This window comes from Papio anubis, unplaced genomic scaffold (genome assembly GCF_008728515.1).
Source record: "Papio anubis isolate 15944 unplaced genomic scaffold, Panubis1.0 scaffold256, whole genome shotgun sequence".
Taxonomy (NCBI): Eukaryota; Metazoa; Chordata; class Mammalia; order Primates; family Cercopithecidae; genus Papio; species Papio anubis.
In genome coordinates, this window is record NW_022162634.1 from 1 (window position 1) to 129,012 (window position 129,012).

General features: G+C 35.2%; 1 protein-coding gene across 9 annotated transcripts; it reads right to left on the reverse strand.

Annotated features, from left to right (window-relative positions):
• Window positions 1-10,365: 10,365 nt before the first annotated feature.
• On the reverse strand, window positions 10,366-97,974 carry LOC116268530 (F-box/LRR-repeat protein 17-like). 9 transcript variants are annotated; one of them, XM_031661815.1, is made up of 7 exons: window positions 96,521-97,974; window positions 83,398-83,520; window positions 80,294-80,551; window positions 64,133-64,264; window positions 22,328-22,391; window positions 18,207-18,291; window positions 14,033-16,104 (listed from the first exon to the last, which is right to left on the reverse strand). In XM_031661815.1, the coding sequence occupies exons 1-7, from the start codon at window positions 97,517-97,519 to the stop codon at window positions 16,059-16,061; spliced, it is 1,707 nt and encodes a 568-aa protein (XP_031517675.1). In that variant the 5' UTR covers window positions 97,520-97,974; the 3' UTR covers window positions 14,033-16,058. The 9 variants fall into 9 exon arrangements, 8 of the variants coding, with proteins under 8 accessions (XP_031517678.1, XP_031517675.1, XP_031517677.1 ...); XR_004181441.1 differs by lacking the exon at window positions 22,328-22,391; XM_031661817.1 differs by having other exon boundaries at window positions 14,033-19,931.
• Window positions 97,975-129,012: the final 31,038 nt, after the last annotated feature.

Below are 129,012 nucleotides of genomic sequence, written 5' to 3' on the forward strand. Positions count from 1 at the left end.
AATCCTCAATGAAATACTGGCAAATCGAATCCAGCAGCACATCAAAAAGCTTATCCACCATGATCAAGTGGGCTTCATCCCGGGGATGCAAGGCTGGTTCAACATACGCAAATCAATAAACGTAATCCAGCATATAAACAGAACCAAAGACAAAAACCACATGGTTATCTCAATAGATGCAGAAAAGGCCTTCGACAAAATTCAACAGCCCTTCACGCTAAGAACTCTCAATAAATTCGCTATTGATGGCACGTATCTCAAAATAGTAAGAGCTATTTATGACAAACCCACAGCCAATATCATACTGAATGGGCAAAAACTGGAAAAATTCCCTTTGAAAACTGGCACAAGACAGGGATGCCCTCTCTCACCACTCCTATTCAACATAGTGTTGGAAGTTCTGGCTAGGGCAATCAGGCAAGAGAAAGAAATCCAGGGTATTCAGTTACAAAAAGAAGAAGTCAAATTGTCCCTGTTTGCAGATGACATGATTGTATATTTAGAAAACCCCATCAACTCAGCCCAAAATCTCCTTAAGCTGATAAGAAACTTCAGCAAAGTCTCAGGATACAAAATTAATGTGCAAAAATCACAAGCATTTTTATACACCAGTAACAGACAAACAGCCAAATCATGAATGAACTTCCATTCACAATTGCTTCAAAGAGAATAGAATACCTAGGAATCCAACTTACAAGGGATGTAAAGGACCTCTTCAAGGAGAACTACAAACCACTGCTCAGTGAAATCAAAGAGGACACAAACAAATGGAAGAACATACCATGCTCATGGATAGGAAGAATCAACATCATGAAAATGGCCATACTGGCCAAGGTAATTTATAGATTCAATGCCATCCCCATCAAGCTACCAATGACTTTCTTCACAGAATTGGAAAAAACTGCTTTAAAGTTCATATGGAACCAAAAAAGAGCCCGCATTGCCAAGACAATCCTAAGTCAAAAGAACAAAGCTGGAGGCATCACGCTACCTGACTTCAAACTATACTACAAGGCTACAGTAACCAAAACAGCATGGTACTGGTACCAAAACAGAGATATAGACCAATGGAGCAGAACAGAGTCCTCAGAAATAATACCACACATCTACAGCCATCTGATCTTTGACAAATCTGAGAAAAACAAAAAATGGGGAAAGGATTCCCTATTTAATAAATGGTGCTGGGAAAATTGGCTAGCCATAAGTCGAAAGCTGAAACTGGATCCTTTCCTTATTCCTTATACGAAAATTAATTCAAGATGGATTAGAGACTTAAATGTTAGACCTAATACCATAAAAACCGTAGAAGAAAACCTAGGGAATACCATTCAGGACACAGGCATGGGCAAGGACTTCATGTCTAAAACACCAAAAGCAATGGCACCAAAAGCAACGGCAACAAAGCCAAAATTGACAAATGGGATCTAATTAAACTAAAGAGCTTCCGCACAGCAAAAGAAACTATCATCAGAGTGAACAGGCAACATACACAATGGGAGAAAATTTTTGTAATCTACTCATCTGACAAAGGGCTAATATCCAGAACCTACAAAGAACTCAAACAAATTTATAAAGAAAAAAACAAACAATCCCATCAAAAGGGGCAGTTGATATGAACAGATATTTCTCAAAAAGAAGACATGCATACAGCCAAATAGACACATGAAAAATGCTCTCGTCATCCTGGCCATCAGAGAAATGCAAATCAAACTACAATGATACCATCTCACACCCAGTTAGGATGGCACCATTAAAAAGTCAGGAAACAAACAGGTGCTGAGAGGATGTGAGAAATTAAGAACACTTTTACACTGTTGGTGGGATTGTAAACTAGTTCAACCATTATGAAAACAGTATGCATTTATTCCTCGAGGATCTTAGAACTAGAAGTACCATAATGACCCAGCCATCCCATGACTGGGCATATACCAAAGGATTGAGGTAAATCCATGCCAAGAGAAGACACATGCACACATATGTTCATTGAGGCACTATTCACAATAGCAAAGACTTGAATCATCCCAAATGTCCATCAGTGACAGACTGGATTAAGAAAAATATGACATATACACCAAGGAATACTATGCAGCCATAAAAGGATGAGTTTGTGTCCTAGACATGGATGCAGCTGAAACCATCATTCCCAGCAAACTATCACAAGAACAGAAACTAACACCACATATGCTCTCACTCATAGGTGGGAACTGAAAAATGAGATCACTTGACCTCGGGAAGGGAACATCACACACTGGGGCCATATGGGGAAGGGGAGGGGGAGGGGGGAGGGATTGCATTGGGAGTTATACCTGATGTAAATCAATGAGTTGATGGTGCTGATGAGCTGATGGCACACCAACACATGGCAATAAGCATGCTGTGATGTAATAAAATCCCGTACATTGTGCACATGTACCCTAGAATTTAAAGTATAATAATAAAAAGCAAAAATAATAAGAGCCATCTATGACAAAACCCACAGCCAACATCATACTGAATGGCAAAAGCTGGAAGCATTCTCCCAGAAAACCAGAAGAAGAATAGGATGTCCTCTCTCACTATTTATATTCAACATAGTACTGGACGTCGTAGATGAGCAATTAGGCAAGAACAAGGAATGAAAGTCGGCCAAACAGAAAAAGTTGAAGTCAAAACCATCCCTGTTGCAGACTATATGATTCTATACCTACAAAACCCTATAGCATCTGCCCAAAAGCTCCTTGAACTGACAACTTTAGCAAAGTTTCAGGACACAAAATCAATGTACAAAAATCAGTATCATTCCTATATACAAACAACATCCAAGCTGAGAGCCAAATCAAGAATGCAATCCAATTCACAGTCACCACAAAAAAGAATAAAATACCCAGGAATACAGCTAACTAGAGAGGTGAAGGATCTCTACAGTAAGAATTACAAAACACTGCTCAAGGAAATCAGAGATGACACAGAAAAACACTCCATGCTCATAGTTAGGAAGAATCAATATTGTTAAAATGGCCATACTGCCAAAAGCAATTTAGAGATTCAATGCTATTCCTATCAAACTACCAATGACATTGTTCATAGAATTAGAAAAAAACTATTTTAAAATTGATATGGAACCAAAAAAGAGCCTGAATAGCCACAGCAATCCTAAGCAAAAAGAACAAGTCTGGAGGCACCACGTTCCCTGATTTTTTACTACAAGGCTATGGTAACCAAAACAGCATTATACCCGTAGAAAAAAAGACACATAGATAAATGGAACAGCATAGAGAGACCAGAAATGACACACACCTACAACAAACTAATCTTCAACAAAGTCAACAAAAACAAGCAATGGGAAAAAAGACTCCCTATTCAATAAATGGTGCTGGGATAATTGGTTAGCCACATGCAGAAGATTGAAACTGGATCCCTTCCTTATACCATCTATAAAAATCAACTCAAGATCAATTAAAGACTTAAATATAAAACCTAAAACTATAAAAATACTGAAAGATAACGTAGGAAATACTATTTTGGACACAGGACCTGGCAAAGATTTCATGACGAAGTAAAAGCAATTGCAACAAAAACAAAAATTGTCAAATAGGACCTCATTAAAGAGCTTCTACACAGCAAAAGAAACTATTGACAGAGTAAACAATCTACAAAATGGGAGAAAATATTTCCAAACTATGCATCTGACAAAGGTCTAATATCTAGAATTTATAAGGAACTTAAACAAATCAACAAGCAAAAAGCAAACAATCCCATTAAAAAGTGGGCAAAGGATATGAACAGACACTTCTCAAAAGAAGACATATACATGGCCAATAAGTATATGAAAAATGCTCAACATCACTAATCATTAGAGAAATGCAAAGAAAAACCACAATGAGGTATTATCTCACCCTAGTCAGAATGATTATTATTTAAAAAAAAATAACAACATGTTGGTGAGGCTGCAGACAAAAGGGAATGCTTCTACACCACTGGTCGGAATGTAAATTAGTTCAGCCATTGGGAAAAGCAGTGTGGTGATTTCTCAAAAGACCCAAAGCAGAATTATCATTCAACCCAGCAATCCCATTATTGGGTATATACCCTAAGAAATATAAGTCATCCTGCCCTACAGACAAATGGACATGTAAGTTCATCACAGCACTATTCACAATAGCAAAGACATGGAATCAACCTGAATACCCACTGATGGTAAACTAAATAAAGAAAATGTGGTGTATATACACCATGGAATACTACAGTCATAAAAAGAATGAGATCCTATCCTTTGTAGCAACATGGATGGAGCTAGAGGCCATTATCCCAAGTAAACTAACAAAGGAACAGAAAACCAAATACCACATGTTCTCACAAGTGGGAGATAACCACTGAGTACCTATGAACACTAAGAAGTGAACAACAGACGCCAGGGCCTACTTGAGGGTGGAGGGGAGGAGGAGGGTGAGGATCAAAAAACTACCTTATATCAGGCGCTATGCTTGTTACTTGGGTGGCAAAATATTCTGTATAGCAAACCCCCCCAACATGCAATTTACCTATATAAGAAACCTGCACATGTACCCCTGAACCTAAAAGTTCAACAAGATCTTAAGCTTAAGATCACATTTAGAAAAAAAAAGTTGTAAGTTACCAAAATATGACACTCTAGAGACATGAAATTAACACATGCTATTGAAAAAACGGGACCAACAGACTTGCCTGATGTAAGGTTGCCACAAACCTTCAATTTGCAAAACACACAATATCTCAGAAGCACAATAAAACAAAGCACAATAAAATGAGGTATGCGGCCGGGTGCGGTGGCTCACGCCTGTAATCCTAGCACTTTGGGAGGCCGAGGCAGGCCGATCACGAGGTCAGAAGATTGAGACCATCCTGGCTAACATGGTGAAACCCCATCTCTATTAAAAATACAAAAAATTAGCTAGGCATGGTGGTGGGCGCCTGTAGTCCCAGCTACTCGGGAGGCTGAAGCAGGAGAATGGTGTGAACCCGGCAGGCGGAGTTTACAGTGAACTGAGATCCGGGCCACTGCACTCCAGCCTGTGCGACAGAGTGAGACTCCATCTCAAAAACAAAAAACAAAATGAGGTATGCTTGCAAACAACCACAAGTTACAAAAACGGGGGAAAACTGAACACAGTACATTATGTAGCTCTGTTGCAAATGTTCACATAGTAATGACAGTGTTGTATAAATATATTGGAAGGATGGGAAGAGAAAAAAACAGAAAATGATGGAAGGGAGGAAAAGTACTAAATTATTTTCTTTCATAGTAGAAAGGCATTACGTAATTAAAATTTAAAAGTCAGGAAATGGCAATGAGAAATCTGTGTAAACAAAAAAGGAAATACAGTAACAAAAAGTTGAAAGCAGCTGTCTCTGTGGAGAAGACTAAAAAATGGAGAGGTATCTACTCTTCACTTTAAACATAACTTTGACTTTTTAAACTATGTACACTTACTACTTTTAGAAACATTTTTAATTACTTGAATGAAGTAAAACTATAGGAAGCAATGCCGATGACATCTCAAAAACTGTTGGGCAGAAAATGAAAACTGCAGAAAGTTCACTATTGATCCTATTTATACCAAGTTTAAATACAGAAAACCAACAAAAAGAGAGAAGTATGAACTCTGAAGTTAAGCAAACTGGAACACCTCTACTTACTAGTAATGACATCATGGGTAAATGAATGACAGCTCTTAGCTACAGCTTTCTCATGTGCAAAATAGAGATAACAATACCTGTATGGTTATGTTGTTTTGTAAATTAAATGATATAACACACACAAAGTACCTAGTTCATAGTACATGCTTGATAATGTATTATTAATTTTCTTTTTCTCCACTTTTCATCTTTTCTATAATATGTAAATTTAATTCAAAAATATTTTTCTAAAATGTTAAGATGATCCTTGAATTAGGAAGTTACATCTATTCTTTATTCTAATATTTGGTGTTAAAGGAATAGCTCAGCCTCAATTACTTACACCTCCTTTGTGCTGATCTCACACACAAATAAACAGTGGACCAATATGTAAAGGGGTATCAGTTTGAAGAAGTGCCCTGATCTCCTCCTCTACTTTTATTCATTCTACAGATTATTGACCATTCATTAGGTTTCAAGGGATGGTATAAGAAGGTATGGGGACTATAAAGATGCAAAATGCGTGTTGTCTATGCTCAAAGAGCTTACTGTAATCAGGAGAGGGAAGCAGAGAGGAAACAGGCAGATGCTGCCATGACATGACATGGCTTTGAAGTTAGGCAGTCTGGGGTTCCAACCCTGTAACTATGTTTTGGGGAAAATTTCTTAAACTCTAAGTTCCAGTTTCCTATGTCAAAATCTGAAGAACAGAAATTGCCTTGGAAGGTTGCCTAACAGCCACGATAACATCCTTAAAGCAACTATCACATGACTTACAGTATGTGCTCAATATTTGGTAACTCTTGGTCCTATTAAAATTATTGTAGGAGATACCTTCTAAAATGAAAAATTCAGAGGAAAGTCTTTGTGCAAGTGTATTTTACTCTGTAAAACACTCACAAAAATGCACAAATGCATGCTATGCAGATTCACAGGGAGAGAATCTACTTTCAGATAAGAGAAACCAAGGGATATTTTTAGTGGAGACACTGGCATTTTAAATACCATCTTCCATAAATCTTAAGACACATTTTCATGTTTTAACATCTCTGAAGCTGGGTGTATCTGGCAATGATGGTGTGTCAGTTTAATTGGCAACATTTTTTCTTAGTAGTACATAAATTAATAACACATCTTAGATTCAGTGAAGTAGAGTCCATAGGGATGAAGAGAATTCTGTAGAATAGCAATAGCAAAGGCACACAGTACTGGGCGTGAATGTTAGCACATATAGCTCAGGTTGGCTGGCATGTCGTTGTACACAAAGAGGAGTTAGGAAGCAAGACTGAAAAGGCAGACTGTTTCATTAGTTGCTTTTTTACCCCATGTCTCATGATCACGCTATTTTAATTTACCATTCCTGTATGGTAAATCTTGGTATTTGGTAAGATGAATGACCCTTAGTGTTCTCCAAAATTATTTGGCTCTTCTTGCTCTTACTTTCCCATGTCAATTTTAAATCAAATTGTCAAATATTGTAAAAAGAAAATGCTAGTTGGGATTTTGATTGGGATTGTATTGAACTTAATGGATTAATTTTGGGGGAATTTCTATTCAATCACAGAAATTACAGAATAGAAACTATAGAACAGAAATTCCTGTTTTCCCATCCAAAAGCATAACACTGATCTCCATTTATTTAGATCCTACATCTTTCAACAAAGTTGTATAATTTTTTTCCATAAAAGTCTTACATATCTTTTGTTGGATTTATTCCTTGGTATTCTGGGGATTGTTATTGCAAATAATGTTTGAATTACATCCTGTAAATTGATGGCATATTAAGCAATTTCAAGTATATATGGTGATTCAATTAATGCCAATGTTCAATCCTGTTTTCTGTATGTTATATAGATCACAATTTAAAAATTAACAAAAATATTTCCATGACATACAGAATAGTAAAACTGCAGAAGTGGAAACAAAAAAGTTCATACCACATATGCAACACCATTTAAAATAGTTAAAGAACAGATTTAAATTGTCCTGGAAAGAACATTGCATCCAAAACCTACACTCATGTATATTATACAATACATATAAAATATGAGGTATTAAATATTGGACTAGTTCCATTTCTGCAACTGTGAAATAAATGATATGAGTGGCAACGATATCAAAACAATTATTGTCACCACCTTACTGATTACATTCTGTCAACTCTCAACTGCTCACACCAACAGAGAGAAACAATGATACATGCAACAAAAAACTACAAATAGTTCACCTAGGTGAGTTGGAGGCATGCTAAAAAGTTAGGCATCCTCTAAGTTTGTAAGTATTCAGAAGAGCCAGGTCATCATGTGCTCTACTTTTCCTTGGAACAACTTCACTGATCCTACAAGACAGCTGGTAGCAGAGAATTGAAACTACTGGCAGGAGAAATGAATCCCAGGCAGTTTCCTTAAGTGTGAAATAGGCTCTACACAGACTTTTATTTTTCCAAAAGTTCTTTAACCTAAGTTCTAAATTCTCCTTATTCTCATTACTTTACCTGTTCTTAGAGGAATATTAACAAACTAACAAAATGAAAATAATGAAGTGAGTTTGGGACCAGTACGCTAACTTCCAAATTGCCATGTCTTGAGTTCCAGATCTCAAGATATCCAACTGCATACTTAGACATTCCTAACCAAGTGTTCTCTGACATCTCAAATGAGACATGTTTACTACTGAAGTCCACCCATTCCCAAAACTGTGTCCTCTTTCCATTAATACCTATGTCAAGGACTAGTAGTTCAAGCCAGAAACCCAGCAGTCAGTCTTAAGTACTGCAAAAAACATTCTGAACCCAATGTATAACTAATAATCAAGACTTGCTGGCTGACCCTACTTCCTTAATACCTCTTTCCTCTCACTATCACTGCCCTCAGTTCAGGCGGTCATCATTTCTTTTCTGTACTATTGTAGTAATTCCTTAAATTGGTCTTTCTATCTCCATCCTCTACAGAATGATCAGAATAATAATTCAAAAATGTAAATAGATGTGTGTTACTATTCTATTCAAAATTATTTAATATCTCCCCAATGCTTAAAGGATAAAAGCCAAAATTGTTAACATAGCATCCAAAAAGCTTTGTTTTTTTTGTTTTTTGTTTTTTTTTTTTTTTTTGGAGATGGAGTTTCGCTTTTGTTGTCCAGGCTGGAGTGCAATGGATGGCGTGATCTTGGCTCACCGCAACCTCCACCTCCCAGGTTCAATCAATTCTCCTGCCTCACCCTTCCAAGTAGCTGGGATTACAGGCACGCACCACCACACCCAGCTAATTTTGTATTTTTAGTAGAGATGGGGTTTCTCCATGTTAGTCAGTCTGGTTTCAAACTCCTGACCTCAGGTGATTCGCCTGCCTCGACCTCCCAAAGTGCTAGGATTACAGGCGTGAGCCACCATGCCCAGCCCCCCCAAAAGCTTTTATAGTCTATATCTCTAGTTAGCCTCATGATCCACAGTCTGTTCTTCCTGAACTTTCTCTCTAAATGCCCACCGGAATTTACATATACTGCTCCCTCAACCTAAAATCCCTTCATTTTCTACTATCCACCTGGAAATATTCTTCAAATCTTTATAAACTAGCTGAGGTATCATGACCTCACAAAAAACCCCTGAACTCCCAAGAAGACTTAATCAATGCTCTAAGTTTCTTTTCAATCATGCCTTATTACATAGCACTTAGAACATCACATTTTAATTCTCTATTAATGTCTTTCTCCTCCTAAATATTTAATTGGGAAATACCAAGACTTAGCATAATGTCAGTATTTATTAGACACTGTAAAAATACTTGTTGAATAGAAACAGTATACCTATATTAGTTTCTTATTAGTCTGAAAATATGGTTATTGCCGATACTTTAAATATTTCTTGTTAGGAATCATCACATCTTACAATAAAGATTTCTCACTATAAAGTGAAATATCGTAATACTAATAAGTTATTTTAGAAAACTGAAATATTTTACACTAATTTTAGTGGCCTATTCACACGAAACTATTGAAAGCTTTCACATCTAAAACAAAGTGTGAAAATTGTGAATTCCATTAAGTGAAAGACATTTTCAAATATGGGGACATGCATGATTTTATTCCTAGAAAATAATATTGGAATACTTCTGTTTCCTCTATAATTTCCGTAAGTTTTAAGTCTCTACCTGATTCTGACCACACAACTTTTAGGGACTCGTATACAGTTTCCAAAACAAAAATACAGCTTCAAAATTATAAGTCTAAAATGAAGATGATATATTTAAGTAACTTTTCCAAATAAACCAGACTTGCTTGCTAAATCATGGTATATTTTATAATCAAATGATGAAACACCATAAAAAGCAAACAGGTATTTTCTATTAAGTCATAAATTTTACCACTGCACAAATTATTTAAGAACATTATCAATAATGAGTATCTCACTCAGAAGAAATGTATTTTGGCCAGGCGTGGTGGTTCATGCCTGTAATTCCAGTACTTTGGGAGGCCAAGGTGGGCGGATCACTTGAGGTCAGGAATTCAAGACCAGCCTGGTCAACCTGGTGAAAGCCCACCTCTACTAAAAATACAAAAATCAGCCAGGCATGGTGGTACACGCCTGTAATTCCAGCTACTTGGAAGGCTGAAGCACAAGAACCACTGAACCCAGGAAGCGGAGGTTGCAGTGAGACGAGATCATACCACTGCACTCCAGCACTCCAGCCTGGGAGACAAAGTGAGAGACTGTCTCAAAAAAAAAAAAAAAAAAAAAAAAAGGAGGAGTAATGTATTTCAATCATTAAGACAAATTCAAAGCAGACATGATATTAAACAAATACTGATTGTCAAATCTATATTTATTTCTAACATAAGCATTCAAAGAAAGAAAACAATACATATCGACAGTATTTTGAAAGTATGTACTATATATATATTCTTACTGACATTAGTGTTCAAAATACAGGCTCTAACCCAAAAAAGGATGAACTCTTCTTACCTTATTGTCTGAAGGATATACTTTTTGTAATTCCTAATAGCTGTAGGCTCCTAAAAAATACTTTGTGTTTTATCATCTAAGCTAACATTAACATTACTCAGTGATTCTCATTCATTATAAATATTTTTTATGAATTTTTGAGGAGAACTGTCTAGGTTCAGAAGTTTATATCCCAACAGAGGCTTTTAACCTTCATCTTACAATGCCAAACGATGAATAAAAATCTCAAGCTGAAGAAATCAAACTTAACTCTCTCTCTCTTCTCTTGACATTTGTATCCATCCATATTCTTCCTCCAAAAACCACTGAAAGCAAATTGCATAAAGGTAAATCTTTACTCTGAACTTGGCTAGAAGTGATAAGAAAACTCATCAAGACAACAAATATAAAAACAAACTAAAAAAACGAAAAAAAATCCATATCTAAGACATTATTAGTCATAAGCAAGTCTGTTTCTGCAATAAGCCTTGTTACAGAATGACTTACTTCATATCCACAGTTGTTCTTTAAAGTCATCTACTAATGTTACTATATTCAGCCTACATCTAAAACAAAAACACCTATGTTAGATCTTCATTTTTAAATTTAAAAGTCTACTTTTACAGAAAAGGTGCCAATTTACTTTTGTTCTTAACAGTATTTATATTTCTAAAAAAGACACATTTTGGTTAATAGTTATTTAGAGTGACATTAACACAATGCAGCGACAACATAAAATATTTATATAAAAGTGCACTTTTCTTAACTCTGAAGGATATATTATTTACTGAAACTTTACACAATTCGATTCTTAGTAAAATTTTAAACAAAATATTTTTCAGTCAAGAAAAGATTTTCAATTAACATTTCTGGTATTTTACTACAAGAAAAAATCTTTAAGAACTTTCTCCCAAATTCACGTACTTTTCCAAATTTTGAAATATAGTAAATTATTCTTTTTAATATTTTTAAATATTAAAAATAACATTGAGCATTTAATTCTCATATGCACCTACATACAGAGTACATAATACCATGTAATGTTCTAAGCACATTATATATATATTAAAACATTTAATCCTTATAGTAATCTTATAACATAAATACTGTTATAATACCCATTTTACTGAAGGGCTAGGGCATTAAGTAAATTGTTCAAGGAGACAAAGTAGAGGAGCTAAGAATTGAACCCAGACAGTCTGCTCCAGAGTCCATACTCTTTACTGTATTATTATACAGACTCCTGCATGCCAAGCACTATCCGTAAGACTTGAAATTGGCAGATCAAACAAACAAAACAAATCATGGTTACTGTTTTCAAAGAGTTCACCAACTATCAACACACACGCAACCAACAAACCTTCTAGGATTCCAGTAATACAATCCAATTGCTAGTAGAGCTCAAACCAGCATGATTAATTCTTAAAGTAACACTTTACAAATTTGGCCTGTGCCTCAGGTCTCAAAAGGTAGGAAGGGGAAGGAGAAAGGAAAAAAGTAAGGCTAAAAAGGTCAATTGGAACAAGACCATAAAGTTCTAGTGAGTGACATCCTAAGGAATTTAGATTCGATTGTGTAGCACACAGTCAACAGCCATTAAAGAATCTTTAAAATGACCAGTCAAGTGTTTTAGTAGGAAAATTAAACAAAACAAAACAAAAAAAACAAAAAACAAACAACCACCACCAAAAAAAAACCTTTCAGTGTTAGTAAGAATATGGTGGAACAGGAAAGAGATTGGAGACAATAACATTAGTAATTAAATTAGTCAACATTATACAACAAGCTCTCTGGAACAGAGAAATGAGTAAGACTGAAATAGGAAAGTTGTGAGGAGAAAAGAAAGAAAAAAGTTATTTCCAAAGCTTAGACACTAAATTTTTAGGAGAAAGATAAGAGATAGGGAAGAATCAAAGCTGAGTCTCAAGTTTCTAGATTAGAACACTAGGAAGAAGTGATGACATTAAGTGGATAAGGAAAAAGCAACAGGAGTCAACGGGAATCAGTATATGATTCATGATTTGAAACAGTATAATACTGCGGATACTACAATCTTTATTTTCATATAAAAAATCAGTGACTTTCTGTTATGAAACATAAAATACCAATTTAGTTTCTTAAAATTGTTTCTTTTGGCCTTATTTATAACTATTTTCTTGCTAAGAATACATCTAATACTAAGTAATGAATGATTTATGTTTAGAAAGTACAACTTAAAATAAAAAAAATCACCCTCCCTAAAACCCAAAAGCACTGATTTATTTACTGTACATTATTAATGTATGAGGGTTAAGACTTTGATACAGCTGTAGCCTCACTTTGATGTCAGGAATGGAGAGAAGTACCAGAGTTGCCTTCTATATCTAGTCTTACAGAATACACATTTTTAATATCTTTGAGACCATGAAATGTCATTTCACATTTATTTTTTTTTGCTTTGCTCTGAGAAAATAAGCTTTATTAATATCTGTATTAAATCATTAAAATATCTTTTAAAATTAAAACTTCATTTACTAATACACACTTCAGCTGTATCCATTTCAAACAAAATAACACATTCAATATGATAAAAATCAAAATTCTAAAAACTATATATTAGTAACAAAAATGGCTATTTTTGTTTTTAATATACCTAATTCCATTGTTGCTCAATTAGATAATAAATATTTTTCGTTCAAATTGATATTAAAGGAAAACAAAAAGTATTTTATTATCTATTATCTTAAATATTAAATTTAGCATCATTTTCTGAAATAATAAACCTAGCATGCATAGGTAACAATATATAAATCACCTAACTATTCTGCTTCAATTGGATAATCTCCACATAAAGCAAATAATCACCTTGAATAACTCCATAAATAAACAGGGTATATTCTTAACACAGGGTTAAGACTATTCACCTATTTTAGAGGATAACTTATAATTCAGTAGTATATAGCAAAGTTAGAAACTTAAATAATAAAGGTGAGTCATTTTATAGTCTACAACAGTAAAGGCATTCTGGTGAATTTTATGAGAGGTATACTCTTTAGACGAAGATCTTATTGTGACAAAATCATGTAATATATAGAACCTCAGTAAGGAACGTAATTAAGTAACAATTTTTGCTGAATTCGCAAATTAATATACTTCAGGTTGACCAATAGATGGTGCTCAACCTCCATATATAAAAAATAATAAATATCCCAAAAGCATTACTAGTAAAATAAAATTATTTTCAGACTATGTGGCAATTTAAAGACTCAAACATCAAAAACCCAATGCATAAACATCACATTAACTGTTTGTTCTGTGCAGAAGGAAATAATTTTGGATACCTTCAAAAAAGAATTTTAAGAATGATACTGACTGACCATTCATCTATAGAAGACTGCTAAAATTGTTTTTTAAATGTTTCTGAAACATTGTTTTCAAAATTAGCATTCAGTACTACAAAAACATTAAACAACTCAGAAATAAACTTCAAAAAAAGTTTATTCACAACAAATTAATAAATAATTTTAAGTCATTTATCCCAACTTAACTCATGCTTTAGAATTCTTGCTGATTAAGCATTTAACATTCTATTCCTTTGGTAGAAATACAGTTTTTACAACAAACAAAAAACCTAAAAAATTCAGCAAAATCAGAATCCATATATCTTCAAAAATTCACATTTTATGGCATTATATTCTCAATTTATAAAAATGGCATATGACCCAATTGACTGAATTCTAAATGTAAGCTACAGTCACCAAAAGCAATGCAATTACTTCCAAACAGAATGATGATAAAGCAATTACTCCTGAATTGCCACAAATACCCAAGTAGGGCTTATATTATATAATTTTAATTTACTATTATATAACTAATTTATTTTTGTTTTTAGGGAGAAAGAAACATAAAGTACCACAGAAATTCTACAAAGTACAGCTCCGTATGATAGACAATGTCCCAACAATAATTTTTTGTCTATTTTAATTATAGTCTTCCTGCTACTTCTCACTACTATGTGAACAAGACATATAAAATTTGGCTTCCAAACATCTAAATAAAGAACAGAAGGCACTGAGAAAAATCGTTTTTGTATAAAATCTGTGCATAGAAAAAGTTGTTTCTTTCTACTCCATCAGTCAAAGAAGATCAATACCAATCATAGATTTAAACTGAAATCTTAACAAAACAACTTCAATAGGCTTTAAATTTTACTGAAAGCATCTAAAGCCCTAAGTTTTTCTTCATAAAAATTAAATTCCACTAACTTGCCTAACAGTGCTAAGAAGAAATCAACAAAAATTCAGTCAGAGATGGGAAGCAACGTTGTAACTGTAGAAAATATAAATCTTTTTTTAATAGCAAAGTTCTTGATCAACACAAAACATAGTTCATCCTTTGATATAGTAATATACTATCTCATACAGAATATTAAATAAAAGTATCAAAGTCTTATAATTCCTAATTCAATTTTTTTAATTTTTAAATTCATGTTTGTTTATTCACTATTCTTAACCATTAATCAAAAACCTAATTTAGTTTATACATATTTTCAAAATAAAACAAAAAATAAAAACCTAACATGTCGGCATTTAAAATACATTTATTCTTGCAGTTTCTAAAATGAGTCTTTTTTCCATATCTACATTAAAAGTATAGCACAATGATTTAACTATTATTTACTTTCAGTTTCACATATAGTGCCAGCATTTAATTTATTAGGAGAGTATAACACTTTTTCCTCTATTACCTAACTCATGAGTACATATCTGAAAAAAAAAAAAAGCCCCAAATTTTTACTGCTATTTTAAAACACAGTCTGATTTATAACAGTTTTTTAAATGATTTAAAATTGTTAAAAATCTGTCAGGTTTCTATCAAGTTCATTTTTCTTTTAAACAAATGGCAGAGTTGGACCTTTATACCTTTATGACATATATAAAGGATAAATTCACAATCTGAACCTAGTTTAAAGCTCATCAGGGCAAATCCCTCTCTTCTATTTCCAAACTAAACCTGAGGTTCTCACTCACACATCTCCCCATCCCAAGATACCATTAACGTATATTTTGTACATACACAGTACAGTTTTCAAACTACTTTTTCACAGTGACACAAGCAAGTTTACATTACACAAACATGTACTAAAAAACAGACACACTAGTTTATAGAAATAGAAAAGTGCTTAAATCACAATCTAAAAGTTATTAAATAAGGAAAGAAAAGAAAACAGGTGGGCTAATTTCCATATAATCCTTCAATTTTAGATAAAGATACGTTTTTCCAGAAAAGCTCCCTGGCGTTTTACTTTCCAATAAATTGCTATAATGAATACCTATACTTCAAAATGCAAAAAATTATAAAAATCAAAATTTTTAAAAAAAGGCCAGCCTGCCCCTGTTCATGATTGGCTGCTTGTCCAGTAAGGCCTGGGTCCCTAGGTAAGTTATCCACTCTGCAGGAGCTGATTGAAGCAGTGCATGTGAAATTCGGAAGGCTCCAGGAGGAACTAAATAGCGTGGACACAATAACACGATAAAATGTCAGTCGAGAATCTGAAAAAAAGGGTAGATGCCATGGAAAAATCATTAGATATTTCTTCCCAGAACATCTAAAATGATGGGTAAATAAAGCTAAATGTCCAAATCTAGATCCTACTTTAAAAGTTTCAGAAAATTAATTTCTTCAAGTTTAAAAGGAGTATGTCCATTCTTACGGACAATTCTTGTTAAAATTTTCAGTTTATAAAATTTTCAAAACCAGAAATAGATGATCATGTATCCGCAGTTCACTTGAGATTTTTGTTAACCTTTTAGAATAATCACTGCTTATACAAATGAATTAGTATTTATATCTCTGACTCAAAAACTTTTAGCAACTTAAAAAGTAAAATAATTTTCAAAAGTTTTACTCTCTGATACTAAAGAACTCCATTTACTTGATTTAAAAAATACAGCATCAAGGAAAAAAACATATATATATATCTCCTTCAATATTCAACTATGTTAAAGATCTAAAATAGAAGAGAGACACTCAAACTTTTTCTACTTCTATATTTAGTTCAAAGTGGCCCAATTTAGAAACAAATAACATTTATTATTTTTTTCTCATATTCAATTTTTGGAATTGTTGAACAAATGCTTCCAGAAAGAAATATAATAGTTGTAATTAAATGGGTGAATTAAATTATCTATGGTGGTGTTTCGATAACCGTTTAAAACTAACGACCATAAAAGATCTTCTATTTTATATTATCTCCACATGAAGATTTTCTACTGGAAAGTTTAACCATGTTTTATATACAGAAGAAATAGTTTTATTTCACTATTGCAGCAATTTAAGAAAACTTGGAGGGCAGCTCCTGGACCTAAAAATTATTCATTAGTATGAAACAACTCACTTAGTTTTTTTCATTCACCCACAAATAAAAAGGTAACAAAGAAAAAGGAAAAAATAAAGATACATAATTTTATTACCTTGCATTCATATAATGAAGGTCTATATGGAATTGTGTTATATATGTAAGAGTAAAGTTCTGCTAGTTTCAAAAAACTGATGACTCAAAATGATTTAGAATTAAAGATCACAGTAAAATACAATGAATATTAAAGAATATGTCTATATATAAAGTCTATAATTAGTCTATAATTTGATCACAGAGAGTAAAATATAGTATACATATACATGTACACAATAAAAAGGAACAGACCTACTAAAGTTTCATTTTGTAAAATCAAATTGATTCATGATATGATTACTATAGCATTTTAATTATGGTTTCTTACTGCATTTTTGTGTCTCTGAGCATATGAAAATGTATAAAAATACTCAGAGATCTCTGAATTCTATTATTCCTCCCACTTACTAATTCAGTGGACTTTAGTGCTCAGTTTTCTATTACCCAGTCTTAAGACAGAGGGGACACATATTAATATAGATGAATTAAGTGATAAAAACCTAGGATGAATTCGAGAGCTTTAAAAACACATAATAAAGAGAAGCTTTAAAAACAATGCAGGTCATTTTTTCATAGACAACTGTTGGCATCATTTGAATTCCAAAATGATTTGAGGTCAGTAATTTGAATACATTTATTTTTACACATATTTCCAACAGCTTATCTATGCTGCAAGATTCTTACACCTTTCTCATACAGCACTTGCAGCTACATTTCTAATGCGAAAAAAATTAAATATTATGCTAATTGCCATACAGTTGAATGCAACAAAAATGAACTGTGGTTAAGTTCTAGGGGAGTTGTTTGTTTTAAATTACAGTACTATAGGTCTAATCTCAAGAAAAAAGACAAATACTGGAGAAATAACACTTATTCTTGGATGGAATGTGAGTGACAAAATTTTAACATTCCTGGAAAATGTATATCAGTCATTGGTATAAATGGTGTGTATTAATAACTATTCACTAAGAGACAGGATTTTTCCATTTAGGACAACTATCAAAAATTTAGAATGCAAAAAAGTTCAGCACATTAATCTCAAGAATGATAATTTCTATAACTTTTATAGATGCCTATCATACCTATAAATGCCTATTATGATTTTTAACTCTGATAATAATGAAATCCAGATAGGTGTCATTCTTAATGGGAGATATACGTATTGATACACTATAACAGGATAACTAATTTTAAGAATACCTCCTAGTAGGACAGGCAATCCAACCATTTCTCATGTCGTGATTGGAATGTGACATTTCTGTGCGCCAACCCATCATATGTCTTTCTGAAAAACATGCCACAAATGTGGACCAATCAATAAAGTAATTGGTCAAGGCTACTTTTTCTGAAAATACATATGTCATCCAATGCAACTAAACTGATACATCCAAGGATAAAGTTTACACTAAAATCAAGACAAAGATAGTGTAATGACTATCCCAAGTAAATATAGTCATCACTAGTCAATAATACTTCCATGAATACACCAACATATTGTAACTGAAGAACAATTTCTTTCCAAAAAAAAAAATGGTGGGAGGGTTCACCTCCAGTTTATGGAATGAGTGCTTCAAACAAAATCCCAAAATAAAAGAAATACATATTGCTTCCCAATCCTACAGAGTTAAGTCTAAATGAGTCTGTAGCTTAAGGAAATAAGTCACTTTTAAATTAACCCTTTTAAAAAAGAGAATTAGCCTATCATTGCCTAGAGTTGAGAGAAATCTTGAAAATTAAGAGATACTTACAAAATATAATTCTACAAACAAAGCCTGAAAAATTTCTTCTAATCAAACAACTGTAATTAAGATAATTTTCCTCATCAAACCCTTAACCAACTGTTAATTTTACTATATTTAAATAATACTTTAAGGAATGTAATGTTTCATATTTTCTTGAACATTTTATTATAAAACGTTCATTCAACCACTGACATTTATCCTTTATGTATACACTAATAGTTTTTCAATAACGTAATCTATGGAATTTACATATAGATGCCTCATTTTCTAAAGAAAAACCTATGTTGAAACAAATCAGTGATAATTCATAGTTGAAAATCCTTTTTTATTTATAAAAAAGAAAAGCCTTATCATTTAAGCCAAAAATGTCACAAATAATGAACGTGTAACTCAATACAGAAGGGCGATTTACATTCACTTCCTAAGTAGAGTACCTAACACATAAACCTGCAAACACTAACATTTTAAGAAAACTGGACATGAAATTATATAGCTTCATCATTACATTTAAGCCCTTGGCCTAAATCTAATTTGTGTTCATAACAAACATTACAAAGTGCTTAAGTTTTAATATACTCTTCTTAAAGCTCAAAAAGATCATAAGACTTGTATATATACAAAAATGTTTCAAAATATAGTCCCTCTACTAACTCTTAATTAGTGAGTATAGGACACAAGTAACAGTTGGATAGTAAACCACAATGTATGACTAAAAACAGGCTGCAAAATGCATATATTACCACCACAAATGTTAACTTAATGAGCCACCAGAACAAATTTCTAGTCTCAGTTCAATTCCCCTTGACCAGATCATTTCCTCCAAAACACGTGGGCATACACACACACACACAGACACATACACACAGACACATACACACACACACACACACACTCTCAACATACTCATTCCCCTTTTTCATATGTTGGTCTTCCAATTTAAGACTACATGCAAATAAAGACAAGTCAAACTGCTTTCTTTCACTGTGGAAATAATTCTGACTTTAAAAGGGATGAGTTTGCTGAACGACCATATAAAACATATGTATTCTGAAGACTTTATTTTTACTTCAACTAGAGGCTTCTCCCATTTAAAACAAAGAGTTTTAAAGTGAAAGTATTTTACCTACAAGCAAAATTTTCAGAGTTTGGTCCAGGGATTCTTACCTGGGGTCTGTACAGGTATCTGCAAGGTCAAAAATATTTTAATAATAATATAATACTAACACATTATTTGCCTTTTCCACTCTTATTCTCTCAGTTAACAGTGGAATTTTTCAGAGACTACATGACCTGAGATAACATCATCACTCTGATGACTAATAGAATGTATGCCTGTATATTCAAACTTTCTCATTTTGAATTTCAAGTGAAAAAAAATTCAATAGATATAACAACATAACAAAATATCTTTGGCATCTCAAATAACTCTCAAGAGTATAATGGGTCCACAGACCAGAGTTTGAGAATCAGTGAACTAGTAGAAATCAAGTACAGCTTTTTATTGGGAGTGGGATAATCTTATACCATGTTCCTTCCTACTAATTTACCTTTCACAGTCCAAAGACATGTGTCCCTATCCATTTTAATTTTATTACACTTCTAAATTCAAAACAAATAACCTATGATGGGCATTAAACACTTTGATAGTTGTTTTAAATAAATTTGCAACAGCCAAAATTTCTATGAAAACATGTCTCTAGTAACTTATACTTCTTTAAATCTGCTTTTCTTCAAGTAACAGCATTCTAGAAAAATTATTTTAAACTTAATTTGAATTATTGATATGCTTCAGAAGTCATATGCCAATATTACTTCATCTTAACATTCAGTAATTCAACCCAGTAAGTTTATTCAACATTTATGAGTTATGAGTTAAACCAAATAACGTAATTATCATTTATAATTATCATGAAAAATTTCCTGAATTCCAAAATTCCTGAATAAACTTGAATGATATAATCACTTTCAGTGGAGATTTCCCCTACTTAAATGAAACTAAGATTAGTCAAAAAAAAATGGACTATTTAAAAATAAATACACCTATCTGCAAGCCCTTTAGACTGCCAAGAACAAAAATAAACCGAAATGAAATTCAGAAAAAGAGAATCTCTTACAATTGTCAATACAAGAAAGAATAGGCCTAGGCACCAAGAAACCTCTTTCTCTCTCTCCCTCATTTGGTATTTCTAACTCTCATAATCAATCAGTATTCCTTTTCTGTTACCTCATATCTCAGTCTTGTACATACTGGATTAAAAACTAAAAACTGTTTCCCTCCCTGCGGGAAGGGAGACCTCTTCTTTGTCCTTCTCTATAATAAAATAAGAATAAAACTTTTCCATAAGGGACCAATAGTCTACTGTATGTATACAATAAAACTTTTGTATTAGAAACTGATTACGTTTCTCAATTTCTAATTCTTAAAAGAAGAATTCAGGGAAAGGTAAACTTTTTGAGTTTCTATATCTCCATATGAAAAACGAGGATATAAGACCTACCTCATAAAGCTGTCATAAATCAAGTCTGACCCTAATAGAAAAGACGGGAAAGAGAGCTTGTGACCAGGAAAAAGTGAGTGTATATGGCATGTTCAGAAAACCACATATGGATTTGGCTAACACAGAGTGATTTAGTAAGGACATATAAGTCAGATTTGCTACCACACGTTCTCACATATAACTGGGAGCTGAATGATGAGAACACATAGACATATGAAGGGGCCCATTGGAGGTGGGTGGTAGGGAAAGCATCAGGGAAGAATAGCTAATGAATGCTGGACTTAATAACTAGGTCACGAGATGATCTGTGCAGCAAACCACCATGATACAGGTTTACCTATGTAACAAACCTGCACATCCTGCACATGTACCTTGGAACTGAAAAGCTGAAGGGGGGAAAAAAGTGAGAATTGCATAGCATAAGTGAGGTTAAGAGAGACACTGTCAACTATGCTAAGCAGTGTGATATCTCCATCCTGTATGAGAGGAAAAATCACTGAAAAGCTTTAACCAAGAATGGGAACACAGAAGAAGAATATAGTGACAGAAGAGGATAGCTAAGACTACAAGTTCAGTCCAGTTGAGTTTTGGGCATGCTCAGTTTGAACTGAAAACAAAGAGAAGACTAAAAGAACTGCTCAACAATCTCAGCAAAAAGGGAGTAAAATCAGAACACTGTCAGGTAGTCCTTTGAAACTGTTTCAAACAACCTGCACACAAAGAAACATCCATCCATTTTATCTCTCCACCCTTGAAAATAACAGTTCCATAAAACAATGTTTACCCTTATTGTATGATACATCCTGATAGCTTCTTTTCTTTTTTAAAAAATGCCAGTTTGGATCTCATAAATTTATATCAAAACCCATTAGTAGAGTCGGATTAATACTGATTTAGGATACTGGTTTAGTAATCTGAGTAGATCCCCAATATCCGACGGCTGTTACATTTGGATTTTTAATCTTATCCATACCTGTTTACGTAAATGGAAGAATACATGAATTTGCATATTTTTATGAGATCTTTTTTACTTTGGCAGTAAATTTTATACATTTTCTTGAAATAACGTATGTGTACTTACTGATATTATAATTCCGCTTTTTAGATGTAAGGGGGGAAATACTCTTCCCATTCCTCAAGAAGGCCTAAAGATTTAATCAATGATGCTGTGAATGAGAAACACTGGTGATTACGCATTTAATACAAATTACTAAAGGATATAGGTCTCCAAGAGCAACTTTTTAGCACACTGTACTCTAAGACATTATATTCATATATAATCTGCTACACAGATAGTAGTGGTTACAAACATGAATTTTGATGCCATACTACCAGGTTTCTAACCTTGTACCTGAAAAACACTGTCATCTCCCCGAGTTTCAAGTTTCCTCATCTGGAAAATGGAGTAACTACCTTACAGAGATAGTGTGAGAATTAAACTAGACAAAATATTTAAAGTGTTTTTAAAAGGGTCAGGTTCAAATATTAACTATTACTATAATTTATCTTTGAGCATGTTTTCTAGCTTCTTTGAAGTAAAGGTGTATTTCACTCTGTGGTTTGTCAAGTATTCTATCAAGTTCAGTATAAAAGATAGGGGATAGCATTTTCCTTCATTGTGTCCGCAGAACACAGTCATATTTTAACTTCAGTAGAATTCACAGGTCTTATATAAAAAGAAACTAAACCTTCATATTCTCTCTCTTCACTAATTATCACTTGTGAGCATGTTAAGAAAAGTCCAAGGGTTATCTCTAAATACTGACACTAGCAATTACTCCATACTATTAAATGTACTAATTTACTTTATTGATTATGCCTGTCTTAATCCCTCCCATTTATTGGTTCTTAAACTTCATCTCTTTTTTATGATATACATTATCTTTGGGTATCCATCATGAAACCCAAAAAGTAATACCCTGAGATCATCAGGTCAAGTACCCCTATGCCTCTCACTTTTCCCTCAGTGTATCAATGTGTGTAACACAGGATCTGTTACTGGTATTTACGGTGATGAATGTGAGTCACCAAGAAAAGGTTTTATTGTATTGATATATATTCTCCTTAGGAAGACATTTTTGAAAGAGAAAAAGCTTTTTTAAAAAAGAGAAAAAGCTTTACATTTAAGTTAGTGACCTTTAATTGTCTAGTCTAGGGTGTTAACTCTTTTGAGCATATGTAAAATCTTGTTTTATTTATTTACTTTTTGAGACAGGGTCTCACTCTGTCACCCAGGCTGGAGTACAGTGGTTGCAATCATAGTTTACTGCAGCTTCAAACTCCTAGACTCAAGTAATTCTCCTGCCTCAGCTTCCTAAGTAGCTGGGACTACTGCCATGTGTCACCACAGCCACCTAATTTTTTAATTTTTTTGTAGACACGGGGTCTCACTATATTGCCCTAGCTAGTCTTGAACTCCTGGCCTCAAGTAATCCTCCCACCATGGCCTCTCAAAGTGCTGGGATTATAGGTGTGAGCCATTGCACTCAGCCATATTTTGTTCTGTTGTATACCATATCAACCTCTGATTTTGTTTAACATATATATTGTGATTACTGATAGTTGATCTTTGCACAAAGGTACTTCACTGCTATGAATGACAGGATGTTCTTCTGTATGAAAGAGCCTGTACAACAAATTACCCTTCATCCTGATCCATTAACATAGCTTTAAAATAAGACAGCTAAAGAAAAAAATGCTTTTTTTTGAGATACGTTGTTATAAAACATCAAGGAATAAAGAAAAGGCAAATCATCAGAACTTTATAAGCAAGTCCAGTTTGCTTTAGGTCTTATCTATGTGTATATGTAATACACAATTTTACAACTTCATTTTAGTAGTATATAATGGAAAACATAATAAAATATGATACATGCACATTTTCTTACATATTAGATGACCAATGAATACTGCCTCACAGATTCAGGTTCTTGGTTCTGTTTGTTCCTATGAATAGAAACATGACCTTGTCTCCATTTTTACCCTACCTATCCAAAGAAATGCCTATTACTGCTGTTTTTCACTATCATGACTTTTTCAAAATTTTTGTATCAACTAAAATTAAGGAATGAGAAAGAACATTATTGTAAACAACAATATAGTAAATATAGTAAGAATAACAATGGTAGTAGTAAAAATAACAGTAGTAGAAATAACAATAACAAATGGTGGTTTTCACTTTTTGAGTGTCTAGAATGTATAGGCATTATAAAAAGCATATTTATACATTATCTCATTATAATAATCCTATAAGGAAAATATTCCCATTTTATAGATTAGTAAAACTGAGATTCAGAGAGGTTAAATAACTTGCCCACGATCACAAAGCTAGTAAAAGTGGAACAGAAATTCAAACCAGTACTATCATCTTAACACTAGTAAGAACTCTGACTCCTACAAGTATATTCTGTGGTCAAAACAGGTTTTGCTTAATGGAAATTATGATAGAAATATTAACTCTAATTTGGGAAGAAAACCTTCATCATAAATTTTGAATTAGCAATTATTTCACAAAATAGCTTAGTTACTAAGAGAATCTGAATGAGCATTGTGATACATCAGGTTGTTGCTCAGAACAGAATTAACTTTGGCCTTCACTTCCTCCATCCTTTACCTGTAGTGGGTAAGACAACTATTTTCACTTGAAATAAATTTTTTAAAGCACAATTGTAAATTTACTGATTTTAAATAATTTTAAAATGGCTAACATATGGTTTAGAATAGACACAAGAAAAAGAGCACTCATATACACTGTAGGTAAGAGTATAAATTGACACAACTATTTTTTCTGAAAGGTATCTGCCAATAGGTAGCAAATTTTAAAAACAAATGCTGTCCGGATCCCAAAATTTCACTTTCAGAATACATTCTCAGGAAATAATTCCAAGAGTAAAAGAAAAAACAAATACCTGGTGTGGCAACAGAGAATTATTACAGGGATGCTTATAATACTGAAACATCAGAGACAACCTGAATATGAAACATAATTAATTGGTCATATAGACTATGATACATCAATACAATGGAAGACCAAAATCGTTTTTTAAAATGATGGTATAACTGGTATTCCTTCACACAGAATAATGAAAAAGAGATAGTGTAAACAAGCATAAACCGAAGTAACAGAGCATAGCCATTTTTAATATTAAAATAAATACACTTATATCTGTACATATATGTATTAATGTCTGAAATGAAATTGACCAAATTATTAACAGATTATGTGTTTGAAAGAACTCCATAAATGTACACTTTTAAAAACACATTACTGTACTGTTTAAATACCAATCAACATGTATTACCTTTATAATCAGAAAAAAAGGTCATTTTCATCTTTTTAAAAACAAAGGAAACAATCAAGATGCCTACCAAGATGTAACTACAATATTCATTACAGCATAACATAGAAAGCAAGAAAGAGAACATTTTAAATACCAAATAAATTAATATATACACTATTTCCCAGCCATAAATACCTAATGTTCTATTTGATTATTTATCTTAGAATAAAGTTCAAAGTGTACTAATAAGTGAAGCCACATATAAAGAATAACAATTTTTTATAAAATACAGCTTATATTTACACAGAAAAAAACTGAAAATATTCACTCAGGTACAAACAGTGACTGATTTTTGTATTTTGGTGGTGGATTATGGGTAATCTGTGATTTCTGCCATTTGAACTTCACTGTGTTTTCCAAGGTTTCTTTAGTGAGAATGTACTGATTTTGTAATTCAAAAAAGTAAAACAAAGAAATAAAAGGATTCTCTACCCCTCATCTACTTACATTTGCCACAACAAATATTCTATATTCAATACTTCAAATAAAAACATTTACGTTTAAATCATGTTAGGTGGTTTAAAATCACAAAGGTTCTTCTGAAATTGAATATTTATCAAAATGCAAAACATTCTATAAGTTAAATATTTAAGTTTTTTAAAGGCAAGTGAATTTCTGTGCATTAAACAATTAAATTGTTAAATAATTGTTAAACAATTAAACAATCTTTAAACAATTCTATTTGAGGGTAATTCAGGTCTTCCTAAGCATCACTAGGATTTTCTGGCATAATATTTTCTATACAAGATCACAGTTCTACAATTTTGAGGTCTCACAAAACATGTAAGACCTCTGGGTGGACTACCACCTTCAATACATGCAAAAGGAGTGCAATGTTAAGAGAAAAGCACTATCATACTATCCACATATCCTTACCTTTAAAATATTACATAACCAATGGACAGTTGCTTTTCTACCCAAATACCTTGCCCTCAATTACTAAATGTTTTTACTCTAAGAGCTGCTTTACTCTAAAAGTTTTTTTAAATCTTTTGTCCCAAATTTGGCCACACTATTTCTACTTAATGATCCTGTCAAGTTATCTGTGTCCCAAAAAGTTTAATTATATCAGAAATTGCTCATTTAAACTGTGTAGCTAAATAAATAACCCAGCTGTGGTTACAACATATATAATTTGAAATATTCTAGTAAATTACTTATATAACAATTATTTTCAATTAGAACTTTGAGATTTTTTAAACTGTTTCAAGAAATAATTTAGAGCTAGCTACTTAAAATTAATAGATTATGTATGTTAGGAAATCTGTTCAAAAACTGCAGGGCCCTTCTCTTATTGCTGTACTAGACAATCATTATACCACTACTTAAGCATCATAACATGGAATGTAAGTTTCTTTTATTTTAAATCAGAGGCAATATGTGACTTGTCAGGGTTCCTTCTTTACACATGTCCTACATATGAATTGCCTCCAGACCAACACTGAAAGTCCACAGACAATTTTACTTCACTACCTGCTGTTGCCAGTTGAGATTTAATCTCCTCTCAGCATTCCCTTTGCCAAAATGCCAGCAAACTTCTTCAGAAAACTACAAACACTGCCATTCTCACTTCTAATAGACAACAATTCACGACCAATTCAACACAAATAAAATTTGGGGCTGAAGAAGAAAAGGGAATGAGGGAAAAGGTAAGCATCACTGAAATCACTGCATTCTACCTTCAGTTCCCCAAGACAAAAAAAGTCAACCTACCTAGCCTTTTCTTACATACCTTTTTTTATTTTATTTTATTTTATTTTTATTTTTTTCTGAGATGGAGTCTGTTGTTATCCCAGCTGGACTGCAATGACGCAATCTCGGCTCACTGCAACATCTGCCTCGGGGGTTCCAGCAATTCTCCCGCCTCAGCCTCCCAAGTAGCTGAGATTACAGGCGTCCACCACCATGCCCGGCTAATTTTTGCATTTTTAGTAGATACAGGGTTCCACCATGTTGGCCTGGCTGGTTTCAAACTCCTGACCTCAGGTGATCCACCTGCCTTGGCCTCCCAAAGTGTTGGGATTACAGATATGAGCTGCCACGCCCGGCCTTCTTACATACTTTTTATCACTAACTCTCTTCATGTTCTCTACTCTTAATATGCTCCAAGGAAGTCTGATATTCTTCCAAATGTACAATAAATTATTTTGGGTCTCTGAATTCCCAAAGATCCACTACTGGTATCTTTCCTTGGACTGAGTCTTCCCTAAGAGTCTTTTTATTTCATTTCCAAATCCCCATTTGTCATTCTGCATAAGCTCATGGAGAATCTAAAAAAAAGATTTGCTCTGATGACAGGAAAAGAGAAAAAAACATTAACACTGTTTTGTGTCCTGTTAGTTGAAGAAGAAAGAGCTCTCAGAAAGAGAATGCATAACAACAAATGGCTAATAATGAACCAATGAAAGAAAAGAAGAGAGATAATGGCCCAGTGCCAGGAAATGCTGCATGCATTCTAGGTACTTATGTAGGAAGAGTTCTAGTTAGTCCCTTTGGCTTTCAAACTATAATAGAGAACCTGTTCTCCAGACCCTGACCCCATCTCCTGTAGCTTCAGCTAGCATAGGGCTTGATACTCTGTTCAGGTCATTGAAGTTACCAACAGAAGACAGAAATGTGTCTTTGGAACACATTTCTAGGACTGAAAAACATACTTTTTTTTTCTATAAAAACATTCTTATAAAAGGTGGCGAGGTCTCATAATACATACAGCATCATAGCTTACGTAAAAGGCTACTGCAGAATAGATTAGGGACCCATTACAGAAAACATTCCTAGAAAGAATAAGCATCCCTAGTCTCTCTCAACTCCTATAAAAAACACAACTTTAAAAAAATCAACTCTTAGAACGTTGCTCATTTGTATTTCATGAACTACCTATACTTCTAATCTCCATGTAGAAAGCAATTTCCTTTCTCTGTTAAAAAAAAAATGAATCTCTTTTTTCTAAACTTACATATCCTGAGTAGCAGATTGCTTGACTGTAGCAGTCCAAGCCATTGCTGGAAGGCAGCCCCAATAGTAGGATGAGAGTAATTTCACACATATCTTATCTTCTATTTAAGCAGCCACACATGTTATGACACTGCCCAAATGCCAAAGTATGAGTAAAAAACTTTTATAAACCTAAGTTACACTTGAAAAGCACCTTAAAACTAAAGGAAAACAAAAACCCTGTTATTCTAATTTTAAATGTTACTTCCAAGACAAGGTAATGCTATAGTAAAAACAAAATTTCTACCCTTAAAAACACAACTACGTAAATTTTTCATTACTTTAAGGACATACAAAGAAATGAGTCTCACTCTATTATTGTCCATAGGGCCAACTCAGTTATTCTATGTAATATATTCACAAATGTATATATTTCTTCCAGGCCCTCTAATTAAACTACTCCAATACCGATAATTTCTAAGTTATCAGCATAGTCATTTCAGCAGTTAAAATATAATAAGCTAATAACAGAGACTCTGACTTCCTATTTTTAGGTTAGACTGAAGTCATTCATATGAAATAAAATGAATTTAATCAATTACAAATTCCAACTGATAATTACCATCATGTTTTTAAATAAAGGGAAATATTTCACACATAATCAAATCTTAGTTACTACAAATCTGACTGTCCAATGTTCAAGCAGCATTTATTTCTCCTTCCAACTTCTGCTCTTGGGTCATCTTCACTGCTTACCCATCGAAGAAATAACATAATTATAAGAAGAGATGATAGAGATTCATCTAAACCAGCTTTCTACCTGATGAATGATGCTTCCAACCATATTAAAGTACAGATAATCCATTCTATTCAGAGAAGTAGCAAGCATCACAACTTCTCTGGAAGAAGCTTATCTACCACTGATATTTACATGCAGACTTGGACACCTGGATTGGATAAACATCCACTCGGAGAAGACTTTTCAGTTTTGAAAACAACAGCCCAGACGGTCTTCAAAAAGCAGACACATAAGGCCATTTAATTTCAACTCTACCTTCTGCCACATAAGAAGTCCACCATTGTGTTGGTGAGGGAAGAAGTAAAACAGACAGACCTAGTTCTGTCATTCATTTACAGCAAGCCAACAACTGCAAAATATGCGCTTAGTAGCTATATTAAACTATTCTCATTAACATTCCAGTAAGAGTTGGATAGTGGAAAAGATGAATTATCACAAGCTGGTATCAGGTTTAAAGATTTTTCTTTCAATTATTTATATTTATATATTATCAGATTCTATTGTCTATTATTCTTCAACCCATTATTAAGATAAGGATTATTGTTTCATTCATCAGTCTGAGTGACAAGGAGTACCACATATATGAAAGGAGGTAAATAGCTGTACGTTGTAGTCATTTAATGCACATCAGTTCTAGTCCCAAAGCATATCTAAAAAACATTTTTTAACAACTAATACACAGTATTCTATTTATTTTACTATATAAGGTTTACATGGCAAAAAGAAAGAACCTGACAGAACAAGTCTAAAAATAAAATTCTTACTAATATGAATATTTAGTTACCATAAAGAAAAATGTAGGCTTTCATGATAAAAATCGATGATGGGAGATACTATATTTGGTGGCAAAATGTTAAAAATTATTAAATCTGAGTAAAAGGTAAATAGGAGTTCTTTGTGCTATTTTTGCAACATTTCTATTTTCTATTACTTCAAAATAAAACAAAATTTAAACTCAAATCTGCAACAAAGATCATATTTAAAACACTGCAATACTACCAATATTTAATAAGTAATCATGGAGCCTTAAATGCATGTTTCCACATTCTTCTGAATATATTTTCTCCTGAACTGTGATAAAAGAAAAAAAGGCATACAGCAACTGAAATACACTCTTAAAAATAATCATGGTCTTCACATTGTTGGCCAATATTGAAATGGCATAATCAAAAAATCTTTAAATTATATTTACAAAGACTGGATGTATAAGAAAAAAGTAATTCTGTGAAAACATAAAATTCCTAAGACTATCCCATAAGTGAGTTTAGAAAACAAGTACAATAAGAGAAATAATTTATAATTTAACATTTCATTCATACGGTTTGTCATATGCTGTGTTCCAAATGCCATTACTCACTTTAACTCTAAATTTTCCTGAATATTTCTTCTTCCATATTACAAATTTAATTCAGATTAATACTGTGTTCAAAAGTTAGTCAGTCTGTACTACCTAGAAATTAGGCCAAAAAATAGGAACAACCAGAAAAAAAAAATCAAAGTGTCGGAAATTACTACTTCTAAGAGTGATGATGAATTTATTTAATTTCATTATTTTAAAATCAGGCAAGAAAGTTATTAATAAGTCCCAAGATTTATAATACTACTATCCTATGTTTATATAACATTTTATAATTTATAAAGTACTTCAAAACCTATAGTCTTATTTTAGTCCCACAAAACACTGCAGACTAGGTCAAGATAGGTATCATAATACTAATTTAGTAGGTAAGTTTCATGCCTATTGTAATACTAAAGATCATTTATTGTCTTATTTTCAAATTTAAAATTTTTTTCCATTTTTATTTACAATTTTATGTAAATTCTAAACAACAAACACCAGGTAATACATCATTATTTTCACTATAAGAACTGTCCTCTAAAAATCAATCAAGAATGATAGATTAATCATTTTTAGAATAAATTACCAGAGTTTTAACAAAGTACAAGCTCATCAGAAAATAAAGAAAAGACAATCAAAACTCAGGAAATAACATATAAATTTGGTCACTTTATTACTGAAGTAAAAAGGTAATTTAAAAAATCAAAAAAGAAATTCTCATTTATCTTTTTAGAATCTATTAGATCTGTGAAATCCAGAGAAGATGGAAAGAAAATCAACTTTAGTAACATATTCTGTTTTACTTTTTCTGAGTTATTTAACATATAAATAAATAGTAACATCATCAAGATTCTTCTACAATTTAACATTTTGTGCTTTTAAATGACAAGGTGAAAATATGTAATTTATGGATAAATGTATTAAAAGTACAATCAATATACTTATTTATTAAAGTGTAAATAATTACATTATATTTCAAAATATTTGTGTGTCAACAAAGTAACACACTAAAAATTACCCCAAGCTTGTATAATTTTAACCAAACCTGGTAATATATTTCTTTCATTGTGTTATTTCTAATTATAATACAACCAAGAGAATTTATTCTCTTCCAAACAAACGAAACTTGCTAAAAAAAAAGAGAGAAAAGAAATCCTTTAAGCAACAAGGCATCAACCATATGCTTATTTAACTTCAGCACCATAATCTCTCATAAAAACACAAAGAATTCCCAAACAAAATAATTGAAATTAGGCTTGCTAATCAACATCATTTAATAATTCAATTAGGATATAAATCTGGTTTTCAATCATTTAAAATACATACTATTTGAAGACCAACTAACATGTCATAAGTCTATAAAATACTTCAGAATTGATAATGTTAAGAAACATCATCTTTGATGTATAAAATAAGCCCTCTATGTAAATAGCTATCATTTTTAGACATTCCAAAATGGCCACAAAACATAATTGGAGTCTGACTGCAATGTTGCCCTGCAAATGCACATACCTTGATGATGAGGCTATCTCATGACATCTATTAAAGAAGAGTCTTCGGTAATAAAATCTCTTTGAATGAGGCCCACACAGATTTATCCTGAAGAGTATGTATTATGTTACATGAACAATAGTATATTATGAAATCTAATAAAACTCTACCCTTAAGAAAGATTAAGACTTTTAGTAGAATCCATGCTTGCTTGCATGACCCTTTAAAACTTCAAAGGAGAAAAAAAAAAACAGCGACAAACTGTTATTAAAATACTTTGCCAGACAAATACATCTTTAAAAGATCAACAATGGAAGAATTCAATGTGAACTATAAACCATTTTTATATGGCAATATCAATTTTAAATTCTAAGTTCCTATGAAATTACTCCTACAATAAATTACTTCTGTTCTAGATTAAATATTAAACCTAAAAGAAACTTAATTTATGATTAATAAAATCCTCTTTTAAAACACAGGTGCTAGCCAACATTGTACAAAACAACATAGCAGGCACTCAAAAGTAAATCATATAAATAATAGTTATCTTCAAATATGAAATCTAAAATGTTTAACATTCAAATATCAAAACAAAACACTGAGGAGCATTTTTAAATTCAGAAAACAAAACTTCCTTTGTTTAACGATGTCTATTCATTATTACACTAACTAGATTTAATATAGTTTTAGCCTTATCAAATAGTCATTTTTAAACAGTATAATAATATTCTAAAAACAATAAGCAAGTCATGAATCAGGTAACAGCATATCAAAATAAACCCTAAAATAAATAGTATATATGGGAAATTATACTGTTGAATTTTTTAGAGATCAGTAATCATTAAATCACATCAAAGTATTAAACAACTGGAAACTTCAGTTATTACACATCCAGTTAATTACATGAAATGTAAATTTTAACACCGAACCAATAAAATATTCTCTTACCTTTTTATTCAATTAACTGTGTATTTATCAATCTGTATATTTATCACATTTAAAGTTATTTATAATAATTTCAAAGTCTATTCATGTAAAAATTATACATAATGGTCTCAATTTCTAGGTCTGAGTTATACCACTATCAAATCCCAATAGATACTAAATTAAGGAGAACAGATGCAATGCTAAATCCTAGCTTTCTTCTGATTATGTTTTCCTCTATAAAGTCTTATAAGACATGTTAACAAATTAGTTCCCCCAAAATCAAACCCATATATATTCATTTGTTATGTCATGTACATAAAACTTTGATAACTTTTCAAATTCTAACGTAAAGAACATTTTCTTTTTTAAGTTACAATAAATTACTGAGTTGTTTTTTGTTTTCCTAACTAGAAAAGATTTGTAAAGGTCCCAACACAAAGAAAAGACAAAAGTTTGAGGGTATGCATATCCCAATTACCCTGATTTGATCATTACACATTGTATGCAGGTATCAAAAAATCACATGTACCTGAAAAATATGTACAACTACTATACATAGATTGAAAAACTTTTGGAGATTTTTTAAAATAGTATTTTTAATTATCACTATTTTTTCTATAAATTAATAATCTGCTAAAAATACTCTAAAGTGTTATGGTATAAAAATGAGGATAGAATATGCTAAAGGTTAACTACCTAAGTACAATAAAAACATTTTCAAACATCTTAATATGCCAAATTCATGAAAAAGTTATACCAATAAGTGCATTCTAAGTATAGTCATATTAAAAATATTATCTTAAAACAATATGGTTAAATATCTATCCCAAGACCTACATAGAATTTCTGCAATCAAATGGAACAGTATTCTTTATTGTCAAAGTATTACAACTCAAGTGATATAAATGCAAAAGGATTTAAAATCAGAATGAATCAATCATTCACTACATATCTGCAAATAAATAATCAAATAAGGTTACTATTTTTATTAGAATTCATATTTGCTAACATAAAAGCTTTACAGATAATTAAATAATTATAAAATTATATGCGGTTCTGGCCCAAAATGACTTTTATGAAACAAGTCACAAAAATATTCCAATGCCTGTATATAATGTAAGATAATACACTGATAGCTAAAAGAACTATAAACATTTTTCCTTCCGAACAAATCAATATTATATTTCCTAATATAAAAGGAGAAAAAACCCATGTGCACAACAAAAATGCCTTGTATTCTTAATCATCAACAGCCAGCTTATCAACAAACTAGTAATGAGCTATACCCAGCATACTGTACTCAATAATAGAACAATAACACACCCAGTAACTTAGTGCCTTATGCATTTTTCACCCTTGCTGTGTCTTTAGCAAAACAATCAGTAAGATACACAGATATCAATCAAATAGTACTTACTGACCTCCTATTACATACTTTACACTGTGCTATATGTTAATATATTTATAATTATTTCTATTTTGATTTCCAAATAAATCCCAAATAATCCAATAGTGTTAAAAAATATAATTACAGAAAAAAAATGTTCCTCAATAACCAATATACATAAAATTCTTGAAATTTTGAGGCAGGAAGTGAAAACTAGTTATAAAGGCTAATAGCAATTAATATCTTTTACTATTCGTACATAATTTCAAATATGGGATATATTTTGATTCTCTCTCATCAAAACTGTATTTCATTAAGCATTTCTGGCACTCTGTGCAATCATAAATAGGAAACAGAAAACTAGCCTAATTTTACAGGATTAAGAGCCAGAATTTGAGTACCTAGAATTAACAGCATATAATGACATAATATGGTGCTCTCACATAGTGAAATGTTTAATATTTCCATTCCTGGTATCAAAAATTGAGTCAAACAAGTGATGTTTATGAAAACAACTGCCTAGCCTCCATTATATTTATAATGGGATAACTGCAATTAATATTTTTAAAACTCTGTTAACTTTACAGTTTTAAAATCATAGTGAAAAAGAAATATTGATTTTAAAAAAGTCATAACACATCCCAAATCAAGGTCAAACCCAACCATGACTGACTATGACTGAGTTCACACATGGAGCATTCTGCTTTGTCTACTCCCCTGAAACACACAAGGTGGGGACACACGGCACTGCCTTCCAATGGTTTTATTCTACGCAAACAGGCAATTACAACAAAAATATTTTAAATAAGCCATTTCACTTAAACTTGTCTATCTTCTGTGTAATAGTGTTAAAATTATAAAAGAAATTTAGTTCTTGAAACTGATCATTCCAGTGCAGAATGGGCAAATTAACATTAGAAAAAAGCAAAATACCAAGTCATTCCCACTAAAACAGCATTAATTATGTACCGTCTCTGAAATTTTTCTGGATGTGAAAATTATCAGTATGGCATTACGACTACAGCACACCAAAAGTTAAACATCTTATTTCTTTAATTAAAGCATTTGTAATTTGGTTGGGACAAGTAACTATCATTAGGGAGAGGTTATACCTAATGAATTTTAACTATGCACTGTAATGCAAAAGGATTAGCAAAAAAACTTATTTAATATTCTTCAACAGAATTTACTTTATAAAACATCTGAAACAATAAGAAGATTTTAACATTTTCCTATCATAGTTAAAATATTATTTTCAAGATAATTTAAAATTTTTATTTTTGAATAAACACAAACTAATTTTGAAAATATATATAACCCTAAGAATCATATATTTCAAATGGACAAAATCTAAAAGTTATTATTTTAACTGGAGGAAATTATCTCTCAGAAAAAAATATAACTTGACATTTTTGATAACTTTCACTTTTTCAATTTAACAATTTATTTTTAAATATATAACTTCTATTAGTATTACTATAAAAACTAGGATAATTACCTCTAGAATCCAGGTTAGATACCACCAAAAAGCAGCAATCTTTTTTTCTCAAATATGTGTATTTGAGAAGTGTGCAGTGAAAAATAAATTTATCAAAATACGAGGTGAATCTGTTTACTAGGGTCCCAAAATGACTTACTTGCCTTGAATATTACTTATACATCATGAAAAATTACTCAATTTTGAAATTAAAAAAAAAAAAAAATCTATTCTCTTACCTCAAAAAACATTTTCTAAGATGATGAGGTCCTCCTTTAGAACATTTAGCATTACAAACTTCTCTCTCCTTACTACCTAGAAATTAATTCACCACTCTAAAATTATCATGTTTTCCTTTTCTTTTACCTTTGGCTTTGTTCCTTTCCTTACCTTTTCTTTTACGCCCTTCTTTGTTTTTGTCTTTTCATATTTCATTCTTTCTTTAAGCCAGCAGCATACAGACCCAAAGTGGCCTATGTCACTAGGTCTAGCATAGCTATAAAAAATAAATTCTTAATATTTTTAAGAGAAGAAAAACAAGCCAGTAATCATCTGGGAGAGCATGAGGGGATTTTAACCCACCAGACAAGCCTGTCCAATAAAACTCAGACTTGAATCAAGTGATTGTAACTTCTCAAGCAAACACATAGAGCTCTTGGAAAGCATCCAAAAAAAAATTTTTTTTTGGTCTCTTCTCTCTTGTCTAGAAAAGAGAACTAAAAAAAAATTGGACTATAATAATTCAATCTCTTTTACAAGTCTATTTAACACGAAAATGTTTTAAATGAAATCTTTGTAAGTTAGGACTTCAAATGTTGGGAGAATTTTTAATTTCATATTAACATTTAAATATGAGGGAAGGCTCAACTCTGTTTTCTACTTCCCACAATGTTTGCTCCAATTAGGTATCAGCTACTAAATATGTAATTGCTAGATTCATTAAGAAGAAAAACCCTCATTTTTACAATTAAGAAAATAACCAACGTAATTCTGTAAGCCTCTAAAAACTTCATTTTCAGCATATTATCATATTTAAGTAGGTTATCTTCTAACAGGGTTTTCTTAAAACCAATTAGCTTTGTAACAATGTATAGATAATGTTGATTTTAATTAGAAAAATCATGCAAATCTGTTTAAAGAAAAAGCACATGTTTAATGCCTGTGAACCAAACTTTACGCCAAATATGTAAAGTTAAATAAATTATTACCAACTAGTACACCTAAGAGAGGTGCTCTAAGAGTATGTATTCCACAATGTATCTAGTAACAGTAATCTTCATGTTGCCTAACCACTGATGCGTATAAGAAATTATTTTTCTGATAATAATTTTCACATCCAATATAACTGTTGATGCTTATAAGAAATTATTACTACTATTACCTATTACATGTCACACATGCACTTATTGTTGTAGTATTTTCAAATCCAAGCAATGTTCACATTTAACATCCTTAATTACTGAGTATATAATAATATTAAAATATTGAATTGGAAGAAACTGAATATCAAAGTGTTTATTGGTAGAGGTAAATTTACAACTCTAAGATATTTATTCTGCTGCTTCTTTGAGGACAGAAGAGTAGAGAAAACGACTTCTTTCCAAGTACTGAGCAAATTAAGTACATGTCTTTTATTTGTGCAGATTTGAAAAAAATGGCCAGAAGCTCTTTCCATACTGTTTCACATTAAAAAAAAAAAAAAAAAAAAAAAAAAGGCCACTGATTTACAGAACAGTAGACTGGTATAGTATGCTATTCTTTAAGAGTACATCTGCATACTATTGTCCTGAACATGTTCTAATGTCCCTGGACACATGCCATATTGTGAAATTTACATTGCTACTGCTCCTATTACCTGTGGATATTGCAGTCCATTCAAAAAGTGCTATTTTGACTTTCTAACTATAACTCAAAACTCAGAAGCCAAAAAACAAAAAAGTGGTAAATGTAAATAAATTTTTAAAAAAAGAAAAACTTTTGCATGTCAAAAATGCTACATAGGCAAAGGCTAAAACTAAATGACAAACAAGAAAAAAATTATAATTCCAATCACATATGAGGACCTAATACCTTCAATTTATAAAAAGTGCCTAGGAATGTAGAAGAAAAAGATTAACAAATCAGTAGAAAAATGAGCCAAGGATACAGCTACAGAAAAAGAAACCCAAATGGCTTTTAAACACATCATTCCCAACCAGATTCATAATAAGAGAAACACAAATTAAAACCAACTCAGATACCATTTCTTGCCTGTCAAAATGGCAAAAATTGACTAGCTTAACAACACACCACTGGCAAGAGTGTGGAAAACAAGCCCTCTCAATCCACTGCATATAGGAATGCAAAATGGTATAATCTCTAAGGAAGGAAATCTGGCAATATCTATGAAAATCACAGGCGCCTGTACCCTGATTCAGCAATCCCATCCTGAGAATGTCTCCTATAAATACACCTAAATTTGTACAGTATAATATATTTATAAATGACATAATTTATATAATTGCAAAACAGTGGCATATCCTAAGTGTCTAGCAATCAACTGGCTACTGATTGAAAGAATTAAGCTACCTCCTAATACTATGCCACACTTTCAGAGGAGAAAAAAAGGGAACAATCTTATGAACCAATTACGAAAGACCTGTTAAGTGCAGGGAAAAATGTGTGATGTATATACTAATTTAACTTTTATGTAAATATCATCCTGTTTTTTGTGTAAATACTAGCTACTCTTTGTATAAGAAAAGTATAAAAATAGATTTTTTTTCACATTTTCATAAACACTAATTATACATAGAGAGCAGTGAGGAAGATGGTGATTGGTGGGAGCAAGACTTCCTCATTTGTATTTTTGAAAATAATTACATTTTTGAACCACAACCCTTTCTAAAAATAATAATAATAAATGTTGACTTTGCCAGATGTTAGAGGTAAACTATTACTTTAGATCACTCAAATCATCTATTAAATTTCCATCAACAATTTAATAGCTGTTTCCAAACAGGGTGCTGAGGTAGTATCAAGGCCTGTCTATACTGTACATCAATGTCTGTACAGTCACTGAAAATGTTATTTGAGAACTTACTGTATGCAAGACTCCTGGAAAAAAAGATCAAGCTCCAAAATCTTATTAAATGCCAATATAACACGGTCAGTTTATAGCTAGAAAATGTATAATGTGTACATTGGATGTGACTAACAGTGCTCAATAAAAACTGACAGAAAGGTCCCACAGCTAACAACATATTCAATGGTGAAAGACTAAAATCTTTTCCTCTAATAACAGAAACAAGACATAATGCCCATTTATGCCACTTCTACTTAATATAGTACTGAAAGTTATAACCAGAGAAATTAGAGGGAAAAAAAGAAAGGAAAGACATCTAAATTAGAAAGGAAGAAACAAAATTATCTCTGTTCACAGATGACATGATATTATAAATAGAAGACCCTAAAGAAGAACTATTATAATAAATGACTTCAGCAAAGTTACAGAATAAAAAAAAAACATAAAAATTCAGGCGCATTTCTAAACACTTATAAGGAACAATCTGAAAAAGAAATTAAGAGAACAATTCCATTTACAGTGGCATCAAAAGGGGTAAAATTCTTAGGAATAAACTTAAAGGAGGCAAAAGACTTATATACTGAAAATTACAAAATATCACTGAAAGAAATTAAAGACACAAATAAATGGAAAGAAATCCTATTTTAATGGATTGGAATACTTAATATTGTGCAAATATCTATACTATTCAATGCAATATACAGGTTCAATACAATCCCTATCAAAATCCAAAGGGCATTTTTTGCAGAAAAAGAAAAACTCATCCTAAAACTCATATGGAATCTAAGGACCACAAATAGCCAAAACAATCTTGAAAAAGAAGAATCCACTGGGAGTCCCACACTTCTGATTCCAAAATTTACTACAAAGCAACGTAATAAAAAACAGTATAGTGCTTGCAAAAAGAAAGACATAGACCAAATGAAACAGTCTAGAAACAAATTCTTGCACAAAAGGTCAAATGATTTCCTACAAGGGTGCCAGCACTATTCAGTGGGGAAAGGGCAGTCTTTTCAACAAATGGTGCTGGGAAAACTGGATATCTACATGCAAATGAATGAAGCTGGACCTGATCAATATGTTAAAAATTACCGAAAAATGAATTGAAGACCCAAAACATATGAATTAAAACTATAAAATGCTTAGAAGGAAACGTAGGGCAAAAGCTTTACAACGTTGGATTTGGCAATATTTCTAAGTTTTGACATCAAAAGCACAGGCAACAAAAGTTAAAATATATGTTAAAATACATAAAACTTTTAATAATTTCTGGGCAGTATAGGACAAAATTAACAGAAGGACAAAGAAACCTATAGAAGGGATAAAACATTTGTAAATCATTATTTGATAAGGAGTTAATATCCGAAACATACACAAAGAACTCCTACAACTCAACAACAAAATAACCCAACTTCAAAATGAGTAAAGCACTGGAAAAGACATTTATCCAAAGATATGTAAATGGCCAAGAAAAGCACATGAAAACAGACTTAGCATCATGACTCATTAGGGACATGCAAATCAAAACAAAGAAATTCAACCTCACATCAAGATGTCTACTGTAAAAATAAATAAATAAATAAGCAAACTAACAGAAAATAACAAGTGTCAGCAAGGATGTGAAGAAATTAGAATCCTTGTGCACTGTTGGGTGAAATGTAAAATCATGTGACCACTATGTAAAACAGTATGGCAGCTCCTAAAAATATTAAAAATAGAATTATATTAAGATCCAGTAATTTCACCTCTGGATATATATCCCAAAGAACTGAAAGCAGCGTCTCAAAAGAGATACTTGTATACCCATGTTCACAGCATTACTTATAATACCAAAAAGTGGAAGCAACCCAAGTGTCCATCAATAGATGAATGGATAAACAAAAGGTGGTGTGTATATGTATATATATGTGTGTGTTTGTGCATGCACGTGTACACACATACACAATGTAATATTACTCAGCCTTTAGAAGGAGGAAAATTCTAACACATGCTGCAACATAGATCAATCTTGAGGGCATTATGCTAAATGAAATAAGCTAGTCATGAAAAGGCAATGCTTTGTGATTATAATGAACAATCTGAAAAAGAAATTCAGACACCTAGAGGAGGTACCTACAGGAATCAAAGTCAGAGAGGCAGAAAGTAGGTACCTAGAGGAGTCAAAGTCACAAAGACACAAAGTAGAATGGTGGTTTTCAGGAGCTGGAGGAAAAGCAGTGTATTGTTGTTTAATGGGTATAAAGCTCAGTTTTGCAAGATAACAAGAGTTTTGGAGACCGGTTACACAACAATGCGAATGTACTTACCGTCACTGAACTGAATACTTAAAAATGGATAAGATGGTAAATTTTATGTTATATATATTTTACCACAGTTATTTTTTTATTTAAGAGGTAAAAAACTGATAGAAAGGCACAAACTTGCCATGAACCGCCATCAAATTCAGTCAAGGAAGAAAAGAGTAATCAACCAAGAAGTATTATGTTTGTATTCAAAACTTTACCAAAGAAGTAGAATGCACGAATTCTTATCTTAAGGAGGAAACAATTCTAAGGGCACAAAAATATAGTATCTGTGAAATATTCAGCTAGGTAAGTTAGGCAAAAATTTGATCCTAAGAATAAATGGAAAACTTGAAAAATAAGTGAGATTTATATTAGCAAGAGAAAAAGGGACACGTTTTCCAGCAGAAAGTATAAACAAAGGTAGAAACTGTGAAAAATAAGAACAAAGGGAAAAAGAAATATTACCACGGCAGGTTCCACCTCACCATCTATAATAGAGCTTAAATCAGTTCTTAAGCAGGAAAGCAATATTATTAAAAAACAGTAAATACCCAATTTGTCTGGAATTGGATTATAGGTACACCTAGGAGAAGTGGTGGCATCTGACAAGCCTAAGGAGATGCTACTGTAGTTCAGAAAAACATAAAAGGGTTAGGATTAAAGAGTCAGAAGTAGAAATAGAAAAGCAAAGAATCAACCTAAGGAAACAAGACAGTAGTAATGACAGGTGAAATACAGGGGATAGAAGTGAACAGTACATAAGCAACAGCTAACATTTTCTAGCCTATGAAACCAAAAGAATCTACTCATTCAAGAATTACTTTTGAGCAACTACTATGTGCCCAACACTCTTCTAGACAGAGGACATAGCAAGGAACAAGGAAGATAATCTCCCCATTTCCACTGAGTTTACACTTTAGGGGTGCAACAGAGAAAAACAATTGATACTATCAGAAGATTTTAGACAAGACCTAAAAGCCCTTACCATTAATAAATTGAGCATCAAAATTAAAATCTTGCACTCTTCAAAAGACACTATTAAAATGAAAAGATACACACATAGAAAAAGTAATCACAATGCATACATCTGACACAAGAACTTATATCAAAAATATAGAACTCTTACAACCTGATAAGAAGACAACCAATTAAAAAAAATAGGCAGAAAATTTGGCTGGGCGCAATGGCTCACATCTGTAATCCCAGCACTTTGGAAGGCCGAGGCCGGCAGATTACTTGAGGCAAGAAGTTCAAGACTAGCCTGGCCAATATGGTGAAACCCGTCTCTACTAAAAATAAAAATTAAAAAAAAAAAATGAGCTGGGCATGGTGGTGCATGCCTGTAATCCTAGCTACTCAGGAGGCTGAGGCAGGAGAATCATTTAAACTCTGGAGGTGGAGGTTGCAGTAAGCCAAGATCGTGGCACTGCACTCCAGCCTGGGTGACAGAGCGAGACTCTGTCTCAAAAAAAAAAAAAAAAAAAAAAAAAGGCAAAAGATTTGAACAGACACTTTACAAAAGAAGAGATAGGAAAGGCTAATACATATGTTAAAAGGTACTCGACATCATTAGACACAGGGATAACAAAAGAGGTACCACTCTACACTCACTGAGAGTCAAAACCACAATAAGATACCATTACACACCTACTCAGAATGGCTAAAATTTAAAAATCTAAAACTAATACCACCTGTTGGTGGGGACATAGTAGTGCAAACGGAGTTCTCAAACATTGCTGGCAGGAGTGAAAAATGGCACGTCTCTGCAAAACTCATAGTTTTTCACAAAGTTCAAGTTAATCATACACTTCCCAAACAACTCAGCCAACTCATTCCTTAAAATTTACTCAAGAGAAACGAAAGCTTTTGTCCATTCAAAGACTGGTTCATGTGTGTTCAAAGCAGCTTTATATGAAATAGTTAAAAACTGGAAACAACTGAAATGTCCATTAACAGGTAAATGGATGAGCAAATTGTTGTATGTCCTTACAGTGGAATGCTATTCAGCAATAAAAAAGCAATAAACTATGATATACATACGGCACTCACTTAGGAATTGTTGTCAACAATCTTTGATCCAGAAGTAAATCCAGACTTAGACTAAGGTTGACATAAGAGAAAGCTAAGCCAAAAAAAGTCAAAAAGAACTAGCTCCCTAAATGCACTGCAGAGACACTGAATTAACTCAACCCTAAAGCCTCAACTACACCTCATCACAGTTCAGTTATAAGCCAATAACCTTTTTATTGTTTAAGCAAACTGACTAGAATTTTCCGCAATCAGGTAAATTACAGATTATATGATGTAGCTCATATTTAATGATTTTGATATTTGCCATTTAATAGTAAGATGATTTAACTGCAAAGAATGATTCGTGGCAAAGAAAATGACAGACACCAAAGAAAAAAAAAATGAATGAACTGCAACACCTACTGTGGATATGTTACTAGGAGTGAAAAATATAAAAGATATAACAAGTGTAGGCAGAGTTTTGAAAACAACAAGCAAACACTAAGGTTAAACATGACTCTCCAGAAATTCCCAAGATAAAAGGCTCACTGAACCTCAAATACATAAAGCAACCATTGGTTACTTTTCCCCCTTGCTAAGTACTCAGTAAGAAGACCATTCACTACCAACAAAGCTCTGGCAATAATTCCAGGTTTCCTTTGGTCATGAAGAAGAGAGAAGAAAAATGGCAGTTGGGAAGTTAACGAGAGGGAAGCTAACATTTGTGAACAACTATTTCCCAAGATGCTTTGTTGGACAGTTTACATACACTAAGTTCATTTGATCTTCTCAACAACAAAATAGATTATATCATCTCCAATCTATACATTTAAAAAATCAAGATCCAAGGAGCTTAAATGCTTAAGAAGGAACCTACAATTTGTAAAATGGTAATACTGGTATTGGAATCTACATCTGTCTGACACAAAAACTATCTTCCCATAAACCATTTGATGAGGATAAGCCCCAAGAAGTTTGCCACTGTGTGTCCCTTTGTCTGGCCTGGCCTTAAGGAAAGCATTAGTTACTTCCCAAAGGAAAAATATGCTCACTAATGATATGATCGAGTATATGGTATCGAACATTTTTTAAAGCATCTTAACATCTTAGGTCTGTTTATTCTTATCTCTGAATCCAGGTTTTAAACTATTTGGTGGTCTCAGAGAATGAAAGCAGCAGACATGGACATTATTTAAAAGAAAAAACAAAAACACTAGGAATGGAGATGAAGAGAAGTATGTAGAAAGACATGCCTCTTGGTTTCATCAAAATTATCAACAAGATAACATAAAAAGCACAGGAGAATATGAAAATATATTCTTCTGATAGAAAACCATCGAAATGTAGGGCTACCGTTTGTGACATGGGAACGTCATGTGGGAAAAAATGAAAAGAGCCACAGTATCCATCAATAATGAAGTGTTGTAGAAGAGAAAATGCAATATAATTTTTGAAAATAGGGACAGATACATGCATGTTGGTATGTGTATTAAAAGTTTTCTGAAAATAATCACCAGAGGAATTAGCAGGAGGCTTTCAGTTTTTATTTTCTACTTTTCTATACTATTAGAATTTTATAATATGCACTTTTTTATGAGAACAGGAATTATTTGGGCCTCTTTCTTATACATCTCAATACATTATAAAACTGTCCCAAGTATACATTTTTAAATTATGAATAGCATTCAATATTTATCAAGAGTTTTGACAGGTAACTGACTGAAGGGAAAATCTAGCTAATCATTTAACATGTGACTAACACTTTTACGTATATCTGACTTAATCCTAAAGTAATAATGTTATTCTTATGCCATAAATGAGAAAACCACCTCAGAGTCACTTGCTAAGGGTCACTCAACTAAGAGACAGAGGTAATTATCCATCCTTTGATCTTCCCAACTCAAGCTCCAAGGTGCTTTTCATTATACCACAATTGCCTATGCAAAAAAGAAGGTATTTTAAAGTTAAAATATATTTATGTAAGAACTTCTGTTTATATTTAGATATATCTTGTCTCTTTCCAAAAAGAAATCGAGGCACTTCTTTCTGGAAATAAACCCTACAGGAGAAACACAAGTAGAAATAAAAATTAAGGAGAAAGTAAAAAGAAGCATTTTCCAAAAAGTTATTCTATAATAAAGAACATAAAAAAGAAGTCCTGAATACTTTGCCTTAGATGGATTACTATGTGTTTCTTGGTTTCTTAGATGTCAAAGCAAAGAGGAAAAGGACAACTATACATCTTTAATAAAATTCACAGCATTATCATAATAAAAGAAAACAACTGCTTAGAAGTCTAGCTTTCCCGAGTACTAAGACCAGGGGGAATACTTAACTGCAGGTTCTCATAAGGGAGAACTCACAGGATATAGTGGAAAATGTCCTTAACAATAAATAAACATCAACTCAACAGAATAATGCTAAAACTCAATTGACTTCAATTCTTCAAGTATCGCTACCTATGCATTACCCAAGTACTACCATAGCTCAATGAAATAAGTCTTTAACAGCAAAATGTCTTTATAAAAAATTATCAGAACAAGTCATTGTAATGAGTACACCATGTTTCATACTATAAAATAGCTCCTGTAATCTTCAAAATATTTCACTTTAAGATGAACTAACTTAGAAGTTACCATTAGTAAAATAAATATTATATAAGTGCCATCACTTTCAAATTCTTACTCTTAAAACACAGTATTCAATATATGAGAGGCTAACAGTCCAGGCTCAGGAAGACTGGTTTTGATTCCAGATGTTACTGTCCTCCCTAGCAAGCACTTAGATAGGTAAATACAACATAATAGGAAATTACTCCTATGAGTTAAAAGTTACTATAAAATCAGTAGACTGGCATGGCCTATGGAAAAAGGGTCTGGAATCGTACTGCTTCATATGGTTAGTATTACAAAAAATTGACTGAACCACATAGCTAATAACCATGAAGTAGCCAAAGACTACTTTATGGATCCAGGATCATGCTATCTATAACAACAGAACCATATATGCCCTAGCTTTCAATATAGTTTTCTAGGGTATAAAATAACATCACACCACTCTCAAATCTCTGTCTCTTCTCCCAAATGTCATAAGGAAATAACTGCTATGAATCATGTGATAACTTTTTTCCATTAAATTATTTAAATGACTGATCTACACTAAGAAAAACCAATAATCTATACCATTTTATCTTTATAAAATTATTTGACATTGTTTTAAAAAGCATGCAAGGGATTACTGTTTAGCTTCTTCATATGTTTAAAACAATACTGAATAAACTTCAATGCAATGAATTATGTGAAACTTCTCAAACTATAACACAAAACCTTCTATGCCAACTGTTTTATCAATAATTCATAAGCAATCTCACTAAGATATATTTTAAAGAACACATACAAATCAACAAATACAGATTTCCTAGAACACTTCGTAAAGCAAAGAAGTATAGTCTCAATATAAAGTAACAGGGGGACAAAAAAACACTCCCCTTCTAAACACACATTATCACCTTATATTATTTTATACATACACACACATCATCACTGCATGTATACACACATCATCATCACACGTGCACACATATACATATGCCCATATGAGCTTTCTACTTAGATGAAAACCTCCTAAAAATTGAGACTGGTACAAAAATTATTCTATATCCTGGTGAAACCCCGTCTCTAATAAAAATACAAAAAAAAAATTAGCTATGCGTGGTGGCGGGCACCTGTAGTCCCAGCTACTCAGGAGGCCGAGGTAGGAGAATCGCTTGAACCCGGGAGGCGGAGGCTGCAGTGAGCCGAGATCGCGCCACTGTACTCCAGCCTGGGCGACAGAGCGAGACTCCATCTCAAAAAAAAAAAAATGTATTTTATACTCCACATCCTTATAAATACGATCAATCATAAATTGTTCAAAAGGAAAAAACATCTATTGTTGTCAATGTTAAGAAGTGCTAATTTCATCTCCAGTAAAATTTTATTAATTAGCTCACTCAATATCAAGAAATCATTAACCATTCTGAGTACTGAGTATTCTTAGTTATAACCAACCACATTTCCAAAGGACTAGCAAAAGTATGAAGGCAGATATGAGCACATATTTTTTTTATTTTACATAGACTACATGTTAAAAATGGAAACTGGAGAAAACTCCATCTGTAGGGAAAGCAAATACTTTGTTTGGTTTGATTTTACCAAAACTGTGTATGAGATAAATACTAAGCTACTGACCATTTAACTAAGCTGTTACAGAAAAAAAAAAAAAAGACTAATTTTTTTTGCAAATTGGTAGTTTTGAAATCCAAGTCTTAAAGTCAACATGAATATTTAATGTGGTTTTTCCATTTTTCTCCTTTAAAGTTGTTATTAAATCAATAGCACTTCCAGCAATCAAAGAAATTTAGCGCATTTTATCCTTATGAAAAATTACAATGGTTGAACTTATTAATGACACTACAGACTGCTAAGTAAAACATAAAAGTCATTTGGTAAGCATGAAATTCACTTATCTCCATTCCAAACTGGGAAATGACTAGACATTCCTGACCAACTACACCTGTCACCTAACAGAGTAACTCTTCTAACCCGCACATCATGTCACAGGAATTGCTAAAGTTGCAACAAATCAAAACTGGAAAAAAAGACCTTGTTATCCGTATTTATGAATATAACTTATAAACTGAAAATGCAAAATGCAAGGGACCAACATGTAGATATCACATATTCAATCTAAAGATCCGAAATAACTTGATGTGAAAATATAGTAAAGAATATCTTAAAAGTTAGAACTGAATAGTATCAACCAGTTCACCAGTGACCTCCTTGGAAACTTATTTGATTAAAAACTAGTAAAAACTAAATAATGTGTTGATCAGACATATATACAAATGTAGCAAAATGAAAAGAATGATAAATATAAAATTCAGGATAGCAGTTAATTCTGATTACCTCTGAAGGGGAGTCAAGATGAGAGAAGGAAGGAATGCATAGGTAGATGAAAGTTATTGATAACATTCTAATTAATAGTATGGATGGCGCGTTCCTGAGTAAATGTTTAAAAGCTTTTTGATAAATTAACTTTTATAATGAAATAAGATTATGCCTGGACCAATTACCACAGTATATCATGAACCGAAGATTATAACTAGTAAAATTCTATGTTGCCAAGGTCCATTTTGAAAACAATAATTCATATTTACATACAGAAATTCACCTTTTATAAATGTTTCTTCCTAACATTAATATTAAAACATCAACAAACTCCAATCTTTTTAAACAAATATTCAGATTAAAAGAAGGATTGTGGGAATTACCTCAGAAAACCAAAACCAAAATCATTCTTCTCCCTAAATCAGAATAATACTCTCATATTGGTTTCAAGTTACTATCCCTCAGAGGTAGTTCAGGACAAACTGTTTGTTTGTTGTTGGGTTTTAATGAGAGAGTCTCGCTCTGTCACCCAGGTTGGAGTGCAGTGGTACGATTTCAGCTCACTGCAACCTCCACTTCCTGTGTTCAAGCAATCCTCCTGCTTCAACCTCCCAAGTAGCTGGGATTATGGTTGTGCACCATCATGCCCAGCTAATTCTTGTATTTTTAGTAGAGATGGATTTTCACCATGTTTGACCAGGCTAGTGCGAACTCCTGACCTCAAGTGATCCACCGCCTCAGTCTCCCAAAGTGCTGGGATTACAGGTGTGAGCTATGTGGCCAGGGCAAACATATTAAACAACAATCAAAAGCAAAAATGGGAAAAAAAAAAAAAGAGTCTATAGTTAAAGATTATGAAATGAATCCGTATTAAGATCTTGCAAATTTCAAAAAGTTTCAAAAATAGATATAAAATCTTGTATAAGAAGTTCTAAATCAAACTACCTTAAAATGAGAGCTGAAGCAAAACATACAATAATTTATAAGCAAATTTTGCTTAAGTCAAACCAGAAATATCAGTATATATATATATATTCAACATATTATTCTGAAATTTCCCAAGCATAAAATATATATTATAGCTAACAGTAGTCTATAAGACAAATATTAATGTGAAGACAATGCAACATAATATATATTGTTTTGTATTTACATTTCCAAATGCATAAAGGAAGAAGATTTAAGGTTACCTAAAGTATCAAAACCAAACATGAGACTTCATGCAAAGATGGACAAATTACTAGATTAAAAAACCACTTTTAAAATGCTTAAGTACTAAGATTCTTTATTTCAAATAAACTCTTACATCCAGAATTTTGAGGACAAAATGACTGTTAACTATTTACGAATCTGAATAAAATGTGGCAGTATTTACAAAGGTTGAGACACTGAAATCTAGTAGTGGTCAAATATTTGCTCTTAATGTAAAGGAAAACAACATAAACTGAAATTTTTAGAAATTGTAGTTGTCAATTTATCCACACAGGAAGCCAACAAAAGACAAAAATATCATCCTTCGGGACTTCAGTCACATACTCTAAAGATGAAAGGGCAGGGAAAAAGAACCATACATACAAAAATGCCAATGAGATTGTCTCTTTAAATTTTCTTTCAATTGAATTGATTAGAAAGGGTTACCTTAAAAGAAAACATAGTAATAAGTACTTATGTGCAAAGAGTTAATTCAAATTTATTCAAAATTACTTAGTGAGGTAACTTCTCAAATTTTACAATGAAGAGACCTACAATGTGCCAAGCTCAGTACTATGTACTTTATATCTACCATTATATTTTACAAATGATCTAATTGAAGTTACAATTAGAAGTGTGAGAAATGTAGTCTGATGACTTGTAAAGCCTGACTTACAGTGCTATTGGAAATTGCTTATTAGTAGCATTTCCAAATATATAGTGATAACAAAGTCAGAATGAGTACATTTTAATACTCAACAGAATGACTTCTAGGTAATTAAGGTAAAAAAATAAATAAATAAATAAACACCTAAATTGCCCAAGAACTAGGAAATAAAAATCTCTGTGCTCCAGCTAAGCTTCCACTCTGACTTCTAATTCACTGTACATCAAAGAAAATCAACTGGCCCTGACACATAAGGACTATTCCCTTCAGTGATCAGGCAGGTGTTGAGGCCAGAAAGAGAGCCTATTTTCCACAGCCCTTTACCTTGTTTGATCACTGGTTACTTTTGATCTGACACTGCCCTCTCTCTAGTAATGACTTCCCCCTCATAGACCCTACCTCACATCTGTCAGAAAGAATAAAGGGCATCAAACTGAGACCTGACAACGCCTATGGGCCATGCGATGTGTTGCCAACAGAATGTTCCCCAGCTCCCACAATTTTCAATTCAGTTTCTTTTGTTCTGGTAGGTAGAGGGTTAGGGTACCAATGACAGCAGAAAGGATTATGCACCAACTGTGAAACCAAGCCTTCTTGAATGTGTATCTTTTATCTTTGCTTCTTCATCTTCTAAAACGCTGCAAACTTCATGGTGGTTACTATAAAATACATATTCAACAAGTGCAATAGAAAGTTTGTTTAAAATCCTTGTCCAGGAGAAAACAAAGGACACAATATATTGTAATTCAACTATAAAGCTTTAAGTAAAAAGTTTCAAACGCATGGTGTGAGATTAGTAAAGGCCAGCTGTCAAAGTGCATGTTAATAGTAAATGAAACCACCGAAGTTTTACGAGGATCACTACTTAGTGGGTACTGCCATTCACTGTCTAAAAAATGGAAAAGTCCCCTAAAACAATGTAAGTATTCACAAGAAGCAATCATTTCAATTGTTAAATTACAAATTCTACATATTGGTGGGAGAATAAGGTAAAACAAAATAAATTCCGCTAGTCTTGTTTAAATAATGTGGTGAATATATACAACCTTTTTCTTAAGGCATTGATAGTACTAGTTTTTAAATGTTATAAATGAGAAAAATCAGATCAAATATCATTTTGATATCATTTTACTCACAATTTTTCAACTATCATTAAAAACATTTTGAGTTCTTGAATATAAATATTTGCACTCTCCTACCTCCCACACACACACACACACAATGCTATATGGCTCATTATCAGGCATGCAATAAAGAGATTTGCCAAAAAGCAGGCTTAGAGGATAGTATGACTTTCAAGGTTAAGGCACCATCTTAAAAAAAAAATAGTACTTTTTTAAATTTTGAAAAGTAGGACAAGAGGAAACTGCATGATTATAAGTTACAAGCAAATTTAATGTAAATATAGCATTATAATGCATAAAAACAAATAACCTTAGACATGTACTAATATAGAAGTTCAGAGATGGAGGGTAAGCACTAAGGTGATTACAAGTTGGTTCCAGTATCTGGAAGTTCATTTTTACAATAACTGAGAAAGGTATGCCTTAACAGAAACGGGGAAGGTACCCATGTCTAAAGAATTAACCTGTGACTCTAGGCAAATGCACACACTAGACTGACAATGATTTACCACTATTGAAGACCAGATGTGAAATACCTCCTATTATTATACTGATCAGCAATTAGCATAATTATATTCTTCTTAAAAAAACCGTTTCTGACTGTAATCTAAAAACATGATAATATAAAGTATATTAGAAACATGTGATTGTTTTAAATAGATTTTAATGTATGAAAATAGATTATTCTTATATACTTGGACTAACTTTACAGCAGAAAGCCATATGGGTATACTAGAAAAAGATATTACTTCTAGAGGGGAAAAAAAATACAGTTTAATCCAAGGATAAACAATAGTTTGGCAGAACCAACACTTGTCCACTTTTTTACCTTCTCAAGTTGTCCAAATGTCACTTAATCCTCCAAGAAAATGAAAAAACAAACTGCATTATTGTAACAAAATATCTATCCTTATTCTTGGCATTCTTTTCCCATTTTTGATTCTAAAAAATTGTTAGAACATATTAAACAAAAATATATATATATGGGAAGAATTTATGAAATTAAAAACTAAAAATTTTATATAAAGTATTTTTTAAAAAAACACTTGCCAGTGTAACTTCTGCATGATATATTACTCTCAAGGCATGCAATGCCAGTGTTCTGAACTAAATTTAATGCCAGATTTGGTGACACATTTGATTGGTACCAAGCAGCAAATATCTATCAAATATTATATTTAATATCTACCTCTAATTACAACAATAAAGTCAAGCTCTTCTGAACAAACTCAACCACAGAAGCAACTAGTTAACTTTCATCTTTTCAAGAATCAGGTAATTAAAGTATGACAAAAGAAAAGAGACCACACTTATTAGCAGTCTTGAGAGATTTTTGTTAGGGTTGCCTGAAACAGAAGGATGAAATACTGAAACAAACCAAATATCTTCAATGAGATGTACAACCATGTGAATGAAAATATATAATAGGTAATTTGTAATAAAAATGTTTAAAGACATTAAGTTTCAAAATCCACTTTTAAGAAATCATTTCCTAAAATCTACCTAATTCTTAAAAAGAACACACTTATTTGGGATTTTACTTCTCCAAACTATCATTGCCATTCTTCTTGTATGAATGCTAATGAAGAATCACTTGATATTGTTATAGAATAAAGTATATTTCACCAATTCAATTAATAAAAATTAAATTTTATGTCCTAAATGCTATACTTTTACGTACATATTAAAGTATAAATGGTTATGTTTAAAGTTACTGACATGTGTCTCATTTAAAATGTGATTTTAGAAGAAACTCTTCCTTCCTTATCTCAAGAATTTTTGGCCAGGCATGATGGCTCACGTCTGTAATCCCAGCACTCTGGGAGGCCGAGGCGGGCAGATCACAAGGTCAAGAGATCAAGACCACCCTGGCCAACATGGTGAAACCCCGTCTCTACTAAAAACACAAAAATTAGCTGGGCATGGTGGTGCACGCCTGCAGTCCCAGCTACTCGGGAGGCTGAGGCAGGAGACTCACTTGAACCTGGGAGGCAAAGGTTGCCATGAGCCTGGGCAACAGAGTGAGACTCCATCTCAAAAAAAAAAAAACAAAACAAAACAAATTATCAACAGATTAATAAGAAGTAACTAAATACAGGAAGCTGACAGAATACAGGAAAGTAAAAAATGTGAGGTAATTCTCAAACAGTATTTGCAAAAAAAAATAATATTCACCTGAGCTTGAAGGTAGTAATGAACACATTCTGGAAGAAAGATAAGAAGAAGAATGATAAATGAAGTATAGAAAGTAAAAAAAAAAAAAAGTAATGAGACAGAGACTAGTAACTGAAGAAATCTTTGAAATGAGCCACTACACATTCTGAAATGACAAAAACAGTATTTTGGAAAGAACACTGCTGGATTGTAGATATGATCAGTAAGAGTCAACCTTTAGAAACATCTTAGTTCATGAGTGAATTCAGAGGAATATATACAATGTATATTTAACCTTTCATACTTTTTTCCATTAAATTCTTCACACAAAAAAGCTTAAAACAATGAAAAACTACAGAATGTATACTAGATTACATAATGAAACTGCCTACAATTATATACGATAAACAGAGATTTATCAGTATACTAATGAAATAAGAGTATATGTGTGTATATTAAATCGTGTCCTGCAACAATTTAAAATGTATGAAATAGAAAACTACAAAATTATCTTCAAATACTTACAGTAAATATTAACCTAGTAAAAAGATAAGGAAATTTTATCATGTTCTCAGAGAGGTTAAAATGAAAAGCTAGCAGAACATGATGCAAATAATTTTATAACCTCTAGGCATTCATTTGGACATTTAAGCAGTAATGAATATAAATATATGCCTTCTTCTTTATATTCTCAAAGATATTCAGCGAAAGGGAAAATAAAAGAAAATCACCCAACTATAGTTCAGTAAGAAGGACTCTGATTTACAACTACTTTTCTTTGTATTACAGTCTCAATATATTTATTTATATGTCTTATTAAGTGAACGATAACCATCTAGATTTTATGCTCCAATCAAAAATAGCCAATGAAGATCTGGTAACAGACACTACAAATTTTTTACCCCCAAACTCTCCTGAAGTAACTTGAGTACTTCTACCATCATACAATAGAAATCCAAAATAATGAAATATGGCAGCCACTAAAGAAAAATACTATACTGATATAGTCTGCAACCTAGATGTGGCTACACAAACTAAGATGCAACAGAAGAAGGGTTGGAAAAAAAAGTATCAAAACAGTATGGACTTACCTGGCTTTTAAACTTCTTGGCTATTAAAATCTAGATGATATAGCTAACAACAACAACAAAAAGAATCCACCCCAAAACTCACATGACTATTCATCCTTCTAGTGCCTATCAGGTAACTTTATGTTCAAACCTTTGAAAATAATTTCAAGAAAGACAGTAAAAGAAGACAACTAACCTAATATGAGTGAGCAAAATCTGCAACACTAATAGGAACAGTACTTAACACAGGTTTAGATAGAAATATCGCCTGTATATTTTTGCCTGAAGACAGGGTTGTCTGACAAAGGCCCAAGTGCCATAGGACATTCACAATAATGTATCTTTGTGATAATGACTACAATAAAATGATGGAAAAAGTGCATCCTATTACCTGGAAGTCAGATTCAACTGAAGTCTGTAAACTATATTTAGAAAGGCAAATCTTTATTTAAAAAAGAAAGAAAGAAAAAAAGGTAATTCTCCAATTCTCCTTCCTTTAAGCCTAGTCACTGAAATAACTGGGATTATTAAGTCTTGGATATCCTAAAACCCTAGAACCTTATTACTGTGGATAAAAACGTAAGTCAAAACTTCTTCCTAAATCCAAATAATACATTTCACTTGTTGACTGACAGGCTAGAAAGGTAGTTCAGGAACATATTCTCATAAATGATAGGCTTAATGTACTACTAGCATGCCACTACCATCTAACCTTTATAAAATTTCTATTTGCTAAGCCTAATGAATCAAGTCTTTATCTCAACCCACTATCTCCTGTGGCCAACACTTGAGCACAAAGCCCAACACTGCACTTCCACACTTGTATCTTAGAGATAATTTATTTTGTTTCAAATCTCTGATTTTAACAGGTAGTCAAAAAAGAAAGCAAATAAAAATTAGATTTTTATTTTAAAAAAACAGGACTTAAACTACAGACTATATATGTAGGGAAAAAAGCACTAACAAAAGAATTACACTAAAAATAATCTACCAATTACAAATTTTAAACCCAAAAGAAGCACTCTAGAATTTGATCCAGAAAAAAATATATTTTTAAAGAATACTTAAATACTATTTGGAATTTCCTATTTTTAACCATAACAAATTCTGCATTATTCACACTGGGATATCTTTATCTGAGTTTTTAATACTAAGCTAGCTTCCTCCTGAGATCCTATTTGCATTTGGTCATCTCCTATCATCAGCTGATGAGTCCCCAGAGTTTGTGAACTAATTTTAATATTACTAAACTAATATAATTAAGCAGGTAAATCTGCTGGGTAAAAAATAATGCATTCCAAAGAAAAATTGTTTGGATATCATCCAAGTCACTGCCTGTCTTCTATACGACACTGGCACACAGGGAAAGAAAAAATACACCTTCATTCTTTATTGCTCTTTATGCCTTCAAATAATAGAATATAACTCACTTATGTTCCTGCCAACATATCTGATTTTAAAACAAACAACCAACCAAAAAAACAGCCGTAAGAGAAAGATACCAATAGACTAAAAAGAGAGTAAGAGGATAAGATCTAGCAAAGAATTTAAAATGAGTAAAAATGTATTTATTCTTCAGAATGAAATTATACTGTCAAAAAACTTGTTTTAGGTCAGGCATGGTAGCTGATGCCTACAATCCCAGCACTTTGGGAGGCCAAGACAGGAGAATCACTTGAGCCCAGGAGTTCGGGACCAGCCTGGGCAATATAGTGAAACCCTGTCTCTACTTTAAAAAACAAAAACAAAAACAAAAAAAAAACCTTGTTTTAATTGAAACTAGATCTTTCAAATACCACTTTAACAAAATAAAACTGATTTCATTAACAGTAAGAACGTACAAGTCAACATAATTCTGAAAAGAATTATATTCTAGTTGATCAGAAGTGCATGTTGTTAAAGACAATTATCCCCCCCAAAAAAAACCCTTGAGTACATTAGTGACTTTGGCTGGATAAATTTGATACACAAAGAATGGCATCATTAATGTGCTAACTAGGTCAAAACAATTTACTTACTTGAAAAGTGAAAAAATGTTTGACTCTTTAAACTATTTTAAGCTTTTATTTAATAAAATATGTCATCAAAATATTTGAAGTGATACATTTTTTAAAGCATGCTCAATGCAGTAGTAACCCATCTGTCCCTAAACCAACATTTATTGAATGTCTATTATATTCCAACACTAGGAGGGATGAATAAAAAGATGAGTACATACTCCTGGCCCTCAGAAGAGTTGACACTCCATCAGCAAGATACATCTCTAAATCATGATTTCAATTAGCAGTAGAGAGTGATTTGACATGATCTAGAAAAATTTGAAAATGTACATATCTTAGCACCATATTATATATACTTCTAGTATATGCCCTAGAGAAACTCTTGAAGATGAGCACAAGAGATTTATACAATAATTTTATTGCAATACTGCCTCTGATAGTAAAACAGTGGAAGCAATGTAAGTGACCTTCAATAGGGAATGAATAACCAAGAGATTTATACATATAATAGAATACTAACAATGAAAAAGAATGAATTATATTCATTATGGCTAGATCTCAAAAATAAAAGTAAACATGCAAATTGTAGACTCATATATACTTTGTGAGACCAGATATTTAACCATACGACACTAGATAAAAATTACATGCGACCACAAACTAAATAATACCACATGTCATGGTTATCCACATAAATATTAAAGTATTTTTTAAAGCACTTTACATCATCATAGCAGTTGCTCTGGAAGGGAACACTGGGACAACAGTATGAATGTAAGACAACAGAGACTTGAAGTTTATTTGTTTTATTAATTCAAGCAGCAGCAGCAGCAAATTTAATAAAATGTTAACAACTGTCAATTTACAGGTGATGGGCATACACCTGTTATTACTCCTTTTTGTATTCTATATTTTTCTTAATTTTTCAAAATAGGAAAATAAAACAAGAATTAAAATCTGATCACATTTCACACTTGCTAAAATCTCATGCTATAATTCTTATTACCTAGAGACTTTCAAATTTCACAGCATGACACTGAAAAAAATTTAACAACCCGGTCCCTTCTTTCTTTTCCAGACCAAATATGAATACTTCTCTACTATCCAGCCTATCAACCTAGTGGCACTGTAACACTCACCACCTATTAAACATTTCCCATATTTTTCTGATGTTTTATCTTTGTTAATGCTCTTTCCCATTACTGCAATTACCTTACCCTAAAATATGTCTGCTTGCATATTCATCACATCACTATATGTAATTCAAAACTCAGTTCAAATATCACTTACTATTTATAAGATTTTCAGATTCCTTCCTTATCCCTCACATAAGAATAACTATTTTTGCAATTGGTTTTTCTATAGCACTATCATGAGACCAGGATCTTCTCTCTTTGGCAGTGTAACTCTTGTTTAATTCTTCAACACCTCTCACAGTGCCTGAAACATAGTAACTGTTCAAATGTTAATGGAACTGAATGAACATCTGAAACAAATGTTAAGGAACAGAGTACAGACTTATCAGTTCATGAATTCATTAAAATTGCCACTAAATCTTCTGGACAAAAATCAAATGCTACTAGCTTCTGAATCGAAATATCACAAAAATATAAAACACCATGTTTGCAATACAGAGAAGCTTTGTATAAAATACTGCAATTCTATTATTAATTATATTCATATTCATATAAGATTAAGATCAACACTAAATGCTAGCTTTCCTCTTTGATAATTTCAGTAATTTTCCTAGAAAAAGTTTTAAATACACTTCTGCTGGTACTTGCAGCTTCTCCTGCAATCAATTACCACCCTAAAAAATGATTTTCTACTCATGCTAATAATTAACTTCTTCCTTTGATGTCTCACAGCACTGGTCAATAAGTGTTTTAAAGGGAGATAATGTCTTTTGGAAGTTGCTACTTGGTTCAAAGGTGTGTGGATTAGCATTACAGGTAATATATCCACGCAATCCAAAGGGCTAGCGAAGAAAAGTTTGGGAATCTTAACAGATCTGGGTTAGAATTTTGACTTTGACAGCTACTTGTTGTTAACTTCTTTATGCCTCAATTACCTCACTGGTAAAATTGGATAAAAATAGCTACCTCATGTGGTAGTTATGAGGATTAATTATACAAAACAGCATAGTACCTGCTAAATTAACAATACTCAATAAAAGATAACTTGTATTAAATATTTTCTATTACCAACAAATGACAGCAAAATGCTGAAATGTAGTTGCTATAGTCTAAAGGTTTGTGTACACCCAAAACCCATATGTTGAAATCGTAACCTCCAAGTGATAGTATTAGGAAGTGGGATCTTTGGGGAGTGATTAAGTCATGAGGGCAGGGCTCTAATAAATGGGACTAATACCTTTACAAAATAGGCCACAGGGAGCTTGTTTGCCTTTCTACCATGTGAGAAGGTGTCTATGAACTAGAAAGTAAGCCCTCACCAGATACCAAACCTGCCAGTGCCTTAATCTTGGACTTGTCAGCCTTCAGATCTGTGACTAACACATGTCTGTTGTTTATAAGTTATCCAGTTTATAGTATTTTGGTACAGCAACCCAAATGGACAGAGATAATAAGATAAGATTCAATATCTCTTGGTCACCTCCTTTAGAATGCCACATTCAAGTATTACTGTTCACTGGAAACTACCATTCTGGGTTTAAGTAAATGCCCCATCCATTAAGAGGGGAAAGAACACTGAAGGCAAGTATATACTCTGGATGATTTTGGAGGCTAAAGTGAGTACTTGGCCCTTTTGTACAAAATCCCTCAAAAATGTAAATTATTTATGTCTGGTATTACAATTAAACTCACTTCAAAAGGAATATTTGAGAAATAAGACATAAAGAGTATCGCAGGGGGGCTACGGTTGCGGACAACCAATCTCCTTAATATATTAACTCTTATGTATAAACCCATTAATATATTAACTCTATGGTGAACAGTAAGAGTCAGGAAATGGAAGCTTTCACATAATGCTGAATTAACTACTGCTATTTAAACTCTTGATACAAATGTTTATCTTATATACTACTCTAGTTTATTATTAACATGGCTACCAATTTTTTCACCTAACTGCTACAACAGCCTCAAACCACAGCAAAGAGAAAAAAAAAAAATAAACTGTCAGTGGCTAACAGGTAAAATCAGACTAGGTGATACTAGGCATTGATACAGCCCAATTCAAATTAGTAAACTGCAGAAAGCAAATAATAGGCTTCAATATCCTCTCTCCTGATAGGAGAGGATAAAAACCTTTATTGAAGCCTTCTTGTGTTTTGTGGCAATGGAACCCATTTGGTGCTTTACCTCTTAATCTCATTTAGTCTGATCCTCATAAGAACATGTATGAAGTAGTATTGTATCCTTTCTGCAAGGAGGCAAAACAAAGTGCAAAAATTAAGATAACTAAAGCAAGTCATGTGAGTATGCATCAAGGTTTTAACCGAGTTCAGTGCAACTCAAAAATGGTGTTTGCCTCCATCTCCCGTTAAAATGCTTTCAGCCTGGGGGGTGGGTGGGGGGAAAGCCTAGAGAGGTGAATTTGATCCTGTATCATTCATGTAAGTCTCCAAAAGATAAAATCTAAAACAAAATTGTTACAGCAGCAGCCAAAGGACTCTAAGAGAAGTCACAGAATTATAAAACTAGTAAAATATCAACTAAGAGATTGAAAAGTAAACATTCACAATTAACTTTCAAGAAATCAACTTTCAATTAGGAAACTTTAATCATTTCCCTATAACTTTCTGAAATCTATTCATAGTACATTACTATTTTCTTGACAACTGAGTAATCTATAATAGTTTACAGGCCAATTATTCAGAGTACGAAATGTAAAAAAATAGACCAAATACACGCATAACACATACAGATCTACATCAAAAATGCTTTGACATAGGACATAGCACAGAAGCTATTTTTGGAATAACTCATAAAATTCCAGTACTTTAAAACATCAGCCTGTATAACAAATGACATGTAATCTATCTGACCTCATCATTTTACAATGGAATAAAAAGCCACCCAAAGAGCTTCTCTGTCCAAAAAGTAGAGAAGCAGATCTGGTACAGGGAAATTAAAGAAGCAGAGGAAATATACTTAACTGAGGTTTCTAGATCATTAATAACTATATGCTCAAACTAAATACGACTTAAAAATAGCTTTGTGGCATGCACTATTCAGAAGTGATATAAAACCTATCACTAGAAGAGAGAGACACATACAATATGCTAGACCCTCACTGCAGTTGTACTCCTCAAATCTATTTGTATAGTCAACATAAGAGTTTTACAGCAAATGCAAACTATACCTATGTAGGTACATGACACTTGTCTCACTATTCTGCATCTAAAGCCAGGTGCGGTGGCTCACACCTGTAATCCCAGCACTCTGGGAGGCCAAGGTGGGCGAATCATGAGCTCAGGAGTTCAAGACCAGCCTGACCAACACGGTGGAACCCCATCTCTACTAAAAATACAAAAAAAATTAGCTGGCATGGTGGCTTGCACTTGTAATCCCAGCTACCCAGGAGGCTAAGGCAGGAGAATCTCTTGAACCCAGGAAGTGGAGGTTGCAGTGAGCTGAGATTGCGCCATTGCACTCCAGCCTGGGCTACAGAGAGAAACTCTGTCTCAAAAAGAAAAAAAATTCTGCATCTAAGTCCTCAGTCCTCTGCTTCACTATAACTCATTTAAGGCATATCATTGTCCTCACTTTCCATATGAATAAAATTTCTCCCTTATAAACACAAGAATCTTTCCCCTATTCTAAAGTTTATCTTACTTAAACCAGTGCCACAAATAAAAATGTTCTACTATCTTACTACTTTGTGTAAAATGGTAAGATCATCCTGTAGCATTCTAGATACAATTTTTTAAAATAACTTAAGAAGAAATTTTCCCATTAAGGTTACATAAAGAACAAAAATGTAAAATAAATCATAACATCAGCAGCAACCATCAGTAGAAACTTATAGAGGCATTATATCCTTATAGTTACATCAAGGACACAAAAGCTATGTCACAGAAATACACAAAGACAATGCTGCCATCTAAAGGCCAAGATATAATATGAAAAGATGTATGTATACTCAAATACTATCAAAACAGCTTGATAGTTTAAGTCAGCAAAGTTTATACGAAAACTATGCTACCATTATTTTTAGACTATGCAATTAAACTATAATACTCCTTTTGAGAAGATTCAGTTTATTAAGAGAATTAGCAAAATAATTTGACTGATTATCAGTATTTGTCAAAGCATAGGTGAAATTCTTTTGGTATTCTTTCTGACAGTGTTCTCTGTACATACCTGTATTAGTTGCTACTTTAAAATATTTGCTGTTAACATTACTAAGAATATGTGTCAAAGTAAAAACATTCTAATTACTTAAAATTGTGGCTTTGCAAGTATTTAAATATTTCTCCTTATTTCATCAATTTTAAAAATACAAACTTCCAATGGGAGGTTAGGTATCAATATCTCAATAATCCAATAAAGAGTTCAAATTATTCTAAATTTCCTTTTCTAAGAAACTTAAATGGGAAGAACTGTAGTGAATTAGCCTTTAAGACTTGGCAAAATTACCTCAAATTTCCAATGAAATGAAAATGTTTAATAAAAAAACTAAACACAAAACTGATTCCCTTCGCATTTAAGTATATAACATCTTTTTAATGTACCAAAATATTAGGAAAAAACTAATGTGAACATAACAAGAACCTTCAAAACATAAACAGTTGCTTTTTGGGGAAACCATTGGCTAAAAATTGTTTGATGTGCCAATAAAACTATTTTTTTACATTTACTCAACAAGAAAAATAAGAGTCAACAAATATCCTATTGCTTGAGAAATAGAAAACTTCTAAATTGAGATCACCATCCTTTAATTTACCTTGAATGTAAAGTGAAAACCAAAAGTTAGATAACAAATACAGTTGTGATGCCATAAAAACTACTATGTTTTACATGTCTCCTATAAGTCAGAGTTTGTACTAGACAATTTAAAAATACGGTGTCATTTAATCCTCAAAACTATAACTAGCAAATAGAGATCAATAACCTCATTTACAAATGAGGTGTAAAGAACTCAAGTAACTTTCCCAGGGTCACAATGCAAGTAAGTGAACACCAGTATTCAAAAATTCAGTGTCTCTAACACAGACCTAACTTATCTTTACAAAATCCTGCTGTCTCAAGAATGACCATTACATAATAATTATTAAATGTTATGAACCCCAAAGGGCAATAAAAAGATCTCTCCATTTTTGAAATACAACTAAAAAAGCAAGTCTTCTTTGTGGTATACTACACATTCAAGACTACCCTGACAACATTTTCAAATACAGACATGCATTGCTTAATGACAGGAAAATGTTATGAGAAATGTGTCACTAGGTAATTTTGTTGTGTGAACATCACAGAATGTACTTAAACATTCTATGAGCATACAGAAAGCCCTGGACTATATGTTATAGCTTTTATTGCTCCTAAGATGTCAAGCTGAACAGCATGTCACTGTACTGAATACTGTAGGCAACAATACAATGGTATTTCTGTATCTAAACATAGAAAAGGCAAAAATACAGTATAATAATCTTACAGGACCACTATTATATAAGCTGTCCACTGTTAAACCAAAAATTGTTACATGGCCCATGACTGTACGCATGCTATTTTTCAATTTGAAGAACTCCTACTGGTGCCCCCTAGTGACAACTTTTTCTTTTAACTGATATGATGTACCTATCATATAAAAATGTAAATGCTTTGGAACATTATTCAGCCATAAAACATAATAAAGCTCTGATACATGGTAAACGTGAATGAGCCTTGAAAACATCATGCTAAGTGAGACACCAGAAACAAAAGACCACGTATCACGTGATTCCATTTATACAAAATATCTAGAATAGGAAAACCCATAGAGAAAGAAAGTAAATTAGCAGTTGACAGGGACTAGAAGAAGGGTAAAATGGGGAGTGATAGCTAATGGGCACAGGATTTTTTTTTAGGGGTAATGAAAATATTCAAAAATTTGACATTGGTAATGACTGCACAACATGGTAAATATACTAAAAGCTGATGAGTTGTACACTTTAAAGAGTTTTGAAATGTATTTTATGTTAATTACCTCTCAATAAAAAAATTGTAAGATTTTTTAAGCATAATACATTAAACACGTCTGAGTTATCCATGTACATGCTTAAAATATAAAATCTATGTAATTGCCCATATTATATACTCTAAATTATTGAATCCCATTTTTTATCATACTAAGTAAAAGGTTCTATTTTACAAGAGTACATTTTTCTGGACAATAAAAAATTTCTAACTGTCTAGAATTATTATAATCCCCAGAGATACCAGAAAGAACTACAACCATAGACAAACAAATTCGATTTTTCCAATTTACCAGTGTTAGTTCACGGTCCACATTTAGAAAAGATGCATTAGCACATGCTAATGAGGGATTTTTAACATGCAGGTACCACACACAAACACCATCTATTCAGTTAAAAGATCAATTTATAAAATCATCACTTTAAAATAATTTTTGCTTTTGATTAAGTAGTATTTGAACCATCACAAGACAATAAGCAGAAAAAAATTATAAATAAACTTGAAAGAATTCAAAGGTTAGGAACAAAACGAACAACACAAGGATGATAACAAGTACTTACTAATTTGTTTTCCTGCATGTATATCCTTTGTAATTTCAGACAGCCCTTAGCTATGACGATCATGCCTTCATCTGAGATCTTGTAACACTGGCCGAAATGAATATCTTTGAGTTCTCTGCATTTTGAGCCCAGCTGTAAACAAACAGATTTAGCTGAATGCTCAAAAAATAACAAGGCAACATCTTTCAAGTGAGATTTTCATATAATTTTTTGAAAATAACCATGTCAGAGTTAAATATTTATGTTACTTGTAAAATAAGATAGAATGTAAGCAATCCATAATTTAAAACAGTAATGTATAAACATTTTTAACCTTCTAATGTACCTCCTTGTTTCAACCAACTCATATTACAAGCCCGCCAAGGTATCTGTATTCCTTAACAGTTCAAAATTATATATTTATTACTCCAGTATTTTTTTTTAAAGACAGGGTCTCGCTGTGTTGCCCAGGCTAGAGTGCAGTGGCTCAATCATGGCTCACTACAGCCTCAACCTCCTGGGCTAAAGAGATCCTCTTACCTCAGCCTCCTGAGTAGCTGGGAGTACAGGTGTGTGCCACTACACCTGGCTACTTTTTAAATTTTGTTGTAGAGCTAGGATCTCACTGTGTTGCCCAGACTAGTCTCAAACTCCTGGCCTCAAGAAATCCTCCCACCTCAGCCTCCCAAAGTGCTGGGATTACAGGTGTGAGCCACTGCACCCAGCCTCTCTTGTGTCTTAATAGTGAAGAAAAAAAAATAACACTTAAAGGAATAAATTATAACGTATTCATAAGACTGAGTATTATACAACCACTAAAATTGGAACAAACGTGACAAAAATGTATGTAAGCTGTTATAGTATAATCCAATTTTATAAAGAAATTATGCATAAATGCATACATATGTATTTGTGCACAGAAACGGGACTGAAATACATACCAAGGTGTTCATAGTGGTTAATTCTGATTATTGCATGAGTTTTTATTCCCTTCTGCCTATGAATCTTCTCTAATTTTTTTTAACAAACATTGCTTTTATAAGAAAAAAAAACTTACAAGTTCTGTCTCAAGTAAAGTAATGACATCAGAAATACATTTGAGTTCAGTTACTTTTCCAGAGGTGGTGATAGATATAAACTATATTATTATAATCTAGGCTGCACTACTACCAATAACATATTCCTACAGAAATGTAAACTCCGTGAAGCCAGCAGATTGTCTATTTTATTAAATAAGGTATCTCTGGTGCCCGGTATCTTACACTTAGTTGACACTTAATAAATATTTGTTAAATGAATGAAAAGGCTGATCAGGATTATGTACTATAAAGAAGCTCATTTTAAGTGGGCAAATACAAGAAACTATGATTGTGGCCTCATACACTACTAAGTTCCACAGTTAATTCATGGGTTCTAACTGGCCCATGGAGAGAATTCAGAGGTTTCAGGAAAGCAGATTTTTTTAAAGTACATGTTCATTTTTTATGTTATCCTCCAACTGAACTTTAGCCTTTCCTTATTATATGAAAAACGCTGCAGTAGCTTAGCAATACCTGAGACTTTGTAAGCAATAGAATCAAAGATTACTTCATATATCACTGTTGCAGATACCTTGAAATATTTTTCATTAGTATTCATCATGCTCATTAGATATCAGATTTGTATTGAATTCATTAAAAGAGGCATATATATTTCTACAACAAATGTACAATGGCATGTCACTATACCTAAGCAAACTAAATCCAAAGCCAACAGTGGGAAAAGCAAAGAAGTCTACTAAAGAACTCTCAACAGATTCACATATGTCTGGCAGTGAGGCTGAGGTTGGGGCTAAAAATACTAGAATTCTTGAAAGTCTGTTGAAAAAGTAGTTAAATCCTCAGATCACCTCCCCATTACTGCACAGTCTGACCTTGCCTTTTTTCCCACAATGCAAAAAAAATGTAATCTCTGGGGAGAGCAAAACATAGGGTTTTTAGACTGGGGTATACCACATATAGCTGAGAACCAAAGCACAATGGGGAAAATATGGGGATTTGTGAAAGTTTATTCAGTGAAAACAGAGGAATTCAAAGAAATATTTCTATCCAATTTTCCAGAATGAAAGGGTATCAACTTCCAGACTGAAAGAGCTTATCCATGTGTCCAGCACAAATAACAAAAACAGACACACTGCAATGCAAATCATCATAAAGTTTCAGAAACACGAGTTTAAAGAGATTCTACAGACTTAGAGAGATAAACTTTATAGAAAGGATTAGGATGAAAATGCATCAAACTTCTTAACAAAACTAAAAGAAAGCAACAGTCCAATGCCATCAAATTCTGAAGATAAATTATTTCTAACCTAGAATTCTGTGCTCGGGATTCAGACTATGAATTAAGTGTGAAAGTGGAATTAGAGATGTTTTCAGACATACAAGTTATCAAAAGATTTACCTCCCATATACACTGTATCGGGAAGGTATTAGAATCTGCGCTCTATAAAACACGAGAATACACCAAGGGAAAGAAAACATGACATCTGGGTAACAGAAGATCTAACCCAATAGCAAGAGAATGGAAATCTTAAGGATAACGGTGGTAAGATACTAAGATGACCACTAATGCAATCACACTTGTATATGAGAAGTCCAGACTAGACTATCCCAGGCAAATCTGCTTTAGGGCAGTAAATGTAACGAAGTATTCAGATATAGACATACTAATGCAACTGGAGGAAAGCTTTGGTCTTCATTAGTGTTAAGAGTATAAAAAGTAGGTAAAGAAATAAAAAGACATTTATTAATTGCAATGAAAACAAAATGCTTTAGAGAAAAAAAGATAGGTACATAATTATAGAATGTAAATACTGAATACTTATTTAACAAAAATTATAATAGAATTATGTTAGAAGGATGAGAGGATAACACACAGGGAAAGAAGTATAAGTGAGCTAAATCCTTACCTTCGATAGCAAGGAATCAGCAATAAACAGTCAAAAGTGAGTAAGTTTTTTAAAAAATACAAACAGACATGGCAGGGGAAAATGTTTTCTCATTCTGTAGGAAGCCAAATTAGTCTGATTCCCAGTCTCTCCACTGATTATTCTGTATTTAATAAACTGGGTATTTTCAGCTCGTATGTATACTTCTTCCCCTTGTGAATAAACTGCACGCAGGGAGCAAGCAATCTTTACTTCTTCATTTGGGGCCACTCTGCTGGTTAGCCTAGTCAATGACTAGTCAGTTAGCCAAACTCCAGAGTCAGGTTAACAATCCCATTTAGCACTGTTTGTAAGCAATATTCTCCACCTTAGATTTTCTGAGTGCTAAAGCTGACATCTTGCTCCTCCATCACTATTTGTCATACTTATCAATTTGATAACATCCTGTACAGTGAATAGGAGGCCCCATGAGACCTCAACAGTTAGTACACCAGCTAGAAACATGGAGAAATAAAGGAACAGAATCTATATATTAACAGAAGGAATAAGTGTGGTTTTTGGTGAAGTCTCAGACATCAATGCGTGTGGACAAGTTGGTAGAGCTTCAACTTAAGACCCGTAAATCACAGCGCCGCAGACTGGTAAAATAATTTAAACTGACTACATGGTGTTTTGACATTGAAAAGTAGCTTTGGTGGCTTTATCCATAAGGAAATGACTTTTCATAGAGGCCACATGGATAACCACACAAAGATGAGAACCACGTGGATGGCATATGTAGAAATTACCAGCATGTGAGGTAAAGTTAGATATGAGGAACAGTGCCTCACAGGAGAAGCTATTATGATTTACTACTACTGAGTAAAACTATCATTTATTCTCACTGCAGAAACTGACACTCTGTTTTAGACATCACTGGATATAACCAGCAAGACCGGACCTAAATCAGTGCCTATCTGCACTAAACACCATTACACCATCCATAAATGTCCTAAGTTCCAGACTATCCCAGCATTGTAAAGTCAGTCATTATAACTGATATACTTACAATTTGGCTGACAGTCTTTAAATTTCTCAATGTTGTATTTGTCTATGACCCACAGAAAACCATTCAGAAGGCATCAACCAAACCCTACAAAAGCATAACCATTAGGATGCCTTAAATCTAGCACAATTAGTACTCTACCTAAAAACCATAGAAATAGAATACAAGTCATCTTCTTTTGGAGATGGAGTTTTGCTCTTTCGCCCAGGCTGGAGTGCAGTGGCGCGATCTCAGCTCACTGCAACCTCTACCTTCCAGTTTCAAGCAGTTCTCCTGCCTCAGCCACCCAAGTAGCTGAGACTACAAGCGCCCCAGCTAATTTTTGTATTTTTAGTAGAGACGGGGTTTCACTATGTTGGCCAGGCTGGTCTCAAACCCCTGACCTCATGATCCGCCTGCCTCAGCCTCCCAAAGTGATGGGATTACAGGTGTGAGGCACTGCGCCTAGCCGAATACAACTTTTTTAAGTAAAAAATTATCTATCCAGGAAGAAAGTGCTAGAGACACTGGAACTCTACCCTGTCAAAAGGGAGAAATCCTCGTAAGTGCCCTGGCGTCCAGCTGAGACACCAAAAAGATGGTACCTTGGGAGCAAGAACTATGCCTAGAGTAAGGCCTATTCTAGACCATCCAAGTTAGAGGGATTTGGGAAATATCTTGGGCTTTCCACATAATAAAGCATAAAACTGAACATAAACAAGGTAAGGATGATCATTCAGTAAATATAATGCTTGCTTTAAAAGAAAAGATTTCTGGTTTTCAGTCTGGCATGTAAGGAGTTTAGAAGTTGCCACTCTGCTCTAAAAAATAAAAAGCTAAACACACTGAAAAATTAACAATTCTTTTTAGATCCATCAGAGAAATGAAGACACAGACCAAATCACTGCCACAAAACTGCAGAGACAGGCAGATAGAGAACAACTACTCACCAGAAGAGAAACTACTACCAGAAACCTCAGCAGGAACCAGGACTAGAGTAGGAAAATCTAAACTCTGCATTTGCCAAAATACTTGAGGCACAGCATGGATAAGTCTGATAATTAAAAATTCCAGGGGGACCTAGTTATAAGACAATACTCATGCTTTTGTGAGTTTTATCTACAGGAGCTCTACCAGGTCTTCACGGTGAATACTGGAGAAATCACCTCATGCATACACCAGTGAGAGGACAAAAGTAACCATTTTGAAATATGCCAGAGGATTCTATTATTCTTAACAAGGTCTGTCCTCAGGAGGAACTATTTTACCAGAGCCTAACCTGTGGGAGTTTTGTCAAAGCCTAACCTTCCTAGGGGAAGGAAAATATTGAACTCCAGCCAGCTACAGCCTTCCATGTAAGGAAAGGGATATACCAAACTCCAGCCCTCTCTAGCCATCCTAGCCCACCTAAGCATAAGGGGAAAAAAAGAAACACTAGTAAAGGTAGCCCAGTGGCACAGACTTGCCAAAATATTAAAACCTAGTCCTAAAACTATAGATCATTTCTCGTCTCCCCACACCTAACCACTATATTACTAAAGGCCCATTTAGGAAAGTTGCCTTTCCCAGTATAGGTTGAGTATCCCTTATCCAAAATGTTTGGGACCAGAGGCATTTTAATTTTTGGATTTTTTCAGATTTTTGAATATTTGCACTACATTTATCAGTTGAGCAAGCTTAATCTGAAAATCCAATATCTGAACTGTTCCAATGCGTATTTCCTTTGAGTGCATGTCAGCACTCAAAAAGTTTCCAATTTGGAACATACTGGATTTTGGAGTTTTTAATTAGGGACACGCAACCTGTGCATCGTGTCCACATTTCAATGAAAAATTAAAAGGCATACTAACAAGGAAAAGACAATTTCAAGAGACTGAAAAAAGCATCAGAACCAGAGTCAGATATGGCAGAAATGTTGAAATTACCAGACCAGAAATTTTTTAAAACTATGATTAATATGCTAAGAGCTTTAATGGGAAAAGTAGACAACATGCAAGCACCAATAAGCACTATAAAAATATACATTAGTAGACTGGACATGGTTAAGGAAAAAGTCTGAGTTTGAGAATATAACAGAAAGTTCCAAAACTGAAAATCAGGAGAAAAAAGACTGAATAAAAATGAACACAGTATCTAAGAACCAGAGAACAACTACAAAAAGTATAACATAAGTGAAAAGTAAATACTAAGACAAGAGAGACAGGAACAGAAAAACGTTTGAAGCACTCATGACTAATAATTTACCCAAATTAATATCAGATACCAAACTATAGACCCAAGAAGTTCAGAGAATAGCATGAAGGAAAACTGCAAACAAACAAACTAAAAACTACACCTAGGAGGCATATCATTTTCAAACTACAAGAAATCAAAGGTTAAAAAAAAAAAAAGAAAAAGAAAAAGTAAGAAATCTAGAAAGAAGTCAGAGGATAAAAACACCTTACCTACAGAGGGGCAAAAATAAAAATTATATCTAACTTTTCCTTAGAAACCATGCAATCAAGAAGAAAGTAGAGTGAAATATTTAAAATTTCGAGTATCATTAAAAAGTCAGGAAACAACAGGTGCTGGAGAGGATGCGGAGAAATAGGAACACTTTTACACTGTTGGTGGGATTGTAAACTAGTTCAACCATTATGGAAAATAGTATGGCGATTCCTCAAGGATCTAGAACTAGAAGTACCATATGACCCAGCCATCCCATGACTGGGTATATACCCAAAGGATTATAAATCATGCTGCTATAAAGACACATGCACACGTATGTTTATTGCGGCACTATTCACAATAGCAAAGACTCGGAATCAACCCAAATGTCCATCAGTGACAGACTGGATTAAGAAAATGTGGCACATATACACCATGGAATACTATGCAGCCATAAAAAAGGATGAGTTTGTGTCCTTTGTAGGGACATGGATGCAGCTGGAAACCATCATTCTTAGCAAACTATCACAAGAACAGAAAACCAAACACCGCATGTTCTCACTCATAGGTGGGAACTGAACAATGAGATCACTTGGATTCAGGAAGGGGAACATCACACACCGGGGCCTATCATGGGGAGCGGGGAGGGGGGAAGGATTGCATTGGGAGTTATACCTGATGTAAATGACGAGTTGATGGGTGCTGACGAGTTGATGGGTGCAGCACACCAACATGGCACAAGTATACATATGTAACAAACCTGCATGTTATGCACATGTACCCTAGAACTTAAAGTATAATAATAATAAATAAATAAATAAAAAAGAAAAAAAAACCACAAAAGGCAGAAAAAGCATGGAAGACAAAAATATTGGCAAAGAACTAGGGGAACAAATAGTAAACATTAACAGACATGGTAGATATTAATTCAACTACAGAAATAATCTCTTTAAATATCAGTGGTCTAAAAACAACAATTAAAAGATTGTCAAAACGGATCAAAAAAACAAGACCCAACTCTACGTTGTCTACAAGAAATCTACTTTAAATAGACAGAAATATATAAATTAAAAGTAAATGAATGAAGAAAGATATACCATATTAATACTAATCAAAAGAAAGCAGAAGTAGCTATATTAATTTCAGACAAAGCAGGCTTCAAAGCAAAGAATGTTATCAGCGATAAAGGGGGACATGATATAATGATAAAGGAGTGAACACTCCAAAAAAGCTTAGAAATCTTTAAAGCATATGTACCTAACAACAGAGCATCAGAATATGTGAAGTAAAAAATGACAGATCCTAGAAGGAGAAATAAATGAATTCATTATTATAGCTGAAGACTCTTACCACATGATCCAGCAACCATGCACCTTGGTTATTACCCAAAAAAGTTGAAAAATTATGCCCATGCAAAAACCTGCACACAGAAGTTTATAGTAGTTTTATTTATAATTACCAGAATTTGGACATGCCCAAAATGTCCTTCAGTATTTGAATGGACAAACTTGTGGTACATAACAGGCAATAGGATATTATTCATTGCTAAAAATAAATAAGCTATGAAAAGACATGCAAGAACCTTAACTGCATACTACTAAGTGAACGAATCCAATCTAAAGGGGTTACATACTACATGATTCCAACTGGAATCATAAACATTTTGGAAGAGTTTACAAAGACAATAAAAACATTAGGGGTTGCCAGGAGTTAGAGGGGAGGAGTGAATAAACAGGCAGAACACAGCAGCGAAAATACTATATACTGTATCTATAATGGTAGATACATGTCATTATATATTGTCCAAACTCATAGAATGTACAATACCAAGAGTGAACTCTAACATAAATTATGGGCTTTGGAAATAATGATATATCAATGAAGATTTATCAATTATAATAAATGTATCACTCCGGTGGGGGATACTGATAATGGGAGGGGCTATGCATGTGAGGAATAGGAGTATGTAGGAAATATGCAAAATTTCTCAATTTTGAAATGAACCCAAAACTCCTCTTTTAAAAGGCTTTTGAAAGTCAAGAGTATTCACAAAAATTAGGCAGCAAACAAAATTTCAATATTTCAATGAATTCAAAAGTGATCTGGACAGTGAATAAAACTGTAAATTAAGAGAGTTGTAAATGAGAGAAAAAGTACTTAAAAGCAATCCTTCAGAAATGCTTAAAGAAGAATTACAATTATTAACTAAAATAAAACTGAGAATAGCTATAGTAACTTCAGACAGAGCAGACTTTAGAAGAAGAAAAGTTATCAGGGATAAAGAGGGACATACATAATGATAAAAGGGACAATACTCCAGGAAGACATAATAATCCTTAACATGTATTCATCTCACAAAAGAGTGTCAGAATATGTGAATCAAAAACTGTTAGAACTACAAGGTAAAATGGATAAATTCACTGTTAGAGACCTTAATATCCTTCTATCTGAAATGGAAAGATCCAACAGGCAGAAAATTAGTAAAGACATAGTTCAACTCAATAAAACCATTAATTGACTGGATATAATGGACATCTAGAGACCACTTCATCCAGTAGTAGAATACACATTCTCCTCTAACTCACATGGAATATTCACCAAGACAGACCGCATTCCAGGCCATAAAACACACATTCGCAAATTTAAAAGAATAAAAATTATACAATGTCTGCTCTCAGACTACAATAGAAATAAAATAAAAATCAATTACAGGAAAATGACAAAAATACTCCCAAAACACTTAGCGATTCAAATAACACTTTTTTAAAAATAATACTTTTAAGTTCTAGGGTACATGTTCACAATGTGCAGGTTTGTTACATAGGTATACATGAATGACACGTTTCTTAATAACACATGGGTCAAAGAAGAAACTTCAGAAGAAATTTTAAAACATTTTGAACTAAATGAAAATAAAAATAAAACTATCAAAATTTATGAGATACAGCAAAAGCAGTGTTTAAAGGGAAATTTATAGTTTTGGATGCTGTTGTAAACGAAATCGTTTGGATTCTATTTCTTTTGGGGTGTGCAGAAATACAACTGATTTATGGTATCTTGATTTTGTATCCTGGCACTCTGCTGAAATCATTTATTAGTTCAAATGGGTTTTTTGTGGTTTCCTTAGGGTTTTCCATTCATAAAATAATGTCATCTTCGAATACAAATAGTTTTACTTCTTCCTTTCCAATTTGGAAGCATTTTATTTCTTTTTCTTGCCAAATTTCTCCTTAGAACTTCCAGCACAATGTAAAACAGGATTGCCAAAAGCAGGCATACTTGTCTTATTCTTGATCTTAAGGGAAAAGTTGTCCATCTTTTATCACTGAATATGTCAGCTGTGGGTTTGTCACATATGGTCTTTATTATGTTGAGGAAGCATCACTCTATTCCTAGTTTGATAGGTTGTTCTGTTTTGCTTTTTCAAGAAAGGCTGCTTATTTCACTTAAATGCTTTTGCACACCAATTAAGATGATTTTTTTTTCCTTTCATTCTCTTTATGTGGTATATTACATCGATCGATATTTGTATGTTGAGCCACCCTTGTACTCCTTGGATAGATCATAGTAGGTCATGGTGTCGAATCCTTTTAATCTGGGGCTGAATTCAGTGTGCTAGCATTTTGAAGATTTTTACATACTCATTAGAGATACTTGTCTGTAGCTGTTTTCTGTTTGTTTTGTAGTTTCATTTTTGTAGGGTCTTGGGCTGGCTTCAGAATCAAGATAATGCTCACCCCACAGAATAAGTTAGGAAGTTTTGCCTCCTCTTCAATTTTTTTTGAAAGAGTTTGAGAAGGACTGGTGTTAATTCTTCTTTAAATATTTGAAAACATTCATCACTAAAGCTATGGTCCTTAGTCTTTCTTCATTGGAAATTTTTTTTAACTAATTCAATTTCCTTATTTTTTACAAATATACTCTGATTTTCTACCTTTTTCTTTTTTTGTTAAGAGATGGAATCTTGCTATATTGCCCTAGCTGGAGTGCAGTGAATACAGCCTCAACCTCCTGGGCCCAAGCAATCCTCCTGCCTCAGGCTCCTAAGTAGCTGGAACTCAGAATTTCTACTTCTTGGGTCAGTTTTTCTGGTTTCTGTATCTCTAGAAATTTTTCCATTTCATCTAGGCTATCCAATTTGTTGGCATGCAGTTATTCATAGTTTTCTGATGCAATCCTTTTATTTCTATAAAGTCAGCAGTAATGTCTACTCTTTCATTTATGATTTACTAATTTGAGTATTTTTTTCTTAGTCAATCTAGTTAAAAGTTTGTCAGGGTTTTTTCAAATCTTTTCAAAGAACCTAGTTTGGTTTTCAGTAATTTTTTTTCCATAGCTTTTCTGTCCTCTATCATGTTTATCTCTGCTCTGATCATTATTTCCTTCCCTCCACGAACTTTGGGTTTAGTCTGCTCTTCTTTCTCAAGGTGTACGCTTTGATTACTGCTTTCAGATCTTCTTTTTTAATGTAAGCTTTTACAGCTATAAACTGCCCTCTGAGCACTGCTTTTGCTACATCCCTTGAGTTTTGGAATGTTGTGCTTTCATTTTCACTCATCTCAAGATATTTTCTAATTTCCTCTGTAATTTCTTCTATAATCCATTGGTTTTGCAAGGCTCTGTTAATTAATTTCTACATATCTGAGTATTTTCCAATTTTCCTTCTATTATTGATTTCTAGATTCATTCCATTATGGTTAGGGAAGACACACTGAATGATTTCAATCTTTTTTAAATGTATAAAACTTGTTTTGTGATCAAACATATGGTCTATTTGTGAGACTGTTCCATGTGCACTTGAAAAGACTGTGTATTCTTCTGTTCTTGAGTGTACTATACATATCTGCTAGGTGCAATGGGTTCATGGTACTGTTCATCCTCTACTTCTTTGTTAATCTTCTTCCTGGTTGTGCTATTCACTATTGAAAGTGAATTACTTAAGTCTCAAATGATTAATGTACAACTGTCTATTCCTCTCTCCAAGTCTTTCAATTTTTGCTATATATATTTTAGGGATTCTGTTGTTAGGTACATACGTGGTTATAATTGCTGTATCTTCCTGACAGATTAATATTATATATTTATCAATATACAATAATTCTCTTTGTCTCTTGGATCCCTTTGGACTTAAAATCTGTTTTGTTTTGTTTTGTTTTTTTATAATAAAACAGCTATTCTAGCTCTCTTCTGGTGTGGAATATCTTTTTCCATCCTTTCAACCTCTATGTAGTTACTTTTATCAGTTTTCTTTATTCTTCATACGGCTTTCACTTACCATGTAGTATCTTATTTCAGCCTGCAGGACTCCCAGGAGCATTTCTTGTAGGGCAGATCTATTAGTAACAAACTCCTTTAGCTTTTGCTTATCTGGAAATATCTTAATGTCCCCTTGAGTGGCCCCCTATTCTTTAATAGTTTTGACAGATACAGAATTCTTGCTTGACTTTTTTTTTCTTTTGACACTTTAAATATTGTTAGCCCACAGCTTTCTGGCTTCCATAGTTTCTGATGATAAAACAGTTGTAAATCTTATTGAGAAGTGCTTGTATGTGATGAGTCACTTATCTTTTGCTGCTTTAAAGATTCTGTCTTTGACTACTGACATTAGACTATAATGTGTCTCAGTTTGTATCTTTTTGACATTATCCTACCTGAGTTTGTTGAGTTTCTTGAATGTATAGATGCATACCTTCCACCAAATTTTGGAAATTTGGGTCATTATTGCTGCAAATATTCTTCTTGCCCCTTTTATTTCTCCTTTCCTTCTGGAATTACTAAAATGTGAATGCTCTTCTGCTTGATGGATGTCCCACCCATCTCTTAGGCTCTACTTACCTTTCTTCACTCTTTTTTCTGTTTCTTAGACTCAATAAATTCAATTGTCCTATCTTCAGGTTCACTTATTCTTTCTTCCACCTGCTCACATCAGCTCTTGAATCCCTCTGGTAAATTTTTTATTTCAGTTATTGTACTTCTCAGCTCCAGAATTTCTATTTGGTTTTTTTCCATAATTTCTAGCTCTTCATTGATATTCTCTATTTGTTCATACATTGTTTTCCTAATTTCCTTCAGTTCTTTGGCCATGGTTTCCTTTATGTCTTTGAGCATATTTCAGATAACGGATTTAAAATCTTTATCTAGTAAATCCAATGTCCAGGCTTCCTCAAGAATGGGTTCTATTTATTCTTTTTTGTTTTAATGAGCAATACTTTTTTCTTCACATGCCTTGTAATTTCTTGTTGAAAACTAAATATCAAAACATTAGATTATAACGTGGTAACTTGGGAAATTAGATTCTCCCCACCTCCCTACGCTTCACTGTTTTTGATTAATCAAGGCTTAGCTTGCATTCAGCCAGCATTTTGAAAGAGATTTCCTTGGATGTCAAAGCTTAAAAACAAAACTAAAACAAAAAAACAAAAGCACTTATCCTAGTCTTTGCAGACTGGCTCTGTGCTGGGATATTCCTTTAAGACTTAGCCATACCATTCACAACTCTGCCATGGCTTTTACTTACTGCTTGTACTGGGCCTAGCAACACACAGTGATAAACTTTATGGTCTTCTTAGGTCTTTCCTGAACATATGTCCTGCCCTGGGCATGCATGCAGCTTTCTAAATTCCCTTCTGTACACTGAGGCTGATTGTCCTAATTTCAAAACAAAAATAATAAAAAACTCTCTCCCAGGCTCTTTTTCCTAGGTCAATTGTATGTCTCACCATAATCTATTGCCCAAAGAAGCTTGCCCAAAAGCAAGTTTTTTTCATTTGCTTTATAATGTGTTCAACCAATGCCCACAATTTTCCTCCCTGACTGGGTTCTAAATTAGGTAAAACAGATATATAGGCACCTGCATCAGCCCTTCAAACAGCTCTCAAGTAGGTTGATCAGACAAACAAATAATTTGCAAATAAGGTCTGCTCTGCTCCCTCTGGAACCAGGGATCTGGGCCCACACTGGGAATGTGGACTGTCATCTTCAAGACTGTTGCCAAGCTGGGGAAGCGGTGAGGCACAGGCAAGTAAAAAAGCCACAAAGTATTCCTTCCACCTTTCAGTTGCCTTTTTCTTGTCTCAGCATTTCTTTGGTTACTATAAACCTTTGACGTTTCCAGAGTTCTGACAAAGTTGGATCTGATAGTTTAGGCTTGTTTTTCAATGTTTTTATGGAGAGGTAGGGTTGTGGAGCTGCCTGCTCCAACATTTTCCTGATAGTACTCTACATAGTTATTTTTAAAGACCTAAAAATTGATAGTATAGCCAGATTTCAAAATTTAGTAATGTAACATTTATTATTTTTGTACCATTTTTTTCTGAAAAAAGCCTACAGTGACTTATTTCCAGAAATTTCTACTGCTCACTATGAGTTGGAATGTTAAATTGCTAAAACTGCAAATATTTAAGTCACATAAAATAGTAACTTAATGTATACAATTTCTTAGATACATTTTAATACTTTGACTACAATTATCGTTTGTTTGCTGGCAAGTGCTAGATGATAACAAAACTTCAGAAAATTGAAACAGCCTCTTATTCCTAAATAAGATTTTTCCCCTAGATACATGATTGTAGTTTTAAAAGATATATATATATAATAGAAACACATTCCACTGGTTAAATTATTTTGAGTAACTATTACGAACATAAAATATAAATATTTCAGGGTGGTATTTCACAAAGAGGATAGTATTCAGCCAAAACCAGCCTGACTTTTTTAGGTGCTTCACCATGTTTAAGAAATATCGTTAAGCAGAATCTGATATTTAAAACATTAGAGTCTACATCTATTAGAGCTCCAAATTGAAATGCTTTAAGCAACTCTTTTTGTAAACAAACTGACAGAATTCAAAAGGCACACATATTTGGTATCCGCTAAAGTCAATCAAAATTATAGCAGTTATAAAGAAAATATATTTTAAAGAAATTATCAATAAAATTTACATATATCATTCTAAAACATTTGTCAATTTTTACTGACAGAAGAGGAAAAAAACAGAACCCTGCAACAACTTAATCTGTAGAATCAACAATTCAGTCAATTGCTAAATTAATGAGTTCAAGAAAAAATAACAGTCCCAGGTAAGTCATCAATTATGGCTAGTTCCCTCTTTGGCTTTTGTAACTCTATTATACATTTTAACATAACATTGTTAGTTTACTAAAACCATAATACAAATCCATAGTTAGATTTATGAAATATCACTAGGTCATAAAATTAATTTAGTGAATGGGTCAAGGCCAACATTTAACATAATAGAACAGAATAGATAATATCAATGTGCATTGCACATAAGGATATGTATTGTTTCATAAAACTTAATTTCTATTTTATGTATATATGAAAGCAATTCTCTTTCTACTATACCCATAACACTATTCCATCAGAGGAAAGAGTCTATTAGGAAATCAAACATACCCTGCTACAGCAGTCTTAAGTATAGGAAAATATTCTCTACACTGCAATGAGATCCTACGTAATTACTTACGAAGAAAACTACCTAAGGGGAAAAAAATTTGATCGTTTTGCTACTTTTATCAGAATATTACCTCACATGTAACTAATTCATAATTCAGAAACCATAAACATCTGAAGGAAACATCTAAGTAACAGGCTCCAAAACACCTCACATTCTAGGGAAGATTTACATGATTACTCTCAAAGTTGTAAATATAAGATAAATTCATAATACTTGATTGGCATATTAAATTTTGCTCCTTCTCTACTTCAACCATGACTACAATCTTACTCTTTTTCACAAAAATTACTAGGTATACCCTAAGAAGTCTGCTAAACTATTACCTATTTGTGTTATATCAGAATTAAATATGAAATAGATTTATTCCAGTTCTTAATAAATACATATACCTTTTTGAAATGTTTCATTGTGAAGATAAATTGCTGAGAAATTTCCATCAAAGTAAATAAAATCATGCTATACACACAAAATATATATTTCTTCATAAAAAACTTAATATGTTTAAGAACTTCATGAAATGCTTTGCTAGTAAATAATCCTGTACATAGCAGAAATGAATCAAGAAAAATATTAAAACAAGTAAGTCTCTTTGCACAATATGCCTTTGCAAACAAAAGAGGCTCCCTTATAAGTTGGTAACATTCTTAATATATAAGTTGTACTGACACACTCAGTACTCACTATTTAGGATAGAGTCTTCCCAAATTTCTTCTTATACCAAGCTTTCAGTTAATTCATGTATAAGGTTTAAATTTAAGGATATTCATCTGTTGAATAAATAATCCACTCTGAGCCAAGAAACCTTAAATGCCATTTCCAAAGGAAGTGTAATTAACAGAAAGTATGCATAATACTATTTTTAACCCCTTATTGTACCAAATATAGGTAATTAGCCCTTTCTTCTAACTTTTAAAATCTTCAATTTGGACTTCCATTTATCCCTTCAACATTTAGATATTTAAGTATGTATGTCATCTAGTATAATAAAAGGGGAATTAAAAGTTAATTTTTAAAACCTCATGCTGACCCAAACTATGCAGTTGCCCAAAGCAAAATGTGGTAAAAAAAATTTAAGTAACAAAAGCATAAATTTATAAAATGGCTGGTCACAGAAGTTCAGGCTCTCACTACAAAACACAGCAGTTAATTTACTGATTATAACCACGGCACTCTAGTTAACTAATCTAAACAAATACTCATTAATAGGTAAAAAAGATGACTCACTTGAGTCTCTGGGAATTATTTTTAACATAACCATTTAAAATGTTGTTGCTAGAAAACATTTTGAATTAATTCAAGTAAAATCACTTTATAAATGCTAAAATTTACCTGCTTGAGTCCTTCATCAGTAAGTTTGTCCTGGTTGCCTACATGCACTTTCTGAAGTAAAGGACAGTGAGAGGCAACCGCAATAATAGAGGTGTCAGAAAGTTGTTTACACCTGTAGGCTGTATACCTAAGAAGTCCAGGACATTTAAATGCTAGAACACATACGCCAGTATCAGACATACTGCGACAATCAGAAATGTTGATTTCAATTATATTCTGACTTCTTGATGCAATTTTTTCCAATAATTCATCAGTGACCTGGAAGAGAAAAAGTAATAAATTTAAACTTTTGCTAAAAACAAAAATTTATTTTCCATTCTTTAAATGTTCCACAATAAACAATATACTAATTAGATTACAGCATGAACAATACAATCAAAAGAGAAACCATCTTAATATTGAAGCATAACAAGAATTTGGTATAATAAAAATATTGTATTTGGTCTTTGTTCCAAATTCTTGCCACAGATTTCCCAAAACTCTTGGAATCTCCTAAGCAATAGAATTTCTTTAGTTACTCATAACAAGCCCTTTAGACCATACCTGAGTTCATACTAATGAAGTGACTTAGAGTGGGACGCCTAGATGGCTTCAGGATGGGGACTGTTTACCAGAAAAACTAAACCCTTGATTAAAGGGTGATTACTTTCAGCACTACTTACAGGAGAGGACGGAAGCTGGAAATTGGGTTATAGAAACTCAAATGACAGAGATTCAGATGGTAAACACATCACAGTGCTGAGAGGGAGGTATATTCCATACCCTGCCTTCTGCATCTCTTCCAGTTGGCTGGCCCTAAGCTATATGCTGTATCTTTTATAATAAGCCAGTAAATATAATAAGTATTTTCCACAATTCTGTGAATAGTTGTGGCTAACTATCAAAACCGAGAAAGAAATTAAGGGAACTCACAAGTTTATAATTTGTCAGTGAGAAGTTCAGGTGGCTTCTGGGACTTGCAACTGACATCTGAAGTGTGGCTAGTCTTGTGGGACTGAGCCCTTAAACTCAATGATACCTCTGGGAGTTAGCTGAATTAAATTGTTGTACAACCAGTTAGTGTCAGAAAATTATTTGTTAGTGTGGAAAAACTCCACATACTTGATGTCAGAAGTGGTATCAGAAGATACCAACAAAGGATATGTATTCATTTCATTAAAAGCCTAAAAATCTATCCTTAGTGGGAAAATTCAAATTCAGCAAAAACTCACCACAAACAAAACTATATTGAGATTTTCAATGTTTCACTTTCCATTTGTAACCCATGAAACAGTATACATCAGTAATAATGTTATATGAATCTTTACTTTTATACTTGATATCAGATGATACCACAGCACATAAGTTTTTAAATCTTTTACTGTTTCTATGAGAAACAGTACCTCACATATAATTCATAGGTTAGAAAATACACTATTTTGCATATCAAAACACCAAAGACTATATAGAAATGTCCACATCAAAAAGCTTTTCACAGAAGACTCAATTCATCTAGTGAAAAATTCAGATGGTCATCTGAATTTTTGTTTTAAAACTAGCCTATACATATTCTGTGACCAATCACATTTCCAAAATACAAAACAAAGTTAACGTTATTCAAGTCCTTTCAGTAAAAATAAAGGAGACAGAAAACGCAAATGAAATGTAGAATAGAAGGAAAGAACTACACTGTTAAGCAGCACTTGGAGTAAGAGCCAAAGATAAAACTATCTTTGTTTACACTTGTTGGAAACAACATAAACACAGTTCTCAGAAAAGTTAAAACTCTGACATACCTCTGCTTTTATTTTTTACTTTTTCATCTCCACACCTTACTACCAGCAGCGGGCTGGGTGGGGAGGGGGTTGGGGGTGGAAGAGGAAGCTATTCTTAGTCTGAGTTCATAATAAATAACTCAAACATTCAAGAGCAATGATGCAGCAAGTCAATAGATTGCTTTACACATATCTGCTCTCCATTCTACTGCCCACAACTAACTCCCTCACCATTTTCCTTGGACATAAATATCATGAACCCAAGCAGGTAAATAACAATTATCTTAATTGTTTTAATCTCTTACCAATGAAGCAGAAAAACAGAAAGGGAACAACTTATACACAAATCCTTGTGAGCTTGCTTAACTGGGTTAAAGTGTGTGTTACACACACACAAACACATACACTACCAGTGTGCTGGAGCTGGCTCGTAGCAACTCACAAGAGTTTATAGTGTGCCCCTCTTTCCAAATCTGCATTCAATGGCATAACATGTAGCTTGACACTGGTCATGGTGGGAGTTTTTATGTAATAGAAATTGGCAAATATTACAAATCAGGGCTTTTTTTAAAGCCAGTTGCTAAACATTTATCAGCACACCAGTAGTAATATACCACGGCAGAACTTAGACCAGGTTTAGTACTTCAATAAAATGCTATTCTTATTGATATTTTTACAAACTTCTAATGCCAAATGTCATCAAGTTTTAAAAATGGAATCTAACAAGTCCAAAAAAAACTGTTTGCAATAAACACCACAAACTCTTTTTTCCTAATTTGTGCCCCTATAAAACACATTAGGCAGCTAAGCAACAGGAAGAGTAGAAAGTCCACCAAAAGGAAAGTTAAGGAAAAAAAAAAAGGTTATCGTAGCCCATTTTACTTCCATTTCTTCATCTGTAAACCAGAAAAAAATAATAGTATATACTCACAGAGTTGTTGGGTGGATCAAATGAATTAATATGTATAAAGTCCTTAGAACAGTACACAGCACAGAGGCAGTGCTACAGAAATGTTTGCCATCATTTTCTACTATTAAACTATTTGTAATATGATCTCCCACAGAAAGAAGTTTAATAACTTTTTGAAAAGGTAATGAAAAAAGACAAAGACAAAAAGAATTAAAAAGCAACCCTAAATTACCAATCTACATGAAAAACCATCTTGTTTACTATGAGAATCTAGCTTTAACTTGAAATCATATACACAAAAAACTACAAAAGCATGAAGCTGTAGATTATAGTCATTTGAACTATCTTAAAAAACAAGAAGAAAGTAAAGATTTCTGAAGAGGAATAAAGATATTTTTTGAGTAGGTCATATGACTGTTACTTAGAATTCAATTCCATACCTGCTGACGACTACTAAGATCCAGCTGCTTCCAAAACTGGAAGTCTAAACAAAGGTCACGCCAGTACTTGCAAACCAATGATGCAGAAAGGCAACGCTCGTCCAGTGACAAATTGGAAAATATCTGTGAATAAAAAATGGTACCATGTAATATGTGCTAAACATTTTCAAGGCACAGGAAAAGGTTTCTATTATAGTTAGAAAAAGTTAACTTTTTAAAAAGAAAACCTTCTTGAATAAAACTGGCCATTACTGTAAGTCACTGAAAGAGACCACTTTAAAGAGAAACTATGATATAGGAGCTAAAAACGAACTGATGTTATCTTTTCTGTAAGAAGACGAGGGGAAGAGAACAGGCATGTACTGACATGTGTGTTCATGTACATCTTTGTATTTGTTTATATTTAAAAAACAACAACAACAACAAAGAATTGAAAGCATAAACCAAAAACTAATTTAAAAAAAAAAAAAAACTATTTACCTTTCTGGGAAGGGAAAAAAGACTAGGGAAGAAAGAATGATAAACTTGAGATTACTCTGAAGTTTCACAGTTTGACCTTGGAGCCACGAGAACTTTTCATATATGATTTAAGAAAAAAAGAAAAACAAAAGTAAATCATAAGAAAGGTACTTAACCTTTATGGTATCTTTTCCAAAATATTCATAACCCCAATCTAATAATAAAGAAAATATATATACCAAATGTGGGACATTCTACAAAATACTGAATCAAAACTCCTCAAAAAATTCAAGGTCATGAAAAACAAAAAAAAAAAAGACAGAAAGTATCACAGTCCAGAGGAAACTAAGAAAGAATGACAACTAATGGTACCCAGTTAGATCCTTGGCACAGAAAAAGACATTAATGGAAAAACTGGTGAAACCACATAAAGACTGGAGTTTAACTAATAGTAATGTACCAATGCTGATTTCATAGTTTTGGCAAATGTACCACAGTGTCAGAAGAAAATAAAATCAGGGAAAGCAAACAGGTATGAAAGGAAAATAAGTCTCGGGACCCCAAAATCGCTAAGCCAAAGACAAAAGTCAAGGTGGGAACTGCATCAGGCAAGCCTGCCTCCCATTTTATTCCTAAATAAGATAGCTACAAGGATTTAAAAAAAAAAAAAAGCTACGTACTTCCCTCACAATTTGACCACAAGGAAATTCTCTGTGGACCTCAAGATCTTGACCCTAAAGCAATTCTGTTGAATTTCACCCTGACCACGTAAATTGATAGCTTCTCTTCACAGATGTGGGACAAATGAAGACAGAACACGCTCATTCCTCTGCTCACCTGAGACAAATGCATATCTGATTGCTTCCTCTGCCAGACTGTTTCTATTAAAATGCAGGTTCTCTGAGTCAGACTAAGGCAAAAGTGATTATGCCTCTACACCCCCTCAGGTGTAAATTATGTATTCAGCGAAAGGCTGATAAAAGACCCAAAAGAATGCAACCTTTTATCTTTTAACTACCTATAACCTGGAAGCCCTGACTTTGAGTCTGTCCCTCCTTTCTGGACCGAACCAATGTATGTCTTATGTCTCGTGTCTCCCTAAAATGTACAAAACTAGGTTGTGCCCAACCACCTTGGGCACATGTTCTCAAGATCTCCTGAGGACTGTGTCACAGGCCACTGATCACTCACATGTGGCTCAGAGTAAATCTCTTCAAATATTTTACAGAGTTTGACTGCTTTCATCAACACTAGGTAAGGAATACAGAGGAAATCTCTGTACTATCATTGCAATTTTTCTATAAATCTAAAAGTATTCCATGTCAAAACATATATTTTAACTATATACAATAAAAATAAAATTATTCCAAAATAACATCTACTCTAAAAAATAATTTTTAAAAGTTACATCATAAAAAGATGATTAGGGTCAGGATGAGGGCCAAAACAAATCTTGGAAAATTAAAAGCTATATCAACAAATACCATGTGTGGGCCACACTGACAACCAGAATTGAACCAACTCTAAGAAGATACTTTTGAGGCAATCAAATAAAACTGAATATAAAAGATATTAATTTAAAGGAATTGTTAAATAAGATTAAACACTGAAATAAATGTGAGCTATACATTTAAAAAAATTAATAAAAACAAGATCATTATTTACCCAATTATTCCAGTTCAGGGTTGCAGGTGACCAGCGGTCAGGGCACAAAGTAGGAACTAATAATGGACAGGGCACCAATGCACCACAGGGCACACCTACACTCACTCATACCAGTACCATCTAGACATATGCACACCTTATACACAACCTAATGTACACAGCTTTGCGATGTGGGAAGAAACCAAATCAGAGTACCCAGAGAAAACATGTGCAGGCATGGGGAGAACATGCAAACTCTACACAGACAGTGGGCCCGGCTAGGAATTGTTTTTTTTTTTTTCTCTCATCAACATTATAACAAAATGATGTTGAACTAAAGGCTATTAGTCAAGGATTTGTTGTAATACATAAATGATTTCAATTATAATTATGACCGAAACAACGTACCTCTATATGGACAAAAGTTGTAAACATATAAGCTAGAATCTCTACTATGTTTAAATCTTGGGCCTTGGGAAAACGACTGCCTGTTCCCTTCACAACCAGCTTTTCCTCCAACATGTCTAGTGAGAAGTACAGAATATCATAAAAGTGGCCGGGCATGGTGGCTCACGCCTGTAATCCCATTGGGAGGCCGAGGCCGGTGGACCATGAAGTCATGAGTTCAAGACCAGCCTGGCCAAAATGGTGAAACTCTGTCTCTACTAAAAATACAAAAATTAGCCAGACATGGTGGCGCGTGCCTGTAGTCCCAGCTATTCAGGAGGCTAAGGCAGGAGTACCATTTGAACCTGGAAGGTGGAGGTTGCAGTGAGCCAAGATCGTACCATTGCATTCCAGCCTGTGCAACAGAGCAAGACTTCGTCTCAAAAAAAAAAAAAAAAACCATAAAAGTCACTAGCAAATTTGTCTCCCATGCCAGCAAACATGTATTAAGCCCACTACAGCCTTTCACTTGCAGACATTACAACTGAAATTTCTGAACAATATACTAAAAGCAATTACCTCAAAACTCTAAAAAGTTAGTGACGGATTGTGGAAGGGTACCAAAATTTGAAGAATGGCCAATAACAGAGATGAGTTTCCTGGGGTTTTTTTTTTTGTTTCCCCCTTTAATCCCCTAGCATGGAATTCAGGGTGGCCCTGTACAGAAATGCATAGGAGGTAAATATCAACAAAAATTCAGAGAAAAAGCTATCTTTCTGGACAAAGGACCAGGAAAATGGGCCTCTGCAAGACAGAGAATGTGAGAAGAATCTTGATTTTTGGTTTTCCTTTCTTCTCCTTTTCTCTTTTCTCCCTATTGGCTATGTCTCAAATGCTATGGCAGTAGCAGAGCTGCAATACAGACCCCAAAAGTAAACCCACCATTCTGGCCAAAAGAATTGGTGAAGAGGACTCACCAATAAGTAAGCAAGGAATAAGTAATAAGTAAGCAATAAGTAAGCAAGGAATCCCCACTACTGTTTCTTAATTTTATCATAAAAGCAGCTCCAGTTATGCAAAACCACACAGCAGCACAGGTGGCTGTATCTCTCAGAGACACTCCATCTTTCTAGCCAGATAACCAAATAAACTTTTATTGGCACACAAAACATAAATGAATGTGTACAACTATGTGCCAATAAAACATGATTTACAAAAACTGACAGTGGATTTGGCCTGTGAAGGGCCACAGTTTGCTGGTCCATTCACAAGAAAAAAGGAAATGAAAAGAAACTGCCCATGAGGAAACCCAGACGTTGGACTTACTAGACAAAGACAACAATTTAAGACATGCTTACAGACTTAAAGAAAATTGCGGACCAAGAACTAAAGGAAATTATGAGAACCAAGTAGAAACGTCTCACCAAATAGAGAATACTAATAAAAAGTAGAAATTATGAAAATAAATCAAATAAGAATTCTAGAACTAAATTATACAATCACTGACATTTAAAAATTCACCACAGAGATTAAACAGATTAGAGCAAGCAGAAGTGTTATATAAATGAGCCAAAGATGACCTCTGTGTATTGGTCCTTAGGTTATTTCATCACTGAAGGATGAGACTCATTAGCTCAAGAGCCCGCTAGTACCAAACTCAATTTTTTACACATCCCACCATGCTGCTGAGTGACATCACCCAGACAGGTAAGCCTGCTCTCCAATTCTCCTGTACCCCACAAGGGTTGCCTTGCCCTTCTCCCCTTCTGGGTGGTGGTCTACCTCACTGTAAGTCTCTGCACAGCTTCATGCTGTAAAGGAATTTTCCTCTCATGGAATCCTGTCCAACTGCCACCAAATGAAGCTTGCTGTGTGTTACCACCTCTTATAATCATATCTCTTTCTTGAGAAGCATCAAAATCCCTTGAACCTCTAAAGAAGAAAGAATCAGCAAACCTAAAAATAGGTCAATTAAAATTAAAATGAAAATTACCGAGTCTGTGGACTGAAGGAAAATGAACATATCTGTGGAACACCACCAAACATGCATATAATTGGAGTCACAGAAGAAGAGAGAGTGAAAGAGCTTAAATATTTGAAGAAATAATGGCTAAAACTTTCCAAATCTGATGAAAGACATTAATCTAGCTCATAAACTCAATGAATTCCAAGCAGGATAAATGCAAAAAGATCCACATCAAGATGCATCATAATCAAATTGTTGAAAGACAAAAACTGAGAGAACCCTGAAAGCAGCAAGAAAAATGCAACTCATGAAAAGGACACTCAATACGATTAACAACTGATATTTCACCGGAAACATTGGAGACCAGAAGGCAGTGGGATAACATATTCAAAATGCTGAAAGGAAACTGTCAACCAAGAATCCTCTATCTGGTAAAACAACCCTTTAAAAATAAAGGCAAAATTAAGATCTTTCCAGATAAACAAAAACTGAGGAAGTCTGTGACTGGTAGACTTCCCCTAAAAGAAATGCTATCAAGAGTCCATCAGGCTGAAATGTAAGGGCATCAGACAGTGGCTTAAAATCACAAAACAAATAAAGGACACCAGTAATTGTTGGTATTTACATAGGTAGACATAAAAGTGCATATTAATGTGTCTTTGGTTTGTAATGCCTCCTCTTTGCTATATGATTTAAAAGACTACATAAAACAGTAATTATGAATCCATATTGATTGGCACAAAATACATAAAGCTGTAACTTGTGTCAGTAACAACAAATACAGGAGCAAAGCTTTTATATACCACTGAAACTAAACTGGTATTAATTCAAACTAAATTGTTATAATATATAGTGTTAATTACAACCCCCAGGGCAAATACTATGAAATACACATATAATTATTTATATATGTAATTCTCATATATACATATAATTCCCACATTATATAAAGATAATATATTTAAATATATTAATATATTTATACTTTAGAGTTATAGATTATTTATATAACATATTTAAATATATTAACATATTTATACTTTTGATTTATATTAATATATTTAGATATGTTACATTTATTTATATAATGTGAGAATTATATGTACATATGAGAAGGGGATCAAAATGGTACACTAGAAAATACCTGACATAAAGAACAGCATCAGAGGAATTGACAAATAATATATAAGACATAGAGAAAACAAACAATAAAATAGTAAATGCATTTCCTTATCACTAATTACACTAAATGTAAACGGGCTAAACTTTCCAGTTAAGACACATAGGGCCAAGGCCAGGCACAGCGGCTCACACCTGCAATCCTAGCACTTTTGGGAGGCTGTGTTGAGTGGATCACTTGAGCCCAGGAGTTCAAGACCAGCCTGGGCAACATAGCAAGACCCTATCTCCACAAAAAAAAAAAAAAAAAAATGACAAAATTAACCAGGCATGGTGGTATGCACCTATGGTCTCAGCTACATGGGAGGCTGAGGTTGGAGAATAGCTTGAGCCCAGGAGGTCGAGGCTGCAGTGAGTTGTGATTATGCCACTGCATTCCAGCCTGGACAACAGACTGAGACCCTGTCTCAAAAAGAAAGACACAATGAATGACAGGATGAAACTTAAAAACACAATCCAATTATAAACTGTTTACAAGAGACTCACTTTAGATCCAAAACTATATACAGATTGAGAGTAAAAGCATGGAACAATACATATAGCAAAAACTGACAGAATTGAAAAGAAAAAAAAAATAAAAAGAGTTCTGCATTAATGCTTGGAGACCGCAACACACAACTTTTAATAATGGACAGAATAACCAGACAAGAGATGAAGAAGTAAAATGAATACCTGAACAAAACTTAAACTGGGCCTATCAGATATCTCTAGAACACTACACAAAACAGAATACACATTCTTCTGAAGTGTGTAAAAACATTCTCAAAGACCGAAGTCTAAAATACTACACTACAAGTCAAGTCTCAACAAATTTTAAAATATTAAGCTCATACAAAGTATCTTTTCCAATGACAATGAAAGGAAATTGGACATCAGTAACAGAGGCCAGGAACGGCAGCTCAGGCCTATAATTCCAGCATTTTGGGAGGCCGAGGGAAACAGATCACTTGAGCCCAGGAGTTTAAGACCAGCCTGGGCAACATGGCAAAACTCTTATTTCTACAAAAAAAAATACAAAAATTAGGTGGGCGTGGTGGCACGCACACCTGTAATCCAAGGTACTAGAGAGGTTGAGGTGGGAGGACTACTTGAGCCCAGAAGGCAGAGGTTGCAGTGAGCCATGATCACGCCACTGCACTCCAGCCTGGGTGATACAGAGACTCTGTTTCAAAAAATGAAAGAAAAGAGGAGAAGGGAGGGGAGGGAAGAGGAGGGGAAATCACTAACAGGAGGAAATCTGGAAATTTCACAAATACATGAAAATTTTAACAATCAACAAGTAAGAAGAACTAATAAAGAAAATTGAAAATAATTTGAAATTAATGAAAACAAAAACATATAGCAAAATATATGGGATACAGATACAAGTAACCACACATAAAAAGAAGAAAGATCTTGAATTGGCAACCTAAACTTCTACCTTAAGAAACTATTGAAAAAACTCAACACAAACCAAGCAGAAACAAGGGGAAAAAATAGAGCTAATACAAATGAAATATAGACTAGAAAAATAACAGATGATCAACAAAACCAAAAGTTTATTCTTTAACATGATCAGGCCAAGCACAATGGTTCACACCTATAATCCCAGCACTTTGGGAAGACAAAGTGGGAGGACTGCTTGAAGCCAGGAGTTTGAGATCAGTCTGGAAAACACAGCAAGACCCTGTCTCTACAAAAATTATTTAAGAAATTAACCAGGCATGCGCCAGCATGCCTGTGGACCCAGCTACTCAGGAGGCTGAGAGGAGGGAAAGCCACTTGAGCCCAGGAGTTTAAGGCTGCACTTCCATTTACATAGCTATAAGCTATGATCACGTCACTGCACTCAAGCCTGGGTGACAGAGACCCTGCGCACACACACACACACACACACACACACACACACAAAATTTTGGCTAGACTAAGAATAAAGAGAGATTCAAATTTTAAAATCATGTATAAAAATGGGAACATTAATACCAACCTTACAAAAAGTACACAATTATAAGAGAATACTGTAATTGTGTGCTGCCAAATTGATGAAATAGATGACGAATTCCTAGAATATAAACTATAAAAACTGACTCAAAAGAAACAGAAAATCTGAATGGATGTACAACAAGTAAAAAGATGGAATATGTAATAAAAAACAAAAAACTTACAACAAAGAAAAGACAAGGACCAGATAGCTTCACTAGTAATATGCTTAAATCAGAATGAAAACCAATCTATCTTAAATTCTTCCAAAAAATGAGAGGATGGGATAACACTTCCTAACTCATCCTATAAGGCCAGCATATTCTGATACCAAAGCGAGGCAAAGAAATCTCAAAAAACTACAGACCAATGTCCCTTATGAATACAGATGTGAAAATCTTCAATAAAATATAAGGAAACTAAATCCACAGTATAGTAAAAGGGTTATACACCATGACCAAGTAGGATTTATCCCTTGGAATGCAAGGATGGTTCAACATATGAAAAAAACCCATGTAACACACCATATTAATAGAATAAAGGTTTAAAAAAAAAAGATCATCTCAATTGATTCAAGAAAAAGCACTGGACAAAATCCAACACCCTTTCTTGATTAAAACATTCAGAAATATGGGAATAAAAGAACACTTCCTCAACCTGAGAAACAGCATCTACCCAAAACCCCTAAATCATTATACTTAACGGTAAAAGACTAAAAGTTTTTCCCCAAAATTGGAAACAAAAGAAGGATGTAGGCATCACGACTTCTACGCAACACTGTACTGGAGATTCTGGCCAAGGCAATTAGACATGGAATATAAATAAAAGGCATCCAGATTGGGGAACTGGAATTAAAACATCCTATATTCACAGATTTCATGATCTTATATAGAGAAAATCCCAGAGAATAAACACAAAAATTAATGTTAGAACTAATAAGCAATTTTTTTTTTTTTTTGAGACGGAGTCTCACTCTGTCGCCCAGGCTGGAGTGCAGTTGCACAATCTCGGCTCACTGCAAGCTCCGCTTCCCGGGTTCACGCCATTCTCCTGCCTCAGTCTCCCAAGTAGCTGGGACTACAGGCACCCACCACTACGCCCGGCTAATTTTTTTGTTTTTTTAGTAGAGATGGGGTTTCAGCATGTTAGCGAGGATGGTCTCGATCTCCTGACCTCGTGATCCACCCACCTTGGCCTCCCAAAGTGCTGGGATTACAGGCATGAGCCACCGCACCCAGCCACAAATATTTTTATATACTAGCAATGAATCATCTGAAGATGAAATTAAGAAAGCACTTCCATTTATAATAGCATCAAAAAGAATAAAACTTTTTTTAAAGCTCTCATTTGTTTATTGAGATTTCCAATTTGTTGGGTCAATGTCATCATATTCTCCTGTAATTATTTAAATAATGTTTCCTTTCTTTTACCATGTTTATAATAGCAGTTTGAAGTCTTTGCTCAGTCTAATCTCTAGGCTCACTCAGAGTCAGTTTCTATTAACTGCCTTCTTTTTCCCTCAGTATGGGTCTCTTTTATGTGTCTTAAAATTTTTTGTTAGAAACTGGACATTTTGGATGACACAGCCAGTGTATATATTTTTTTCTTTTTTTCTTTTTTTTTGAGACGGAGTCTCACCCCGTTGCCAGGCTGGAGTGAAGCGGCATGATCTCGGCTCACTGCAATCTCTACCTCGCAGGTTCAAGCTGAGATTACAGGTGTGAGCCACCACGCCTGGCCGCCAGTGCAGAATTGTATATTTCTAAGCCTTTTAGCATGTCTGGCCCTAAACTGTGGAATCTGTGTTCTGGGCAGTGTGACTACCTCTGTTCAGATTTTAATTCACATATATATATTTTAGCCTGGCTTTCTAGGGAGTCATCCTGTGTTTGAACAGCTTAGTTTTTAGCTATGAATATGCCAAAGATATGCTCAAACAGCTTGAGCCTGCTCTTCAATCTGTGTGTGGGTTAAGAAGGGCACATTCAAAGCTTAGAGAATTCTCATCTGCCTTGGCCCTTGCTTTCAGTTAGAAAACCTCAGGTCTCCCCTACACATGTGCATAGTTCCACAATATGCCAGGATATGTGGAGTGGTCATCCCTTTACGGTTCTCTCATTTCCAGGGTCTGCCTTTTAATGTCTTCCACTCACCCCAACTGGCACTACAACCTTAAAGGAGCAAATACATGGTTTTTCGTTCTTTTTCCCTACCAAGTTCAGTACATTTTATCGACAAAGGTTTTTATTCATTGCCCCAAATTGAATCAACTCGCTGGCAGCAAAGCTGCTGGTTTTCCAAACTACAGTTCTTGCCAAAAGTGCTGGGACAGGAGGTCACATTAGAAGCCTACATGAGAATGCTGTAGACTTGCACTATTCTTACCTGAAGCTCTAACAGTTTTCCTAAGAATAAATGTTTCTCCGTGTTTTTCTTTGCTTTTGGTTGATTTCCAGAGTTCAAATAGTTTTGGGCAATTTTGCCAGTTTTATACTTTTTTGTGTGTGGAAAGGATTCACCAAACTCTTCATGCAGCCACAGGTGAAAGTACATTTCTTGTGAATATTTTTATGCCCGTCCTCCTCATTTTATAAATGAGAAAATAAAAATTTAGGAGGCCTAGATCATATTTTTAAGGTTAAAGGACTATGCGGTCTTAAAGGGCTAATTTGTCAGTTAACAATCAACATGTAGGGCATGGTCACTGGAACCAAGTAGCATCTTGTCTGAAACATGCCTGACTTTAGCTGTTATCTTTTTTGTAAAAGTGGTATGGCTGTTATAAACCACAGGCCATTGACTAAATCCAGATTTGGTTTATCCAAGTGAAGAAATTTAAGATGTGGGTAATAAGCATAAAACAGGATATTTTGGCAAAGCTAAACAACTTTTTAAAGAAACTATTAAAATGCATTTTTCACTGCTTTAAAGCAGGTAATATTTATTAACCTACACAAAAGAAAAACATCCTTACTGATATTGAGCCAAAAATCAGTCTATGATGCAACACATCATTTAGTTTTTCTCCTCCGCCATTAAAAAAAAAAAAAAAGGCAAGTATGGTAGCTTTCCCAAAAAAAAATCCTTTAAATTCTTAAACATTCTCACATTTCTCTCCCAAATTCTACCGGCCTCGTTTGTTTTTTTTGTTTGTTTGTTTTTACAGCTATAGTAACTTCATAGCATAAAAAATAAAGCAAAAGCAATACAATTATAATAGCTATTGACTCACTACCAGGAGAAAAGGGTGTAATTTCTAAGAATGTTTTCCAATAGCGATGATGGACTTGTGCCTCTCTATGCAACAACCCTTCTAATATTAGAAAAGAAAAATGGTCATAGCTCCTTAAGTCTTCTCTGCTCCAAGTCAAACAACTCCAGTCCCTACCAGCAGAGCTAGAACTCTTTCACCACCACATGGCTCTACCATGGCTCAAACAGTAACTCCAGTCAGAATATGGACATTGCTTAGAAATATCTCTTCGTGGTGTGGCATATTCACCCTGAGTCTCAGAGCCCAGACTCCAAACACCTGATCATACATTCGTTCGTAAGTATTTACTGAGTGCTACTATATGCCAGGCACTGCACTTAAAGGAGAGAGAGCATTCAACAAGACTATGAATCCAGAGTCTCTGCACCCAAAAACTGGGGTTGGCAGACACTGAACAATCACTAATTCAATTCATCCCAGATAGTACAACTCACTTCGTGCTGAATACCACTAGGACCATCAGACTCAGACAGAGAATCTTTATTAGAGTTTTCTAATACAAGGAATGGAAATCTACATAACATGTCCAAATACACACAATAGGGCAAGTCCATGGTAATTCCCATATGTCCTTTAGACAAAGTTTTCAACAATCCTCAGGAAAAAATATGAAAAAGAACAATGCGGTATTAATAGAATAAGTTTATTTTATTCTATTAGAGTTTCTCTTTATTATGAGCCCATGTCCCCCTTTTTTTTTCTTGGCATTAAAATGTTTTTTACCTCATGAAATAATGGTTTAAGTAAAAAAGTAGAAGGTACCTGGCTTTGTTTTGGTTCATTTTGAAACAGTCTTATTTGCCAAATAAGAAGAGAGCAATCAAATTTCTATACCAAATATTTGTTGATATTTTATTTATCCATATCATCCAGTGATTTAAAGGACTCAAGAAAGTTCCCTTTGTCCTAAAATGCACCTCTGCACACAAAGAGTAGGGAATTACTCTTTCAACAAGTAGACCTCCATAAGAATTAGATCATTACATTTTGACACAAGGAAATGTAAGTTTTCCCACCTTCTTGCTGTATCATTCACAAGAACATTAATATCACAGTAAAAAAGACCCAAACACACAGTACTGTAAATATGCAAAAAGTCTAGTCACAGAAACTATATTGGTGACAATAACAATTGTAATTACTGACAGTTACTTCAGTAACGGTAAAAGTAGCCAAATTCTTATCAAGATTATTTATGGATAGTCTCTAGTATCATCCACAATGAAAATGGTTTATATTTATTAAGCTCCAGATAGGGTAGGGTGGGAGAAGACAGAAAAAGAGGAAAAAAGTTAATAACTTAAGAAAAACTCTATTATGTAACTAAAGTTTGTCACTAGCATTGACAAAACTGCAAAATATCCTTGATAGTTGAAAATGACACAAAGTTCATATAGGACACCTACCTGTACTCACCCATTTCCCAACAAAAAATACATCTGTGCTTACCTCTGGTAATCTGCATGCTTTTATGCAAAGGCTAAACTGTAGAAGGGCATTACAACATAGCATAAACAAAGGGGTTTTTAAGTCAGGTGGTCTTAAATTCCCTCATTCAAGACCTAGATCTGCCCTTTACTTTCTGTATGTGACCTTGCACAAGTCATTCGACCACTTCAAGCCCCACTAGACTCAGCTCCACAGGAGCAAAGGCCACTTCTGCCTGACTCACTACTGTAAACAGTGGCCCACAGCACGGAGAAATCAGTTTCTTCTAGTATAAAATAAAGATAGTAACAGTATTTATCTCGCAGCTTTAACTGGAGGAATAAATGGGATATTATATATATAAAGTTCTGGTGCAGTGCCTGATTATGGTAAATGCTCAATAATAACTGTTTGACATTAACTACCAGTCATCAAACATAAAAGTAATGTTTGAAGACCTTCAAATACTAATACGCAAAGCCTTTACCCACTAAGTATAAATTTCCCAATTTTTTTTTTTTCTTTTCCATAGAATACCTGCGAAGTTTCTAAACGACTGGGTTGGGATTCTAATAATAGCTGAACCCTGAATGGTGGGTTACAGAGTCAAGCTATTAAAAGACATTCAGTAGACTCCAAGTGCTCCTACTTCAAAAAATAGGTCATACGCAGAGGCCCCACTGGCTTCCCAGTCTCCCCTTCGGACGTCCCTAGACTGTCAGGGAACCCCCCTCCTCCGCGTTTAGGGGGAGGAGAGAGAAAGCCTCAGAGGCGGGGGCCGAGGGTGGGGGAAAGCAAACATCCCTGCGCCTCTCGCCCAGACCCACCTTGAGCAGGATGGACGGCGGCAGCTGGTTGATGTCTGGGGTTTCGGGGGACGGCTCCCTGTGACAGTCGCAGGGGTTTTCGGGGGGCTCCCGACAGTCCGCGTCGCCACATTCATGCTGCTGCTGGGCGGACGAGGGGGCGGTGCCCCCGGCTCGGACAGCGTCCCCGCCAGCTTCGGTAGGGGCACCTTCGGAGGTGGGAGAAGAGGGCGGGGGGCAGAGCGGCTGCGGGTGCTGCTCCGGGCCCTGGCAGCAGCCGGCGTCGGGGGGTCGGGGCGGCGAAGCGCCTCCCCCCGCAGGCCCTCCCCCACCACCACCGCCGCCGCCGCCGCCGCAGCCCCCGCCGCCGCAGCGGGGCTGCTTGCAGGGGGTGCAGGCTGGGACCCCGGCCCCCTTCCGCTTGCACACCATTTCGGGGGGCGTAAGGGGCTCGGCCGGCTGCGGTGTCGGCCCCCGGAAGAGCTGCACGGCAGCGGGCGGCCCCAGGAAGCGCACCGGCCCCAAGCTGGCCAGGAAGAGACTTCGGCCCTGCTGCTCCCAGGCGGCGGCCGCAGCCAGCCCCAACTCTTTGCAGCAGGAGGCGGGCGACGAAGCCGAGGCGGCAGCGGCTGCGGCGGCGGCGGCCGAGGATAGCAGGAAGCGGCGGGCGGCAGCGGCGCAGTCCTCGGCGGCCAGGGCCGCGTAGCGCCGCGCCAGGTGCTGGGAGGAGGAGGCGGCAGCGTAGGCCCCGTCCCGCGGCGGCGGCGGCGGCGAGAGCGGCGGCTCCTCCTCTGGGCCGGCGGGGGCGGGCGCGCCGGGACTGTGCACGATGAAGCAGAGCATGCAGGGCCCGCGGAAGAAGCAGTCCCGGCTCCGGGGTGCCGCCGGTTGAGGGGGCACCTTGGCTGGGGTCCGGCGGGGCAGCCTGAGGAGAGGGCGCCGGCGGCGGCACCAACTGCAACAGCGAGGCCTCTTCTGGCTCGGGCGGTTACGCGGCTCCTTCGAGAGAAGGTGGCCCATATAGAAGACCCCGAGGAGGGGGACCGGGACGGGAGGGAGGGAGACCCAGAGAGGCGGGCTCCTGGCAGCGGGGCAGGCCGCTCGCTGGCTCGGCCCCCGGCCCGCGGCGGGGTCGCCCTCCCTGCGCACACACACGCACACACGGGCACACACGCGACGGTGGGGGGTGGGCGTCAGCTGCGGGCCGCCGGAGTGCCCGACGGGGGCTACATGCTTTGCCCAGGGAAGCCGGGAGAACGATGGGCGCGAGCTTTGGGGACGCGAGGGAGTGAGCGAGCGAGCGAGCCTGCCGGCTAGGTGACCAGTCCGGGCCCGGCCAGCCGGCTCAGTCAGTCAGCGCGGCAGCGGGGGCAAGGCCGGGTCCCGCTTGGACCATTTTAACTGCGGATCTGCCGCCGGCGCGCGCGCCCGCGACTCTGCTCGGAGCCGCAGGAACGCGCGGCCCGTTCCGGCAGGGGGCGGAGCCAGTTGCGGTGGCGCGCTCGTGTCGGGGACGCCAGCGCCCGCTGCTCACCCGGAACGGCAGCCACACGGCACAACGGGAAGAAGCCGGCCGGCTAGGGTATGGAGCTCTGGGCTCGCGGGGTGCGGCGCGCGCCCCTCCCTCCAGCCGCCTAAGGTTTTTCCGAAGCTGCTGGGCGTGCGCCGCTTTCTAAGGCGGGAGGAGACACTTCCGAGCCAGCTGTGTGACATCCGTTTACACAGCCGCGCTGACGTCTCGAGGTGTAAGTTCAAGAGCTGCCATTGGCCGGTAGCCGCTCGGCTCTTCCCCTCATCTTCCACCCCCATCACCACCCCTGACTCGGAAACCCAGGCCACTTCGAAGCCGCGAGGCGGGTTCCGCCGGAAGGGCCGGCGTGGGCGCTGACCGCGCCTCGGGTGGAGTGGCAGATGCAGCCGGTGGGTGATACGCACCCAAGTCATGTGAGGAGTTGATTGGTTGTGCGGCATCACTGTTTACTCACTTTTGTTTTATTAATTGTTGCGTACTACTGCCTTTCCACAACTTTATTTCAGAGTGAAAGCATATATCAAATTACCTGTGCACGGTGGAAAGATAACAGCTTCCCCACCCAATGAGCCATCCAACACCCAGGCTACAAGCTGTAGATCACTTTATTGTCTGCACCCTCAGAATGCTGTCTAGCCGTCTGTTATATATTTTAAACATGACGGTGCAGTGCCTGCTGTATGACAAACCTTGGTGATTCGGATGAGAAAGAGGAAATAGCTGTGCAGGCAGTCCGTTAGAAGGTTTGACTATATCGAGGCTAGAGAGCTAGGGCAGCTACTAGAGCGGCACCTGGTCTGGAGAAGTTAGCTTTCACAAGCGAAGAATTGGAGGAAGCAAATACCAATGGGAATGAGCGACTCCAATGAGAGAAATAGGAGGTAGAATGGAGAGTGCTTTAGGAAGGACACTTTCTTCATTGTGATTACAGAGAATGACGAAAGGTAGATAAAGGATGAATATAGATAGGTGGATGTTTCTAGCCGGAAGGTGAGAGTTCCTTTCTGTTGGTTTCTATTTTCCTTCAGATAGAGCTTGGTTACCTGCTGAAGGGTGGAAGTGAAGTGGCAGCTGTTTAAAAAAAAAAAAAATCTGCTAAGGATAACTTGAGAGAGCTGACTGAGGGAGCAATATTGCAGTATTCAAGGCCCAGTGACTTAGAGACCTCTGTTGGAACCTACATTGCTATTACCACTATAGTGGCCAGCCCCACCCAGTCTGCACTCAAACATGCTATCCAACATTTGTTAATGCTGGCCTCTTTGTCAGAAATGACTAATCTTAAGTCTGTCACATTCAGGGATCCTTCTTTCAGAGCCTAATGACAGTGATGTGGAATTCTAGAAGCAAATATTTGTCAAAAGGTTTCACAGACATACATGCTATTCACTATCAAATGCATTGCCTGAACTACATTTACCTACACATATAATCCACATAACTTTCATCCATCTGCCTGTAGGGGAATCTTCCAGGGCCCCAGAGCAGTGTTTGAGGACTTATTACAGATCCTTTGACATCTCTACTCGGCTGCACTTTCACAAAAGGCAAGAGTATTATAAAATGTTTTGTAACTTTATGTTAAAAATGTTAACCTGTCAGAGCCAGTTGTGGTAGTACCTATCTTTCAAACTACAGCAGGGCTGGTGAGGTGTGAGGATCGCTTGAGCCCAGTTTGTTATGATTATGCATGTGAATAGCTGCTCTACTCCATCTTGAGCAGAGTAGTGAAACACAGTCTCATTTAAAAAAAAAAAAAAAATGTGACCTGTGCATTTAATATAAATACACATCTGCCCTGTGAGCCAGCAATCCCACATCTAGGTATTTATCCGGAGAAATAAAAGCATATATCGATAAAAAGACATACAAAAAATGTCCGTAACAACTTTATTCATGGTCACCAAAAACTAAACTCCCCAGATGTCCATCAGTGGGAGAATGGATTAATAAACTGATTTATTCATCTAATTAAATGCTACTCACTCAGCAACACAAGAAAAAAAGCATGGATGAATCTCAAAAACTTAGGATGATTTATGTTTTCTGGATACGGGGCCCTTGAATCTCTACCTGATAACAAGCTCCCTATGTGATTCCTGTACAGACAGCCTGGTACCATGCAAATGTATCAACTACACATACCATCCAACTTCGATGTGTTGTTTTTAGAGATGAAGCAACTGACTCTGGGAGTTCTGAAGTCATTCCTAAATTTTACAATATTTGTTTTGTTACTCCCAGTTCCTAAACCATTCAACCACAAGCAGATTGTCTTTAGTCTACCTGTTGTACTCTGTGCTGACAAAAGAGACTTGTTTTTTACAGGTGAGATATTTTGCATGTCTGTTCTCATCACCCACCATCATCACACCACTAGTTCTCTCCAAAAAAAACTTCAGATTCCTTGAGGCTTAGGATTGTCTCTAACCCTTCTTTTTATTTACCACAGCAAATAGCAGAGAGTCACAGTCTTGTATATTTCATCAATGATTAAATAAGCTACTCCTATTATCAGGAGAGCTGTAATGAGTTTTGGAACTCAGTACCCTAAATAATAATACCAATGTTGTAAATGTTAAAGATACAGAATTATGAATAAGAGTCATAAATTGGAATTATAGAGACAATTGTAGCAGCTGATGGCTTTGCTGGTTGTGGGGGCAGAGGGGGCGGAGTTGCAGTGGGAACCAACCCCGGACAGCCAGGAGCTGGACAGGCACTATTAGCTAGGCATTTGTGGTACTGGCAGTGGTCCTGGCATTCTCAGTTCTCAGTGTTTTGTCAAATATAAACAGTCTCACAAAACATCAACATCAGTTATAGTCACTTTATGACTACAATAGACAAGACAAATATAAGACCCCTCCATAATCATGTCTGAACACAGCAAATAGAAGAACAGTCTCTAAACCACAAAAATGACCAAACATTCTTTTTAATATAAGTGACCACTGTTTCTTGGCCAATTACAACCTTAACCTTGATCCATTCTTCCTGCCTTCTAGATCGCAAATATTAAAATACTCAGTTATAGGATCACCTGTTTCCTGCCAGCATCCAATCCAAAGCAAAACGTTGACACTTCCCCAAAATCACCTAACAGAAGCTCATTCCTGTAATGTTTTTCACAATACCAATACCCTCTTAGTGAGAGTGCCCCTGCCCAACTTCATTCCTCATTGCTCTATTCCTCCCTGCAACAAGTCATTAAACCCACCTTGGTTTAAATCTAGTTGTTTTCTTGCTGCTCTTTAGCTGGAGGGCATTATCAGTTGTTATTATCAAATGTCACCAGCCTATCTAAAGTTAATCCCTCCTTTGCCCTTTCACCTTACCGTTTTTATTTTCTTTATAGCTTATTATCACGTTTTAAATTTTTTTTGGTTTGTTCAATCAGAACATAGGCTCCATGAGGACAGGGATTTTGTTCAGTTTTTGGGAAGATAATCAGGCTACTATGTAGAAGACAGACTAGAGGAGAAGCAAGCTCTTAGATGCCAGTTAAAGTTGTTCAAAGGGTCTGTGGAGAAGCCTTAAAAGTATGAATTTAGGGCCGGGTGTGGTGGCTCATGCCGTTAATCCCAGCACTTTGAGAGGTCACAGTGGGCAGATCACCTAAGGTCAGCAGTTCAAGACCAGCCTGACCAACATGGTGAAACGTCACACTACTAAAAATATAAAAATTAGCTGGGCACAGTGGCGCCTGCCTGTAATGTCAGCTACTCAGGAGGCTGAGGCAGGAGAATCGCTTGAACCTGGGAGGCAGGGGTTGCAGTGAGCTGAGATTGTACCATTACACTCCAGCCTGGGCAACGAGTGCAAAACTCCATCTCAAAAAACAATAAAAGAATGTAGGCATTCTGAGAATAATTAAGTAAGGTTGTTATTGAGAAATATGTCTGATCGTGGAGTTGTCAGGATATCATGAATTCTTTCTGAATTGCATAGAGGGAAGGGAATGATGAATATAGGGAGAAAACCCCCAAATTGTTTGTTCTTATGATTTATTTCAGTGAATAACTTACTGTGGTGAAATAATGGATTCTATAATATAAAATAGTTACATATTTGAATAATATCCCAACCTGAGGTAGATTTGAGTTATGGCCTACTGAGATTCACACTGAAAACCAGTATATAAATTTAAAATGTGGCAAAACAAGGTAAAAAGAAAAGTTTTTCTTTCTTCTTTGCTAACATAGATTATACTCAATTTGAAATTCACATTTGCCTATAAAAAAGACAGCCTTGTGTAAAAGGTGTTCATGCTTGAAGTTGGATAATAGTGGTTGTGGTAAACATCTAAAACATCCTATAGCACCAGTGACGCACAAGGAGAACAAAGATCACATGCCATTGATCCCAATAATTGTGGTAAATATGATGGATGGCCTAGAAAGACATTGTTTTATGCATCTTGAAATCATGGAACACCCAGGTGTTCAGTAAATTTAATTCCATGTTATATTGTGTTTTCGCTAAAATACTCAAGGCCAAAGATGATAGTGGAAAACAAGTTTCCAGAGAATTCCCGTCAGGAGGACAATCTATACTCCTGAATAATTTGTTTCAGACGTGATGTGAAAGTTCAGCTGCTGCCTGGCCTGTTCTTCCCTAAGCTCTTCTCTTGACTGATTCATTCTGAGATTCCAGATGATATCAGCCCTGATATCACCTCCTGTCATGAGAGTTCTTCCCCAGTCACTCTGTCACACTGCCCTGTTCATTTCCTTCACAGCAGTTACCACAGTCCGCAGTTGTGTTTCTGTGTTAGTTGACTATCATTCCCATCAGAATTAGTTCCTACTTTGTTTACTCTCAAATTGCCAGCACCTAAATTTGTTAATCAACTGATTTTTAAAGGCAGATTTTCGGAGGCTGAGACAGGAGGAACTCTTAAGTCCAGGAGTTCGAGACCAGCTTGGGCAACATAAGGAGACCTTATCTTTACAAAAAATTTAAAAATTAGCCAGACGTGGTAGCTCACACCTGTAGTCCCAGCTAATCTGGAGGCTGAGGTAGAAGGGTTGCTTGAGCCCGGGAGGTCAAGGCCACAGTGAGCCATGATCTTGCACCACTGCACTCTAAAGCCTGGGCAACAGTGTGAGAGACACCCTGTCTCAAAAAGAAACAAATAAGTAAAGGCAGATTATCCTAGGTGGACCTGACATTATCAAGTGAACTCTTAAAAAGAGGGTCAAGGAGCAGATGGGCACGGTGGCTCACGCTTGTAATCCTAGCACTTTGGGAGGCCGAGGCAGGCAGATTGCCCGAGCTCAGGAGTTCGCGACCAGCCTGAGCAACATGGTGAAATGCCGTCTCTACTAAAATACAAAAAAAAAAAAAAAAAAAAAATTATCCAGGTGTGACGGCATACACCTGTAGTCCCAGCTACTCAGGAGGCTGAGGCAGGAGAATTGCTTGAACCCGGGAGGCGGAGGTTGCAGTGAGCCGAGATCGTGCCACTGCACTCCAGCCTGGTGACAGAGCGAGACTCTGTCTCAAAGAAAAATAAAAAATAAAAAAAAAGAGGGTCAAGGAGAAGTCAGAGAGATTGAAAGCAACAGCAAATACTTTTCTTTTGGCCGTGAAGAAGTAAAGTTGCATGTTGTAGAGAGGCCTATATGGCAGAAAATGGCGGGTGGCCTCTAAGAACTGAGAGTAGCCCCTACCTGATGGTCAGCAAGAAAGCACGCCTTCCTACAGAATTCTTAATTCTGCCAACAACCACATGAGTTTGGAAGAATACCCGGAACTACAGAAGGGAGCACAGCTTGGCTGACACCTTGATTTCAGCCTGGTAAGAACCTGAGCAGAGAACCTAGCTGAGCCTGTGCCAGGACTTACGACTTACAGAACTACGAGATAATAAATGTGTTATTTTAAGTCACTTCATTTCTGGAAATTTGTTTTTGCATCAAATGCAAATGTTTTTACATGAAATAAAGCTTGTATTCAAATACAGTCCTATGGATACCAAAACTTGATGTAGTTTTAATAGCAGAAACCAAATGATCAAGTATCCATAATTCAAAGATTAACCTCGTGAAAGAAAATAACTAATCAGAAGTTAATACCTGCACAGACTATTTGTTGTTCTCCCACTTTTACATAAATTAGATAATTGAGACAAAGGTATGGGCTTTTTTTTTTTTTGCTTAAGATTCACATATTTATCTTTTACTTAAATGGAATTAGTATAACACAAAGATGTTCAACTATTTATATTCAATTTTGTGTGTGTCTATATTCTATAATTAGTATTTTCTCATTTTCAACTGACAGAAATAGTGCTTATAGAAAAAATAATTAAATTACATGTGTCTCCCTAACATTAAATGTTTTTCCTCCTAAATTTCTTTTTTCTCTGTTTTTTTTTTTTCTTTTTTTTTTGAGAAGGAGTCTCACTCCATCACCCAGCCTGGAATGCAGTGGTGCTATCTTGGCTCACTGAAACCTCCGCCTCCCAGGTTCAAGCAATTCTCCTGCCTCAGCCTCCCAAGTAGCTGGGATTACAGGCATGTGCCACCGCACCCAGCTAATTTTTGTATTTTTAGTAGAGTCAGGGTTTCACCATGTTGGCCAGGCTGGTCTCAAACCCCTGACCTCAGATGATCCACCCACCTCCCAAAACTGCTGGGATTACAGGTGTGAACCACCACGCCCAGCCTTCTCCTAAATGTAATAACATTTGTATTTCTTATTATATAATTTTTTTTTTTTTTGAGACAGAATTTTGCTCTTGTTGCTTAAGCTGTAGTGCAGTGGCACGATCTCTGCTCACTGCAACCTCCCTGTCCCAGGTTCAAGCGATTCCTCTGCCTCAGCCTGCCAAGTAGCTAGGATTACAGGCATACGCCACCACACCTGGCTAATTTTGTATCTTTAGTAGAGACGGGGTTTCTCCATGTTTGTCAGGCTGGTCTTGAACTCCCAACCTTGGGTGATCCGCCCACCTCAGCCTCCCAAAGTGCTGGGAATACAGGTGTGAGCCACCATGCCTGGCCCTTATTATATAATTTTTAAATGGTTACATAGTTGCACGCAATAGCCAGATTATTAAATCTACTTTTAGTGACTCAGAAATGACAGATCACCTTTACAACTCCCATGTGTTGAGAATTTGTTGTATTATTATAACGAAATGTCTATGTCCCAAACTTGTGTGCTCTACCCTGAGTCTGATGAGTAGCAGGTTGCCCCTTCCTATTTCATTCCCTATGTCTGGAGGTAAAATCATTATAACCAGAATCCAGAAACTGGAGGGATGGAAATAACCATTTAAGTTATATGTAATCCCTCCTGAGGCAGGTGGGCAAGAGAGGAAGGGTGGCAGGAGTAGTGAGGCAGATCACTCATCAGAGCCACTGCTGGTGGCTCTCACCTATCTAATATATCTGATACTGCTGGCTTTAGTAATTCCTAGATTTTTTATTTTTATTTTTATTTTTGGCTCCTGAGGAAAGTAATGAGGCATTGGTTTTTGTTACCACTTAGGGAGTGGATAATTTTCTTCTCTGTAGCCTCATAAATTATATAAACTCTCTTAAACTTATGGCAGGATACTTTATCAACATATCACCAGTGTTGTATGGAGTGGGTAGGTCTTGATTCTGTTCTACTTGCTTTTTAGTTATATGTTATTGTTTATCATCTTTAGGTTATTGTGTGTTCAGTCATACCTACAGTATGTTGTGATGCAAATGGATCAACCATACTTAGGGCCCATTATTTAGGGTCCATTATTTCCTACTAACTACATGTTAAGTAAGCTAAGGGGACAGGTATTTAAAAATATTATCTATACTCAATTGTTCAAACAGATGGAATCATCTTTTTTTTTCTATTTTTATACAGGTTATAACTCTGTCATCCTGACTAAAGTGGGCAGTGGCACAATCATGGCTTACTGCAACCTCAACTTCCTAGGCTCAAGCGATCCTACTACCTCAGCCTCCTGAGTAGCTGGGAATACAGGCAAGCACCACCATGCCCCACTAATTATTTTCTGTAGAGACAAGGCCTTACTATGTTGTCCAGGCTGATCTTAAACTCCCAGAGTCAAGTGATCCTCCCGCCTCAGCCTCGCAAAGTGTTGGGATTACAGGTATGAGCTACCATGCCAGGCCTGAAACATAGTATCCTTAAATTTGTTCGACAACAGTTGTTACTGAGTTACCTCTCCCATTCTCAATTGAAAAATGGGAATGAGTAAAATATCGGTGTAAGCATCTTTTGCTCTCTCCAGGGCAATTCATTTTATAAGCTTGAGAACCATTTTCATGGGTAGTATGCTGTCCTTGCTAACTTCTTTCCCTTTCAAAACTGCTTTATATCTTCATTTAAGTCTTACTTTGGAAGAGAGAGAGAGAGAGAGAGAGAGAGAGAGAGAGAGAGTGTGTGTGTGTGTGTCTTGGGGAGAATACTAAGAGGCAGGAAGTCTTCCAAATTCCCATTTTTTTGCCAGTGATTTTCCCTGGCAAATCAATGTATTTCCTGCCTGTTGTCATCAACATTTGTAAATATTGACATCTCTAAACATTAATGAATTGGGTCCAATTTTAATAATTTGAATCTTTATTGCACTACGAATCAAAGATATTCACTGCTGAGTTACCAATAGGTAACATAACTGCAGATTAGTGGTAGGTGCTGTTTTCATGTGCTGTGGATCCAGAGGACCTCTATTTAAAAAATTAATATAGCTGTTTTCCATGTCAGCCATGAAATGATAAGTAATATCCTCCCATCTTTTTCCCCCCATCATTTTTATAAATTAAAAAAAAAAGAAAATTTACTTGGAGGAGTAAAGTGTGTCAGAATCTTCACTGAAAAAATTTTGTAAAGCACATACTCATTGGAAAGTGACAAGAATCCATAAAGAACTGCAAGAAAATGTGTTGTTTCTAAAGGAAGTTAATTCTAAGGGAAGTTAACCCCAAAACCTACTTTAAATTACATTGCCTGTTTCACACTGTTTCATCTACTTTCATTACCTACCAGCTTTCTCTCACCCCTGAAATGTCCCATTTCTAACTATGCCTTTATATTTTAATCTACACCTCAACAATATTGAAATATGCATCATAGTTTTTTCTTATGGATAAAGTTTTGGGGAGTAGTCTGTGAAGAAAATCCTTTTCAGGCACATTAAAGGGAATATTTGCTAAGATCAAGTTGGAAAAGATTTATTCTGAAAAGAAATTTTGAAGGGAGGGTTTATGAAGTAAAGAACAGTTTCTGGAATAAAACGTGAGCATGGAATACATTTTCTGAAAAGCCACCATTTTTTAGACTGTGTGAGGTATTCGTATGTGTATATGTGTGAAAGAGAAAGTGAGGGTGGCAGAAATAGAGCTCATCATTTCTGCTACCATCAATAATAATTTTCAAGGAATTCCAGATGATTCCTGACTAACTCATTCTCTTCCTTTGGTAGTGAAAACATAATCCATACAAGTAAAAAAAAAAAAAAAAAATCAGTGTTAGGAAAATTCTGTCAGCCTTCTGAGTAGACTGAGACAAGCATCGGGGCTTGGTTTTATTTTCTCAGCCAAAAGAGAGAAGACTTGAAAGAGGGAAACAAAGACAATGGAGAAATTGCTTTAATATTTCACTGGGGTAGAGTCTTTCTGATAGCAGACAGCTTAAAACTATCCCTTCCAGACCTAGAAACAGAGTTCAACATAATTGTTCATGAGAGTAATACAAATTAAAGCCATAATGAGACACCATTACACAACTCTTTAGAATGGTGAAATCAAAGAGTGACATAGCAAGTGTTGGCAAGAATGTGGAACAACTAAAAATCCAATAGGCTGGCTTTGAACTCCTGGCCTCAAGTGATCCTTCTGCCTCAGCCCCACAAGGTACTGGGTTATAGGCATGAGCCACCACACCCAGCCGGACTCTCATATACTGATGATGGAAATGCAAAATGGTACAGCTACTTTGGAAAACATGTTGTCAATTTCTTATACAATTTAACATACCGTTACAATATGATTTCCCAATCTCAATTCTAGCTGTTTACCAATGAGAAATGAAAACATATGTTTACACAAAAGCCTGTATACAAGTATTTATAGAGGTTTTATCCATAATTGTCAACACCCGAATACCAAAAATTTTTCCGCTTATAAATGGGTAAACAAATTTTGGTACATCCACACAATGGATAACTCTCAAACAAATATGGAAAGTAAAAAGTCAGATTCGAAAGGCTACATGCAGTATGATTCCCTTTATATGACTTTCCTAAAAAGGCAAAACTGTAGGGATAAAAATAGAGCAGTGGTTGCCAGAATATTGCAGAAGAGGAAAGTGTTTACAACAAAGAGGCACAATGGAACTTTTTGGGGAGTTAGAAATGTTCTTTATGTTGATTGTGATGGTTACATCACTGAATGTATTTGTAAAAACTCATAAAAGTATATACTAAAAAAGTTGAATTTTACACTACATAAATTATACTTCAATAAACCTGACTTTAAAGGATTATAGAACAAAAATTTACAAGATATCAAAAATTCAATGTCATGAAAGAAAAGTAGGATATCTGAACTAGATCTAAAGAGACTACAGAAACCAAAATACCAAATGAAATATATGAACTCGGAATATATTCTGGTCTGAAATAATCCAATAAAACCACTAATAAAATTGTGTTTATACAATTGGGAATATTTCAATATGGACTGCATTTAGATATTATATAATTAATGTTAATTTTCTTAGGCATTAAAAGTATATGATGATTACATAGAATGCGTTTTTTTTCTTTAGGAGACGCATACTGAAATATTTAAGGTGAAACAGTATTTACAACTTTCTTTCAAATGATACTGCAAACGAAAAAAGCAAGAGGGGACATAGGGTATGCTGATTGTATTAGGGTTCTTTAAAGAGACAGAACTAATAGGAGATATATATATATACACACACACACACACACACACACACACACACACACACACACGAAGGGGAGTTTATTAGGAGATGATCACAAGGTGAAGTCCTAGAATAGACCATCTATGAACTGAGGAGCAAGGAGGCCAGTCCAAGTCTCAAAACCTCAAAAGCAGGGAACCCGACAGTGTGGCCTTCAATCTGTGGCCAAAGGCCCAAGAGCCCCTGGAAAATCACTGGTGTAAGTCCAAGAGTCCAAAAGCTGAAGAACTTGGAGTCTGATGTTCAAGTTCAGGAAGCATTCAGCACGGGAGGAAAAAGATGGAAGCTGAAAGATTCAGCAAGTCTGCTCTTCCACTTTCTTCTGCCTGCTTTATTCTAGCCGTGTTGGCAGCTGATTAGATGATGCCCACCCAGATTTAGGGTAGGTCTGCCTCTCCCAGTCCACTGACTCAAATGTTAATCTCCTTTGGCAACACCCTCACGGACACACTCAGGATCAATACTTTGCATCCTTCAATCCAATCAAGTTGACACTCAGTATTAACCATTACACTGATCGTTATTGAAATGAGGTGAATAATCTGTGGGCACACATTGCATTAAGCAGACAATGTCTTTTAAGTTATAACAGTGATCTGAACTGTCACCTTTATTATATACCAATTTTGGAGGTATATTTTTGGAAAGTGTTATTTTGTTCCATTCATCATTTAGTACCCACACCAGTGCCATCCTGTTTTAGTTATAATTTAATAATGTTTCTATGTCTGATAGATCAAGTCATTATTATTTATATGTTTCCAAAATATTCAGGGTTCATCTCATCAATTTAGACTCTCAGATGAATATCAGAATCATTTTTCAGTGTCTCATTTGACCTTTGGTTAGTATTAAATTACATTTATAAATTAACTTGTAGAAAATTAACATAGTTTTGTTTTTATTTATTTTTGGAAAGGGTCTAACTCTTTTGTCCAGGCTGGAGTGCAGTTGCAGGATTATGGCTTACTGAAGCCTAGACCTCCCAGGCTCGAGTGATCCTCCCACCTCAGCCTCCTGAAGTAGCTGAGACCACAGACATACACCACCACACTCACCTAATTTTTCGTATTTTTTGTAGAGACATGACCTCACTGTGTTGCCCAGGCTGATTTGAAACTCCTAGACTTGAGCAACACTCCCACTTTGACCTCCCAAAGTACTGGGATTACAGGCGTGAGCCACCACGCACGCCTGACATATTTTTAAATAGTAATATTTCTTTAAGAAACATGATATAGCTCTACATTCACTCAAAGCTTTATGTTCCTTAATAAAATACTGCATTTTCCTGGACATTTTAAAATATTTCTCATTACTTCATAGCATTTGTACTACTGGAAATTGATGCTTTTCCTAGCATATTGTTTAGTTAGTGTAATTAATGCTATGTAGGAATGTAGTGCTTGTTGTATAAGTATTTTGTTACAAACCACTTTAGCTGGGCATGGTGGCTCACACCTGTAATCCCAGCACTTTGGAAGGTTGAGGCAGGAGGACCGCTTGAGGCCAGGAGTTTGAGAACAGCCTGAGCAACATAGCAAGATGCCCATCTCTACAAATTCACTTGAATGAATTTACTTATTCATTCTTTTGAATTATATCTTTTGAATTAAAAGTTTCTTAGGTGGAAAATCATCCAATCTTCTAGTTTGACTAATTTTTCTATATAAATAACTTACATTTCTTTTTCTTAATTTTATTCATTTGCATAAACTTTCCAAGCAAGATCAAATAATAGTGATGAAACAAGCAAAGGTGTCATGTACCTGAAATATAAAAACTAATGATTCTAGTGCTTCCCAAATTAAGTGTGATTTTGTCTATTTGAGATAAATACTATTCTTGCATTCCTATTTTTGTATTTTTTAAACGACCAGCAGTGGAAATTGGATACAAATTCATTATTTTGGGGGCATTTATATTAATAATTATACGTTTTTAAATCTTTGTCCTACTGATGTGATAAATTCCATCAACAGATTTCCAACTAGTAAGCCATCCTCACATTATTATAATAAACTTTATGTGATCATATTGTATTATTTGAATATGTTAGTAGTCATTTCGTTTATAGTTTTTTTTAGATTTTTGAAGCTATGTGAGTTGAATTCATTATTACTTTTTTGGCTTAAAAATAACATTTCTCATTTTCACTTAGAAGCTGGAGTTTTTCTATTTCACACGCAAATTATTATTTTATTATTTTTCATAGGAAATAAAAAATTGCTTCCTAAGCAATGCAGGGAAGCTGTAATTTTAAAGAGGGGAGTAATGGATTTGATTGTATTTAAGAAATTATACATTTTTGTTTTTTTGAGACAATGTCTCACCCTGTTGCCCAGGCTGGAATGCAGTGGCACTATCATGGCTAACTGTAGCCTCCCCTCCTGCACTCAAGCAAGCCTCCTGACTCAGCCTCCTGAGTAGCCTGAACCCCAGGTGCACACAACCATGCCCAACTAATATCTGGTCTTGAACTCCTGGACCCAAAGGATCCTCCCACCTTAGCCTCCCAAAGTGCTGGAATTACAGGCATGGGCCACCTCGCCCAGCCACATTTGTGCATAGCTAGTGACACATGTGAACAAACTCAAAAGACTGGGAGAAGATGTTTTACATGGAATGAAGAGTTAATAGAGATCTTTAGATATTTGATATTTAGAGGGCTTCTAGAAATTAATAAAAAATTTGAAAGCAATATAAAACGGGAAAATGGACAAAAATATGAAAAGGAATATTTTAAGAAAAACATAAAAATAATAAATACATTAAAATGTACTCAACTTCCTTATTGGTCAGGAAAATGCGAATTTCTGTAACAATGAGATTCCATTTCACTCATCACATTGTCAAAACTTAAAAGATTAATACAATCCAATGTTGGTGAGCATGTGGAAACTGCTATTCTCTGATATTCTTCAAGAGTATTTGGGAGGAGTAATAACTTCTACAGTCTTTTGAAAAAGCAAATTAGAAAAATCTATTAAAATACATTTATATAGTTTTTCCCAAAATTTATCTTACAGAAATGATGGTACAAGAATATTCAGATATAAATGTAAAGATGTCCATTGAAGACTCTTTCTTTTCTTGTGCAATGGCAATATACTAAAACAAATGACCATTAATAGGAAAATGGTTGAATAAACTATGATCTGCCACTACAAAAAATATTGAATAACTCTTAAAACTAATGAATAATAATCTTCTTATTCTGACTAAAAGGAAGCCCATAGTAAATGGCTATGAATAAAAGGAAAATTATAGACAAATATGTATTGCATGATTCCAGGTTTTAAAAATCTGTGTGATTAGTACATATAGTTCTATCTTTATAAACTCCTGAAAAAGTTGGCATTAATATACCTAATATCATTAATAGTGGCACCGACTGCTAAATGAGGCAGGGGGGCAGGATTGGAAGGACTCAAGTGGGAATTTCATTTAGTACTCTATAATTAATATATTACTTTAAAATGCTAAAAGTCTTTTGGATGATTCCTACATTTTTTGTAGTAAAAGACTCAAGGAACGTGGAAAAGAAGTCATCTAAAAATTATTTTTTATCTTTAGTTTCTTATCCGCAAAATGAGACTAAAATTATTTCCAAAAGACTTTTGGCCCTTTCTAAAATCAGATCCTCCTTAAATGGATGAATATTTCACTGAGGTATTCAGAATACTGTACTTGTATATTTGAAGGCAATTCTAAAGAATTTTGAGAAACATTTTCAATAACAACAGCATCATTGAATAAGTACGTACATTCCATAGATAATCTAGTTCCCAATACAATAATAGAATAAAAATTTATTTGTAAATTGTTACTAGTCGTCTTGTTTTGTTTTTTGTTTTTGTTTTTGTTTTTGTTTTTTTTTGAGACGGAGTCTTGCTCTGTCACCCAGTCTGGAGTGCAGTGGCGCGATCTTGGCTCACTGCAAGCTCCGCCTCCCAGGTTCATGCCATTCTCCTGCGTCAGCCTCCCGATTAGCTGGGACTACAGGTGCTCACCACCACACCCAGCTAATTTTTTGTATTTTTTAGTAGCGATGGAGTTTCACCATGTTAGCCAGGATGGTCTCGATCTCCTGACTTCGTGATCCACCCACCTCAGCCTCCCAAAGTGCTGGGATTACAGGCATGAGCCACTGTGCCTGGTCAGTTGTTACTAGTCTTGTAGTCATGAGAAATTATGAGACTAGGTCATTTTCCTCTTCTATTTAAAAAAGCTAGAGAAATGTTACTAAGATTTTTATTTCATCAAAAAATGTTGGGTGGAATGCATTACACAGTTTCCTACAGCAACATTTTTTTGTTTGTTTGAGATGGATTCTCACCCTGTCGCCAGGCTGGAGTGCAGTGGTGCAATCTCAGCTCACTACAGTCTCTGCCTCCCAGGTTCAAGCAATTCCCCTGCCTCATCCTCCTGAGTAGCTGGGACTACAGGTGCACACCACCACGCCAAGCTAATATTTTTTTTTTTTTTGTAATTTAGTAGAGAAAGGGTTTCACCATGTTGACCAGGATGGTCTCAATCTCTTGACTTTGTGCTCCGTCTGCCTTGGCCTCCTAAAGTGCTGGGATTATAGGTGTGAGCCACCGTGCCTGACCCAGCAACATTGTTAAATATGTCTTTAAGGCTTGAAGGCTAGATTGAAAAAGTTTATTCAACCCAAATGTGACTGAGCTGTAGTACTAACAGTATGCTTCAATAAACATTTGTAGTATAGAAGAGTGAGTGGATGGATGGATCAATAGAAAGGACCAGGAAATTCACTGGGTTGTAAATTCTGGGAGGAAGGAACTAGTCTTCTATATTTATTATTGTATCCCCAACACCCTGCCACATAGTTGGATCTCATGAACGATCCCAAAGCTATCCTCACTTTCCTGAGTGTATAACTGGACTTTTATAATAAATTATGTATGTCTTAACCCATTATTAAAGGATATTAAATGTTTTTAAAGGTAAAATGATGAATCTTGAACAAAAAAATAAAATAAAAATGTGTTAAAGAATGTTTTAATTCAGTTTTTGAAGGAACTAGAAAAGGGTAAAGAACCAAATCAAGGAGATTCCAAAGAAGACACAAATAGAGGTAATCCAGAGTGCTGAAATGAATTCAATAGATTCAAAATTGGTCAAACTCCAAATTCCACAGGGAAATAATCAATTGCATCATAACCAACAAAAGTCATTTGAATTACTAACAGTTTACTATAACTAATAGAGTGGTAAAATAGCTAAGAAGCAATAAAAGTCCCAAATAATGAGAAAGGGTGGAAATTTGCTGGCAAGATGGCCGAATAGGAACAGCTCCAGTCTGTAGCTCCCAGCATGATCGACAGAGAAGGTGGGTGATTTCTGCATTTCCAACTGAGTTACCCAGTTCAACTCATTGGGACTGGTTGGACAGTGGGTACAGCCCACGGAGGGCAAACTGAGGCAGAGTGGGGCCTCATCTCACCTGGGAAGTGCAAGGGGTCAGGGGATTTCCCTCCCCTACCAAGGGAAGCCGTGAGGGACTGTGCCATGAGGAACAGTGCACTCTGGCCCAGATACTGCCCTTTTCTCACATTCTTCACAACCCACAGACCAGGAGATTCCCTCGGGCACCTATGTCACCAGGGCCCTGGGTTTCAGGCACAAAACTGGGCAGCTGTTTGGGCAGACACTGAGCTAGCTGCAGGAGTTTTTTTTTTTTTTTTCTTCATACGCCAGTGGCACCTGGAATACCAGTGACAGAACTGTTCACTCCCCTGAGAAGGGACAGAAGCTGGGGAGCCAAGTGGTCTGGCTCAGCGTGTCCCAACCCCATGGAACCCAGGAAGCTAAGATCCACTGGCTTGAAATTCTCACTGCCAGCACAGTCTGAGGTTGACCTGGGATGCTGAAGGTTGGTGGGGGGAGGGGCATAGTCCCAGTCAGGGACTTTTAGATAAAACAGCCATCTCCCTGGGACAGAGCACCTGGGGGAAGCAGTGGCTGTGGGCACAGCTTCAGTAGGCTTAAACATCCCTGCCTGGTGGCTCTGAAGAGAGCAGCAGACGTCCCAGCACGGCATTCGTGCCCTGATAAGGGTCAGACTGCCTCTTCAAGTGGGTCCCTGACTCCCGTGTATCCTGACTGGGAGACACCTCCTACAGGAGAGCTCTGGCTGGCATCTGGCGGGTGCCCCTCTGGGACGAAGCTTCCAGAGGAAGGAAGCGGCAGCAATTTTTGCTGTTCTGCAGCCTCCGTGGTTGATACACAGGCAAACATGGTCTGGAGTGGACCTCCAGCGTACTCCAGCAGACCTGCAGCAGAGGGCCCTGACTGTTAGAAGGAAAACTAACAAACAGGAATAGCATCAACATCAACAAAAGGACATCCACTCAGAGACCCCATCTGAATGTCACCAACGTCAAAGACCAAAGGTAGATAAACTCACAAAAATGGAGAGAAACCAGCAGAAAAAGGCTGAAAAAAAACAGAAAGCCTCTTCTCCAAAGGATCACAACTCCTTGCCAGCAAGGCAACAGAACTGGATGGAGAATGAGTTGGATGAATTGACAGAAGTAGGATTCAGAAGGTTGGTAATAATAAACTCCTCCAAGCTAAAGGAGCATGTTCTAACCCAATGCAAGAAAGCTACAAACATTGAAAAAAGGTTAGATGAATTGCTAACTAGAATAACGAATTTAGAGAAGAATATAAATGACCTGACAGAGCTGAAAAACACAGGACAAGAACTTTGTGAAGCATACACAAGTATCAGTAGCCGGAGGGATCAAGCAAAAGAAAGGATATCAGAGATTGAAGATCAACTTAATGAAATAAAGCAAGAAGACAAGATTAGAGAAAAAAGAATGAAAAGAAACGAACAAAGCCTTCAATAAATATGGGACTATGTGAAAAGAATAAATCTACATTTGATTGGTGTACCTGAAAGTGATGGGGAGAATGGAACCAAGTTGAAAAACACTCTTCAAGATATTATCCAGGAGAACTTCCCCAACGTAGCCAGACAGGCCAACATTCAAATTCAGGAAATACAGAGAACACCACAAAGATACTCCTCGAGAAGAGCAACCCCAAGACACGTAATCATCAGATTCACCAAGGTTGAAATGAAGGAAAAAATGTTAAGGGCAGCCCATCAGACTAACAGCAGATCTCTCGGCAGAAACCCTACAAGTCAGAAGAGAGTGGGGGCCAATGTTCAACATTCTTAAAGAAAAGAATCTCAACCCAGAATTTCATAGCCAGCCAAACTAAGCTTCATAAGCGAACTAGAATAAAATCCTTTACAGACAAGCAAATGCTGAGAGATTTTCTCATGACCAGGCCAGCCTTACAAGAGCTCCTTAAGGAAGCATTAAACATGGAAAGGAACAACCAGTACCAGCCACTGCAAAAACATAACAAATTGTAAAGAACATTGGCCCTATGAAGAAACTGCATCAAATAATGGGCAAAACAACCAGTTAGCATCATAATGACAGGATCAAATTCACACATAACAATATTTACCTTAAATGTGAATGGGCTAGATGCCCCAATTAAAACACACAGACTGGCAGATTGGATAGAGTCAAGACTCACTGCTGTGCTGTATTCAGGAGACCCATCTCATGTGCAAAGACACACGTAGGCTCAAAATAAAGGGATGGAGGAATATTTACTAAGCAAATGTGGGGAAAAAAAAAGCAGGGGTTGCAATCCTAGTCTCTGATAAAGAGACTTTAAAACAACAAAGATCAAAAGAGACAAGGGCATTACATAATGGTAAAGGGATCAATGCAACAAAAAGAGCTAACTCTCCTAAATATATATGCACTCAATACAGGAGCACCCAGATTCATGATGCAAGTTCTTAGAGACCTACAAAGAGACTTAGACTCCCACACAATAATAGTGGGAGACTTTAACACCCCACTGTCAATATTAGACAGAACAATGAGACAGAAAATTAACAAGGATATTCAAGTCTTGAACTCATCTCTAGACCAAGTGGACGTAATAGACATCTACAGAACTCTCCATGCTAGATGAACAAAATATACATTTTTTTCTCAGCACTTCATCACACTTATTCTGAAATTGACCACATAATTGGAAATAAAACACTTCTTAGCAAACGCAAAAGAATGGGAATCATAACAAACTGTCTCTCAGACCACAATGTAATCAAATTAGAACTCAGGATAAAGAAACTCACTCTAAACTGCACAACTACATGGAAACTGAACAACCTGCTCCTGAATGACTACGGGGTAAATAATGAAATGAAGGTAGAAATAGAGATGTTCTTCGAAACTAATGAGAACAAAGACACAAGGTACCAGAATCTCTGGGACACATTTAAAGCAGTGTTTGCAGGGTAAGTTGTAGCATTAAATGCCTACAAGAGAAAGCAGGAACGATCTAAAATTGACACCCTAACATTAAAGTTAAAAGAACTAGAGAAGCAACAGCAAACAAATTCAAAAGCTAGCAGAAGACAAGAAATAACTAAGATCAGAGCAGAACAGAAGGAGATAGAGACATGAAAAACCCCTCAAAAAAATCAGTGAGTCCAGGAGCTGGTGTTTTTATTATTATTATTATTATTATTATTATTATTATTATTATACTTTTAAGCTCTAGGGTACATGTGCACAACGTGCAGGTTTTATACATAGGTATACATGTGCCATGTTGATTTACTGCACCCTTCAACTCATCAACAACATTAGGTATTTCTCCTAATGCTATCCCTCCCCCAGCCGCCAACCCCCTGACAGGCCCCGGTGTGTGATGTGTCCAAGTGATCTTACTGTTCAGTTCCCACCTATGAGTGAGAACATACAGTGTTTGGTTTTCTGTCCTTGTGATAGTTTGCTGAGAATTTTTCTGTTTCTTCTAGATTTTCTAGTTTATTTGTGTGGAGGTGTTTATAGTTATAGTACTCTCTGATGTTAGTTTGTATTTCGTTGGAATCGATGGTGATATGCCCTTTATCATTTTTTACTGCATCTATTTGATTCTTCTCTCTTTTCTTCTTTATTAGTCTGGCTAGTGGTCTATCAATTTTGTTGATCTTTTCAAAAAATGGGTAAGTTCCTGGACACATACACCCAACACTAAACCAGGAAGAAGTGGAATCTCTGAATAGACCAATAACAGGCTCTGAAATTGAGGCAGTAATTAATAGCCTACCAACAGAAAAAAAAAGGCCAAGACCAGACAGATTAACAGCCGAATTCTACCAGAGGTACAAAGAGGAGCTGGTACTATTCCTTCTGAAACTATTCCAATCAAGAGATAAAGAGAGAATCTTCCCTAACTCGTTTTATGAAGCCAACATTATCCTGATACCAAAGCCTGGCAGAGACCCAACAAAAAAAGAGAATTTTAGACCAATATCCCTGATGAGCATTGATGCAAAAATCCTCAGTAAAATACCAAGAAACCGAATCCAGTAGCACGTCAGAAAGCTTATCCAGCACGATCAAGTCGGCCTTATCCCTGGGATGCAAGCCTGATTCGACATATGCAAATCAATAAACATAATCCATCACATAAACAGAACCAACGACAAAAACCACATGATTATCTCAATAGATGCAGAAAAGACCTTCAGCAAAATTCAACAGTCCTTCATGCTAATAATTCTCAATTAACTAGGTATTGATGGAACGTATCTCAAAATAATAAGAGCTATTTATGACAAACCCACAGCCAATATCATACTGAATGGGCAAAAACTGAAAGCATTCCCTTTGAAAACCGGCACAAGACAGGGATGCCCTCTCTCACCATTCCTATTCAACATAGTGTTGAAAGTTCTGGCCAGGGCAATCAGGCAAGAGAAAGAAATAAAGGGTATTCAAATAGTAAAAGAGGAAGTCAAATAGTCTCTGTTTACAGATGACATGATTGTATATTTAGAAAACCCCCTCATCTCACCCCAAAATCTCCTTAAGCTGATAAGCAAGTTCAGTAGTCTCAGGATACAAAATCAATGTGCAAAAATCACAAGCATTCCTATACGCCAACAACAAACAGAGAGCCAAATCATGAGTGAACTCCCATTCACAATTGCTACTAAGAGAATAAAATACCTATGAATACAACTTACAAGGGGTGTGAGGGACCTTTTCAAGGAGAACTGCAAACCACTGCTAAAGCAAGTAAGAGAGGACACAAACAAATGGAAAAACATTCCATGCTCATGGATAAGAAGAATCAATATCGTGAAAATGGCCATACTGTCCAAAGTAATATACAGATTCAATGCTATCCCCATCAAACTACCATTGACTTTCTTCACAGAATTGGAGAAAGCTACTTTAAATTTCATACGGAACCAAAAAAACCCCACATAGCCAAGACAATTCTAAACAAAAAGAATAAAGCTTGAGGCATCATGCTACCTGACTTCAAACTATACTACAAGGCTACAGTAACCAAAACAGCATGGTACTGGTATCAAAACAGATATATAGACCAATGGAACAGAACAGAGGCCTCAGAAATAACACCACAGATCTACAACCTAATCTTTGACAAACCTGACAAAACCTAGCAATAGGGAAAGAATTTCCTGTTTAATAAATGGTTTTGGGAAAACTGACTAGCCATATGCAGAAAGCTGAAACTGGATCCCTTCCCTATACCTTATACAAAAATTAACTCAAGATGGATTAAAGACTTAAACGTAAGACCTAAAACCATAAAAACCCCGTAAGAAAACCTAGACAATACCATTCAGGACATAGGCATGGGCAAGGACTTCATGACTAAAACACCAAAAGTAATGGCAACAAAAGCCAAAATAGACAAGTGGGATCTAATTAAACTAGCTAAAGAGCTTCTGCACAGCAAAAGAAACTGTCATCAGAGTGAACAGGCAACCTACAGAATGGGAGAAAATTTTTGCAATCTATCCGTCTGACAAAGGGCTAATATCCAGAATCTACAAAGAACTTAAACAAATTTACAAGAAAAAAACAACCCCATCAAAAAGTGGGCAAAGGATATGAACAGACACTTCTCAAAATAAGACATATATGCAGCCAACAGACATATGAAAAAACTTCATCATCACTGGTCACTAGAGAAATGCAAATCAAAACCACAATGAGATACTATCTCATACCAGTTAGAATGCTGATCATTAAAAAGGAAACAACAGGTGCTGGAGAGGATGTGGAGAAATAGTAATGCTTTTACACTGTTGGTGGGAGTGTAAATTAGTTCAACTATTATGGAAGACAGTGTGGCGATCCCTCAAAGATTAGAACCAGAAATACCATTTGACCTGGTAATCTCATTACTGGTTATATACCCAAAGGATTATAAACCATTCTACTATGAAGACTCATGTACACGTATGTTTATTATAGCACTGTTCACAATAGCAGAGACTTGGAACCACCCCAAATGTCCATCAGTGATAGACTGGATAAAGAAAATGTGGCATATACACACCATGGAATACTATGCAGCCATTTAAAAAGGATGAGTTCATGTCCTTTGCAGGGACATAGATGAAGCTGGAAACCATCATTCTCAGCAAACTAACAGAAAATCAGAAAATCAAACACCACATGTTGTCACTCATAAGTGGGAGTTGATCAATGAGAACACATGGACGTAGGGAGGGGAACATCACACACTGGGGCCTGTCGTGGGTTGAGGGACTAGGGGAGGGATAGCATTAGGAGAAATAACTAATGTAGATGATGGGTTGATGGGTTCAGCAAACCACCATGGCAGTGTATACCTATGTGACAAACCTGCATGTTCTGCACATGTACCCCAGAACTTAAAGTATAATAATTTTTAAAAAATGAGAAAGAGTAGGTTAGACAACACAGCATTTTATAGGACACCCAGTAATGGTTTCTTCTTTTTTGTAGTTTCAAAGTCTTTCACAAAACTGAATGTACAATACTAAAATAATATGATCACATAAAGTTTATTTCAGTAATATGAGGAATGATTTTCAGCCTTCCCCTGAAGCAGGTCGGAAGACCTTTATGTGAGAGTATCCTCCCTTGAGTGGAGGAAAGGAGCATCCTTATCTCCAAAGGAACAGAGATGCCAATAAGAATCAAAACAAACATACCTTGCTAAGTTTCCCCCAGTTTATTACCATTAGATCATACTGTTTGCCTTATTTGTCTCCATAACTGTTTACTCTGCATCAAACCTACTGTGCAAAAACCCTTATATTTAACTGTTTCTTCATTCTTTATTTCCTTGTGAAGCCTCCCATGTCAAGTAAAACTTATATTAAATAAGTTTGCATGTTCTTCTCTTGTTAATCTGTCTTTTGTTGTGGGGACTTCAGCCATGGGTAGAAGGAAAGGTATTTTTTCCTCCCTTATAACCTAAGACTCCAGTATGGCTTGGCATGGCACTAATACATCTCATTCATCTCATCCTTGTCCTGGTCCTGTCACAAAGCTGAAAATATTTACTAATTGGTCTTTTATAGGAAAATTGATGAAGAAGAGTGTTAACAAACTGTATAAGCTTCCTTGGGTCTGCTATTCAAACATAAGCAGTAAGTGCTAAGGCCACAAAATAAACTTCTGTTTGGGAGGTGTCATAAGGAATCTTGGATTGGAATCTTAAAAGTGTCTATTATTTGCTATCTTGAGGTTTAGAAATCAAGACCCAAAACTTACCTCCACCAGTTTCCTTTTATAATATCTATAGAAAATGAGTAATTGCCCCTCTTTTTGAGGTCCTCACAATTGGCTAAATTTCCTAGCTTGCCAATATCTGATCTTCCTTTAACCATCTATAAACCTGGGACATGTAAACCAGTTTTACTAGGTGGGCTTCATAAGTATTGGTCTCATATGTAAAGTCACCCTTTGTTTTTCATAAAAGACCTGTCGTGTCTGATTAAAAGAGCATCATTCTGAAATCATACCTTTCAGTCTAGGCTTTGGTTGTACAATATATCCAATTATATCCTGGTATAAAAGCAGATAAATTTCTATCAAATGTATATAAATAACTATATTGCCATGAAAAGCACTGGGACTTAGTAAAAGTCTCTGAATTCTGGGGAGTGAGTCAGTGAAAATCAGATACCACATAAAACTGTTTTATTTTAGCATACAAAGGCAGTGAATTGAATTATGGGTTACAGATTATTTAAGAAGAAAATGGCCTTTTGATATACCCAGAAAATAGAACAATAACACATCAATATTGCAGACAAATAACCACCATAAAATTTCCCTCATCATTCCACTCAGTCCTCTGTAGTTAATTTTGTTTTACCGGATCTTGCTTAGCAGTCGAGCTTTCATGAAGTCACCAGTTTATAGACTTTAAAAAGAGTTCTGGAAATTCTGACTCAGTTCAAGGTAGGGTCTGAAAGTTAGCTAAGTGATATCAATTCAGAAGCCTAGGCAATAGTCTGTGTGTTGAAGTGTCAACAGTTAAACATACCTGGTGTGGTCCCTTTCCACTAGTATATAAAACTGTATTTATTTGTTAAAGACACAAACTCTGGGCTGTAATTTAGAGTCTTCAGGCAAACCTGAGAGTGAAGTAAAAACTATGTGTAGATTACAGCAAAGACATTGGGTGTGGTTTATTTATTACTGCAGAATAATATAAGAAAGTAAAATTCTCTATTGTGGTGTATTACATAACTATTTCATGAATTTCCAGCCAGGTGCCATGGCTTATCATACCTGTGATCCACTTTGAGAGGCTGAGGAGAGAGGATCATTTGGGCCCAGGGGTTCAAGACCAGCCTGGGCAACACAGCAAGACCTTGTCTGTACAAAATATGTTAAAAGTAGCCAGGTGTGGTGGCATGGGCCAGTAGTCCTAACTACTCAGGAGCCCTGGAGTTTGAGAATGCAGTGAGCTGTGATCACGCCACTGCACTGCAGCTTTGGTGACAGAGTAAGACCCTGTCTCTAAAAACAAAACAAAACAAAAAAACTATTTCTTGAGTTTTGATCATATTTCCCCTGAGAGTAAAAACCTATTATAGATAGCAAGAACACTGGCACACCTCCAGGAACTTCCCATAAAGCATACACATTGTGAAAAGTTATATTAATAACATTTGCCTACGCAAACATTCTAGGGAAGATTGAACATCTCTTGTAATCTGACGAGTCTTCCCATCTAATTCTTACAATAGTAGCATGTCAAAAAAAACCTAATTATTTCTAGCTTTTCTTTTTTTATATGGTGAGAAACCAAATCTCTGTGATTTTTCCAGGAGCCCTTGAGAAATCTGAAATATATTTTGGGGTCCATAAAAAATAAATTTTGGCAAGGTATATAAAAAATATTTTTTTCTAAATTTAGGGTTTTAATTTTGGGAAATCTATTTTGAAAGAGTTGTCAGAGGATATACAAACACTTAAGGTAGGGTCATGGGTTAATGAGAAACAATATTTAGTTACCTGTTTAATCAAAGAGACAGTAAACAATTTTTGGTAAGATGATTGTAAAGAACCTTAGCTCTTTCAAAAGTGAGACTTTTTTTCCTTTAAATAGTAAAGAACGTAGTAAAATCAAAATAAAGCAAACACAAAAAGTTCTGATTAGCCACAGAATCTCTGCTATGTAGGCAGATAACAGGAAAGGTAAAAAGTAAGCTTTCATATTATAGGTGACAGTTATTACTCTGTAAACTGAGGAAGTAAGTTATTAAAACTGAGTACTCTTTGCTAAAATTTAACATATTTTAGAATCTCTTTTCATACTCAGTTATTTTAAGTCAAGAGAAAAAAATCACTCTCAAGTTTTCTCCTTCATTATACTTTTACATTCTAGCATCAACTCACCCTTTTCTTAAAGATAGAGTACAGTCTTGGGAACTCTAAGGTTCCTGAAACCCTTTTGGGGATGCACACAGTAAAAAGTACTTTCATAATAATATTAAAATAGCATTTGCCTTTTTCATTCTCACACATGTACAGTGCAAAGACTACATGATATGTCATATTATAACAGATTAAATACAGATGTAGACATGTGAATCCAGATATTTTCTAGTAAGCCATACATTTAAGAGATTTACAAAAATGTAAACCAATGCCATTCTCATATATTTTGGCTTTAGAAAATTTTGTTATTTTAGCTGGGTGTGGTGGCTCATGCCTGTAATCCCAGCACTTTGGGAGGCTGAGGCAGGAGTACTACTTGAGGCCAGGAGTTCAAGACCAGCCTGCAACATACTGAGACCCTATCTCTACAGAAAATTTAAAAATTAGTTGGATGTGGTGGTGATCACCTATAGTCGCAACTACTTGGGAAGCTGAGGTGGGAGGATCACTTGAGCCCAGGAGTTCCATGATTGAGCCACTGTACTTCAGCCTGGGCAAGACAGCAAGACCCTGTCTCTAAAGAAAAAAAAAAGATAGCTAGATAGATACATCTTTTTTTTTATGTCTAACATAGTTTTTATATTTAACATATATGTAGTTATCTTTCACAAAAACTATGTTATTTGTTTTAATATACAGTGGATTCAGATGATTGATATTGCTGGTGTCCAATGACTGAAAAAAATAGATATTTTTTACATTTCTCATACGAACCAAATCTCTATGGCGTCCCTAAAGTTCTTACACTCTTTGGAGTAAAGGAGTTGAAGATTTAAGAAAATAACCTTTTTATCTTCAGGGGAGAAAAAAAAAACCTACTCTTTTTCTTTGTAAAACAAAAGCATAATCCCAATTTTATTTCTGTGTTACTATTACTCCTGTTATGGTCTCAATGATCCCTAATAATTACAATTTTTAACAAAGTTATTGACTTTTAATTCACAGAGAAAAAAAATGATGGTATGGGAGTGAAGGGATTAAAATTACTTTAAACTGAAAACATATGAACAATCTGCAGCCACAGAGAGAAACATTATCTAAACTAAAGCAGATACTCCCCAAATACAGCAGCCATTCACCCCTTCTCAGAGGAAGTTTCTTATTTGAAAGAAAGACTAACTCTTACCACCAGATGTGTGAATTCAGCTGCTCATTAGCATCAAAAAACCCAATAGAACCTTCGATACTTTCCCTTTAGAGTCCTAAATCTACCCTTTTTTGGTTAAGTTTATATATAAACCTTTACCTCTGGCTGTTCAGCAAGTTGCTCATTATTGAATGACTTACATATGTAGACATAAATAAATCTTGTCTTTTTTCCTGCCAGTCTGTCTATTGTTAGTTAATATGCAGGCCCCAACCGGTCTAACCTAAGTGAGTAGAGTAAAACTTTTTCTCCCAAGAGGGTGGATTGTCAAACTTTCTGGCATGCACAAGAATTTGAGTAAACTAGCACGTTAACACACAAAACACAACGTTCTACAGCAGCTGCACGTCTCTTTTACATCTTCTTAAGGTGGTAAAACTAAACATACTTGTTCACATGACTGAAAAATATAGCCTTTCCGTGGCATATAAAATCAGAAGCAAAAGTAGATAAATTTTAAACTGTTTAGTTAATGGTTCAGTGTTCTTATTTACTTAGAAATTGTCCTAGGACTCAGTGATTATCTATTAATTAACTCAACTTAGTAGAAGTCCAAGGTTTTAAGTTACCTAAAGATCTTGGAAATTATCTTAAAGCTGACATACTAAAATAACACGTTGTTTCAAATAGTGACTCAATTTAGCTAAACAAAATTTATATTTTTTGAAATCCTAAACATTGTATAGGAGTAATGTCAGCTTATTTTATCAGTAAGCCTGTAGCTTGGGGGAAAAAAATTCAAATAAAATGCACATGAATGGGTCCAGAACATGCTACTATAGCATAAAAATTATTTTGAGCAGTCATTTGAGTCCCTGAAATCTATCTACCTAAAAACAGAGCCTCCCAGAAGAATTGCAAAAAAAGAAAAAAGCTCAGTTGACATAAATCTCCTCCCCAGGAGCAACCAGGGAAGATAGACTCTCATCACTGGTGATGAGAAGTTTCTGTGCCACTCATATAAAGAAATTGTCACAAAGCTATCATGTCTCTGATATACTCTCCTAAGGGCTTCTTTGTCTTTCCAAAATGTCATTTGTTTTCCCGTAAGTGTCCTTTGTCCCCCACCCCTTTCTCTATTAAGGTGATATATCAGGCCCAAAATCTAACGACCTCTTTGTGTCACATTTTTCTGTGAACTTCCACATATGTATGTATGTGAATAAAAATGTATCTTTTCTTTTGTTAATCTGTCTTTGTCATTCTAATTCACAAGCCCTAAATCATTGAATTGAAGAAGGTAGAGGAAAAGTTTTTCTCCCCTACATACACATATATTATACTTAACACTGATAAATCAGAGAGAAGACATAGCTCTTTTGTGAAAACCAAAATTATTATTTTTTGTTATTATTATACTTTAAGTTCTGGGAGACATGTGCAGAACATGCAGTTTTGTTACATAGGTATACACATGCCATGGTGGTTTGCTGCACCTATCAACCCGTCATCTACATTAGGTATTTCTCCTAATGTTATCCTTCCCTTAGCCCCTCCCCACCCCCGACAGGCCCCAGTGTGTGATGTTCCCCTCCCTGTGTCCATGTGTTCTCATTGATCAACTCCCACCTATGAGTGAGGAAAACCAAAATTATTAAAATAGTCTCATTTACCAAAGATTCATTTAATTATATAAATTTGAATTCTAAAATGTTCATTTAGCTGTTTCTACAGGATGGATTTTTTTTTAAGTACAATACTTTTTAAATATTAAACATTTTATTTCCTTACTATCTGGGAATTTAGGGATATTCAGTTTATATCAGCACTTACTTTATAAATCAATCAGAAAGAACTGTTAAAGAACCGAACTGGGCTCTGCTTGCCAGGCACAACAAGATCAAATGGTGACATCAGGACAGCAGTGAGAGTAAGTGAGGCATTTATTTGCACATACCAAGCAAGGATGATAGGGCAGCTAATGCTTAAATTCTGACCTCTCCAGTGGCTTGCCGGTAAGGGTTTTTAAAGGCAGGAGTAAATTTCAAAAAAGCAGAAATTATAGGCAAAATTGTAAATGAATACACTGAGGTTAAACATTGGTTTTGGCTTAAAAGGGCAGGGTATCTTGAAGCAGGGCTTACAGGTTATACGTAGATTCAGAGATTCTCTGATTTGCAATTGGTTAAGGAAGAGAAGCTTTGTTTAAAAAGTTGGGGTCAGCAGAAAAGAATGTTAGCTCTAGCTTGTGGGTGTGACTTTCTCCAGGTCACCCAAAAAGAAATTCAGAACAAAAAACAATGGTTGAGGTTTAGTCCTATTTTCCCCTTACCTGAGGTCTATGAGCTGGCAGTTCCATTTGGTGGGGGACATATGTTAAGATGTAAGTAATCTTTTACAAAAAAAAAAAAAAAAAATATTTAAAGGGACTTCATTGAGATATATTTTACATTTCATAGAATTCATTTTTTTTTTTTTTTTTTTTTTTTTTTTGAGGCAGAGTTTCACTCTGTGGCCCAGGCTGGAGTGCAGTGGTGCAATCACAGCTCACTGCAGCCTTGATCTCCTGGACTCAGGTGATCCTCCCACCTCAACCCTCCAGTAGCTGGGACTATAGGCATCTGCTACCATGCCCAGCTAATATTTTGCATTTTTTGTAGACATGGGGTTTTGCCATGTTGCCCAGGCTGGTCTTGAACTCCTGGGCTCTGCCCACCTTGGCCTCTCAAATCTTGGGATTACAAGTGTGAGCCACTGTGTCTAGCTGAATTCACCCCTTCTACGTGTACAATTCAATGGTTTTTAGTAACATTACAAGTGGTACAATCATCACCATGAATCAGTTCATAACACTTTCACCCTCCTAATAAAGATCCCTCATGCTCATTTACAGTTAGTCCCTGTTCCCACCCCAAGATGTTATCTTTAGTTTCTGTAGGGTAACCAAATATTCCATTATTTTAGCCTTGGCTATTGTTTTAGGCTGCTATTACCTTCTTGCTTCTCAAGTTGCTTGTTTGCTGCTCAAGGCTAGGTAGGTGCCTGGAATTTCCCTTAAAGAATCTCAAGATTTTCCTTTATTTCTATGCTTCAGGGGCCTGACACTCTAGAAGTATTTTTAGAAACTTTATTAACTAGTGTATTAATATTCTCCAAAGATAAAAATTTTATAATTACAACACAAGAAGTAAAGGCTTTCTGAATTATGAACACATATACACAAACACAAAGAATACAACTTCAGTTGTAAAACTGAAGTTACAAGTTTAAGAGTAAACAAAGAAAACACAAAAACTCACTGGTCTATATATATTCTGTGCAGATGAGCACAAAATTCTTTTTTTTTTTTTTTTTTTTGAGGCGGAGTCTCGCTCTGTCGCCCAGGCTGGAGTGCAGTGGCCGCATCTCAGCTGCAAGCTCCGCCTCCCGGGTTCACGCCATTCTCCTGCCTCAGCCTCCCGAGTAGCTGGGACTACAGGCGCCCGCCACCACGCCTGACTCATTTTTTGCATTTTTTAGTAGAGACGGGGTTTCACTGTGTTAGCCAGGATGGTCTCCATCTCCTGACCTTGTGATCCGCCCGTCTCGGGCTCCCAAAGTGCTGGGATTACAGGCTTGAGCCACCGCGCCCGGCCGAGCACAAAATTCTTAATTGATTTGAGCTCAGAATACACAGACACTTAATCAGTGGAGTGGGTGAAAGTCGACAAACAGATTCAACAGAGTTAAAGTTCTGTTAGTGCTTGATATTCATCTGTGGGAGCTACAAAACATGTGCTGGGGTTCCTTTAACGTGTACATCTCCAGCAGTATACCTCCCCTGGCTCTATCAAACATTATGGACATCTTGGAAGATGATCTCTTAAACTGTTGAAGTTTAATTTTTTTTTTATTTTTTGTAGAGACAGAGTCTTGCTCTGTCACCCAGGCTGGAGTGCAGTGGCGCGATCTCGTCTCACTGAAACCGCTGCCTCCCAGGTTCAAGTAATTTTCCTGTCTCAGCCTCCTGAGTAGCTGGAACTATAGGCGCACGCTGCCACATCTGGCTAATTTCTTTTGCATTTTACTGGAGACAGGTTTTCACTGTGTCGTCCAGGCC

Coding starts and splice junctions, on each gene's coding strand:
- LOC116268530 (XM_031661815.1), bottom strand. CDS start 97,519: ATGGGCCACCTTCTCTCGAAGGAGCCGCGTAACCGCCCGAGCCAGAAG. Junction 83,521..96,520: donor CGCCGTCCATCCTGCTCAAG/GTGGGTCTGGGC, acceptor TTTTATTCACAG/ATATTTTCCAATTTGTCACT. Junction 64,265..80,293: donor CTGATGAAGGACTCAAGCAG/GTAAATTTTAGC, acceptor GTTTGTTTACAG/CTGGGCTCAAAATGCAGAGA.